The 144,179-nt window shown below is 43.2% G+C and overlaps 1 protein-coding gene across 4 annotated transcripts; it reads left to right on the plus strand.

Annotated features, from left to right (window-relative positions):
* Positions 1-1,253: 1,253 nt before the first annotated feature.
* LOC145344063 (proline-rich protein 5-like) lies at positions 1,254-115,997 on the plus strand. 4 transcript variants are annotated; one of them, XM_080190847.1, is made up of 9 exons: positions 1,254-1,617; positions 46,650-46,763; positions 49,647-49,727; positions 53,365-53,413; positions 58,150-58,207; positions 59,682-59,773; positions 71,106-71,246; positions 111,877-112,015; positions 112,911-115,997. In XM_080190847.1, exons 2-9 carry the CDS (start codon positions 46,660-46,662, stop codon positions 113,501-113,503), a joined length of 1,257 nt encoding a protein of 418 aa, XP_080046973.1. In that variant the 5' UTR covers positions 1,254-1,617; positions 46,650-46,659; the 3' UTR covers positions 113,504-115,997. The 4 variants fall into 4 exon arrangements, with proteins under 4 accessions (XP_080046973.1, XP_080046972.1, XP_080046974.1 ...); XM_080190846.1 differs by having other exon boundaries at positions 1,254-1,613; XM_080190848.1 differs by lacking the exon at positions 1,254-1,617 and adding an exon at positions 46,058-46,290.
* Positions 115,998-144,179: the final 28,182 nt, after the last annotated feature.

A 144,179-nucleotide genomic window follows, 5' to 3' on the forward strand; every position in this document is an offset into this window, starting at 1 on the left:
ACTGTGTGGGCCAGCCCTGGGACACTTCCACACTTAACTATTCAATCATTGCCAAAGAATCCCCTGCAATACTTCTCTTCCCAGCCCTCCACCATTATCTTTAGATTTCCCTGAGGATCCATTCCTGGATGCGTCCTATTTCTCTCCTACATGCTATCGCTCTGTGTTGATGCCAATTCCAAATATACACCAACTCTACTCAGCTCCATCCATCACCAACTCTCCTGACCTTTCCATGACATTGCTGCCTCCAGTCAGCTCATTTGCTGCTGAAACCCACAGCTATGTTTTCATTACCTCAAGACTTGACTATTCCAAGGTTTTCCAGAAATTTGAGTTCATTCAAAACTCTGCTACCATTTCCTAACTTACACTAAGTCCCATTCACTCATTACCCTATTCTCACTGGCCTGCATTGTGTTGAGTAATGGGTTAATGGTTATGTTAATGACAATCAGGGTTGCATGACCAAATGGCTCCAACAGAGGAAGATGCAGACCAGTCTGTGTCTCAGGAACCATGTAAATAAATAATTTTTATACACCAGCAATCTCAAATCACTCATAGACCAAGTTAAAACTCTTCAAAACACAATGGTCCACCAATTCCTCATTTGAAAATTCTTACCTTCCTGTTCAGATCCTTACAAGACTTCATCCCTCCTTATCTCTGCAGCCTCTTCCAGCTGCAAAACCCTTTGCAATCTCTGCCTTACTCTAACTGTGGCCTCTTGTACATCCCCCCATCATTGGCAGCCATGTCTTCAGCAATCTAGGTCCTAAATTCTCTCTCCTTCCTGTTACACACTCCTAAAAACTTGCCACGATTTTGCCTCTTGTCAATGTGTGTGAAGAGTTTTGGGACGTTAGCCTCCTTCTATACTGTAGGGATTCTATGATTCTATGACTGCAGTGCTACATAAATGCAAGTTGTTGTTGTCGCTGAAGTGGTAAATGACACAGGACTAACCTTCCTTTACAAACACAATAAGATTACTCTTTTAAAAAGCTGTGTTTATCAAGCCAGTACATTTACAAATTGCCCTTTATTTATTTACAGGATCCCTAGACAAATACAATGAAGGTGTTGTTGTGGCACAGCCTGCTATCTCATTAAGAGACAAGGGAAAAGAAGCCAGCGGAAAGCTAATCACTTATTCATATCTTGGCCTTTGCTTCTGACGTACCATTTGTGTTTGTGCTGCTGTGGTTTGGGGGCGGATGTTGCCTTGAAGTCCCCTCTCCTGGCTTTACTCCAGCAGTTCAGTTTGCAGTAAGCACGTTGTGCATTTAAACCCCCCTCCCTCCACTTCCAAACATCTCACACATGCCGCACGGACCAGCAAGGAGAAGGGGGAAGTAAAGATTATTATTAAGACACAAGACAACGGGCAAAACTGTTGTGAGGCGAGCGCGTACGTTCAGTGGCAGAGGGGAACCCTGTGTGCAGCCAGAGCTGGATGGGTTTGTTCTCTGGGTACGGTGAAACTGGCGAGTTGGTGAATCGCATCGTTTGATGAATAAAAGATTTGCAGTTGGGAGCTGCAGAAGCTGCCGCTGACCATTGCTGCTGGCATCTCACACTGTCGCTGTCTGCAGCGGCTGCAAGTTACGGTAGGTGAAAAGGAATCTATATCTTTATCAGCGGACAGAGCGGTGCTTTCTTTTTAATTGCTGCCTTTTAACATGATGATGAGAGGACAAATCCCGAGAGGGGGGGACGGATAGCCAGGGTGTCTGACTCCGGGAAGTGCTAAAATGGGCTAGGAATTGTCTTGGGAAATTAGATGCTGCCACAAGAGCTTCTCCTGCTCTTCCCAAGCAAACGAGATCTTCGCTGGATTTAAAGCAGCAATGCTGGGATTCAGTTTTTGAGGCAAACTTGGATGACTTTTGGCACCAGCGTTTTGTAGTTCAGGTGCATTGAAATGCAACTTGTGTGCAGTTCCCAACTCGAATGAGAACTGTGGAATGAGTCGGTTCTCATATCATTTGGGGAAAATTTTATTTGAAAGATCAGTGTTGATTCCATCCTATGACTGCGGCTGAATTGAACGGTAAAGCCCATGTCCATCGGTACACATGGTGATTGTTCAGCATGAATGTTCCCCCCACAGTATCTGATGGGACCAGACTGTGTGTTGCAGCAAGGATAGTGTTTCTGGCAAGCCAGCAGTGTGCCTCCAGGAGATACACAGGGTGGCACAGCAAGTTAGCATACTGTCCTTTCGTTTCCCAGAACTTGTGTTTGACTCTTTACAGGCGGCTGAAGAAAGGTCTTTTTTTTTCTGTCGACTGTAGGTAAACTGGGAATGAGATTTGGCCAATTCAGATGCCAGTTCTGTGTGAATGCATTGCCCATTAAATTGACACTAACTGGGAGTCCACAGAGGAGGGTTTGCTGTGTGACGGTAGTACACTAATGCAGCAGGGGGCAGTGTTCAGAGGTTTTGGGTTATACATTGTTGAGGGAGAGGGTTTTACATCAAACTGTGGTATACCTAGCTTTCGGCACTGCCATTTGATCACCAAAAGTGTTCATTTCCCTGGCACCGACTATTTACTTTCATAAGCACAAACTTCAAGCCAACTGATGCATAATGAAGGCAGAGTGAATTCAAAGAGCAGATTGTATTTTGTTCATTGGGCTCTTTACAACTAACTCCATAACACTGGTCTTTACAACTAACTCCATAACACTGGTCTTTAGTTGGCCGTGCTGGCTGTCAGCTGCAGTACTGTGTGGGTGCTGAACTTCCAGTGGTGTTGTCTTTGGATGAGACGTTAAACTGAGGTCCAGTTTGCCCACGAAGCTGAATGTAAAAGACCCCCAGCACTGATTTGTAGAAGAACAGGGTCTTCTCAGTGAGCTGGCCAATAGTTATCCCTCAGCCACCATCATTTATGGTCAATATCGATCTCATTGTTGTTCGTGGAATCTTGCTGTGTGCAGATTGGCTGGCACATTTTGTACATCACAGTAGTGGCTACATTTCAGAAGCATTTTTGTTGGTATTAAAGCACTTTGAGATGCTGTGACATTGTGATTGGGGTTACATACGTACCACATTAGCTGAACCTAACTCACATCAAAATTTTTAAAGGAAATACTTGGTAAATATTTGGATGTTATCTCCACACTATAAATTCTAAGGTGACCCTTTTTCCCGAATAAAATGTGTTTTATGGTCCAGCAAATGCAGTAAGGACAAGTTCTTTCTTTCTGTTACAGCTTTATAAATCATATCATTAGTTACAGCTAAAACGGATGGTTAATTTGAGACTCAAGGCTGAATAACTGTGCCAGCAAGTTTTCAGAAATTACTTTTCAGCACCACTATACACTCGAGTAAGCTATTTAAGAGGGTCTGAGTGTGTGCAGAGTACAGCTTTCCCCATCACCATTCTAAATTCTGAACCATAGTTTGGACTTTTGAAGACACAAAGTTCATCTCTGTCTTGCCAGACAATCCCCCCTTAATGAATACCATCAATGGTATATTTAAAGGTCTTTTATAGAAACCCTACAGTGCAGAAGGAGGCTGTTTGGCCCATCGAGTCTGTACCAACAACAATTCCACCCAGGCCCAATCCCCATAATCTCACATTTTTAACCCACTAATCCCTCCAACCTACACATCCTGGGACACTAAGGAGCTCCTAACCCACACATCTTTGGGAGGAAACTGGAGCACACTCACGTAGACACGGGGAGAACATGCAAAATCCACATTGACAGTGACCCCAAGCCAGGAATTGAACCCAGGTTTTTGGAGCTATGAGGCAGCAGTGCGAACCACTGTGCAACCATGCCACCCACAGAAGGTTGCTTCTCTTTATTGTATCTCTTGCTGTTAGTGAAGACTCTTACTCTCTGAAATAATAACAGTTGCAGTAACTCATTTTACATTTCAAAGTAGTCTTTTTTTTTACATTAAATCCCACTCAAGCCAATGCTTAACTCTCTTAAACTTACATTCCATTCAAAGCCTCTGTTCGAAGCACCCATATAACCCTCATAATACTGATGCCAAACTAGTACAACATGTTTACAAATTTGTACTGAAGTGCCCTTCTGAAAGTTATACAGAAGACCTTAATATGTTTTATGCATGGCAACAAAACATTGCCATCATGAACTAATCTGTTTAAAACAATTCCCCCACTCCAAATGGAGCAAATTAGTGAAATATCAGAAAGGTAAAAGCATTAATTTTACATATGTGTTTATCATACGTAAATTCAGGTACTCAGACCCAGCAGAATAGCTACCCATAAGCACATGTGAGCAATCCCTGTGTATTGTTCATGGCACAATCTATCAATCTGGGTGCTGGAGATCCAGATTTGAAATCCAATTACATTTCTGATTCCATCATTTTACTGCAAAAGTACTTCTTATGGTAAACTTACTGAAGATAATATATTTGTAAAAGAGAAATGTGAGGATATATTCAAGGCTGTCCTGCCTGAAATGTGAAGTACTGTAGAACAAAGTCTCTGTACTGTAAGCCTAAGGCTGCCACTATCACCCTCTTGCCTACCTGTCTTTATCTTAATCATACTGTCTTGCAGAGGTGCAGCTACTACATTTTCTTGTATCCAGTTAAGGACTGGGGAGAAAATGAATAGCTCCCCAACTGACGAAGATGCATGATCTGGAAAAATAGAGGCAAAAACAATTCAGTAATACTTAAATTATTTCCTAAACCAATAAACACAAATAAGCGCTTGCAAATCTATGGCTGGGGTCTTTTGGGTTTGGAGAAATTGAATGTTCACTTATCTATTCCAGCCGTGTGTTGACACCACACTGCCTTTTAAATGGAAGGGATTGCTGTGAGGGTATTGTCAAAATATAAGTGAGTCACCCTTATATCAGCATTGTATAGTAACAGAGTTCACCAAAAAACAATCTTCAACACCTCATTAAAAAGTAGCTGAAAGGCTGTTTTCATTTGACTCCCACGTATGGTACAATCAATCTTCTTTCTCTATCTGCCTGTCACCATCTGCCTGTCCTGTGCTCTGCCTGTCTCTGACTCTGTCGCTCTTTCTTTCTCTTTCTCCCATCTGCCATTGATGCTTTCCTCAACTGTTTATATATAAAACAGATTTTGTTTCATTTAGCAAATGCAAGCTTCTATAAAGTGCAAAATCTTGGAAATTAGAGAAGTTGTGTACAATCTTTATGTATAAAGCTTATGTGAAAGAGTAGAATAGCATTCAGTATCTAAAAGAAAAGTGGGTTTAATATAGTTTTAAATGCAGAAGGCATAATTAGGCTTATACAACGTCCAGGTATTCCATATTGTTATGATGTGTTGCAGCAATGGTGTTTAATGTGGTTTCTCTGTTAATAAGGGATCTATAAACTATTTGTTTTCGCACATGGTGTGAAGGCCGTGTTACATGGGCTGAAATCATTTTGCATGTGTCCCCCTCCACCCACTCCCCCCCCCACCCCCCTCCACTCTGCACCAAGAATGTTAGGGTAAAGTTCTACAGTACTGTAGTTGATCATTCCTGAAGATGATGCTGTGAAAGGCACCTCAGGGGAGAACTCCTTCCAAAAACTCTACTGATAGTCATCTGTGAATTCATAGAATTTTCTGAAACAATGTTTCTTTTTGTGCCGTTGACCTTCAGGCTTCAAGGCAAATTAATGGTTTACAGCTCCACATAAAGTAATACATTTTTAGAATTTGAAATTGTGATTTATATCACAATACTTTAGCATTTTGACAAAAATTACTCCAGACAAGATTGATCGTTTGTTTGTTTTGTAATTAATTCTTAAACCAGGAACGTCTGGCTCTCTGAGTTGGCCAAGTTTTGGAGATTTCAGCTCATGCACTGTAACTTTGTAACACACTCTAAATATCACAGCGAGGATTCTACTGAGTAGGTTGAAGGGTGGGTCAACATTGATTCCATTGGTCGGGTGATGTACTATTACACTGCTTTGACCAAGATGGTGTTCAGCTTCTTGAATGTTGATGCACTGCGTCCATCCAAGGAAGTGATGAATATTCCATTGCTTTTCATGAATGATCAAGAGCCTTCAAGAGATCGGGAGGTAAACATCCTGCCCCCTGCTCTTGTACTCTTGGTATTAATCAGCTCCTGGCTAATGCTCCAACAATGCTGATGGTGGGGAAACACAACCATGGTCGTATCAATGAAGGTCACAAGGACATGGTTGGCCTTTCTCTTGTTCACGATGGCCATTAACTGGCATGTATTGGCATAAATGTCAGCTATCATTTGTTCATCCAAGCAAGGCTGTTCAGATGATGAGAGGAGTTGTGAATGAGACTGAACATGATTTAACACTGGTCTGATAAAGCAGCACATCTTAAACATCAATGCAGAATTGCTGGTATATACACAGGGCTTTCAGATGCAGATTTTTTCTTTCATGAAAGAAAATCATAACTACCACACAGAGAAATGATCCCTCTTTTTAATTGTTTCAGAAAGTAACTAAGAAATAAATCCTCTAATTGACCTGAAGATGCACCTATTTACACGTTGTTAGATCTTGTGACCTTAAAACAACCACCTTGCATACAATTGCACATTTGATATATATTTTTGCTCTTAAAAAAGTATATTCAAAAACTTCTCATCAGCAACACACACAATTTCCAAATAATTTTACATTGATGCCTTTGTAAATTTGATTTGCTCACAGAAAGATTAAATGATTATATTATAGTTTCAGGTGCTTCTGGGGTCCAAGATTGGTTCTGATATCAAGATTAATTCTCAGAAGATAGCTGACTTGGGTCTTTTGAGCCAGTGGGTAGCGTGCATGCCAGTAAGCCAGAAGCTCCGGGTTCGAGTCCCTCCCCAGGACTTAATGGAAGGTGTGTTCATAATGCAATTAACAGGTTTAATGTCAACCTACAAACCCTTCCAAACATACCAATGACTGATGGTAAGAGCAGGAGAGACTCCTGGTCAGCCAGGCTTGATGTGGAGTGGCACCCCTTCAAGCTATAAGCCCCTGGTGACAGACTAGTGACCTGCTCTGGGAATTACTACCTCTGGAAACAGATGAAAATCTGCCTTAATGCACTACTAGGTGCAGGAAGAGAACTTGAGTTGTTGAATGACTGAGCTGTCTCCAAAACCAGTTTTTTATTCAGTAAGGGCATCAGATCAAGTTGGTCATGTCATTGACGTGAGTAAGATGATCGTTTAAAGTCTCTTTCACTGCACTGCCGACTCACTGGCTGAGTAGAGAACTGCTAAAATGACACATCTGGTTACAGCACTCCAGATGTTAAAAGTTGCAAACAAATGATCAAGTGTTACTTTTATCATTTCCCTCCAACCTTCTGCTCTCCCTGGCCAAGATATATGTTCCTTGTCACAGGTCCCATAGCTGCTGACAGTCATAAGACCATGAGATCACAAGATGTAGGAGCAGAATTAGGCCATTCGGCCCATCAAGTCAGCTCTGCCATTCAATGTGGCTGATATGATTCTCATCCTCATTCTCCTGCCTTCTCCCCTTACCCTTTGATCCCTTAATTGATCAAGAACCTGTCTATTTCTGTCTCAAAGACACTCAATGACCTGGCCTCCACAGCCCTCTGTGGCAAATTCATCACCCTCTGGCTGAAGAAATTCTTCCATATCTCAGTTTTAAAGGAGCTTCCCTTCACTCTGAGGTGACTCTTCTGTATAACCAATCTTGATATGTGAGTGCAAGTTGTGCATTGACAGCATTTTTTTACAATCATGGAGGGACTCTCAATCACACTCAATTTTGCCTTTCATATCCACGTATAGGATCAGGAAGCCAACTACTGCCCCATCCAGCTGCAAAAAAAAAACACACACTGCGAAAACCTTCCTTGTTTGTACAACTAACTCCATATTGGGATTATGCATTGGGAGAACCACAATTATTGTAACCAATTCATACTGGACCATGAAGAAAGTTGTTATGATCCATGTTTTAGAAGCCGATGCTTGCAATAGAGCTGTCAAGTGTAACCCATCTGTGTGCAGCACATGTTGTTCCTGTTATATCTTTGGCATGGCCAGAGCAATTTTTGTGGCTTGGTTTCTTGATTATGCGTTTAACTGATTATTATAACCAATTGCAAGAAATCATTTTCTCTTAGGCTCCCATCCATCATGTTTAGGAAAGGATTGGAGAAAACAGGCATATAAAAATCAAAGTGAGAACTCTATTTGTTCTGCAGTACAACAATATTCTGGTGAAATCTATTTGTTAGTTCTTCAGTGTCAGTGGGATTCTTTGAGAGAGGTGAGAGTGGAAATTGCAGAGGCACTGGCTATAAACTTCTGAATCTTCTTAAATTCAGGGCTAGTGCCAGAGAACTGGAGAATTACACATGTTAAAAGAGGGATGTAAAGATTCCGCAACTAGAAGCTGGTCAGTTTAACCTCACAAGTGGGAAGAGTAATCCAGGACAGGTTGGTATTAAATATTTATCTGCAGGAGAAAAAGTTGCAGGACAATGGGGAAATGACAGGGGAGTGAGACTGGCTCAGTTACTCTTGCAGAAAACAATTATAGACACAAATTTACCGTAGAAGAACAGACCATATGGCCTTTCCAGCCTACTCCTCCACTTGACAAGACTTTTTAAATTTTTGAATTGATTTATTATTGTCGCTTTTATTTACATACAGTGAAAAGTATTGTTTCTTGCGCGCTATACAGACAAAGCATACCGTTCATAGAGAAGAAAAGGAGACAGTGCAGAATGTAGTATTTGTCATAGCTGGGGTGTAGAGAAAGATCAACTTAATGCAAGGAAAGTCCACTCAAAAGTCTGACAGCAGCAGAGAAGAAGCTGTTCTTGAGTCGGTTGGTACATGATCTCAGACTTTTGTATTTTTTTCCCAACGGAAGACAATGGAAAAGAGAATGTCCAGGGTGCATGGAGTCCTTAATTATGCTGGCTGCTTTGCCGAGGCATTGGGAAGTGTAGACAGAGTCAATGGATGGGAGGCTGGTTTGCGTGATGGATTGGGCTACATTCATAACCTTTTGTAATTCCTTGCGGTTTGGGCAGAGCAGGAGCCATACCAAACTGGATACAACCAGAAAGAATGCTTTCTATGGTGCATCTGTAAATGTTGGTGAGAGTTGTAGCTGAAATGCCAAATTTATTTAGCCTTCTGAGAGAGTAGAGGCATTGGTGAGCTTTCTTAACTATATGGGGGGGAGGGGGAGAGAGAGAGAGAGACGAGGACAGGTTGTTGGTAATCTGGACACCTAAAAACTTGAAGCTCTTGACCTTTTTATTTCATCCCCATTGATGTAGACGGGGGCATGTTCTTCACTATGCTTCCTGAAATCGATGACATTCCACTTCATTTTGTTGGCATTGAAGGAGAGATTACTATTGCCGCACTAGTTCACCAGATTCTCGATCCTATTCAGTTCTGCGGCTGCCTCTTATGCCAAATAGCTTCCTCCTGCTCTTCTATGTTTCTAGTAAAATCATAGAATCCCTACAGTGCAAAAGGAGGCCATTTGGCCCATCAGGTCTGTACCAACTCTCCGAAGGAGCATCTTACGCCGCCACTCCCCCGCCCCCAATCCCCAATACATATAACATGGCTAATCCACCTAACCCACACATCTTTGGACTGTGGGAGGAACCCAGAGCACCCAAAGGAGACCCACACAAACATGGGGAGAATGTACAAACTCCACATAGACAGTCATCCAAGGCCAGAATCGAACCCATGTCCTGGTGCTGTGAGGCAGCAGTGCTAGCCACTTTGCTGTCCTCTGGAATTGAATCTGGAATTGAAAAGCTAGTCTCAGAATTGGTGACTATCATCAATTGTCATTAAAAACCCCATCTGGTTCACTAATGTCCTTTAGGGAAAGAAATCTGCCGCCTTTACCTGAGCTGGCCTACATGTGGCTCCAGATCCACAGCAATGTGTCTGACTCTCAGCTGCCCTCAAAGTGGTTTAACAAGCCATTCAGTTCAAGGGCAGCTATGGATGGGCAATCAAATTCTGGCTTTGCCCACTAGGGAAGAAGAAATAAAAGAAAACAATATTTGTTTACTGGTTCTCCCACTGAATCCAGAAGCGTTGTTGTTTCTCTAACACTGTAATGTATCGCTGATATACTATTTAGGCCTCACTGCAGTGCAGGAGTGTGGTGACGATAACTGCTGTGTGCATCAGGACTTTAATTGACTTACAGACGTCTTTGTTCTCAGACACTTGAAATTATATTGCAAGTCCACATTTATGATGTATTAAGTTTCATCTGGAACACTTGCAATCTAAACTAGGTCGAGTGCTTTTTATATAAAAAGGGAAGTGGTTATTTGTATGGTTGTGAGACTGCAGGACTTTCAAACTGCTCAACTATTTCATACTCCGTATTCTCTCTCCAACTGAAACCCGTCCCTCTTCATTGCCGTGTCTTCCATGATATTTAACATCAGCTTATCCAGGCTGTTGCAATAACTTGTGGGATGACCATGGGGAATGGTTGAATTGAGGGCATGCTGTCCATTTTTAAGAAAAATACATGAAGAGCAAACTTCGCAAATAATACTCCTAATCTACTATGTATTTTAATGCAGCAAGTCCACAGAAATTAAACGTCAAGTAATGTTCCTGTTCAAATATTAGAAATAGCCCAGTTTACTCTTTTCACCCACATTAATATAATGTCAAAAGCTCTTGAGGATAGGAACATTCAGTGGGAACAAAATTGGGCTCATTAATGTTCATCATTTAGATGCTATGTGTGCCATTTGGGAACCAAAATGGTGTCCAGTATGTAGCTGCACACTGTCACGCACCCCGCTGGATTCCATCTTGACAAGGGTGTTAGTACCTGTACAGCTCGCATCTGCCAGATGTATGCAGAGCAGGCAGATCATAGTGTCAACAGTGTCAATCAGTATGCAGCACTGCCAATGGTGCATTTCGGAGTTAAGTACTCCCAATAAAGTCTGCATTTAACCCGTGTTCAAATCTCTGAGATTAATAGCAAGACATCTAGTTAAATGAATAACCAACAGTTTATAGGGCAGTTGCTGGGTGATTTCTTCTGATAGTTGCTGTGATTCTATAATGTTTGCTGCTTTCTATAGTTGTATCACGTTGTAACTGTGTAGCATGTGCTGAAGGAGTTTCTGCTGACTTCAAGCATTGTACACATACCAATTACCCCCAGACGTTCTGCATTATTTGACACTCCCCTGGAACACTGCAGGATGGACAGAATAAGTGGAGGGCAAGCTGATAGAAGAGGAAGGAGGAATTAGTGGAGGGCACTCAGCAGGAGGCCGTATTCATCCAGCATCTTCAGGAAGCAATTCTGCTGCCTAAACCTCAACAAGGGACAGTGTGTGAGACATCTTCAGTAAAGAGGTGCTCAGTAAAAACTGCCACCTGCTGCAACCACAGAGCAGGATAAGGACCGCATCGCCAATGGTGTGAAGGTGGATGTGGCCATAAATATTTGTGTGTCTGGCACCTTCTAGGCTGGAGCTGGTGATATTTGCAACATTTGACTGTTTGCCATCCATTGTTGTGTGAAGGGGTCTCTGTTGCAGAGAGCTGACCATTTCATACCTGTTGCCAGAGAGCAGCAGCTGGAGTGAGAATGCATCCTTACTGGAGTGGTAGGTTTTCCCATGGAGCACGGCATCATTGACAACATGCACATGGCTTTGTGGGATGGGAGGGTGAGAGGAGGGAGAGAAGTTCATATTCCACCATCTGCAGGATTAGACATGAGGAGGATGCCCTTATCATCAACACTGACCTTGCTCCAGTAACAGCCAGCTGGTCTCTTCATGGAGGTTGGGATTTGAAGGCACATCAGACCTCCTTTGGTTACTTCTGCTGCTTCTACTTGTACACCATCTTCTCCTGCAAGAAAGAGGGAAGAAAGTGTGTTAATGAGTATCATGCAGGCATTCAGTTCTCTCAGTGCCCAGCTGGTATATCTCCCCAGGCAGCACATTATCCAGGACAATATCCTAGGAGTAGTTATAATACCTCAGTTCTGCGGCTGCCTCTTATGCCAACTTCATTCAAGCCAACACAGCAATCCAAAGGATGGCTACTGGACAACAAGGGCCATCTGCAGACCACATGGGTGATGACTCGGGTCCATTGTATGCAGAATGAATGCATTGAAAGCCATGGTGCCACACTAAACCATTGATATCTTGAAACACTGTTTCTGCTGCCTGGACCATTCTGGAGGGTCCGTGCAAAACTTCACAGACAAGAGTAGATGTGAAGAATCATGACAGTCTGCTGTATGCTGCTCAACCTCCCCACCATGAGTGACTCCCTCTGTCAGTAGTTTCCCAGCAAGTAAGTGAGGACAGGAGGAGGAAGGGAGGGAAAAGAGGGGGACTGGTTCCATTCAGTTGTGACACTTTGCTGAATAGAATAGATTCAGAACTGATTGAGCGGCTCTAAACCGGCCACCCATGAGGCAGTGTGGACCATCAGTGGCAGCAGAATTGTATTCAGACACCATTTCTAACCTTGTAGCCTGGCATTTCCCCCATTTTATCATAAGCACAAATCAGAGGACCATTCCTGGTTCACTGAGGTGTGTGGGACAGTATGCCAGCAGCAGTAGCAAGTGTACATAAAAATATGCTTTTGAATGGTCCGATCATATATTAAGCTGACCTTTCTCTTTGCTCTACCTGTAATTGTAACACTACATTCTGTATCCTATCCTTTCCTTTTTCCTTTATACTCTACGAACGGCATGTTTTGCCTTTACGGCATGCAAGAAACAATACTTTACATTATATTCCAATACATGTGACAGTAATAAATCAAATCAAATAAGACGCCAACTTGGGGAAGCTACAACTCAGGATGACATGCATGCCAAGCAGCAGAAGCAGCACACTATAGACAGAGCTGATCAGGGCCCTACAATTTTGCCACATCCAGCTGTGAATACTGCTGGATAATTAAACAACTAACAGGAAGAGCAGGCTGTACGAATGTTCTCAGCACCAATGATGCACAGTCTAGCATGCAAGTACAAACAACAAATCAAAAGCAATACCCAACTCAGCTTCTTCCAGGCGCCATCACAGAAGCCAGTCTTCAGCCAATTCAATCGATTTCATGTGATAACAAGAAATGGCTAAATGAACTAAATCCAACAAATACTATGGGCTCGGTCAAAATCCAGCTGTGGAACTGGAGACCTGTGCTCTAGCCAGCTGCTCCTGTATAGCTACACCACTGTCTTCTGCACAACATCATAGAAAATTGTTCTGGTATGCTCTCTCCACAAAAGTAGAACAAATCTAGTCTGGCCAATGACTGTCTCATCATTCTTTCAAATAAGGAGCAGTAGTGAAAGATTTCATTGAGAGTGCTATCGAGTGGCACTTACTTAGCAATACCCTGCTCATCAGTCCACAGTTTTACTAGGGACACTCAACACCAGACCACATCACAGGCATTGACAGTCTGACAGCTGGGCTCTTGCTGCCCCTATCTTGGCTGCACTGCACCCTTATCTAATGTCTCAGCATGTGATGATCCCACTGCTATTCTAGCCTAAATGCAATGTCTGAGCTGGTAACTGTGAGTGTGAAGTCAAGTGACAGTGCTATATCTTCATCATCACTGTCTCCTTGCTGTTCCGCCACTGCCTGACCAGGTTATAGCTCCTTGAATATCTGAAAGTAAAAAGGGGAAACGGTAAAGCTATGGTGAGGGGGGAGGGGGGGAAAGAAGTTCATATTCCACCATCTGCAGGATTAAACATTAGGAGGATGCCCTTACCATCAACGCTGACTGTGCTCCAGTAACAGCCAGCTGGTCTCTTCATGGAGATTGGGATTTGGAGGCACATCAGACCTTCTCCAGTTACTTTCTGCTGCTTCTAATTGTACACCACCTTCTCCTGTAAGAAAGAGGAAAGAAAGTGTGTTAGTGAGTATCGTGCAATTTGTTTGAGTGATGCAGATATCATGGTTGAATAGCTAACAGTGGCTGCAAACTGTGGGTTGTGGGTGAGAAGCTTGCAGAGGTGCTGAGTGTGTGAGGGTGCGCTGGAGCATGTGAATGTTCGTAGGTGAGTGGAAAGCGTGTGGTGGATTAGGTTGTATCTGAGGCTAGAGGTTCAGATGGTACAATATCACAGCTCGGGTTATGTTCACTGACCTTAACCACTCATATGAGATCGTTGAACTACTTGCGGTACTGCAATTGACTGCACAGCTATCTGCTCCCATTGCATTTTGACCCTGTGTCTGAAGGGCCTCCTGTTTCCTTGCAGGTACAGGGCATCTCTCCTCCTTTCCACCTCCTCCGCCAAGACCTCCAAGTGTCTGAAAACTTGGAGCCACTTTCTGCTGCACGTAGTGCAAAACCTTGTTGGTTCAGGCAGGGGACAGCTTCACCTCTGGCATGACTCCCAACACTTCATCCAGCTGGAATATATCTCCCTTTTAGGAAGTATAGCACAACTTTCACTAGTATTGGAAATATTGACATGTTGCCACCGCATGCATCCAGTCAGATAAATGCGAGGTGATGCATTTTGGAAGAACTAATGTAGGGGGAAGCTATACAATAAATGGTAGGACCATCAAGAGTATAGACACACAGAGGGACCTAGGTGTGCAAGTCCACAAATCCTTGAAGATGGCAGCACAGGTGGAGAAGGTGGTGAAGAAGGCATATGGTATGCTTGCCTTTGTAGGAAGGGGTATAGAGTATAAAAGCTGGAGTCTGATGTTGCAGCTGTATAGAACGTTGGTTAGGCCACGTTTGGAGTACTGTGTCCAGTTCTGGTCACCGCACTACCAGAAGGACGTGGAGGCTTTAGAGACAGTGCAGAGGAGGTTTACCAGGATGTTGCCTGGTATGGAGGGTCTTAGCTATGAGGAGAGATTGGCCAAACTGGGGTTGTTCTCCGTGGAAAGACGGAGAATGAGGGAAGACCTAATAGAGGTGTATAAAATTATGAAGGGTATAGATAGGGTGAACAGTGGGAAGCTTTTTCCCAGGTCGGAGGTGACGATCACGAGGGATCACAGGCCCAAGGTGAGAGGGGTGAGGTATAACTCAGATATCAGAGGGACATTTTTTACACAGAGGTTGGTGGAGGCCTGGAATGCGCTGCCAAGAAGGATGGTGGAGGCAGACACGCTAGGGTTGTTTAAGACTTGTCTGGATAGTCACATGAGCAGACTGAAAATGGAGGGATACAAACGAATGTTCTAGTTGAAGATCAAGAGCCTCATGACGTTCCTGGGAATTAATAGATTCCTATTAGTCGTCCAACAAATTTCAAGGCTCACCATGTCACTTACGTTGGAGCCATTGGGGATCTTCCATTACTGTGTGTATAGCCTGTTGTATGTCTATTTATGTTTATTGATGTCTCCTTTTACATCCACAGGCGATTCGGTCCGCCTTGTTGGCCAACAAGGTGCATACATGCGGTGGGTTGTGCGAGGGTTGCTCTTGGATGTTGCTTCAAGAGTTGCCTAGTGCTTCACGTCCATTAGTATACGCTTAAACTGGACCAATTGATGGGCAACACATCAGCTCAGTGACTATCACTGTCTGCTGTACAGTTACAGGGACCCGCGTCGGATCTCTGGCTTGGATCAATGTCTGTGGGAGTTTGCACATTCTCCCCATGCTTGCGTGGGTTTTCTCCGGGTACTCCGGTTTCCTCCCACATCCCAAAAACGTGCATTTTAGGCTGATTGGCGTCAATAAATTGTCCCTTAATTGGATCTCCCTTAATCTGGCGTACATACAATTCCCTAAATTTCCACCCCCTTTATTGTGGAGTTCCACTAGAGGTAGACAAAAACGTCGACGAGCGACATAGGACTCGAATAAGGCACTCACTGAGTGTGTTAAAATGGGCAGCGTGGGCTTGTAGGGCCGAAGGGCCTGTTTCCTGTGCTGTGCTGTTCTTTGTTCTTTGTACTAGCTACACGAAGAAATCTGTTATATTTCCATGTTCCAGTCATGAGTTAATCATGTGATGGAACCCCTACACCTATTTTCAGGCTCTAGCTCTCAGTGTGTCATAACCAAAGTAGCTGTGTTTACAAATTATTTCGATTTCTGTTGAATTAACAGATTTTAAAATATTGAACTGATGTGTGGGTCAGGTATTGGGAGAAGTTTGTGGCTGATTGAAGAACAATAGTTACCTGGCGGCACGGTGACACAGTACCAGGGGCTGGGTTCGATTCCCAGTTCGGGTCACTGACTGTGTGGAGCCTGCACCTTCTCCCTGCGTGGGTTTCCTCCCACAGTCTGAAAGATGTGCTGGTCAGATGCATTGGCTGTGCTAAATTCTCCCTCAGAGTACCTGAATTGGTGCCGAAATGTGGTGACTAGGGGATTTTCACAGAAATTTCATTGCAGTGTTAATGTAGGCCTAGTTATGACACTAAAAAATAAACATTAAACTTATATAAAACATCCAGTTACGTTTTTGTCTGATTTTTGAATATATCTTTAACTGCAATTGAACTTAACCTTTCTTATTCAAATATTATTATTCAGAACCATCATAATTCACAGCTTTTCACAGAAGTATAGATTCTTGTGTAATATTCCCTCTCTTTGCAAAAGTGGATTGTTTAAAATCATTCTATTCTACATGGTCATTGGCAGTCTGAAGTGTAATTGCAATGTTTAGCTTCTGTCTTTAACTGTCCCTTGAGGTGACTTTTAAAGTGCTTTTTGCAGGGAAGTGGCTCAAATAGGGATGCCCAGGAGCAATCAGAAACTTTTTGAAAAAAGGGATGTGGATTCACTGGCTGGGCCATCCCGAATTGCCCTTCAAAAGATGCTGGTGAGCTGCCTCCTTGAACCACAGCAGTCCCTGAGGTGCAGGTACACCTACAGTGCTGTGAGGGAGTACCAGGATTTTGACTCAGTGACAGTAAAGGAATAGTGATTTATTTCCAAGTCAGGATGGTGAGGGGCTTGGAAAGGAACTTTCTGGTGGAGTTCCCAGGTTTATGCCTGCCCCTCTCCTGGCTACGTACTGCTGTTGTCCGTCTAGATGGTAGTGGTCATGGGTTTGGAAGATGCTCTGTAAGTGAGTTCTTGCAGTGCATGTGGTAAATGGTACACACTGCTGCTGACCTCCTGAGAAAGTAGAGGCATTGATAGACTTCTTAATTTAAGTGTCGGCATGGCAGGACCAGGGTAGATTGTTGGTGATCTGATCACTTAGAAACTTGAAGCTTTCCATCATTTCCACTTCATCACACTTGATGTAGACAGGGGCATGTCCTCCACTATGTTTACTGAATCTGATGACCATCTCCTTCCTTTAACTGACATTGATGGAGAGATTATAGTCATTGCACCATTTCTCCAGATTCCCTATCTCTTTCCTGTACTCCATCTTGACCAGCCCAGTTCAGTTCCTGGTCAAAGATAACCCCCACAGGATGTTGATACAGTTACTATAGATAGTTTATCTGGATTAGTTGTTTCCTGTCCTTATCCGAAAGCCTCATGATCAGGGGTAAACTACAGGAATTTGCAGAAGTGATAGCGGATGCCTTAGTAATTATTTATCAAAATTCACTGGACTCTGGGGAAGTGCCGGAAGATTGGAAAACAGCTAATGTTACACCACTGTTTAAAAAAGGTAGCAGACAAAAGGCAAGGAATTATAGGCCGGTTAGCTTAACATCCGTAGTTGGAAAAATGCTAGAATCCATCATCAAAGAGGAAATAGCAAGACACCTAGAAAAGAACGGTTTGATCAAGCAGACGCAGCACGGATTCGTGAAGGGGAAGTCGTGTTTAACGAATTTATTGGATTTCTATGAGGATGTGACTACTGCGGTAGACAGAGGGGAACCGGTGGATGTGGTGTTTTTAGATTTCCAGAAGGCGTTCGATAAGGTGCCTCACAAAAGGCTGCTGCAAAAGGTTAGGGTGCATGGAGTTGGGGTAAGGTGTTAGTGTGGATTGAGGATTGGTTATCTAACAGGAAGCAGAGAGTTGGAATCAATGGGTGCTTTTCTGGTTGGCAGTTGGTGACTGGTGGAGTGCCGCAGGGATTGGTGCTGGGGCCTCAACTGTTTACCATTTACATAGACGATCTGGAGGAGGGGGCTGAGTGTAGGGTAACAAAATTTGCTGATGAAACGAAGATGAGTGGAAAAGCAAATTGTGTGGAAGGTGCAGAAAGTCTGCAGAGAGATCTGGATAGGCTCAGTGAGTGGGAGAGGACCTGGCAGATGGAGTATAATGTTAGCAAATGTGAGGTTATCCACTTTGGCAGGAATAATAGTAGGAGGGATTATTGTTTAAAGGGTGAAAAGCTGCAGCATGCTACAGTGCAGAGGGACCTGGGGGTCCTTGTGAATGAGTCGCAAAAACCCAGTCTGCAGGTGCAGCAGGTGATCAAGAAGGCGAATGGGATGCTGGCCTTTATAGCGAGGGGGATAGAATATAAAAGCAGGGAGGTCTTGCTGCAACTGTACAGGGCACTGGTGAGGCCGCAGCTGGAGTACTGTGTGCAGTTTTGGTCCCCGCATTTGAGAAAGGGTATATTGGCCTTAGAGGGAGTGCAGAGAAGGCTGATACTGGAGATGAGGGGGTTAGCTTATGAAGAGAGATTGAATAGACTGGGTCTATACTTGTTAGAGCTTAGAAGGCTGAGGGGGGATCTTATAGAGACTTACAAGATAATGAAAGGACTAGATAGGGTAGAGGTAGAGAGATTCTTTCTGCTTAGAAAGGATAGCAGAACTAGAGGACAAAGCCTCAAAATAAGAGGGGGGGGCAGTTTAGAACAGAGTTGAGGAGGAACTTCTTCACTCAAAGGGTGGTGAATCTCTGGAATTCTCTGCCCGTTGAAGTGGTGGAGGCTACCTCGCTGAATATATTTAAGTCATGGGTAGATAGGTTTTTGACAGACAAGGGAATTAAGGGTTACGGGGAACAGGCGGGAAAGTGGAACTGATCCACTTCAGATCAGCCATGATCTTATTGAATGGCGGGGCAGGCTCGAAGGGCTAGATGGCCTACTCCTGCTCCTATTTCTTATGCTCTTATGTTCCTCTCCTGGCCACATGTTTTCAGTGGAGGGGTGAATGTGGGTGGCAAACCCACCACCTTTCCACCATCCCTGCCCATGATCTGGGTGGGTAGCAAAGTTTGCAGCCCCCCCCCACCATTTTTTAATAAGTGGTTAATGGACAACTGAGCCAAAAACTCACATTTCATGCTATAAATGCCGTAAAGCAATTAGCATGGCAGGCAGGTGGGAGTACGGAGATCAGGATGAGGGATGTCAGAGCCAGCAGGGGGTGTCCTTTGCTCAACATGCACACACCCGTTTATGGGTGGGGGTGGGGGATTGAGTGGGGTATGGGGGACTGTGCATGGGAGGCTATGATGGGGAGTCGTGAAAGGGTGGGGCATGAAGCGGGGCTATGTCAAGAGCCATTCAGGGGGACCCTTGGGAGGGCCCCAATGCTCCAAAGCCATAACCAGGGAGGGGGTGAGGAAACATGCTGCTGATGGGATGGGGAGGTGTTCTGACACCTATGAGGGATGGGAGGGGGGTCTTCCATTGTATTGTGAGATCGGGGTGCCCTTTCAAAACAGTGCACAATCACTTTGCAGTTGGGCTCACTGGTATGTTTAACCCCAAAACTCTCCCAAAAAATGACTAAGGCCCAATCCAATCATTCTGGTTTCCTCACCGTCATGACAAAATGCCGCCACAGTTTCGGAACCACGGTGCTGCTTTTGTAGAGAGAAACACCTGAATCAATGACTTTTTCCACCAGTGTCGCCTGACCTGTTTCTAGTTCAGATTTCCAACGTCTGCAGTATTTTGTTTGTGGTCTAGTCCACATCCTTTGGCAAAGAGTGAAATAAGCAACAAATTTGATCCCAATCAGAATAGCCTCCACTACAGTTGTGAGAAACTGGAAAGGTAGCTGAAGTTGGCCAGAAGAGCTCGTTAGTGTTTTACTAAACCAAGAGACGGGTTGTGTGGGTGAACTGAAAGAGGAACTGTCTGCAAAGATTATGATGTGTCAGCATACAAGTCACAAGTTCAGATTCTTGTGTATATCTCAATGTGAGCTCAATCCGTGACCCAAAATTTTCTCTTACTTTCTTTCCTTAAATGAATTTGAGACGAGTGAGTGTAGTCCAAACTGTAAAAGCACTGAAGCTGTTTTAGGGAATGGATTCCAGCAGAAACCTTTGTAATTTACTGGATTCTTGTGAGCCTTGTGTCTCTCCCAGAATTTCCATGGGGGTTCTTACAAACATCTACCTCCCTAAAAGAAATACCAGTAAATTGGAATACCTTTGTGGAAACTCTGCTCCCTATTTGTCTATAGTGGATTCCATCAAGCGTTATATTGTTTGTTGAGATAGGAAATAGTAGTGTGATTTATCCTGCCCGTCGCAGCGAGGGATGTCAGTGGAAATAGAAGGTATTTCCACAGTCAAATTCTCTCCAAACTATCCTGACAATGCACCAGATCCCCAACTTGACCAGGACTGCCCTGAATGCAGTCCTTGCTGTTTGTATATCCCAGGGGAACCTGAATGATCGAAGGATAAGTGACTTATACTGCAACATTGCACCACTCAGAACTAGACTAGGACTGCCTAAAATCATTTCTTTTGTAATGAATTGAAAGGCAAATGGTTGGTGTTGAATGATCTTTGTTCTTAGCAGCTGGTCTTCTTTGTTATCGCAATTATAGTAAAAACTAAACAAATACTTCACTGCAGAATCTTCTTCCTGCCCACAGATGTAACCATTGACTTGATAAATACTGTATTTTAGTACCTTCAAACTGCTAGAAACACATATTGATAGCTCAGTCACACTACATTTATTACAACCAAATAATCGATTTGAATAAGCATGATTATTGTACTTTACTTCTTTCTGTATCAGCCATGACTAATTGGTAGCATTCTTCGAAGTCAGATGGTTGTGCGTTCAAGTTCTACTCTAGAGGCTTCAGCATAAAATGTTATCTGTAATTTTAGTGCAGCGCTGAGGGAGTGCTGCACTGTCTGAGATCCTGTTACTTTGAGGAGATGTTAACCAAGGCCTCTCTGCTCCCTCAGAAGGATGCAAAAGAACGCATTGCATTATTATGAAAAAGAGTAGGAGGTTCTCCTCGGTGTCTTTGCAAATATTTATCATGCAACTGACATCATTTGATTGCTGTTTTTCACTCGCCAATTGGCTGTTGCATTGTCTCTATGGCAACGGTGACCACACGTCACAAATACTTTATTGGCTTGTGACATCCTGAGATTCTGAAGCATGCTAGATCAATGCAAGTTTATTTTTTTTTGTTCCTTTGTCACAAACCATCTCCATTCAAGAGAAGTTGTGACTTTTCTCCAGATCTGGTACAGTGATTAGCAGTGATGCCTTGCAGCGCCAGGAGCCCGGGTTTGATTCCCGGCTTGGTTGACTTTCAGTGCGGAATCTGCACGCTCTCCTCGTGTCTGCATGGGTTTCCTCTGGGTTCTCTGGTTTCCTCCCACAGTCTGAAAGACTTGCTGGTTAGGTGCATTGACCATGCTAAATTCTCCCTCAGTGAACACAAACAGGTGCCAAAGTGCGGCGACTAGGGGATTTTCACAGTAACCACACTGCAGTGTTAATGTTAGCCTACTGGTGACACTTATAAATAAACTTTAAACTTTATCTTTACCAGTCCCTGTCTGAACCTTAGCCCTATAGAATATGATTAGAGGTGGGTCATTTTTACTTCTCTTATTATTTACATTTTTTTTATTCATTCGTGGGACATGGGTGTTTCTGGCTAGCCAACAATTATTGTCCATTCTTAGTTGCCCTTGAGAAAATGGTGGCGAGCTGCCTTCTTGAATCACTGCAGTCCGCATGCTGTGGGTTGACCCACAATGCCCCTCTTCCTCTCACAAAAGAGCTGAGTCCTCCTAAGGTAGGGTTTTATTTGTGCTAGTTGATTTTCTGTATCTCAAACAAATGAATGTTATCCTTGATGATGAACATCACCAAGCTGTTAGACCCATGGAGGCTCTCTGTTGCAAAACACCCCTGACTTATTAAGCTAAGCTTCTGATAGGCAAGTATGAGTTCACTTAATAAAGCACACCTTCATTTTTTGAAAACATGGAGTCGTATTATACTGCTGTGGTTTACAAGTTCCCTTCCTTAATCCTTTAGCACCTTCCTCACACTGTCAAGAAGGAATTCCAACTGGCCTTCCCTCCCTCCATTGTTACCTTTAGCTTCTAGAGAGAATTGTAATACTATGCAGATAGCACCAAGAGATATGCAGTGATCCTTGAGACACTGGCAGACTGTATTGTCAAACTCCATCAGAGTTACTCATCTATCTGAAAAGAGATTTGAAAATTCCTGTGGTCTGCAGTCTGAAACTAGCAGTGTGGGTCACATTGCACTATTGACCCCACTGTGTCTACAGAAGCCTGATGAAATCATCAGTTAGCTATTCTGGATGATGAGGGTGGTGTTCTGGATTATTGCTTAATATGCGGCATTGATACAATAAACAATGATTGGTGCAGAATACTTGCTGGACGTTAATAGAATGGAAAGGTTTTTTACTCATCATGGGAGGAGTTTGATTAAGGGACGTCCGGTGTCCTATATTTTCTACATCTCTTGGCTTGAAGCTATCTGACAGACGTGGCAATGGTCCCTGGACACTGCCTGGATTAAATGGGCCACAAAGAATTTAAAGCAGTGGTGACTTTGGGAAAAATGATGCCGTGATCCTGGTAGAGACCAGCAACACGTTGTATTTATTTTGATTTTAGAATCGGAACACCCAGGTATTTACTAAAAGAATGAAGCCATGGTTTAAACCAAAAGAATCTTACTACACAAAAATCAAAGAACTTGAATACTAATATCGACTCTCTTTCCCTTAAATAATAAATCATGTTAAAGAAACCAAAAGTTCAATGAACACAGATGCGTATACTTCAAAGCAAATTTCTGAGCTCAAGTTTCCTTCCAAACCCATTTGACTTACACCCCAAAACTCAATTGTGATCCTTAGACAGCACCTTCCAAACCCACGACCACTTCCATCTGAAAGGACAAGAGCAGCAGATACATGGGAACACCACCATCTGCAAGTTCCCACCATCTTGAATTGGAAATATATTGCAGTTCCTTTGCAGACGCTGGGTCAAAATCCTGGAATTCCCTCCCTTACGGCATTGTGGATCAACCCACTTCACATGGACTACACCTTCTCAAGGGCAACTAGGGATGGGCAATAAATGCTGGCCAGCCATCAACACCCATGTCTCACAGATGAACAGAATGAATGAATAACAGAAATTGGAAGATTAGCCACTTAGTCTATGTATTGTTTCGAAGATTCTTATAGGGCTTGAGATTTCTTGGGTCCTCCACTTACCTCCAGCCAGGTTTCTCCCCTCAAATCTCCATGCAACACATGTCATCAGCATCTTAACTGTAGCCCCTCTGGTCAGAACTCTCCTACTTCTAATGTTCTTAACCCTGGAGTCTCATATCTAGAACTCTCGCTATCTCCACACTTGACTATTCACAGAAATGCAACTTAATCTGAGGAATCCTTCAGGTTTAACTCTTTTAGCTAGTACCCAGAATTCCAGCTGAATTCCGCAGCAAGAGATATTCCTTGTGTAGTAGGGAAATTGTTTTGAACGAAACTGAAATTGTTCAAACACTGAATCAAACACAGGGACTCATTCCAACAATCAAGTTTCTGTTGACTTTTTTTCTATTGATTATCTCTCAGGCAGTTTGGCCACATGATTAGTTCCTGGAATCCAGAGACTTTACAAGAAATCTTTCAGAGAAATCTAGTTCTTAAAGGAACTCTTCCTCCAACATAAAAGACAGGTTTTTCTCCAAAAAGTGCACAGGAGATGGGGGGGGAGGGGCGGGGGAGAGATTGGAAGCTGGGGTTGGGCTCTGGTGAAGGTTTACAATGAACAGTTGACATTTCCAAAAACTTGTAAGGAAGCGGTACTTCCTCAGAGGTTTTCCTTATTTTTATTAGATGCAGCTGATTCATTTGCTTGCATTCGTCCTTTAGATGTTTGATTTACACACAGCAGGCAGAGCATTCCCAAAACATTTCATAGGGTGCAATCTTATGACATTGTTCCACCTGACTTTTGGTGAGGTGAGGTGCTGATGTCGGGTGGGAGCTGAAAGATCGGGTTCCCGTTTGGTGCTCCTCCCCACGGATCGACTGGCACTGTTTTGCTGGCCTCGTTTCTCTCCAGTGATAATCACATATGCTTCCCACCAACAGGGACCAGACGTGCTGGCCTCCCCACTGGGGGGGGTGGTCAGAGGCTTCAAAACCGTTGGAAGGTTGGGGGCAGGGCTGGGCAGTGGCCGTGGGGCAATGCCAACCTGGCAGTGCCCAGCTGGAACCCCAGCATTGCCCACTGGGCACCATAACTGTGCCGGGACAGTGCCAAGGTGGTGGAGTCGGAGTGGGGTGGAGCTCTGACAGTGGGGGTGGAGACAAGGGGATTCTCCACAGTGATGAGAAAGAGGGAACTCTGCTGGGGGAGGTGATGCAGGGTGGGGAAGGAGGTGTGGCAGTGTCCTTCAGGAGCATGTTCCCAATGTCCATACGCAGGGTCCTGAGGTCCGTGAGGGATGGGATGACAGGAGATCTTCTAGCACACAGAGAGATCAGGGCACCTGCACAGTGTGTCCCTTGAGCTCAGTAGCCGGCTTCCCTGGTGAGATCAGGCACCACACTCTCTCTCGCCCTTCCTCCTCGCTGGCAGGAATGGCATCCTGGCTCATTTTTTGCATTAGATGCCGTAAATTTGCCCAAAAAATGAGTTTGAAACTCTCCCATTTTCTCGCTCATTTAGCACTTAGAATTGTTTTTGTAAAATTCCACCCTAAGTATCAAATCTGCGAGAATGATGGAATGAATCGCACCGGTCGCTCAGACACCCTCCACATTGTGATCTTTCGACACTTTGTGCATCGAAAAAGCCATCACATGGATCGTGGAGGCTCCAGGCACATGACTCAGCCTGAGTAGCTGTAGCTGTGTGCTGTTAAGCATTTAAACACCAGCGAGGCACTCGCAGCCAGGAAGATGGCAGTACGTAGAACAGCCCCAGGTTTTATAGTGGCAGAGTTAGGATGGCCTGCTGGAGGAGAGGTGGGCCATCTTGCTCTCCCGAGAGGGCAGACGAACCAGGAGTCAGGACGGAAATGCAACTTGGAAAGCAGTGGCACAGAGGACCGGCAACCAGTGTCACAAGAAAATGGGGGAACAATCTCATTCGGGCAACGAGTGTCCATCTCGCCCTGCACCCCAAGACCCTGCAGCCTTCCAGCACCACCCCCAGCCCCAGCATCATTCTCAAAACCCTCTGGCTCCCCATGTCACAACCCCAACCTGCTGAGGCATGGAGCTGAAATATGCCACCTATCACTACCCCCACCCCCCCTTCAATCACCCCCTTTTGTCTACGCAGGCTAAGATGGCGCATAGTTGAAGCGCGTGGGAGAAGACTGGTGGTGGGAGTCCCTGGGCTGCGTCTCCTGAGCCCCTTCAAGAAGTGAGCCACTGAGCTGTCAGAGAGGCAGCTGAGAAAGCCACGATCGATCGGCATGAGCCACAGAAGTGGAGGAGTCGCAAAACCTTAATTCAGGTGATTTTTCTCAAGGAAGTTGTAAGCTGCCCAAATACTTGTCCCTACCTTGCATTGAACCTTGTGACTTCTTTCGCAGGAGCAGAACCTGATGAGGCCGGGCCCTCGGGATTCAGTTCCCCCGCTGCGACCTCTGTCAATACCACTGAGAAAAGCTCTGAGGAGAGCACCAGCGGTCAGCACAGGCATCAGCCACTCCGTCCACCAGCGCAGATACAGTCACCTCAGTGGTGAGCACGTACAGCCGATGATGCATATCAGGTGGAGGCGGGAACGTCTGAGGGATTGGGTAGTCAAAGGTCTGCCAGAGACAAGGAGATAACTGGCCTTAAGCCAGTCGCTGGGAACAGTTCTCTATAGGCTGCTGGAGATACAGAAGCAGAGACAGAATTGCGGGAAGGATATGAGCAACATTCTGGCTGGAGTTCCACAGCCTTCAGTCGCAGGAGGTGGTGCCAGCATTGTATGGTACCCAGACCAACACTGCAAGGATGGCGACTGCAGTAGAAATGGCACCCATGAGCGGTAAGGTCCAGGGCATGGCTGAGTCACTTGAGGACAATGGCTGAGGGCTGTGGGAGTATGCTTGAGATACAGGGGACCAAGGCTGAGGGCTGTGGGAGTATGCTTGAGATACAGAGGGCCATGACTGAGGGGCGTAGGAGCGTGTGGAGATACAGAGGGCCATGGCTGAGGGCCATGGGAGCATTTTGAGATACAGAAGGCCATGGCTGAGGGCCATGGGAGCATTTTGAGATACAGAAGGCCATGGCTGAGGGCCGTGGGAGCATGTCGAGATTCAGAGGGCCATGGCTGAGGGCTGTAGGAACATGCTCGAGATACAGAGGGCCATGGCTGAGGGCCGTGGGAGCATGTTGAGATACAGAGGGCCATGGCTGAGGGCCGTGGGAGCATGTTGAGATACAGAGGGCCATGGCTGAGGGCTGTAGGAACATGCTCGAGATACAGAGGGCCATGGCTGAGGGCTGTAGGAGCATGTTGAGATACAGAGGGCCATGGCTGAGGGCTGTGGGAGCATGTCGAGATACAGAAGGCCATGGCTGAGGGCTGTGGGAGCATGTCGAGATACAGAAGGCCATGGCTGAGGGCTGTAGGAGCATGTCGAGATACAGAGGGCCATGGCTGAGGGCTGTGGGAGCATGTCGAGATACAGAGGGCCATGGCTGAGGGCTGTAGGAGCATGTCGAGATACAGAGGGCCATGGCTGAGGGCCGTGGGAGCATGTCGAGATACAGAGGGCCATGGCTGAGGGCCGTAGGAGCATGTCGAGATACAGAGGGCCATGGCTGAGGGCTGTGGGAGCATGTCGAGATACAGAGGGCCATGGCTGAGGGCTGTAGGAACATGTTGAGATACAGAGGGCCATGGCTGAGGGCTGTGGGAGCATGTCGAGATACAGAGGGCCATGGCTGAGGGCTGTGGGAACATGTCGAGATACAGAGGGCCATGGCTGAGGGCTGTGGGAACATGTCGAGATACAGAGGGCCATGGCTGAGGGCTGTGGGAGCATGTCGAGATACAGAGGGCCATGGCTGAGGGCCGTGGGAGCATGTCGAGATACAGAAGGCCATGGCTGAGGGCTGTGGGAGCGTGTCGAGATACAGAAGGCCATGGCTGAGGGCCGTGGGAGCGTGTCGAGATACAGAAGGCCATGGCTGAGGGCTGTGGGAGCATGTCGAGATACAGAAGGCCATGGCTGAGGGCTGTAGGAACATGTCGAGATACAGAGGGCCATGGCTGAGGGCTGTAGGAGCATGTCGAGATACAGAGGGCCATGGCTGAGGGCTGTAGGAGCATGTCGAGATACAGAGGGCCATGGCTGAGGGCTGTAGGAACATACTCGAGATACAGAAGGCCATGGCTGAGGGCCGTGGGAGCATGTTGAGATACAGAGGGCCATGGCTGAGGGCTGTAGGAACATGCTCGAGATACAGAGGGCCATGGCTGAGGGCCGTGGGAGCATGTCGAGATACAGAGGGCCATGGCTGAGGGCTGTAGGAGCATGTCGAGATACAGAGGGCCATGGCTGAGGGCCGTGGGAGCATGTCGAGATACAGAGGGCCATGGCTGAGGGCTGTAGGAACATGCTCGAGATACAGAGGGCCATGGCTGAGGGCTGTGGGAGCATGTCGAGATACAGAGGGCCATGGCTGAGGGCTGTGGGAGCATGTCGAGATACAGAGGGCCATGGCTGAGAGCTGTGGGAGCATGTCGAGATACAGAGGGCCATGGCTGAGGGCTGTGGGAACATGTTGAGATACAGAGGGCCATGGCTGAGGGCTGTAGGAGCATGTCGAGATACAGAGGGCCATGGCTGAGGGCTGTAGGAACATGCTCGAGATACAGAGGGCCATGGCTGAGGGCTGTAGGAGCATGTCGAGATACAGAGGGCCATGGCTGAGGGCTGTGGGAGCATGTCGAGATACAGAAGGCCATGGCTGAGGGCTGTGGGAGCATGTTGAGATACAGAGGGCCATGGCTGAGGGCTGTGGGAGCATGTCGAGATACAGAGGGCCATGGCTGAGGGCTGTAGGAGCATGTCGAGATACAGAGGGCCGTGGCTGAGGGCCGTGGGAGCATGTCGAGATACAGAGGGCCATGGCTGAGGGCTGTGGGAGCATGTCGAGATACAGAGGGCCATGGCTGAGGGCCGTGGGAGCATGCTCGAGATACAGAGGGCCATGGCTGAGGGCTGTAGGAACATGCTCGAGATACAGAGGGCCATGGCTGAGAGCCGTGGGAGCATGCTCGAGATACAGAGGGCCATGGCTGAGGGCTGTAGGAACATGTTGAGATACAGAGGGCCATGGCTGAGGGCTGTGGGAGCATGTCGAGATACAGAGGGCCATGGCTGAGGGCTGTGGGAACATGTTGAGATACGGAGGGCCATGGCTGAGGGCCGTGGGAGCATGTTGAGATACAGAGGGCCATGGCTGAGGGCTGTAGGAACATGTCGAGATACAGAGGGCCATGGCTGAGGGCCATGGGAACATGTCGAGATACAGAGGGCCATGGCTGAGGGCCGTGGGAGCATGTTGAGATACAGAGGGCCATGGCTGAGGGCTGTAGGAGCGTGTGGAGATACAGAGGGCCGTGACTGAGGGCCATGGGAGCATTTTGAGATACAGAGGGCCATGGCTGAGGGCTGTGGGAACATGCTCGAGATACAGAGGGCCATGGCTGAGGGCTGTGGGAGCATGTCGAGATACAGAGGGCCATGGCTGAGGGCTGTGGGAGCATGTCGAGATACAGAGGGCCATGGCTGAGGGCTGTGGGAGCATGTCGAGATACAGAGGGCCGTGACTGAGGGCTGTAGGAACATACTCGAGATACAGAGGGCCATGGCTGAGGGCTGTAGGAACATACTCGAGATACAGAGGGCCATGGCTGAGGGCTGTAGGAACATACTCGAGATACAGAGGGCCATGGCTGAGGGCTGTAGGAACATACTCGAGATACAGAGGGCCATGCCTGAGGGCTGTAGGAACATACTCGAGATACAGAGGGCCATGGCTGAGGGCTGTGGGAGCATGTCGAGATACAGAGGGCCATGGCTGAGGGCTGTGGGAGCATGTCGAGATACAGAGGGCCATGGCTGAGGGCTGTGGGAGCATGTCGAGATACAGAGGGCCGTGACTGAGGGCTGTAGGAACATACTCGAGATACAGAGGGCCATGGCTGAGGGCTGTAGGAACATACTTGAGATACAGAGGGCCATGGCTGAGGGCTGTAGGAACATACTTGAGATACAGAGGGCCATGGCTGAGGGCTGTAGGAACATACTCGAGATACAGAGGGCCATGGCTGAGGGCTGTAGGAACATACTCGAGATACAGAGGGCCATGCCTGAGGGCTGTAGGAACATACTCGAGATACAGAAGGCCATGGCTGAGGGCTGTAGGAACATACTCGAGATACAGAGGGCCATGGCTGAGGGCTGTAGGAACATACTCGAGATACAGAGGGCCATGGCTGAGGGCTGTAGGAACATACTTGAGATACAGAAGGCCATGGCTGAGGGCCGTGGGAGCATGTTGAGATACAGAAGGCCATGGCTGAGGGCTGTAGGAACATGCTCGAGATACAGAGGGCCATGGCTGCAGGCCTCGCAAGCATGGCCCACTTTCAGCAGGCAATTGCTGAGGGGGCTGCAGAGATTGGTCCAGACCCAGAGGGCTATTGCTGAGAACCTGTACACTATGGTGCAGGCGCAGTTGAGCCTCGAGGACTGGCAGCTACAGGTAATGTAGCAACTTTTGGAGCTCACCCCAGCTGCCCCTCCATCCCATGGAGTATCCCAGGAGCTTATCAGCACCCTGAGAGAGGAGCCCAGGCTGGGGTCTTCCAGCCAGGAAACGCCAGCCTGCCCCAGTCCTTCCGAATCCCCCTTTCCTGACACTAGTGCATCTCAGCAGTCTGAGCTCCTCGACTGCAGTCCCCGCTGGCCCCCGAGCAATCCCAGTAATGAGGGGCCATGCATGCTGACAGTGACAGACAGCCTGGGATGACATCCTCGTTACCTATTGGAGACTGGGCTAGCAATGGCAGCAGAGCCTGCAGCCCAGGCTCACTACTGGGCCTGGCTCATGTCAAGGTGGATGTAGTTGCCTGCCCAGGAAGGTACAGGACATCCGTGACCTCAGGGAGGCACTTGTGGGCCGATGACCAGAAGCCGCCACTCAAGCCCTGGAAGGACCCAGACGCATAAAAGTCAAGGGCAGCCATGACCTTCGTGGCCACCGGGAGCAGGTGCCCTCCTGCCCCATGAGGTGCTAGGTCTGTGAGGACACGGAACAGATGCTGCGCTGTCACCCTGCTGAGACACACTCTGCGGCGGTACATGGCATCCGGTAGCCCATCGAAGGACATGCAGGTACTGTAGTGGCGGGGTCTCCATCTCTGGAGCTGTCCTCTAACCCGGTGGGAAGCCTTTAGGAGGGTCGAGTTTGATAAAGATATTGAAATCCAGTCAATCTCACGCTATTAATGTTTGCGGTTTGCAGCATTCGAAAGGGGTTGGGAAGATCGCAAACCATTTAGCACCGGACGCAAATCAGATTTTTGGTCTTGCACGCAATTTTCCCAGCTCGCAGTTATTTGCGCCGTGTGTGGCAAAGTGGTAAAATTCTGTCCAACGAGTGAGAATTTCTGAAATGCTTGTATGGCCACAGAGCTTAGAGGAAACAAAGCCTCACTCTAGGAGCCTTGAATCTGCTTTTTCTTTCATATCCCCCATTTCCCCCTCTTCTTCCTTCTTCATTGAATGAATAGAGACATTTCCTTGGGTTAATTTGCATCCACCAGTATTTTAGATGAATGAAATTAATGGCAAAAGCCCTGACTGAACTTTCAAAATGCTAAAGAGATCAGTATGCAAGCAAACTAACATCAACTTGCAGTAGCTATACACTAAAAAAACCTCCTCAATATTGTGTCCATCACAGGGATGCCTCCCTGTAGGGCCACACACACAGCGGTGGTAATTATTTGGCACCTTTAATTATCCGGGCTGATCAGACTTCCGGTAGTCTTAAAGGAAACCGGAACTTCTTTTGGACAGTAACTCAGATGTGGTCTTATTGTAGCAGATTTAAGCCTCCAAAAATCCTAAAAAGCCCATTAATTTGGAAAAAAGCAAATTAAGCTATGGCTCCCTTACAAAAATAGGCCAGTTTGAATATGGCATTTTTCAACATGATGTATTTTTGTATTTTAATCTCCTGTCAATAAATGAATGACTGTTATGAAGCTGTATTGCAAATTGTAGAGATGATTTTTGATTTGATTTATTATTGTCACACGTATTAGTATACAGTATTGTATTGTTTCTTGTGCACTATACAGACAAAGCATACCGTTCATAGAGAAGGAAATGAGAGAGTGCAGAATGTAGGGTTACAGTCATAGCTAGGGTATAGAGAAAGATCATCTTACTGTGAGGTAAGTCCATTCAGAAGTCTGACAGCAGCAGTGAAGGAGCTGTTCTTGAGTTGGTTGGTACGCAATCTCAGAGTTTTGTATCATTTTCTCGATGAAAGAAGGGGAAGAGAATATGCCTGGGGTTGGTGGGGCCCTTAATTATACTGGCTGCTTTTCCAAGGCAGCAGGAAGTGTAGACTGAGTCAATGGATGGGTGGCTGGTTTGAGTGATGGACTGGGCTTCGTTCATGGTCCTTTGTAGTTTCTTGCAGTCTTGGTCAGAGCAGGAACCATACCAAGCTGTGACACAACCAGAAAGAATCCTTTCTATGGTGCATCTATAAAAATTAATGAGATGGTTTTGTATTGTCTTATTGGTACTGGGTTTTGAGTTTCATTAATAATAATAGAAGAAAGTTTGTACGTCCTCTTTTTCAGTCTAGATGATGTGGGAGGTTCTGCCGTGTTGCCACTGATATATTTTCATTTCTGAATGTGTTTGTTGTGGGAGGTGAGAGTGTTGGGTTATCCTGTATTTGAAGCAACAGGAATATACGCTATAACACTTGTACAAAGCTGTGGTGAGGATGTGGAACATGATGTGTGCTAATCATGAAGCAGCGAATTGCAAATAATGCATTGAAATTAGATTTTTGAAGTTAATGTGTGCCCCTTTAAGCGGAATTGGAATCTCAATGTGGCTTCATCTTCTGAGCTATCTTGAATGCGCGTGGGAATTCTTTGGGCGGGATTTTCCGACCATGCTTGCTCAAGACCGGAAAATCTTGCACAAGGTCACCGGACCTTTGCAAAGTCCACTCCCTGCCTGCTATGATTTCTGTGGTGGGAAGGATGGGAAAATTCCTCCCCTTGTCTATCAGATGCAAGCTAAAGAGACAATTAAGGAATAAACAAGAGAAATAAGAGGGAGATACTGACCTAGAATAATATCATTTTCCCTCAAAAATGGTTTCATGGTCATCAGTAGATTATTAATTCCAGATTTTGTTTTATTGAATTCAAATTCCACTATCTGCCGTGGTGGGATTCAAACTGGATCCCAAAATATTAGCTGAGTTTCTGGATTAATAGTCTAGCAATAACACATTAGGCCATCGCCTCCCCATAATAGACACAGCTAAGCAATTCCCCACCAACGGATCAGAGCTAACCTCTGTAGTCCTGCCACATCCAGTTGTGAATGGTGGTGGGCAATTAAACAACTCACTGCAGGAGGAAGCTCCACAAATATCCCCATCGTCAATGATCAACGATCTTCAGCCAGAAGTGCAGAGTGGGTGATCCATCTCTGCCTCCACCAGAGTTCTCCAGCCCTAGATGCCAGTCTTCAGTCTTCATTCCATATGACATCAAAAAACAGCCAAACGAACTGGATACTGCAAAGGCCATGGGCCCTGACAATATTCCGGCAATATTGTGCAAGAAGTTTCTGTGTCCCTAGCCAAGCTCTTCCAACACTGGCATCTACCTGGCAACGTGGAAAATTGCCCAGGCATATTCTGTACATTAAGCAGTTATTAGTAGTTGTTACTATCTGTAACCTCCACAACTTGACTGAACTTGCAAAATCTCACTAACTGTCCTGGCTGGAGACACACATCTCTTTAACCTGTGCTTAACCCTCTCTCCACTCACATTGTCTGTACCTTTAAGACTTGATTACCTGTAAAGACTTGCATTCCAATCATTATTTTGTAAATTGAGTTTGTGTCTTTATATGCCCTGTTTGTGAACAGAATTCCCACTCACCTGATAAAGGGGCAGCACTCCAAAAGCTAGTGGCTTGTGCTACCAAATAAACCTGGTGCTGTGAGACTTCTTGCCGCATATTAAAGCAGGACAAATCTAACCCAGCCAATTACCATCCCATCAGTCTACAATTCATCATCAGTAAAATGATGGAAGAAGTCATTGCCAGCAATATCAAGCAGCACTTGTTTAGTTATAACCTACTCACTGACATTTAGTTTGGATTCCACTAGGGCCATTCAGCTCCTGACCTCAATACAGCCTTAGTCCAAACATGGATAAAAAGATGAATTCCAGGACTGAGGTAAAAGTGATTGCCTTTAACATCAAGGCAACATTTGACCCAGTGTGGCATAAAGGAGTTCTAGAATAACTGGAATCAGTGAACATTGGGGAAAACGCCTTGCTGGCTTGAGTCATACCCGGCACAAAGGAAGATGGTTATGGTGGTGGGAAGTTAAATCATCTCACTGCAGGAAATCCTTAGGGTAGTGTCCAAGGGCCAAGCATCTTCAGCTGCTTCATCAATGACTTTCCTTCCAAGGTCAAAGCTGGAGATGTTCAATGATGAATTACCTGAAATGAAAAAGAGTGAGGGCCTTTATGTTAAGAGCCAATGGTCCAGTGAAAGGGTTAATAGCTCAGGCTAAATCTAGGAGCATTTATTACTTTAGTGTGTGTTTAGTTGATGAAGGCACTTCCCTCAGCTACATTCAAATAATTGATGCTTCAGCACCCACCTGAACAATAACTGCAAGTAAGACATTAACCACGATAATGTTCAGAACCCTAACAACAGATGGCAACTAGAACACGCCGTGGAAAACCATGATTGAACCCTTTCTTTTCACCTGACCATCAAAACCACTTGTTAAAATTAAAAGATTAATGACTCGCATTAATCAATTGGTTTGTTTTCTCATTTCTACATTTTAATCTATATATAAGTATTAATGATTTGATTGGTGGGGAACGGAAAATAACTCAACCCAATTTCAAACATTAACATTAGTAAGCAAGCAGTCACAAGCCTAGTGCTGACCAGGTATCAACCTGGCATAGCTGAACTCCCTCGCAATACTATCAGGAACAATTACCATTCGCAATTTGATAATGGATCAAATTAAATTATCAACAAGGTTTTCTTTTTAAATGATACACCCTTTTCAAACTGTTCAGCTGCAGTATTAAAAAGGAAAATTCCTGTTAGTATACTGTCACTTCCATTACATCCTACACAGCAGAAAGGGCTGATCTTTATTTGAATGTCGATATTGTTCAATAGAAATCACTAACCTGGCTGCAGATGGGACTATGACCACACTGTAACAGGTGCATTCATTAATATGTGTTGAAAATGTCTTGCGCACAGTACAGGTAAATGTACTTCATCTGTTAACAAACATCTCCCACTCAGTATAAATTTACTCATGGCCAATACACCTAACCAGTCCAAAGCTACTGGTAAGGTGCATCAGCCATGCTAAATTCTCCCTCAGTGTGCCCAAACAGGTGCCAGAGTGTGGCAACCGGAGGATTTTCACAGCACCTTCATTGCAGTGCTAATATAAGCCTACTTGTGACTAATAATTAAACTTTAAACTTTAAAATTCTGCATTCTTTGCTTCCCCAAAGAGTGGAATTGTGATATGAATTTAGCAGGCACAGCTCACTGCAGCATAGTTTCCAGGTTCTTGTCCAGCTGGTAGTTTGGCTTCATCAGAATGATTGCTGAGGATGTTGTTCTCGTGCAGCCTGGTATGCTGGACCTACCCCTGCTCTCCAAACAGAACATGATTGGCTGTCATGACATGTCCTGGTGGAGATGGCACAGTAAGAAGTCTCACAACACCAGGTTAAAGTCCAATAGGTTTATTTGGAATCACGAGCTTTCGGAGTGCTACTCCTTCATCGGGTATGAGACTTCTTACTATGGTCACACCAGTCCAACGCCAGCATCTCCACATCCTGGTGAGATGGTCATTGATGATTGGGTTCGTTTTATTTTTGCTGCCCTTGAATGGTTATTCCGTTGGTCAAGCTGACCACGATGTCCATTCACAGTCCACATGCGTTTACTCCAGAATTCAATGAAGAGAATGAAATGAAAAAAAATCCCAATGGAAATACCATGTGATTATTTCAAAGGTGGTTTTCAAAGGGGTTTTTCACGGTAACTTCATTGCAGTGTGACTGTAAGCCTACTTGTGACTAATAAGTAAATTTTTACTTTAAAAATGAACACCAAGTAGAGGGACTGCTTCTGTGGATGAAATTCCAAATTTAAGCCATAAATTTCTGACATCAATATCAATTCAGAACATTTGTGAAAATCAATTGTTGAAATAGGAAGAACTTTTGAAATAGCAGGAAAGACCTTTTAACACCTTTCGTGACCCCAGGATGTCCAAACTTACTTTTCAGGTGATAAAGTACTTTTGAAGTTTAGTCTGAGACTCTTAAATCTCCGTCATCTTGTGGAACATCTGCCACTGTGGAAAAAATATTTCTGAAATTTAGTATTTGATATTTACAATCAGAATATTCAGTGATGCTTGCCTGGTTGGGATACCCACCATCAACATGCAGTCTGTTCGTTCAAATATCACTTTTTGCTCAATGAATATTTGGCTTTTCCAACAGTTTGAAGTAAGCAATTGTAATCAAACAACACAGAGAAACATCAAAGCAATTAGGAAGCATGTGACTAAAATTTGAGTGCTACCTACAAGCTGTGCAACACAAGGTTCAGTCACTTCAGAAACTGCTCTAAGATTGTGGTTAGCTTCCTGCTGAAAGCACATTCATCCACAAAGTACTTACTTGCAGAGGAAGTTCAGCAAATACATCCTGTTTAATTATCAGCCACTTATCAGCAAACTAACAAAATTGGAAGTCATGGGCATATTGAAGGCAGCTTCCCCAATCCAGGCTCACCGGATTCTCTCACTGGGGCCTCTTTACTCTCACTTATGGAACTATTCTGCCAGACATCATTCATTTTCATTGTCAATCTGGCCATTGGCGTCTCCTTTTCACCACCAGCCAAACATTCAGATTTCAGCAATGCTGGGAGGCACTACGGTCAGAGCCAGCTGTGAATATCTGTGTGAGATCCTAACCTATGTAGCGTGCATTTGCTTCCATTGCTGGTGGGGTGAATTTACTTTGGATCCTGTTCACCGTTACTTTACATGAGTCCTCAGCTGTCAGCCTTGTGATGTCATGCTTCGGGCAATGTGAGCCACCCATTCTTGTGTAAATGGCACAAGCCATTCCCCGATTTTGTTGTTTTTGCAGATTATGTTCAGAGTAACATCAGGGCATTTGAAATTTCTAGAACACCGGCAAGTTTTAACAATGGGTCCCAATTGTCAATGCTTTTTTTTTGGGTACATGGGAGTGTGGATCTGAACTTGGACTCTGTAATGGTGATTTAAGTGCAGGATCTGATCCGTGATGCAGAAACAGGATCAGCTACAAATTCTTTGACACATTCAGTTGTCTCTTCCAACAAGATGAGATCAAAGAAACAGAGACAGGTTAGCTGCCTTGCCAGCTTGAATTCAGATTGAGCAGCAGATTTCACCGGTCAGAACCTGAGGTAGAAGTGTGAATTCACCAGTATTTCAAATGGAATGGTACATTTTCAATAGAAGGCATTTTTGAATGACCTCAATTCAAATTAACGTAATTTGAATTGAATAACATCAGATTGAGAGTAGACTGTATTGACTTCTGTAATAACTCAGGAAGCCAACTAGAAAGTAACAAAGTTTTATTCTTCAATCAAAAGTTAAACAACAGCCCTCTGGTGCATATACGTGAGTCTCATCCAGGACAATAGATCACTGGACCCGCTCAGGGGTCTGCCTTATCAAGGACTCAGGGGACAAGTTCCAACAAAATAAGCAATCGCCTCTTACCATGGGAACTCTTACTCCACGAGTCACACAAGGAGATCAGTTAAGGGTTCCCCATGTAAGTCCTGAGGATGTGGCTATGTTTTTCTATTCATTTACAACACGATTGCATTCCTTCATTGCCCTGGATAAGGAATGTTTTCATGCCTTAAGGGACATCAGTAAACTAGATATTTTACATGATAACCACATAGTTTCATGGTGACTATTACTGATAATAGCTCTTTATCCCAAATTTATTTAACTAACTGATTGAAATTCCCCAGCTGCCTTGGTGTCTCTAGATTATTAGTTCAGTTATAGGATAGTGTCCTCGGCACAACCATCTTCAGCTGCTTCATCAATGACCTTCTCTCCACCATGAAGTCAGAAGTGGGGATGTTCGCTGGTGATTGCATATTCAGCACCATTCACGACTCCTCAGATACTGAAGCAGTCCGTACCCATATGCAGCAAGACCTGGACGGAATCCGTTCTTGGGCTGCGAAGTGGCAAGTTACATTCACGCCACACAAATGGCTACCTCCACCAAGACAGAATCTAACCATTGCCCCCTTGATATTCAGTGGCACTACCATCACTGAATTCCCATCAATTGACCAGAAATTGAACTGGACTAGCCATATAAACACTGTGGTCACAAAAGTGGGTCAGAGTCTGGGAGAGAGTAACTCGTGTTCTGATTCCCCCAAAGAGAATCCTGTACACCATCTACAAGGCACAAGTCTGGAGTGTACGGAAAGCTGTCCAGCAACATCCAGGACAAAGCAGCTTGCTTGATTGTTATCTCATCCACCACCTTAAACATTCACTCCCTCCACCATTGACGCACAGTGGCAGCAGTGTGTACCATCTACAGGATGCACTAGAACAACTCACCAAGGCCTCTTCGACAGCACCTTTCAAACCCACAACCTCTATTACCTAGAAAAACAAGGGAAGCAGATGTATGGATACACCGCAACCTCAAGTTCCCTTCCAAGCCACACACCATCCTAACTTGGAAATATATCACCATTCCTTTATTCTCGTTGTTAAAATCCTGGAACTGCCTCCCTAACAACACTGGAACTCAGAGCAGGAGGAGACAATTCAGCTCTGCTATTCAGTACGATCATGGCTGATCTTGCCTCAGCCTCAACTTCAGTTTTCTGCCTGTTCTCCACAACCGTTCAACCCATTCCTAATGAAAAATCTGTCGATCTCTTGCGTAAATTTACTCAATGTCCTTGCATCCATCATACTCCGGGGTAGTGAATTCCAAAGTTACCACGCTTTCAGAGAAGTAGTTTCTCCTCATCTCTGTTCTAAATCTGCTACCGCTGTACATGTACCTACACCACATAGACTGCAGAGATTCAAGAGAGCAGCTCACCACCACTTTCTCAAATGAAATTAGGGATGGGCAGTAAATGCTGGCCTAGCCAGTGATACCCACATCCTGTGAATGAACAAAATAAAACATAAGTACTATGATGCTATAGGCTCAACTAAAACTATAGTGTAAACTATCTGGAAACAGAATCCAAAATAATGACCACTTCCTGACCAAGTGTCAAAGGCCATTGATATAATCTGATGACAGCCGCACATTTTAACATGTAGCCTTTCATAAGGGGATAGGTAGTTTCCACAGCAAGTGGCTGTAGCATTTAAAATTGACTATCAATCCTTGTATGGTAGGGGATTAAAGAAATAAGTACTTTCACTTGTACAGCGCTTCCCATAACCTTAGGATGTCCTCAGAATTTTACAGCTAGTTAAGTACTTTTTGAAGTGTATTCATTGTTGTAATGTAGGAAACACTGCAAACATACTACACACAACCAGCTCTCACGAACGGCATTGAGATAATAACTGCATGATTTACTTTAGTGAAGCTAGTGTATCCTATGCTGGGGTCCCTTTAATTAAAATTCCTTTGACAGATCCAGCATGCTATTTACCTTGCCCTTCAAATGGATCAGGGAACCATAGAATCCTTTCAATGCAAAAAGAGGCCATTCAGCCGTCAAGTCTGCACCAACCCTCTGAAAGAACATCCCAGACCCTTCCCTCCACCTATCCCTGTAACCTCATGCATTGTTTCTGTTCAGTTCTCTTTCTGTGCAGCTACATTCTGTTAACTGTAATTTGCATAAGTTTTCTTTATATATACCATGTTATTTTTATCTATGCACCCTGTGACTTTCTCAAAAATCCAATTAAGTCAGTTAAGAATGGCCTACTCTTTTCAAATTCACACCTTTATTTAGCATTTCTGAATTTAGTCTTGTTTTAAGGGCTCTTGTGGTTTCCTCATAACTCAGATAATACTAACTAGTTTGTAAATTCCTGTTTTATCCCTCAGACCAAATGTAATATATATCCTTCAAACATTTAGCAGAATTCCTATGATTGGTGCCTTTATGAACATCTTCCCAACATCCATTTAACATATAATATCCCAGTATCATATAATATATAACATATCAGCATTATATATGAACATATAAGTTATAATAATATATATATATTGATATATAATGGTATTAGTTTATTGTAAGTGAGTTAAAGCCTACCTTTACAATGAAAGTCATATCTGTGCATTGGGATTTAAGAAATCTTTGGACATATCACTAAAAGACACCAAGACTGATTTGATGAGAGCAGTTCAGAAATATGCAAGCTCATCAATACAGCATTTCAAAGCTGGCAGTAGGCTCCAAACTCCGCAGAAAAGAAGCTCACCCACCACACAGCCAAAGCTGAAGTTCAAAGAAGAACCCACAATTTGAGGAACAGATGGTGGACAGAAAAGGCAGAGGAAATTCAACTCCTTGCTGACTTATATAACATGCCTGCCCTTTTCAAGGCAACCAAAGAGACCTGTGGACCCTCAACATACAGGTTTAAACTGATAAGATCCAAAGAAGGTAAGGCTCATCTCAAAGTAACAGAGAGTGCTAATGCCCACTAGTTAGAACGCTTTGTAGAACTACTCAATCAGAGCTCTATGACGGACGTGCACCTACTGGAAAACCTCCTAGAAACACAATCCAAAGTGAGCTCAACAATGATCCAGTGCTTGACCAAGTGATAACTGCTGTCAACCCAATGAGAAACAACAAATCTCTTTTAATCCTGGCAATATCCCTGCAAAAGTGCTGAACTGAGGAGGCGATATGGTAATCTCCCAGATATGTGCCCTATGAGTGAAATTCGGACACAATGAAGAAACTCAAAGTGACCTTAAAGGCATCATGATAATCACAATCTTCAAGTCAAGCAGTAGTAACTGCAAAGGTATAGCACTGCTCTCAACTGCTGAAGTCCCAGCTAGGGTATTTCTTAATTGTCTCTTGCTAATTACTGAGGAGGTCCTACTGGAATTCCAGTTGAATCCTCACCTGCCAGAAGAACTAGTGACACGATTTGCACACCATAGGCAAATGCGGAGAGCAGAACACCCCTGTACAAAGGACAAAGAAAAGTACAGCACAGGAACAGGCCCTTCAGGCCTCCAAACCTGTGCCGATCCATTACACCCTAACTAAATTTTAAAAAAACCTTCTGCCCTTACTCAGTCTATATCCCTCAATTCCCTCCCTTTTCATATACCCAACCAGATGCCTCTTAAATGTTGTTAAAATGCCTGCTTCAACCACCTCCTCTGGCACGCGTTCCAGGCACCCACCACTCTCTGCAAGGAAAACTTCTCCCACAGATCTCCTTTACACTTTCCACTTCTCACTTTGAATCTGTGCCCCCTTGGGAAAAGCCTCTGACCATCCATCTGGTCTATGCCTCTCATAATTTTGTAGACCACTGTCAGGCCTCCACTCAGCCTCTTTTTTTCCAATGAAAACAATGCTAGTTATTCAAACGGTCCTCATAGCCAACACCCTTGAGACCAGGCAACATCCTGATGAACCTTCTTTACACTCTCTCCAAAGCTTCCATGTCCTTCTGATAGTGTAGTGACCAGAACTGCATACAATACTCCAAATGCAGCCTAACCAAGGTTTTATATAGCTGCAACATTATATCCCAATTCTTGTACCCAGTGCCCTGGCTGATGAAGGCAAGCATGCCATGCCTTCTTAATCACCTTGGCCATCTATGTTGCCACTTTTATGAACTGTGGATCCATATGCAGATCCCTCTATATGTCAATGTTACTAATGATTTTGCCATTTACAGTATAATTCACACCTAAATTTGATTGTCCAAAATGTATCACCTAGCATTTGTCTGGATTAAATTCCATCTGCCATTTGGTCAAAGAGGATATGAAGATATCAGTTAAGGCCTCAGCTATTTCTTCCTTTGTCTCCTGCAGAAACCTGGGATAGATCTCATCTGGCCCTAAGGATTTGTCTACCTTAATGTAATTTACAATACTCAACACTGGCTCCTTTAATATATAGACATTCACTAGAGCGTTCACACACCGAACTCTGACCTCAACATCCATCATGCTTTTCTCCTGGATGAATACCAATACAAAGTATTTATTAAGGATTTCACTCACTTCCTGTGGGGATATGCATAACTTCAGTCCATTGTCCTTGAGTGGGCCTACTCTTTCTCTTGCTACCCTCTTGCTCCTAATATATGCATAAAATATCTTGGGATTCTCCTTGACCCTGTTTGCTAAAGACATTTCATGGCCCCTTTTAGCCCTCATAATTCCACATTTAAGTTTCTTCTTATTTTCACTATACTCCTCAAGAGCTTTGTCAGTTTTTAGCTGCCTACACCTATTGTATGCTTCCTTAAACATGGCTCTCTTCAATCTCACAAAAACCTTCCACTCAATCAAACTACCCTTTGAAAGTTGACACAATGATATGTATGCGCAGCTAATTGGACAAACATTATTCATCTCCTGCATGACAGTATGCATGACGGTATTATGTAGTGGCTCCACCCTGTCAAAACACATGTCAAACAGGAGTGTACTATTGCACCAGCACTATTCACAAGCTTATTTACAACAATGCTGCAGCTTACTACTGATGGGCTCCCCAGCATGTGGTAACAACTCATCATACTGATGGGAGTCTACCAGGCTAAGATAGAATCCCTAGAATGCAGAAGGAGGCCATTCAGCCCATCAAGTCTGCGCTGACAACAATCCCACCCGTGCCATATCCTTAGAACCCACTCACCCTGCTAATCTCAGGTGAGCGGAGAGCAGCGCTCTGAAAGTTCGTGATTCCAAATAAACCTGTTGGACTTTAACCTGGTGTTGTGGGACTTCTTACTGTGCCCACCACCCCAGTCTAATGCTGGCACCTCCACATCATGACAAAAAGGGATTGCTGATTGCTGATGACGCTGTAAACAGTAATTTCTAGTTTTTTCTTATTTTTTTTGGTCAGGAACTTGCCATGACTTGAGAATGCAAAGATTTTCATCTTCCTCTTTGAGTAGTGAATTCCCAGCTAAAGTGTTTAACATTTTGATTGACACTTTTGAAATCATAGTTGTGAATATGTGATTGGAAGCAGAATTGAGGGTATAGGATACATTCCAAGATTTAAGGAATGTGGAATTGTTATATTGAAGGATGATGATGATGCGCAGAGATTGAAACATTGAGGATTTGTTTTGCACCATTTATATCTGTAGGCAGTCACAGGCTAGGGCGGAATTCTCTGATTTTCTTTCAAAGTGTCGGTTCAGAAAGGAAACCGCCTCCCCTTTATCTTGAGGGGGCACAGCCTCAAGATAAAGGGGAGGCGGTTTAGAACGGAGTTGAGGAGGAACTTCTTCACTCAAAGGGTGGTGAATCTCTGGAATTCTCTGCCCGTTGAAGTGGTGGAGGCTGCCTCGCTAAATATTTTTAAGAAGCGGGTTGATGGGTTCTTGATAAGAGAGGGGATTAAGGGTTATGGGGAGAGGGCGGGAAAGTGGAACTGAGCCACGACAGATCAGCCATGATCTTATTGAATGGCGGGGCAGGCTCGAAGGGCTAGATGGCCTACTCCTGCTCCTATTTCTTATGTTCTTATGTTCTTATGTTCTTATGAAACCGGAGAGAAGCCCACCAGCACCTTGGCGAGAAAAGTCACCGTGTCTTGAGCTACATTGAAAGAAGAAAAAATTCTGCACGAGTTTCATGTCCCGCTCATGGCTGCCTGCCTCTGATTCAGTCGCCCAGGATTACTTCCTCTCAGCAGTCAGTGGGGCGCTGCTTTTAACTCACTCTAGTACCCACCAGCACTTCTCCCAAATCCAGTCAGGAAGACAACATCACGTTCAACTGAGGGAGCTTGGACAAAGGGAAGAATTTACATGTTTGTCTTCAAAGTAGTGCTGTGGACCTATTACGTCCATGTGAGAAGAAGTAATTTATCTGAAAGAGCCTTGAGCTCATTAACTAGGCAGGCAATGCCAAGCTCCATCAGTACTGCATTGCAGTGCCCGCTTAGTTAATGAACTCCACACTCTTAAGTGATTCTTGTTGGCTCTGGGTAAGAGTGCTGCCACTGGACTAATACCTGACCGTTAGATAGACAGTCTGGAGTTTTGGTTCATTTACTTTGAAGGGATGGAGGAATCCTTATAAAATATTACCTGGGAAAATTGTGAATAGAAAGAATTCCAGTCTCCAAAAAGACCAGGCTAAATGACTGAATGGCCTTTTACTCATTTCATGCTTTAACATATATATCTAGTTTTAAATTTAATACATATATAGTGCTTTTCACAGTGCAGGCCATCCCAAAAAACTTCTTTGAAGTTTGGTTACAAAATTGGAGAGCTTCACCATGCAGAAGGGGACCATTTGGCCCATCATGGCTGTACTGGCCACTCTTTGTAATGTTGGCTCACATGGCAGTCCAGTTGCACAGGTCCCACAAATAGCAATCATGTCGATAACCAGATAAATGGTTGGTTTCGACTGAGAGATAAATTTTAGCCAGGACACTTGGGAGAATCCCTCTGCTCCACTCCAAATGATAGCATGGGATCTTCGTCATTCAGCTGAGCAGGGAGACAGGCTCCTTGATTTAACATCACAGAATCTTTACAATGCAGAAGAAGGCCAATCAGCGCATCGAGTCTGCATTGGCTCTCTGAAAACATTTTACTGAGTCCCACTCCTCTATCTTCATAATCTTGCACATTCATTCTTTTAAGATAGCAATCCAATTCCCTTTTGAGTACCCCAGCTGAACCTGCCTCCACCACCCTCTCAGGAAGTTTGTTTATAAACATTTTCTCATATCACTTTTATTCCCTTTACCCATTCTTTTGAATGTGTCCTCCAGTTTTTGATGCTGTCTTGAGTGGGAACAGTTTCTCATGATTTACCCAGTCCATATCACTCAGAATCTTGAATATCAAATCTCCTCTCAGCCTTTTTTCTCCAAGGAAAACAATCACTCCAATCTATTCTCATAGCTTCCGTTCTTTATCCCTGGAATCATTCTTGTGAATCTCCTCTGTATTCTCTCCAATGCCTACACATCCTTCCTCAAGTCTGATTTCCAGACTGGATGCAATCCTCCAGAGTGGGGTCACGCACCTGATGAAGGAGCAACGCTCCAAAAACTCATGGTAGGACCCAGAGGAGGTTCACAAGAATGATCCCTGGAATGTTCTATGTTCTAATGAAGAGCTTGTCATATGAGGAATGGTTGAGGACCCTGAATCTGTACTCACTGAAGTTTATAAGGATGAGGGGGAATCTTATTGAAACTATCCAGGATACTGTGAAACCTGGATAGAGTGGATGTGAAGTGGATGTTTCCGCTAGTGGAAAATCTAGAACCAGAGGGCACAACCTCAGGCTGAAGGGACGATCTTTTAAGACAGAGATGAGGGGGAATTTCTTCAGCCAAAGAGTAGTGAATCTGTGGAACTCGTTGCTGCAGAAGGCTGTGGAAGCCAGGTCATTGAGTGTCTTTTAGAGATAGATAGGTTCTTGCTTAATAAGGGGATCAGGGGTTATGGGGAAAAGGCAGGAGAATAGGGATGAGAAAAATATCAGCCATGATTGAATGGTGGATCAGACTTGACAGGCTGAGTGGCCTAATTCTGCTCCTATGTCTTATGGACTTTAACCTGGTGTTGTGAGACTTTTTACTGAGTTCAAAGATACGCAGGTTAAATGGATTGGCCATATTAAATTGTCCCTTAGTGTTCAAATGATGTGTAGGTTAGGTGGATTGGCCATGGTAAATGAGGTTGCAGGGATGGAGTGAATCTGGGTGGGATGCTCTGTCAGAGTCTGTGCAGACTCAGTGGGCCGAAGGGCCTCCTTCTGCACTGTACAGATTCAGTGGATATCTGCTAGTGCTTGTCAGCGCACTGCTGCATTGAAATGTCAGCCTAGTTCACGTGGATTGAGGAATCAAGCCATAACCTCCTGGCTCAGAACTAAGTGCTACCAAGTGAGCCAAGGCTGAATGGGAAGTGAGTTTAATTGAATCCTATTCTGTGCCTAAAGTTGAATCATTATTTCCATTAGTACAGGGGACTCTTACTGTAAGGTCCCAGATTGAAATACACTAAATGTGTGTTTTTAATTTTTTAATTACTTAAAAAATGTGACGGGTCAGTGGAAATACTTTATTTTTAATTGCACTTTTAGCAGTTAGCTTAAACCGTGTGTGATCAATCTGTTCCATAGCAGGAAGTGAGTTGATGACCAAAGTGTTCAGTACAAGGTGCAAAGTATCCTCAGAGAGAGGAAAAAAGATTTTCCTTTCGTTTTTTCTTGGGGTGTGGAAATTGCAACAGAAACATTCACACACACACACACACACAGAGTTACATTTCACACTTTCTGTCTGCAGTGGAACTGTTCACAAAGTCCCTTACTCTAGATTGAAAAAGAAAACTTGCTGCCAATTGCAATCTCTCCCCCACCCCCAGTAATCCTTCAGAAAGCAGCACGGGTGGAGTCTCATCGTCAGTTCCGCTGGGCAGTGTGTGGGATGTTCGGTGTATGATTTGTTTCCCTTGTATTCACTGGAGCTTTGCTACTTAGAGTTAGAGCAGTGTCACTATCATTGAACTGCTGCTGAATGTCAGTACCCTGCAGTTTGACCGGCTTTTTGTTTTAAACCCCTCTTTTAGAAAGAGACAACCTAGTGAAAGGTGAACCGTTAGCTATGAGACGGTTCCCTGTGTTAAAGCTGCTACTTCACAAGAAGTTTGCTCTCTAATCAGCGCCCGGCTGATTGCTGAGGTTCACTCTCTTACTGTGGACACTGAATTGTAAACCTCCCCGGCCAGTCTGGGGCTCTCTCTACTATTGCTGAGCTGGGTTTTCTTTTGTACTAACCATGAGGAATTTCCGCAGACCGAAGTTCATGAGTTCACCCAGCCTCAGCGACCTGGGCAAGAGCGAGCAGGCAGCCTTGGAGGAACGGGGAACCCAGCAGAGACGCGCCGGCTCCAACGCCACCTGGAACAGGTAAAGGGCTGGAAGCAGCCGCCCCCCTCCACACACACACACACAGTCCACCTCTGCAATGCATGTTATATATAATAGAAAATATCCAGTTCTGTCTGTTCAAATAAGTTGGCAACCAGCCTGCAACAGGAGCCCATTTTAATCTGAAAATAAAGAAGTATTCAACAGGTCTGGCGGTATCTGTGCAGAGAAAAACAAGAGGTAACCTTTCCACTCCCAACATGACTCTTCACTTTTGCTCCAGCCCTTCACCGTTTTCCTCTCTCCACAGACGCTGCCAGACCTGTTGAGTTTTTCTTTGCTTTTGGTTCACATTTCCAGCATGTGCAGTTTTTTGCTTTGTTTTTTAAACCCTTTTTAAATGCCCCTCGGGTACTGGCCAGATCCAGTGTACCCCTGGATTTATGCTCATTGAAGGCAGAGGGGAGTGAGATTGAGCTGAATGGCAGATTGCCTTGTCATTGGGACCAAGTTGCCCTGCAGCCTCGGGGGTGGAACCAATAACAGAGGGTGCTTGCATGTGGAGGCAGCAAAAGGTAGTGCTTTATTTGGCGTGCTGGACTCAGGAGGACTGGCCCCAGTGATTGGAGGGATGAACCTGCAGCTCCAGCCCCCAGACATGGAGCAGTCATAATGGAAAGCTCCTGCACCTCAGTCCCTGTCCTGTAACCCACTAGAAGGCTGCTGCAGTTTGCCTGATGATATCCCATGGATCTTTCCTGCTGGTGGGGGCAGACAATGACTTTTATTTAGCTAACCAAGTTAGCTAATTGATATTGCTTGCCTGCCTCCAGTTGGTGGGCAGCTGCACTGTTTGCACTCTTTCCATTGGGAATATCCCATGGCAACAAGAAGACTTGGAGCTCCCATCCCTGATACCTTTCGCTGCCTTTATATGAAATCTCCTGCCTCCCATCAGCTCACTGGGCAGTGTGTGAAGCCAGCCTTGCAACAGTTAGGCTGATGGAAGACAATTCTACCAATACACTGTTACTCCACAATATTGACAACACTCCATTATCATCCCAACTGCACCCACTGCCTGTTTGTCCATTCTTGTCCCATGATGTTTGGCCTCATTCCTATATTAGATTAATGCCCCTTCCCCATTTTCTGTGGGGTGTCTGTATCTCCAGTCTCACACCGTAATATGTCCAGAACAGTAGAGATTTCTTATGTTTCTGGGTTTAGTCTGAGCAATAACCACCAAAGAGTGGTCAGGTTTAATGCCTGGTAATATGCTCATACCTCAAAGAAAACGTTCAGGATGAGTTGTCAGCAATTATTTATATACTGGGCAATATCAGCAAAGAAGCTACAGAATTTTATATAATCAATATATCCATATCATAAAACATCTATTTATATAACGTAAGGCTCTTTTTAAATACAGGAAGAGTATCTAACTGGTAAATCTATAAAAATGGTAGTCTGAACAATCTATAAAGCAGTGAACATTGGCTGTGTACAGTAACCTACAGCTGGAGCATTCATGATAGATCTCTTCATACAAATGTTAAATTGTGGGGCTAATAGACCAATTGTTGACAACTATGGGTCCCCTAAATTAGGTGCTTTGAGATTAGTTTCTCTGTAGAATAATACATTAAATGAGGCATCTGCTCCTATAAAGCAGATATTTCTTATTAATCTCTTGTTTGCAATAACATACGAACGTACAAATTAGGAGTAGGCCACTTGGCCCCTCAAGCTTACTCCGCCATTCAATAAGGTCCCATTGTGACATCAACCCCATGTGCCTGCCTCCCCCGATAACCTTTCACCCCCTTGTTAATTAAGTATCTATCTAGATTAGTCTTTGCAATATTCAAGATAAATGCAAATTACTGCGGATGCTGGAATCAAACAAAAACAGAAAAATGCTGGAAAATCTTGGCAGGTCTGACAGCATTTCATCAGAGCTAGCGAAATGTCATCTAAACTCAACGTTGGTTCTATTGTCTCTCCACGGATGCTGTCAGACCTGCAGAGATTTTCCAGTATTTTTCTTGTTAAAAATATTCAAAGTCTCTGCTTCCATTGCCTTTGAGAGACTCACGACCCACTGAGGGAAACACTTCCTCTCATCTCTATCTTAAATGAGTGAACCCTTATTTCTAAACAGTGACCCCCATTTTCCTACAAGAGAAAACATCCTCTCCACATCCACCCTGTCAATACTGCTCAGGTATTAATCAAATCATCTCTTCTAAACTCTACTGGATACAAACCAAACCTGTCCAACCTTATCTCAAAAGGCAACCCACCCCTTCCTGTTAGTCTAGTAAGCCTTTACTGAACTGTTTCTAATGTATTTACATCTTTCCTTAAATAAGGAGACCAATACTGTACAAAGGACCCTAGATGTGGTTTCGCCAATGTTCTGCACAACTGAAGCATAACCTCTCTATTTTTGTAATTAATAAGTTTGCTTTAAATTGGTGAAATAGTTTGCCACTAGACATTTGTAAAACGCATATTTAGAGTCCTCCTTCCAAAGTACAAGGCCTTGTCTTTATTTTGCCCTCGTCTATTTCCACTAATGGTGGCCACCCCTTTTAAATTAATTAGTGGACCCCGCTCCCCAGATCTTTATTAATAAAGGAAATTAACTGCACTTTAACTCACAGCTGGCAGCTGCTTTGCCACCTCCCACACCATCCCAAGATTGATTTAATTTAATTGAAGTCAAGAGGACAAATAATTTATAAGATGAGCCTGGGTGAAATTTAATACTTAAGAATGTATGCTACTAACCTGAAATGCAAACGTCTGAGTGATCACCAGTCACTGCCATGTGCTAACAGGCAGTACCAGTACCAAGTCTTATGATTGTATTAAATTGGTCAAGTTTCAGACAAATGCTGAACTTTTGTTTTCCAGCATACAGAATGCTGTAATCGCTGTGTTCCAGAGGAAGGGTTTACCCGATAATGAACTTTATAATCTCAATGAGGGAGTCAGGTGAGCAGACAAGAATTTCTTGAAGTCTTTTGAGTTGAACCTTTTTTATTGCTGAGATGGGTGGACTGTTTAATTGACCGTGTCTGATTTGAGGAGGAGGACTCAAAATAAGCAACTCCTATAAGTAACTTGATCCATGAATCAGTAAATCATTCGGGGAATTTTGTTTTGATGGAGAAGTTAAATTTTGAAAGAATATGTTGCTTGCTGCTTTTCAGTACTAACTCCAGCTAGGGCATGTACAGTCAATATATCTGATTTATAGAGCTTTAATTGTCCATTCCCCTTCTCCCTATGAGCAAGATTTTCAAATCTGTCTGTGCCTAGTAACTGATTCACTGGTGTCAACCATGACCCATACGTTAAGCAAGCAGTTTCATGGGACAGGAACTGGTCACCATTCTTACTCTGAAATGCTGGCTGGGAAATGTCCCAAGTTTTGGAGCATTTTGAGATATCTATTTCTTCCCCGTATATTCATCTCAACCCTTCTTATTCTGAAATCCTGCTTGGATGTGCTTTGAAAACAGCTATATGCCTTCAGTAACTCATCTAAACTGGTAATTTTTAAACAATCAAGTTTGGGTAACGTGTAGGGCAATTGCCTGATAGTGTGACTATTCATAGATGAACTTGATACTGATCGGGTGGCACAGTGGGTAGCACTACTGCCTCACAGCACCAGGATTCAAGTCACAACTTAGGTCACTGTCTGTGCAGAGTCTGCATGCTCTCCCTGTGTCTGCATGGGTTTCCTCTGGGTGCCCTGGCTGCTTCTCACAGTTCAAAGATGTGCAGGTTAGGTGGATTGGCCAGACTAAATTATCCCTTAATGTCAAGGGGACTGGCTGGGTAAACGCATGGCGTTATGGGAATAGGCCTGGGTGAGAGTGGTTGGTGCAGGCTCGATGGGCCGAATGGCTGCCTTCTGCACGGTAGGCTCTATGATGGCCACATCTGCATTTCCAGCAGTGATTTACAAGATAGCGAACAGGAAAAGAGCAACAAATGTATCCTCGCATCAACTCTGGTGTTCCCATTCCACCCTGGCTGAAGTAGGACAGCTCAGCGCAGACCAGGAGTGGAACTTGCAACCTGTGGTATTCCAAATGGTACACCTCTGATAGCACCCTCTGGCATGCTGCACCAGCAGAGTTTTCAAGCTGCTGTTTAATGGTGTGGTGTGGCAGGTATAGCGAAGGAATGATATAAACTCAGTAAAAGCCACCTCTGCCAGTGAAACCAATTCTTGTTGCACTGTGCTGAGATGTACAAATTCCAGCACTACCTGTGAGTATTGCAAAACTTGTTTATGCTTTCACACTCCACCTTTGTAGCATTATTAGTCATTCCTGGCAGATCAGCTAACTTGGCATTGACCACAGATTGAACCTCGACTTTGCTGTTGTATGATTCACAACCACACCTCATTGTCCTTTTTACCCACAAAAAAGTGAACACTTACAAGTTATCAATAATATATATTGTTTGGCTTTACTGCCTGTCATTCTTGAGTATCCAGTTTAAACAGTGCTACTGACAACACTGGTGAATTCATAGCTGGGGGAGGGGTGCTTAAAGTCAAGTAACTAGATACCTATCTATTAAGCAAACTTCAGTGAGCTTTGTTGAGCTCAACACTCATTGTATCATAAGCAGTTGTTGTTTTCTCCCCCTGGTTTTCTCTCCTGAAGGATCAGATACTTGCTGGAGTTTCCCCAGTGAATGATTTTTGAGCTGAAATTGTTAGAAGGCAGACTGAAATAACAAAGGACTGTGTGGAGGGTACATGCAACGCAAAACACGCAAAGGGGAGTGTTCCACATGATAGTAACATGTCAAGGGGTTAAAATGGTGTTTGACCATAAAAGTGCCACTGGCAGATTTATCCAAAACCATTGGAAACCAACACTGTGTTGTGTTTTTGAAGACACTCTGAACTGTGTTTACTGCATTGCATAGACTCACTCAGTGAATAGCTGGTTTTGAGTGATATATTGTGCTTTTTTTTGTGCGTTTAAGGCAGATTAGCCATTATTTAATTGAATGGCAGAATAGGTTTGAGGGGCCAAATGGCCAACAGCAAGCCCTCACAGTGATCTAGTTATGTTCCTGAAAAGTACAACTTCGAATGAATCAATCTACATTGCATCAGATTTTCCCAATGTAAAAGGCTGTCTTAGGTTCAGTAGGACCTCTCATCAGAATAAAAATACTATATCATGTAGGTTGAAATACCTGTGCATTGCGAAAACCTATATTTGTAAATGAAGTGATCATTTTAAAATAAAATGAATTTTAAAATACGAAAGAAATAAATACGCCAATTTGCTATTTATCTTCTGCTTGCCGACCCACACACCCACTGCTTCCTACCACTAAACCCTAGCTGTGAGCAGGGCAGCAAGGAGGAGGAAGTGAGCCAGAGGAGCTACAAGTGGGAGGGTTGCGAAGGGGAGCAGGGTGGCTGGCGAGTGGGAGGGTTGGGGCGCAGGGTGGACAGTGAGTGGAGGGTCAGGGCAGGATAGTCAGAGAGTGGGAGGGTATGGGAGCGGGGTTGGCGGTGAATGGGAGGGGAACCGGGGAGCGGTTGGTAGGGTGGTGAGTGGGGGGGAACTGGGGTGCTGTGGGTAGGGTACAAGCAACACTGTCAACCCGGCAGAGAACAACACTAAAATAGGAATCCTGGCACTGTATGTGGGGAAGGCGATGGCCTAATGGTATTATTGCCAGACCATCAGTCCAGAAACTCAATGTTCCACGAACCCGGGCTCAAATCCCGTCACGGCAGATTGTGGACTTTAAATTCACTGAAACCTGGAATTTAGAATTTTCTGATGACCATGAATCCATTGTCGATTGTTGGAAAGACCCAGCTGGGTCACTAATGCTTTTGCAGGAAGGAAATACGTTGTCCTTGTCTGGTCTGGCCTACATGTGAATCTAGAGCCACAGCAGTGTGGTTGACTCTCAACAGCCCTTTGAAGTGGCCTAGCAAATCACTCAATTCACCACCACCTTCTCAAGGGAGTTGGGGATGGGAAATAATGCCCATGTCCCACTAGGGAATTTTAAAAAAAAGTCCCGTTATATCAACAATGTTGAAGTATAATGATTTTAAATAGTGTGCTCTTGTGGTTTTTTTTAACCTGTGCAGTTAGTGATTGTTTCCTCATTTAAGCTTTCTGCTTGTTGCAGTGTGTGTACACTTGTCATTTCAGACCCTCGAAGGTGACGGGGAAACGTGATGCAATTTTAACCTACCCTGTCCCATCAAGAACATGCCCAGATCAATTGCAATGCTGCTTTTACATCCTGTCCATTTTAATCACTCTACGGTTTTCTTGGCACGTCGGACTAAAATTACTCTTTTGTTTATTCCACCATCAACAATGGCTAAGAACGGCAATATCATAGTTAGAAGCAGAGTAAAGCTAATCCTACTCTGTCCAGAACCTCACAAAGGCATCACTTGGTGCACCAGTGTAACATTGTTTATTTCTTGCACCATCCTCCCATGGCCTTTGAGTGAACTTACTAGTTAAGGGCAGTTTTGAACAGCCAAGTAGCAACTGGTTTTGACTGCTGCATCTTGCTTCTGATCTTGCTAATGTTTTTTCTTCTTTCCTTGGTGCAGGCAGTTGTTGAAAACTGAGCTTGGATCATTTTTCACTGAGTATCTTCAGGTCAGTACTATGTATTTTTCCTCAGTCACCACTCCAAAATGTTAATGTACAGACTTTGATTTTTCTGTAACATATACTGATTTATGCCCTCATAAGAAAGAAATTGAAATCTTGGCAGAACAATGTATACCTGGCCCATCTGGGAGTGAGGAGGAAGTTGCCTTACTATCTGAAACCCAGAGTTCCTCAAGAACCTCCGTGTGGCTTTAGTGACACTACATGTGCATTGGTTTGTGTTTGGATTATTGTATTTAAAGTAAGGATAAAGGAGAAGTGAAACGCATTGTGAGGGATAGGAGGAACTATAGCTGTTTCTCCAGCAGCGCTCATTGTGCCATAAAAACCCTACAGTGCAGAAGGAATCCATTTAGTCCATCAAGTCTGCACCAACAACAATCCTACCAAGGCCTTATCCCTGAATCCCCCCATATTTACCCTGCTAATCCCTCTAACCTACGCATCCTGGGACGTTAAGGGGCAATTTAGTGTAGCCAATGCACATCTTTGAACTGTGGGAGGAAACCAGAGCACCCAGAGAGAACCCATGTGGACACGAGGAGGACGTGCAAACTCCACACAGACAGTGACGCAAGCCAGGAACCAACCCAAGCCTCTGGAGCTGTGAGACAGCAATGCTAGCCACCGTGCCAACCTAGAATGGGAGGGGAAATTATTTTAGGAACTGCAAATTCCCCAAATTGGTAATATTGTGTGAGAACTGCATTGCAATTTATATGTCTTTTTTTACAGATTTTTAGATGATTAATTTGACAAATGCAGATTTGTGTGGTGAAGAAATCTAAGCTTCTTTAACACTGTCTGTTTCTACCTCTTGAGAGTAACCTTTATTAGCCCTTCCTGGCTCATTTCACTCCAATAGAAATGGCCTGGGATGGTTTGCCATGCCAACATCTGGTCAAAGAGCTTGCATTGTTTTCCATCAGGGCCACTGTCAGGAGTTCCTCAACACAGAGCTGGAACATCTAATTTATTAAACACACAGCCCCTGAGCTGGCTTCAGATATACTGCATGGGCTTACATGAATTATGGTTGCCTTCTGCAGTCACCTACCCACTCAATATCACAGGGTCTCGGCTACTTGCAGCTTCTCTTTGATCTCCTCCCAGTACCTTATAAACTTGCTTGTTCTCTAATATTCATCTCCGATTTCTTCCATCTCCAAACCCAAGAGTTGTAACACTCACTTTATTCTTACACTCTTCTTAGAATCCAGTTAGTCCAAGTCACTCCTGTACTTTTTGGACACTGCTGTGTCGCTGATAAATCATCCCATTTCTACTGCCCTTCGATGACTCCCAATCCCCCACAAGTCACATACAAGGTCCTTGTCCTCATCCAGAAATCCCTCTTTGATCTTATCTCACCCTGTCTACAACACTGTCCCCCCATATGTCTGTTGGTGAGCACTGCTGTGACTCCAGCCTCCAATGAATTTTAGCCCACCTTTAGCGACAAAACATTTAATCATCTCTGACCTGTGTTCAGAAATCCCATCTAAACCTCGCCCTACTTCCCTTGTTCCATCTTAATGTAACCCTCAAAGTCCATCTCTTTAACAAGTTTTCTCCTTTGTTACATGTGCCTTGAGATGTTTCGTGACATTAAAGGTGCTATGTTAATGCAAGTTGTTTGTACTGCTGCTGTTGTATAAACCTTGCTGCTTAATCTCTGAATTTATCAAGATTTTAGCTTCTTCTGTCAACGATGAAGTGAATCTGGAAACAACTGACCTTATTGAATTGCTGGCTAGTTTTGGGGCTTTCCCTAGGACCACAAATATGAATGCAGACTTTCAATGGGCAGTGAACCATATTATTGTATTAAATTCACATTGTTTGATGATCCTGTTTGCGGGAAGATTTCTTTGCTCTTGTACTTTAGATATTTGTGATTTCTGTATTCACTGCTATTCTGTATCCCAGAGAGACCAGTTCTGGTAACTGCCAAGAGAACAGATTGCTCTCATCTATTTGTTCCAGCTCCTGTTTTGATTCTGTGCTTTCCACATGATCATCCTTGTTTTCAAAAGTTGAGTAGAATAACATTCGGGTGCACTTGAGTTTATCGTTAACAGCCAAACAAATTAAATCACTTCTCAAAAGACCAAGTGGACAGTAGCAATAACACAATTGTTGCTAAGTTTAGCTGGCTCCTAAGTTTATGACTGCTGTGCTAATATTTTTGTGCAGTGATTACTTATTTTTCCTACTGTGTATGGAAGTTATCCAGCTGACTCTCTGAAAACATTCGATAAACTCGCTCATCTAAACGAGCAATTGATGACTTTTGAACATAACTGTTATTTAAATAAGCTACCAATCAAAGACATTATTGAAACAAATAACTTGTCATTTATACAGTGCCTTAATGTAATAAATCATGAGGTACTTCCTAGGAGTGTTATAAAGCAAAGTTTGACCATCCCAAAAGACATTGGTTTCTAAGTTGAATGGTGTGCTTTCCACCCTGTTTTGTCCTACAAATTAAGCAGTTGTGACAACAGTGGTTTTGAGCTAAGTTGATACATTAACTGCTTTATCACCTTTTGTACAGTGACTGAATTAAGGAGGTCAGTGCTGTTCTAAATTTTAGATAATGCTTCGATTTTATCTCCATTGAAAAAACAGTGCCTTAGGTCCACATGGGCATCCCAAATGGATCTTTGTAAAGCTCTATGGTTTAACATAGATATTGCTTGTTAAAATAGCAAACAAAAGAAATTTAATAGAAACACATTAAAATCTTGTGTAACACAACATAGTTGGAACCTCGGATTGTTTTAGCACCATTTAGGGAATTCTGGTGTAGCCTTTTGTTTTTGTATTTAAATACTTTGAAACATTCATCTCAATAATCACAGAAGGAGCTAATTCCTGTACATGATATAAACTTGACATTCACAGTGCACTGGATGAAATTACTAAAATTAATACTGTTCCTCACAATATTGAGTTTGTTGTATTTCCAAGGTATACAGTTGCTAAATGACATTAGGTGACAACAGTGAATTGGGAGGGGCGGGTATGCTTGGGAAAATACCTGGTAATGTTTGCATTTAAAATTTTGGAAAGGAGTGTTACTGAATCACGACATTGTGGATTTCTTAAGTTCCTCACAGGCTAGGCTGTTCATAAGTTTAAGCCCAGTGCTTAATTGTGGAAATGGCTGATCAAAGTGAACTAGGACTTGGTTTCACATCAGAAATGCCCTCCTTCCCATAATCCCCAGATAATGAATCTTATTTCTTGGAAGAAGAGAGGCTTGGCCTTTTGAACAAGATCGGTAAACGTAGATATTGTTGAAACGAGGATTTGTTTTACGGCAACCATTGTTTCTGGAGCCAGTAATAATTGGCACTTTCCGTCAAATGTATCCATAGTTACTGATGGGGGCGAATTAAGTCAAGCAACAGCTTATTTCCCTGATAGTTCGTGTTGCATTGGCTCAATATTTGTACCAGAAGTGTAATAATAAATGCACATTTTTGTGAAACATTAAGTACCTTTATTGCATCTTGCTTCATATTTATGACTGCTCGTTTTAGGTTGTTACCTGTGCTGAGCAGCCCAAGCTCAGTTGGGTTCAGCTTAGTAACTATGTGCTCGCTTAGAGTGGGACACACAGCACCTTATTGTTAAATATTTGGTGTCTGAGAGCTACTACAAATCATTGGATATCATGTCGACTCCAAAAAGCTGGCAGATCAAGCATCTGAAACTCCTTAACATATTTATTGTCCTTTTGTACTCTGGCACAGTGTTGTGTATATGACTCCATCTCCAAAAACATGACGGAAGAATTATAGCTTACTTCAACAGCAGCACTTTTTAATATTTTTGTTAATGAGAAGTATAACGTCCCAGACTAATTATGAATTAGGAGTTGGAGTAGGCTGTCGTCTCCTTGAGCTTGCTCTGCCAGTTAGTGCTATGGGATCATTTGTGTCCACCTGGGAAGCAAACAGGACATCAGTTTAACATCTTACCTACAAATCGTGCCTCCAACAGAGGGGTAGTTCCTCAGTACTTCACTATAAAGTCTAGATTTTTGTTTCAGTCCTGGGGTGGCACAACTGTCTGATGGAGAGGCAACAGTACTACCCACTGAGGCATAGCTGACTAGTGTGTATGTATATATATATATATATATATATATATATATATTTATTTCTGTTGCATCACTGTCTCATTAATTAACCCTTCCAAACTAGTTTGTCTGTATCCATAAGCCCATTTAGCAGTACTAAAAAAGAAACATCATCATTCTTCATTTACAAAAGCTGATTTGGAAGATAAAGATTTTCTTCCTCCTGTTTTTCTCCTCTGTATGCACAATGCAACTTCCCAAACCGAAAGCACAGGCTGGGGACCTGATCCTAGGCTTTTGACAAAGTACTGGAGGTTAATAAGTATGCTAAGACTGGGGGGAATGAGGCAATGGAGATCAAGGTCTCTGTTTGAGCACCAGTATTCTGAAGCTCGGGCACCAGTATATAGGTACGTTTGAGTGGTGTGCAGAAGCAATCCTGGATTGTTGCATGTTTGTTTTCCCCTCTAAAGTAATGCTTGGCTGATGTTCAGCACCTTAATATGGCACAGTTGAAACCTGGAATTCATGAAGGAATGTGTGATTGTGATCCCTGAATATAGGAACCAGAGTGTTGGTAAATATTGTGAATTTTGATTTTTGTTTTGTTGTTTATTTTCTTGTGTAGAATCAGCTGCTGACTAAAGGCATGGTGATTTTGAGGGACAAAATTCGATTTTATGAAGGTAAGAAGACATTTTGTTTTAATGCTTTATTGTGCTGCTTTAATTCAGAAAATGTGGTGATGTCCCTGACCAACAGATGCCAGGTGGAAATGTCCACCAACAGCTCTTCTGAAACAAGCCCCTTAATCCAAGCACCAGCTAGCCTCCATGCCTTTGACTAAAATGTCTAATCAGATTGTGCATAGGCAAGTTAACCTTATTGCCCCAGCTACTAACACTAGTCCCACTACCTCATCCTACCTCAATAGATCAGGAGAGTGGCAGAGCCTGGGGTGTGGACTTTGCCGTTGACTATTAATGTTTCTTGATAATTGACTGATGGGAGTGAAGCTGCATGGGTTAGATCTGATTCTACAAGTTTTAATCCCTATTTTGCCTCTCGATTATTCCAATTCCTTGATGAAGAATTCATGATGCTACTACATCATGTATAACCTGAAATAATGTCCCATGTAACCCTATCCGTCAGCTACTGCATTAACTATGGAGAATCAAAATGGGGGGAAAGGTGGAAAGTACAGCAGACTGTAAAGAAATAATTCCTTACAAATTGACTTACATTTTCTGACTATTTAATATTTTGGAGGGTGTTCTTTGACATTTTTTTAGGAAGTCATTCATCAGACAGCATCCAGTATTGAAAAGCCTGTACATTTTCAAGCATTTGGCTGAATGAACCTTCAACTAAATAGAAATGATCAAAAGTCCACGCAGGCACAATATTTATATTGGCAGTAACACGTCATATTTTTGCCTTATTGTAACCAAATATCTCTGAAAATATGCACACATTTGCAGTTTAAATTATAAATATTAATAGGGTTGGCACAGTGGTTATCACTGCTGAATCACTGTGCCAGAGACCCAGGATGTGCAAGTTGGGTGGATTGGTCATGCTAAATTGTGCCTTAGTTTCCTAAGATCTGTAGGTTAGGGGATTAGTGGGTACCTACATGATGTTATGGAGATAGGGTTTGGGAAGATTTAAAAATAATGAGTTGGTGCAGATTCAATGGGCTGAACGGCCCCTGTCTGCATTGTAGGGATTCTATGATAGTTACTGAATGGGAATATATATTGCTGTGTAAACAAATATGGATAATTGTATAGATGTACTACCAGCTCTTGCATCGTGGTAACAAGTTAAAAGCAAAGGATGCAATGAATGTTGAGGAACTTTTTTGTACTGTTAATTCTTTATATTTCTTAGATTGTTGAAAAAAGATATGTTAAAGCTTTCCATCTTGCACTCATCAGGACACATTGCAAGAAGAGGGAAACAATTTACAATGTATAAGAAAATGCTAGTTTATCTCAGGCACTATAAATTGTCTCCCTGTTGTACTAGTATTCTTACAAAGTGTCCTGATGAGTGCAAGATGAAAAGCATTGACATACTCTCTTTTTCAGTAATACTTGCATTCTGTACTACCAATGTCTTACTTATTTGATTATGCATTTTTTATATATATAGGACAAAAATTACTCGACACTGTGGCAGAAATTTGGGACTTTTTCTTTTGTGACATCCTTCCTATGCTCCAGGCAATATTTCACCCTGTCCAGGTAGGCTGTTTAACCAAATGTTCCTTTCTCCTGCCCATTTGCTTCCAAAATATATTGTCAGTCTTGAATATTTAGTTTCTTAAACTCCTCTCTGTTAAATGGGAGATAGAAATGGTGATTCTATTCTGGTGCTGATCAATAACCAGCATTATACTTCTTGACAGAGGCAGATTACCACTCAGCACCTAACAACATAACTCCCTGAGTGGCTCTGAAATGAAAAACTAAAGTAAATTGGTGGCAGATGTGTTTTATCTTCAAAGCACATTGGCTAATACAGCTCCTGAAGTAATTTAGTGGGTTCAAAGAGTGTAAGAAATGGGGAAGTGTTTTATGAAAATAGTTGTGTCATGGGGAGGGGATATAAACCTCTTATCTGGCCTTGCTACATGATGATGTTGGCGTCATGGAATCTCACACTATTTATATGAATGACAACTTTGGCAAGGAACGTGGACCTTGCTTGTAAGAACAGGAAATATGTATTTTATGAGTTGAGTTTTATTTTGCAATGTGGGCAAAAGAGGATTTGTGGTAAAGTTTATTAATGTAGCTTTATAAGCTTTGCTAAATTCAAATATTCCATGGACCTATTTTTACTTGTATTGATTTTGTTAATTTCTCTTGCTTTAATTTATGTGAATAGATTAATTAAGTAAATTACTTGCATGGCTTGAGTATCATCTTGGATAGGTTTCTGGCCACTTGACCTCTGGTCCACTTGTACAATCTACGTCATGAACATGACAGGGCCCAAACCCGCAGGAAGTAGCATCAAAACTCAGAATATTGTTGGAGGACAATAATTTTATTGGCTGCATGGCACCTAACTATCAATTCTGATAGCCCTGGCGTGTCAAGTGTACCCTTTTTTCAGGTATCTTCCCGGAGCAGCAGAGCACCTGCTTTTCTCTAGTCATCAACAGGGTGAGATACTAGAACTCTCCTTGGTCACGTGCTCACAGAATTCACTGCTTGCAGCTACATTTGGTTTCTGCTCCCAATAGTTTTGTTTGCAAAGATTTAAGGTGATGGACAGAAGACCAAAAGGCAATTATTTTTATGCAGCAAGTCAATGGACTTTGGAATGCACAGTAGGGTGGTAGATGTAGATTTGATAGCAGCCTTTAAAATGGAATTGGATACATGGAATTAAAGTGGGGACATGAGGAAAGAGCAGGGAATGGGATTAACCAAATCATTCTTTGAAAGAACCATGATGGACCCATTAGCCGCCTCCTTTGCTGTGCTATGTTATGTTTGTACAGTCCCCCCATTCTGACATTGATTCAAGCAATATTTGCCAGTAAAGGTAGTATTTACTCTGAAATAAATGCGTTCTATTGAATTTGATGTGCTGGCCAGATTTTCTTGTATGTCTGAGGTGGGGAGTATGGAAAAGCAAATTGAAAAGTAAAAGGGATGATTTGCATTTATATAATGCCTTGGTTGTCAAATAGGAGGCAGAGAGTGGGGGTCAATGGGTGCTATTCGGATTGGCGGATGGTGACTAGTGGAGTGCCCCAGGGGTTGGTGCTGGGGCATCAGCTTTTTACCATTTATATAGATGATCTGGAGGAGGGAACCGAGTGTAGGGTGTCGAAATTTGCTGATGACACCAAGATTGGGGGAAAGGCAAATTGTGCGGAGGGTGTGGAGAGTCTGCAGAAGGATCTAGATAGGCTGGGCGAATGGGCCAGGAAATGGCAAATGGAATTTAATGTTGGCAAGTGTGAGGTGGTCCACTTTGGTAGGAAGAATGGTAGGAAGGACTATTACTTACGTGGCGAAAAACTGCAGCAGGCGACGGTGCAGAGGGACCTCGGGGTCCTTGTGCATGAGTCGCAAAAACCCAGCCTGCAGGTGCAGCAGGTGGTCAGGAAGACGAATGGGATGCTGGCCTTCATAGCGAGGGGGATTGAATATAAAAGTAGGGAGGTCTTGCTGCAGCTGGAGTACTGTGTGCAGTTTTGGGCGCCGCACCTGCGCAAAGATATTTTGGCCTTGGAGGGAGTGCAGAGGAGGTTTACTAGGCTGATACCGGAGTTGAGGGGGTTGAGCTATGAGGAGAGGCTGAATAAACTAGGCTTGTACTCATTAGAGTTTAGAAGAATGAGGGGAGATCTCATTGAGACGTATAAGATGATGAATGGGATGGATAGGATAGAGGTGGAGAGACTCTTCCCGCTCAAAAAAGACAGTAGGACTAGGGGGCACAGCCTCAAGATAAAGGGGGGGCGGTTTAGAACGGAGTTGAGGAGGAACTTCTTCACTCAAAGGGTGGTGAATATCTGGAATTCTCTGCCCGTTGAAGTGGTGGAGGCTGCCTCGCTAAATATTTTTAAGACGCGGGTTGATGGGTTTTTGATAAGAGAGGGGATTAAGGGTTATGGGGAGAGGGCGGGAAAGTGGAACTGAGCCACGACAGATCAGCCATGATCTTATTGAATGGCGGGGCAGGCTCGAAGGGCTAGATGGCCTACTCCTGCTCCTATTTCTTATGTTCTTATGTTCTTAACAATTACTCTGAAACATCTCAAGTGGCTCCGATGCAAACAATTTCATTGAAGTGCTGTAAATTTTATGTCGGTAAACACAGCAATAACTGCTTTCGTGATTGTACAAAATGCGACAAGATGAATTAATAATTCATTGGTGAGGTCGGGATGTTGCTGGCAAGGTCAGTATTTGTTGCCCATCCCTAATTGCTCTGGAGAAGATAGTCGGGAGTCACCATCTTGACTTTGGACCCTTTTCTGGTGGTTTGGCACAACTAAGTGGCTTGCTTAGGTCATTTCAGTTGAGAGTTGACCACCTTGGTGTGTGTGTGGAGTCACACACCGGCTAGACTGTGTAAGGGTGGCAGATTACCAGTGAATCATAAGGGTCATATTACTGAGACGGGTTTTCAGTTAATATTTATGAACTGAATTTAAATTTCACCAGTTGCTGTGGTGAGATTTGAACACATGTCCCCAGTGTATTAGCCTTAGACATCTGGATGACTACTCCAGTGGCAAAGTGATGGTGCTGGCTGAGGAAGTAGTGTTGACAAGGATGCAGGGAAATCCCCCATCTCTTCAAATGGTGTCTTAGTATTTCCAGGGTTGCTCTGGACAGACCTTAGTTCACTGTGTCATCCGAAGGATCTCATTTCTGACTTTGCAGCAGTCCTTGAGTATTACACTGGACCGTCAGCCTGAATTCCAGCATTTCCTGGAGTTGCGAATTCTACCATTGGAGCCAAGTTGGCACAGATAGTTGTTGGCAGTTATACACTTCTTGATGTCCTGCTCAAATTGCAAATAGTGGGTTCATGCCAAATCTCTCAGCCTTGAGTGAATTGCAGAAAGCCCTTGTTTCCCAGTCCCCTCAGCCTCCCTGCTTTCTCAAGCAAGACGGAAGGTTCGCCACGTGTGATGTTGTTATTCTGAATCAGATTTGTTTATTGTGTAGGTAAGGGAAATTGGGATCCCTAAGGAGAGAAATGCTATTTTAATTTTACGCCCTGTGTGGGAGCAAGAATATTTCTGCCCTGAGCACTTGGAATGTAGTCAGTCTGGAGAATGTTATAGGCCCTTCCTATGAATAGCTATGATTGTAAGAGAAAATTGTTTAATTTGGAGAAGGATTTGCCGGGCTTAAATTCTGTTGAAATCATTAACGAATTAGACGCAGTCACCATGTGTTTCTCTTTCATATTGTGGAGCTATAGGGGGTGGTTCAGGTGTTCTACCTGGATGGAAAGCTGAAGTCCTTTGTGTTGTTGTGTTTGAAGGAATATGAGGAAAAGTGGAACCAGACTAGCTACCATATGTTGTGAACTTTTTGCTTTCAGTCAGTTAATTAGGTTGTGCTTCTTTTGGGATCCAAATGAAGTAAATCAGTGCGCGTGTGCGCACTCCATGGATAAAGAAGGCAAATTTTTTTTTTCTCTTGTGTTTGATGCCCGTTACTTTAATAATGATCACCTTTGCTCATTGTTGGGTGTGAGTAACAAGTGTCAAAATGAAACTTGTGCACTGAGTTTGGTCTCTCTTGTACGCATAGTATATAAAATAACAGATTATTAATTTTTTTAAAGATCCTACCCTAACCTGCAGTATGGGAAGGAGGAGTGTTATATTAAGATATTTGAACCTGAGGAAGAGATGACAATGAGCAGCATTGCAAGGAGCGAAAGGCATGATAATCATTTGGGGTTCCTTCCTAAGGGCTGTCTCCATATGTCAACTATGGGTTAGACTTACTGGGTGGAATTCTCCTGTTTTAAGACTAAGTGCAGCAGTGGTGGCTCTCTGGCAATGTTTTTCCCACTGGTCAGAATGATAGGATCCTGTGCCAGATTCTCCACTTGGAATCTCATTACTTATGCATAGGCATGTTCCGCTCTGAGTTACCTGGTGGGAAGGCACAGCCCAATTTGGACCTCTACACACCACATGTGCACCCCCTTCCAGTAAATAGTGTATAATCCCTTTGACCTCTTTGCCTGTGAACTTTTCATGCAACCTTGTCAAAGTCCAGTTTCCCTCCCCTCAGTTTTCCCTCTGCCTCCCGTGTTCATTTTCTTCATCCGCCCCCTTGCCTTTCACCACCATTCCCACTCCTCACAGTCCTTCTTGCATAGCCCTTCTCCCACATTGCCCACCCTCACCTCACACTCAACCCCACCCCCTCCCTCCCAGCCAAACTTTGGACCTTTTGTGGTGGTTGCGTGAGTCCCACAGTATGGTGCTGTCCAGATAGAGACCGGTGTGTGGCATCAAAGGGAAGGAGACCCCCCCTGAACTCCCACACAGGTTGTCTATGGAAATTAGCTGAGCATGGAGATGGAGGAAGGAGGCAGTGTGTCCTGGCAGAGTGGCGTGCTGTGATGCAGTCACCACAAAAAGTCTCTTGGGAACTAGGACCACCTTGTGCATGTCACACGTTAGCACTTGGGTTTTAGAAAGTCATAATCTAATACTGGTATGACGCAAGATCAGTAGACCTGAAAGGGTGCTGGCAGACAGCTGTTTTAATGAGCATTCATGAGATGCAGGTGGTGTTCACGCCACCAGCCAGTGGGATGACCTACCCACAATTGAGAGGATTGCTATGTGATTTTACACTGGCGGGTTTCCAACTTTTTGGCTTCTGCTAGAGCCTCCACTTCTACCCACTGCCAAACTCATTGTAGGCATGATGGGAGAATTCTGCCCACTGGGCATGATGGGAGAATTCTGCCCACTGGGCATGATGGGAGAATTCTGCCCACTGGGCATGATGGGAGAATTCTGCCCACTGTAACCAGTAATCTGGAGGAGCAGTTTGCCCACCTTTTATAGAACTCACTTGATTTTCATTCCAGTAGTTTTGTCAGTTACCAGCATTATGAAGCAAAATCCTAACCAAGTACATATTGTAAGCGAGATAGTATGTGGTAATGGTGGGAGTTGACTACTGTGTTCACACAAGATCGTAAATATGACATTCAGATCAATCTGTCTGAGCTAAATCTAAACAATATCTAAGTGCAGTTCATAGCAGATAGTTTAAAGTATAACACTTAAAGCGACAAAAATAGATCAGTTTACAAATTATTAGAATATCTTCTGTGGAATATATTTCCTCTACCATTCTGTAATCAGAATGAAATATTTTTGTAGCTCCCAACAAAATATCAAATAGTTCAAAGGTGGATTAGCCATGTGAAATTGCCCCTTAGTGTCAAGGGCAGTAACAGGATAAATACGTGGAGCTACGGGGATAAGGGCTGGCTGGGAATATGGTCAGTGCAGACTCGATGGGTTGAATGGCCTCCTGCACTATGGGGATCCTATGATTCTGCGAGTTCATAGTTCAATTTTGGGAACCCACAACCTCCAATTGATAGCTTTGGAACAAAACTGAAATAAAGTTGACCAGTTAGATGAGAGATTTGCACCAAATAGTCTTTTACGTCGTAAGTATTAGACTTTACACTTGCCTTCCCCTCAACCATCAACTTGTTGGTGTCGTCATTGGGGAATATAAATTCATCTATTCCTGTAAGCTTTGAGGAATTAATAATTAAAACAGGGAATTGTTCTCACCACCCAGTTATCTTTGATCAGTGTAAATGTGGAAATGACACCAACAATAGGTGCTAGCTGATTCTTGATTAATGTTAATGATTGGGCCAGCTTCCTGCCTGAAGGTTATTCTCTTGGTCTCCAAGTTCTCTATGTCCGTTTTTGACGACTGTGTTTGGTGATAATACAACTGTAGAGGGCGCACTTCACACTCTTGCTCAGTTGCAGTGCTCATGTCGAAACCAGAGTCCTACCAGACTTGCACACAGGAGCTCGGAGGACTGAAGGGAGCTCCCTCCTCACTCATATGACCTCAGCGTCACAGCTGGTGAGTTGGTAGCATACTGGTAATGTCACTGAACCAGAGGTCCAGGCTCTGAGGACACAGGTTCAAATCCCACCATGGCAGCTGGTAGAATTTCAATTCAGTTAATAAATCTGGAATTGAAAGCTAACCTCGATAATGAAGCCATTGTCAATTGTTGTAAAATCCATTTGGCTCACAAACATCCATTAGGGAAAGGAATCTGCCATCCTTGTCGTGACTGGCCTGCAGGTGACTCCACACTCTACAATGTAGTTGATTCACAATTACCCTGAAATGGCACTCAGTTCAAACACAGTTGGGAATGAGCAACACGTGCTGGCTGTATTTAAGAAAGGAGCTGGGTGTGCCACTTTCACAACTGCAGTGGTCAAGCTGTTGGGTTTTTATATAAATATGAAACATATAAATCACTTTGCATCCAGATGGTGCATGTACAATGGGATGTTTTTAATGGTGGTTTTAGGCAGGGATTATTTTCCACTAACTCTAAACACTGGATTTTTCAAGGCTTTCCTAAGGATCTAGGATTCATTGAAGCCTTTTTTTTAAAAAGTTTAAACCCATGTTCTGCTCAGTTGCATTGATCTTTGAGTTGTTGACACCGTCAAGGAGTTCCGATGAATGATTTATCCACCATTGAAGCTGCAATGCTATACAGTGCCCTTTCCACAGCGACAGTGCTTTATCCACAGCCACAGTGCACCCTCTCCATGGCTACAACCTCTGAAAATGCAAACAGGGCCAACCAGCAATAGACAATAAAACGGAGTTCCCTGGGTTTGGAGCATTAGTTTGGACACCCCTGCTCTGCTAACTGTAGGTGCCATCACCATTTCTTTGGATTAGGAATAACTATACTGAGACAAACACTTAGCGAGCAAGATAATGAGATGCAACTCTCATTTAATAGACTCCATTGGTTGACTGCTGTAAACTTTACCAAGGACCTCCAGGCTCACCATCCTTTTTAGTTCCTATATATCTCTATGTTCAATTCAACAGACTCACCCAGGCTGCTGCTTAAACAAAATGGTTGGGATTAGTTCTGGGGGAGGCAGGACCAGTGCAAACTGGATGGGTTACACTGGCACAGGACCGGGACTGATGTCCTAGGCGAGCATTTGCTAATGTGGTTGGGGAGGGTTTAAACTAGAACGGCAGGCAGATGGGAACCTAAGCAGGCTGATGAGGGAAAGAGAACAAGCACGATTTGAAAAAAAAAAGTAAGAACAGTAAAATGTAAAAATGGTAGATAGGGTAATCAAGAATGAGAAGCAAATAGGACTACAATACAAAGAAAAATTTTATCTTGATTAAAAATGATAAAATGACGAGCTTAAAGGCATTGGATCTTAATGCATGAAGCATTCAGAAGAAGGTAGATGAACTGGCAGTGTAAATCAAGGTAAGTGGGTATAATCTTATAGCCCTAATGGAGACATGGTTAAAAGGAGATCAAAATTTGGAACTTAATGTCCGGGGAAATTTGAGCTTTCGGAAAGCTGAGAAGTTAAAGGTGATGGGTTAGCGCTGTTAATAAGAGGTGAAATTAAGATAGTTGTGAGGCACAATCTGGCTGGGATGATGTAGATTGTGTCTGGGTGGAGATTAAAAAAACAGCAAGGGCAAGAAGACATTAGTAGAGTAGTGTATAGACCCCAAACACAGGCCACATTGTAGGAAATGGTATAAATTAGCAAATAACAGGAACACGTAAAAGGAATAGAGCAATAATTATGGGTGACTTTAATCTTCATGTTGATTGGGTTAATCAAGTTGGAAAGGTTAGCTACAACAATGAATTTGTAGAATGCATTAGGGATAGTTTTGTAGAGCAATATGTCATGGAGCCAACCAGGGAACAGGCTGTAAGTTTAAAATTTATTTACTAGTGTCACAAGTAGGCTTACATTAACACTGCAATGAAGTTAGTGTGAAAATCCCTGTGTCACCACACTCCAGCGCTTGTTCAGGTACACTGAGGGAGAATTTAGCACGGCCAATGCACCTCACCAGCACATCTTTCAGACTGTGGGAGAAAACCAGAGCACCCGGAGGAAACCCACACAAACATGGGGAGAACTTGCAGACTCCACACTGACAGTGACCCAAGGCTAGAATCAAACCCAGGTCCCTGGCACAATGACGGAGTAGTGTTATCCACTATGTCACCATGCCACCCTTGAATCTGCCACCGTGCTACCATATTGAATTTGGTAATGGGTAATGAGGCAGGTTTAGTAAATGACCTCAGATAAAAGATCCTCTAGGAAGTAGTGATCATAACGTGGTAGAATTTAATATACTGTTTCAGAGTAAGAAAATTGGATCAGAAACAATGGCCTTAAACTTAAATAAAGGGAATTATAATGAAATAAGGATAGAGTTAGCTAGGCTGGGCTGGTAAGACAATGGGAAGCAGTTTGGGAGTTAATTCCAGACCCTCAGCTGAAATATGTCCTAGTAAGGAGGAAAGATTCTAAGACAAGGATAAACCAACAATGGCTGAATAAGGAAAGAGAATATTAAGTTGAGACAAAAGTCAGTGATAGCCCTGAAGACTGGAATAAATTCAAAATCCAGTAAAGGAGGACTAAAAGATGATAGCAAGGGAGAAAAGGAACAACCAGGGCAAACTAGCAAGGTATATAAAAACTGACAATAAGAGCTTCTTTAAGTTTATAAAAAGGAAGCAAGAAGTCAGTGTCATCTGGCAGAACGCCTCATCACCAGAACTGACAAACAAGCACCAAGATCTGGCTTGGCTGGTGGTGAGAAGGGCACTCGCCATCAGATCCTTTATGCACGCTCGAGGTCTCAACATCACCGCACGCTGCCCTCGAAGCGGCTGCGGGGCTGACGAGACGGTCGCACACCTCCTTCTGGAATGTGCCTTTGCAAAGAAGGTCTGGAGCGAGATGCAGTGGTATTTGTCGAGGTTCGTCCCGAGCAGCTCGGTGACGCAGGACTCTGTGCTCTACGGGCTGTTTCCGGGAACGCACACCGAGACAAATATCAACTGCTGCTGGAAGGTCATCAACTCGGTGAAGGACGCACTTTGGTCCGCCCGAAACTTGCTGATCTTCCAGCTGAAAGAACTGTCCTCGACCGAGTGTTGCAGACTGGCACATTCCAAGGTCCAGGACTACGTGCTGAGGGACGCGCTGAAGCTTGGGGCAGCCGCCGCAAAGGCACAATGGGGAAAGGCCACACTGTAAGGCCTTTTAACGGAGGCAGACCGAGGGCCCAGGAACTGCAGTATACCCTCGACCTGCGTAACTGTGTGCCAATCTGAGCAATAACGGCACACAGTAATCTATTGAGGCATGTATATAGTTTTTAAGTATTGAAATCTAATCATTGTAATTAGTACAAATATGTAAATATTGAGACATGGACATAGTTTTTTAAGTACTGAAATGTAGTCACTGTAGTTTGGACAGATCTGCAAAAATGTTTTGATTCCGCATTGTTTTGCTACTCGAAGCCCTGTACATTGTAATAGATTACTTGAGATTTTTATGAATAAAGTATATTTTTGGAAAAAAAAAGGAAGCAAGAAGTCAAAGTGAACGTAGGCCCCTTATAGGATGATCCCTGGTGTGGAGGGATTGTCTTATGAGGAAAGGTTAAATAGGTTGGAATTCTACTAATTGCAATTTAGAAGACTGAGAGGCGATTTCATTGAAACATATAGGATTCTTAAGGGGCTTGACAGGGTAAATGCTGAGAGGATATTGCCTCCTCATGGGGAGAATTTAGGACCAGAGGACAAAGTCTCAGAATAAAGGGGTGCCAATTTAACACTGAGATGAGGAGGAATTTCTTCTGAGGGTTGAAAGTTTTTGGAACTCCTTGCCATAGAGAGCTGCAGAGTAACTAAGTGCACCAAAACGTTCAGGAATCAACTATTCAATAAGGTGGCTCACCAACACTTCCTCTTGGGATGTAAGTAGTAATGTTACCAGCAATAACACCATCCCATGAATGAATTTTAAACAAAATAACCACGATCGAAATGATTGTTACAGCAATACTCTCTGCTGATTAGCAGTGAGGAAGAACTGTCAGCTTTGATTAAGTTAGGCAGTATTTACTGGGAGAGAATTTCAATGTTCATTGTCATAAATTTGACAGATCAGCTGATCCATTTTCCACCCTGCTTGATCATCCTTCCCAGTGGCTTTATACTTGTCTGATCTGCAGCCCTGAGTTTCGCAATCAATAATAAAAAATTAAATTTGTCCACTATCTTAGAAATGCATATCATTCACCACCACCTTCTCGAGGACAATTGGTCCATATCCCTTAATGAATTTTTAAAAATTGGCTTGGTGAGTTGTGCAGAGTGATGGATGGTTATGTCAGGAAGATTTTATCAGATGGGCAACCTGGAGCTCATTGCATCATTGCCCTTGTCTCAGTTGGAGAAATAAGGTTCCATATAGTGTGGATTTAGCAACATGGTTTCACTATCAGTTGAACAGTCTGGTAAAGTCACATGCTTGCTATCAAGTGGCTTAACCCACAACTTGGTTTGCAAAAATGTGCCGGATAGGTTGATTGGTATGGTAAATTGACCTTAGTGACAGGGGAATTAGCAGGGTCAATGTGTGAGGTTATGGGGATAGGGCTTGGGTGGGATTGTGCCGATTTGATGGGCTGAATGGCTTTCTTCTGTACTTGTAGGGATTCTATGAATGTAAGCATTTGTTTGAGTTTTCAGAAAGTAGCATAGCACAGTCTTATTAGATCCTTGTACAATCAAATGTTGAACATGCATCCTAACCTGGGAGTGGGGTTTGCACAGTGGGTGTTACAATGCTTGATTTTTCTGCACAATGCAATTGAAGGCCTGATATAAATCTGAACTTTGGACCTGTAAACCCTTATTTTAGTTAGAATCACACATTCTTCCTTCTAACTGTTAGACTTCCCATTATTACAGGGAAAGGAACCCACTGTCCGACAGATAGCTCTGCTACATTTCAGGAATGTCATCACGCTAAATGTGAAACTCGAAGACGCTCTGTCACGACCACGTGCAAGGGTCCCACCTTCGCTCATTCAGATGCTGCTTATACTGCAGGTAGGCCTGAACTCTGTATTTTAACTGTCTGAAAAGGAGAGTGTGAAAGAAATTGTGCGACTCTTTATTCTTCTGTCTCTGACCTTTTGCACATTAACATGTGGTTTAAATTGTCTCATGCAGTCTCCTTTTTAACTCCGGATGTGGTAAAACTGAGTGATGTGGAGCCTAACATTTAAACATTCAATACACAATGGTTTGAATTAGAAACAAACCCAAGGCTATTGGTAATTTGAAACAGTGTTAATTTTGTAAAACACAACTTGTTATTGACATGAGCTCCCAAGTAAACGTATTCCAATTTATTTTTAACACTTAGTGCTCAGTTCCAAATCTCTAGCGTACTGCAATGGTCTCAATACATTTAATTAGAACACCATGGTTTCTGAAATATCAGATCAGTACTGTGCCCCGAACCTGTTGCAAAGTAGTTTGATTGGAACGATTAATGCTGTACTAAAACCAAACGGAGCCAAATGTTCCTCTCCTATGTAGAGAATTAACTAATACAGGAGGACAGATAGTCTAGAGCAATAATTCAGCTCAAGATTTAACAAATTTATTAGGGCAGTGGAGTTTTAATGGTTAACCAATCCCTGTGCATCATATATGCTGGAATAGCTTCTAGGAAACCTCCCAAGACTACATATTATAGGGTTAACACAAAGACAAAACTTAAGGCACTGTACGGGAATGTGCATAGCATTCATAGCAAGGTAAGTAAGTTGATAGCACACATTGAAGTAAATAAATGTGACTTGATGACCATTAGAGATGTGGCTGTAGGATGACAGAGATTAGGTCCTGATTGTTGAATGTCACTTAAATCACAACAAAAATAGGAAGCCAGGTAAAGGGGAGGGATCACCCTGTTAATCAAGGATAGGATTGGTGCAAAAGTTAGAGATGACCTTGGTTCAGAAGATCAGGATGTGGAACCAGTTGAGTGGAGATGAGGAATAGTAGGGGAAAGAAAGCATCAGGGTAGTGGTCTATAAGCCCCTAACAGTAACCACAATGGAGGACAAAGTATACAAGAAAAAATGTTGGGCGGTTGTGATAAAGGAATGGCAGTGGGGGATTTTAATCTACATATAAACTGATTATAACCTAGATGAGGAGCTCATAGAATGCTTTCAAGATAGTTTCTTAGAACAGCATGTTCTGGAACCAACCAGAGAGCAGGTAATATTAGACTTAGTTTTGTGTAATGTGACAAGATTAATTAATTTCCTCAGAATGAAGCAGCCATAATATGATTGCATTTTACAGTCAATTTGAAAGGGAGAAAAGTGGGTATAATTCTAGTATTTTAAACCAAAAAAGGGCAAATATGCAGGCATGAAAGTTGAACTAGCTGAAGTGAATTGGGATACTAAGCTAGGGGATAGATCAATAGCGAAACAATGGCAGGTATCTAAGCGGATATTTCAGAATAATTAATATTCGAATTGGCGAACCCACCATGGTTAACTAATGGAATTAATCAAGAAAAGAGCATATAACTGTGCAAGACAAGTGACAGGTCAGATGATAAGTTAGAATATAAAGAAATGCAGAGCGTGACTATTAGGTTAATCAGAAGAAAGATATTAGGTTGAGAGGAAGCTAGCTAGAAATGTAAAAACGGACAGTAAGAGTTCCTACGGCTTTTCATAAGAAAGATAAGTGAAGTAAGTATCAGAACTCTAAAGAGTGAGAATGGGGAGTTAACAGTAGAGTTTAAGGAAGTGACAGATGAAATGAGCAAATGTTTTGCTTCTGTCTTCACCATAGTCGATGTAAAAACATTCCAGTAATAGCTGTAAATTGGGAGGTGTAAGAGAGAGAGAGGAACCTGGTGAAATTAAAATCACTGGGGAAGCAGTATTGAGCAAAGTGCTGGAGCTGTGGGCAAATAAGTCTCTGGGTCCTTCATCCCAGGGTCTCAAAAGAGGTGGCTAATAAGATAGATGTGTTGGTGCTAGTTTTTAAAAATTCACTAGATTCTGGAATAGTTACATCAGACTGGAAAATGGCAAATGTGGCCCCTCTGTTCAAGAAGGGAGGGAGACAGAAAACACGCTAGTTAGCTTGATGTCTGTCATGAGAAATGTGTTAAAATCAATCATTTAAGTAGATTATAGCTGGATACTCAGTGTAATTAGAAAGAGTCAGCATGGTTTTGTGAAAGGGAAATTATGTTTAACAAATTTATTGGAGTTCTTTGATATAGGAACATGTGCTGTGGATAAAGGGGAGCCTGTAGATGTGCTGTACTTGGATTTCCAGAAGGCATTCAAGTTGTCAAATCACAGGTTATGGTGGAAAATAAAAGCCAATGGTGTGAGAGTAATGTATGAGCAAAGTTGGCTGCATAAATGTGCCTCTTTTCTGATTGGCAGGAGTGAATAGTAGAATCCTGCTGGGGTCTGCTGTGGGACCTTAACCATTTATATCAATAACTTAAATAAGCAGAGGCATGGTAGCTAAAGTTGCACAGGGCATTAAAGTAAGTTGGAAGGCATGTTGTGAAGAGGACATAAGGCGGTTGCAGATGGACATAAATAGGTTGAAGGAATGGGCAAAATTCTGGCACTTGGAATAAAATAAGGGAAAATGTTGTTCACTTTGGCAGGAAGAATAAAAAGGCAGAGTATTAGTTAAATGGAGAATGGCTACAGAGGTTGAGGTGGAGAGTGATCTGTGTGTTCCACTGCATAAGTCACAAAAAGGTAGCATCCAGGTACAGCAGGTAATTAAGAAAAGTAATGGAGTATTATCCTTTATTACAAGAGGAACTGTACATAAAAGAAAGGATGTTATGATTCAGTTGTACAGGGCATTCATTGGTGAGACCACATCCTGAATACTGTGTGCAGTTTTGGTCTCCTCTAATGAAGGATGTTAATTCATTGGAGGTGTTTCAGAGGAGGTTTACTAGATTGATACCTGGAATGAGTGGGTTGTCCTATTAAGATAGGTTGGGCAGGCTGGAGTTTGGAAGAGTGAGGCATGACTTGATTGGAGTATGTAAGATCCCGAAAGGTCTCGACAAGGTAGATGTGGAAAGGATGTTTCCTTTTGTGGGTGAGTCCAAAACAAGGGGGTACGTTTTTCAAATTAGGGGGCTGCCCTTTTTTAGGAACAGAATCAGGAAACTTATTTTCTGAGGATTGGGCAACTTTGGAACCTGCTGCTTTAGGTGCTGGAGACAGGTCACTGAATGTTTTTCAAGGCAGAATTAGATTCTTATTAGGCATGAGAATCAAAGATTATCGGGGTTGGAAGGAATGTGGAATTCAAAACGCGTATCAACCATGTTCTTATTGAATGGCAGAGCAGCTTTGAGGGGCCGAATGGCCTACTTTTATTTAATGTGTTTGCATGTCTGCATCGTTGTTCATGTAGTTAAAAAGTAAAAATATAACAGATGCTGCAAATCTGAAATAGTAAGTTCTGGAAACATTCAGCAGTACATTAGGCATCTGTGGGCTCTCCAAACGTGGCCCCGTTATCAGACTGGAAGGTACTGCACTTATTTAAAAATGAACAGTACAAAGGGAAGTTGGAGAGCGTGGGTGGTGGACTGTACACACATACAGAAGATAATTTAATTCATCTGCAGTTGAGGTTTTGGTTGTTCTGGTGACTCTTCTTTGAAAGAAGAAATACGTCTATCAGTACTAAATTTCTTTGGAAATGTCTTGTACAAAGAATGATGAACAAAAACTGACTTTTTTCAATATTGACTGTGGGCTGATGTTCTGGGAAGTTGTTCAGAGTGTGGGAGCAGAGTGAACAGGTATCCTGGGTTAGTCATTGCGTCTACTGACGCAAGTTAACCACTTGCTCAGTACACCAGGATCGTGGTTTAAGCACAATCGTGACTTGCAGCTATATAAGCTGGAAGTGTGTAACCTTGTATGTAATCTAAAGGTGACAAAAGGTATGGGGAGAGTGCTGGAGTATGGTGGTAAGTTAGAGGCTCAGCCAATGGCAGAGCAGGCTCAAAGGGCTGAATGGTCTATACTTATTTTCTGTGTTTAATTTACTCAAGTGTACAGACTTATAAATTACTGTTTTTCTTTTGCTCTCATCTAAGGAAAAGTGTATATTTCCCTGTATCGAGGCAGGTGGAGGTATATTCTGGTGTATGCAGGGTGGGAAAATCATGGAAAAGGACAGCGGTTTGGGGTACCCACATCATCTGGTCCACTTCTGGCTTTCTCCTGCAGAGTGAGGGTTTCTGAATTGAAGAACTCTTGTACATCTGCAGGAAAGCAATTGAGACCAATGAAAAGGTCATTAAGGATCCTGATAATCATGAATTCCTTCTTTCCCTATAGCCCATGGCTACATGTGCACCTGGTCAGGGTCAGTGAGAGGAATGCAAGGTAGCAAGAGTTTCTTCACCGTAACTGACAAGGTGTGAAGGTTTTGGTCAGTTACAAGGAAGAGTTCTAGCCATTGCCAGGTGAGCAAAAGCATTTATCTGAGAGTGCTTTCATTGCTTGCCAGGTGATTGTCAATTCCTTGGAAAACACTTCACCAGTCTAGCACTTCCCACTTCCCAACATGACATGGAAGCAGCTTATGCAGTTCCCCCTCCACCTCTGCAGCAGCAAGATACCCCCACATAAGGCAGATGAGATTGGCAACCCAGTCCATCTGGAAGGAGGTATGGCCCTCACAACAAGACTACAGGCAAAGGTTCGGCCTTCTCTTCATGTCTGAGCACCAGTGCATCAGGATGCTTGGGCTGTCATGGCAAATTGCTGTGACAGTCCCTTGGAAACAAGACCTCCTTCCTAGTGGACCAGATGAGCTCACATCGCCATGACCAAAATGAGTGTCACTAAAGTGCCACTGCTCGTCCCAAGTAACTACGACCTCCCCACCAGGTCTCTGCGACTCCCCAAGTTGGGTGCTTTCTTATCCTGCAAGAGAAAAACCACAGAGGTGCATGCATTTGTAACAGTATACATGGAGAGGAGATAAGGACATCATTAATGGGATGTGACACAGAGACATGGGTATGAGGTGGCAATAAATGAGGGCAGATGTCAGTGTTGGGGGAGGGAGGGGTGTCATGCAGGGGGTGTTGGACCTTTTGTGCTCCTGAGTTCCTGGAACCTCTGGTCCATTGTTCCAGATTGGAGAGACCATAGTTCTTTTGCTAATTTCCTCGTCCACTTCCATTCACCCCTGGTTTGTTGGAGAGGATGTCCTTGTCCTCCTGTTCTTGGGAGTGGTCACCTCATAGTAGTTTCTCAGATTCTTCCGGCTCAGACTGGAAGACCCTGGAGCACACCCCACCCCCATATTCCATTAATGATGTACTAGCATGAATCTCATTGAAAGTCAGGGGGTGGGGCCTCTCCCCACTGGAGAGGCCGGCAGCATAGCACTGAATGGGCCACTGTACGTGCGCTGATCAGTCATTGCAATCCTGACAACCACGCCCTCCACACCAGCACCCATCCTCAGAGGCTTCCCCCCCCCTTTGCTCCAACAGATCAAGCTGCCAACTCTTCGCTGGTGGGGAGCTATTGTAAACCCTGCTGGAGTGAAGCACTTCTGGTGATGTGGGGACTCCAGTGGGCCTGCTGATTATATTGAAATCAGTATTTCAATAATTGCAGCTCCGCCCCAATTTCTGGCACGGAGCTGACGATGCTGAAAATGTGGCAGTCAGCGGTGCACGGAGGCCGGCTACATGGACTCCACTAGAGGTTCCTGGCCCCATAGCACAGCGGGCTGGGGGAATCCACCTCACCCCCTCCCCAGTTTCCTGACCTGTAAGTTCTCCTGCAGGAAGTAAGTGGAGAGGATTCTGCCTCAGTGTCACTTCAGGCGTTTCTGAATCAAATATTGCAGAGTGACAATTCTTCCAGCTCTGTGTTTTTGGCCTTGTGCTCAGAGGAACACTTTATTGCATTACTGCTGCAATTCTGTGTTAATTTTACATTTTTGAGTGAGATTGACAATTTGGGAGCAGATTTCAGTTGCAGACTCGCCTACTCTGAACTGCTCTGAGATTGCCCAAATTCAGTACACACCGGATTCTTGCACAAATCAGATGAATGTTGGTTGGATGTGAACGCAGTCTCAGAGATGAAGAGGCCGAGTGATTAAACCAGTTGCCAATCAGTTTCCTGCTGAGGTTTTTGTAAAATTCCTTGCATGTAGTTCACACTTGAATGTGGATGCAATAAGCATTTGTCCCAAGTTGGAATATTCTCAGCAATCCTTCCATTCTGCATGTAAGACTGTTGCGGCACACCAGACGCTCTATTCTAGTTTCAGTAACTGTTATGGGTATTTCAATAGCCATTATGCAGTGTAAATAGTTCTTGCATATTCATTGATCACATTGCCAGCGCTTGAGTGCATGTAAAGGTAAAATTACTACAGTTCCAGAGGACCAGAGGCTGCTCTCCCTTTTGAGGGGGAGAGCTGACTGGTGGTAATTTAACCTGAGGATCACTACTCCTCAGGTGAGGGGAAAGGCTGAGAAGGTGGGGCCTTCATGAATAACTCTGACTGTATGCAAACCCGGAATGCAGTGCATTTAATGTTTGAAGTGTTCAATAGGTGGCTTTTGAAATGGAACGAAGAAGTCTCTAAAACTTGGAACAAACTGTTTGAAATGATAAATGTCATTTATGACTATGTTACACTGTAGCATGAGTCTCTAAACTCCAAACTGAATATAGGACATCAGTGCACATAGATGTCACCACACAGGTGTATCTTGGCTTCTAAGGTACAAAGCAAAAGTGAGGTGGCAATGAAAACATTATTCACGTTGGAACAATATTGTGAGGCGCACACAAAATAATTGTTGTCTTCACCACCCCAGAAATGCCATTTAAACTTTTAATGAGTACACTCATTACTGTGTTTCTCATTTAATATTCAGGATGTTGTGTCTGATTTAGAAGTAGAATGAGTCAGACTGTAAATGTGTGATGTACAAATTTCTCCTTTGAGCTTCTTGGAAGAATGTGAATTTCAGAGTGGTTCAAAGTATAGAAGAAATGGTTGTGTGGTTTGAGTAACTGTCAGAAACCTTGTGCAGAAACTTTCATCAAGATCATGTAGATGAGAAAGCAGCAGCTTTATGAGAGTGTTTAATACTTCCCTATTACCCACAATAATGTGAATGCATTGGTATTTGAGCTCACGCTGCCTATTGCTAATTGTTGCACAATACTCTACTCTATTTAATATGCCAAATGTGTTTGGGCCCTATATCCACCAATAGATTAAAATCCTATCTTTAACTTTGGAGCCACTTTGCTTGATTGATAATTGATTTTAACTAAATTTGGGCTGCTGTTGAGTTCAAGCCCAAGCAGGAATGAACGCAGAGGCAGCTAAAGTGAACTGGCAGACGAGGTTAAGGAGTAGATTAATAGAGGTTCGGTGACAGGCTTTTAAAGGGATATTTCAGAATACACAGAATAGAGGACCTGCTAACCATGGTTAACTAATGAAGATAAAGACCATAGCAATCTTAAAGAAAAAACACAGTTGCACCAAGACAGATTGCAGATTGGAAATATAAAGAATGACTAATAGATTTAATAGTAGGAGGAAAATGAAAGTGAGTGAAAGCTACCTAGAAAAATGAAAATGGATAGTATGAGTCTCTATAAATACGTTTTTTCTTTAGGGCAGCATGGTGGCACAATGGTTAGTACTGCTGCCTCACAGCACCAAGGACCTAGGTTCAATTCCAGCCTTGGGTCACTATCTGTGCAGAGTCTGGACCTTTTCTCCATGTCTGTGTGGGTTTCCTCCGGGTGCTTCAGTATTGTCCCACGGTCCAAAAGACATGCTGGTTAGGTGCATTGGCCATGCTAAATTCTCTGTGTACCCAAATAGGCACCAGAGTGTGGCAACTACAGGGTTTACACAGTAACTTCATTGCAGTGTTAATGTAAGCCTACTTGTGACACTAATAAATAAACCTAAATTTCTTACTCCTCTTATTTAAGTGAGGATTGGTCCTATAGAAAGTGAGTCAAATAATGGAAATAAGGACATGGCAGATGAATTGAATAGGTAATTTGCATCAGTCTTCACAGAAAACGTAAGTAGCATCCCAGAAAAAGCTATAAATAAGAAGCCGAAAGGAGGGACGTACGATCACTAGAGAAGCAGTACTTCAGAAATTATTGGAGCTGCAGGTTGACAAGTCTCTGGTCCCGATGGGTTTCTTCCTAGGTTCTTAACTGAAGTGTCTAGTGAGATATTTGATGCATTTGATTTCATTTTTCCAAAATTCCCTAGATTTGGGGAAGGTGTCAAAAGGGAACGAGAACAGAAAACTACAGGTCAGTTAACTTAACATCTGTCGCAGGGAAATTGTTAGAAGCTATTCTTAAAGATGCTATGGCAGGACATTTAGAAAAGATCACAGCAGTCAGGCCAAGTCAGCGTGGTTTTTTTAAAGGGGAAATCCTGTTTAACCAAATTATTGGATTCTTTGAACTTGTCACATGCTGTGCACAGAGAAGAATGGCTGAATGTACTGTACTTAGCTTTTCACTCAGCTTTTGAAAAGCTGCCACATCAAAGGTTATTATGGAAAATAAAAACTCATGGTATCAAAATAACATTGGCACAGATAGAAGATTGGCTAGCTAATAGGAAACACAGTAGCCATAAATGGGTCATTTTCTGATTGGCAAAATATAAAGAGTGCCACAAGGATCAGTGTTTGGACACCAACTGTTTACAATTTATATAAATGATTTGGATGCAGGGATTGAAGGTATGGTTGCTAAGTTTGCTGAGGATATAATGGTAGGTTATAAAGTAAGTTGTGAAGAGCACATAAGGCTACAAAGGGCCATAGATAGACTTAAGCAAATGGGCAAAGACCCAACAACCACACTTATCTTCCTTTGCACCAGGTATTATTCCAATCAGTGGGGAGTTTTGCCATTGACTTCGGTTTTGCTAGGGATCCTTGATGCTATACTTATTCAAATGGTACCTTTGAAAGGCAGCTACTGTCACCTCACCTCGAGTTCAGCTGTTTTATCCATGTTTGGATCAAGCCTATAATGAAGTCAGGAGCTATGGCAGAACCCAAACTGAGTGTTCGTGTGCAGCTTATTGCTGAGTGGCTGCTGTTGTTGACCCCTTCCGTCACTTTACTGGTGATTGAGAGTTGACTGATGGGGCAGTAATTGGCCAGGTTGGGTCTGTCATGCTTGTGTACAGGACATACCTAGGCAATTTTCCACAGTACTGGGTCAGTACTATTGCCGGAATGTTATCAGGGCCCAAGTACAGTTACTGGAAAATGGCCAAGGCCCATAACCTTTGCAGTATCCAATGCCTCCAGTATTTCTTGATATCATGTGGAGTGAATCAAATCGGCTAAAGACTGGCATCTGTGGTGCTGCTGGCTGCAGGAGGAGGCCGACATGGGTCATTCACTTGGCACTTTTGACTGAAGATGACTGTAAGTTCTTGAGGAATTACAGAAATGTCCTGCCCTATTTAAGTGGATATTACACAAACTGGATCTGCGTCACACTTCACATTCATCAAAAGTGCAAAGCTGCATTCAGTTCTTTGATTTCTGCATTTTTTTTTAAGTTAACTCTGTGCAACCTGTAGAGACAATTCTGCACAAAAACTATTATTGAATTATTCAGACTTTCTGCTTTCTGGAACGATGGTGAAAAACTCAGTTTATTGCTGTGTTGGGTGCTTTATTTTCGCAGGGAAGAGTCCTTGACTTGGAAGCCAACAATCTGTAAGATCACCGTCCCTGCACGAAGCACCCAAACTAAGATTATTTTTGTTTTGGGTGGAGTTGTGGTTCCTTTTGAGCATGAGAAAAATTGTCTAGTTCTGTGGTGTTGAGTATTGAGGTTGAACGTCCTTGATCTCTGCTGGAGTTTTTAGTTAAAGGAACCCAATGGATTTATGTGAAGTTTAGAGTCAGTAAAGACATTACACAAAGCGCCTCGGTTGAATCAAGTGAAAGCACTGGTTCTTTAGAAGAACTTGAGATATTCTAAACCACAGAGCTTGCTTTTCTGAGTTTCTCTAACATTAGCTAGTTATTTTTATGTCTCAGGAGCAGTTCTTGGCTTGTTGCTGTCCTTAATGCAATAGGGAATTTATAGTAAGTTAAAGCACAAAACTTTAAAAAGCATTTTGTTACTTGCGGTTTATTTCCCCACCTCAGTTCCCTTGATGCGCAGTTATTTGCCTTTTTCTCCCTCAACCACAGAACAAAGACATGTTCACAAGTCAATCACCTCATTGCTGTGGGATCACTGTGTCTATGTGACAATGGTTACTGCATTTCAAAGTAATGTTTATTTCAATCATTCCTTCTCCATAGAATCCCTACAATGCAGAAGGAGGCCATTCGGCCCATTTAGTCTGCACTGACTCTTTGAAAGAGGATCTTACCCAAGCCACCCTCCTGCCCAGTCATTGTAACGCCATACCATTTACCATGGCTAATCACCCTAACCTATACACCTTTTGGACACTATGGGCAATTTAACATGGCCAATCCAGCTAACGTGCACATCTTTGGATTGTGGGAGGAAACTGGACGACCTGAAGGAAACAAACAGACACGGGAATAACATGCAAACTGCACACAGTCACCCAAGACTGGAATTGAACCAAGGTCCCTGGCACTGAGACAGCAGTGTTAACCAATATTCCACCATGTTGCACAGTTTATAACATTCAATAAGTATTAAAGTATGTTTCAATATAAAGATAAAAACAGGAACTGTTGGTAATCCAGAGAGTGTCAGTCCGAATTTGTGCCTTTTCTCCAAAGATGTTGACCAGACTACTGAACGTTTCCAGATTTCCAGGTTTAGACTTGTTTTCACTGCACAGTGTCCAATGTGCATATTTTTATTTTCTTCTCAGTGTCTTCTGCCTTGTTTTCTACAATTCTGACTGGGTTAAAACCATCGATGTAGTTGAATTGAAACAGCTTGGCAAACATTTACCCTGATGAGGGGAGAAGCCCAGCAGGATCGTACTGTGGACAAATGAACGTCCAAGAGGCAGGCAGGCCACTGATGTCTAGTTAGAGGAAGCCAAGTATCATTCCCTGGACATGAAAGATAGAACAGCACCATTTGGAAGAATAGAAATTGGTCCCTGGTGGCTTGGCCAATATTTACCCTTCTCCAACATCACCAGAACACATGACTTGGCTATTATCACATGACTGCCTGGTGAACCTTGTGTAGGCAAATCAAATGTTGCATTTCCTACACGATAGCCATGACTACAATTCAAACTCATATCATTGGCTATCAAATGGATTTCAAGTCCCCCTTAGTAAAAGCCACTGGATTTTTTTTTCTCTATTGGGGGAAGAAATAAAATGTTGCTAGTTTAGTCCAAGAAAATGAGTCCCTTCCAAATTAAAGCAATAAGAAAGTGAGGAAGGGTCAGTCAGACTCAAAATGTTGGCTCTATTTTCTCCCCACAGATGAGGGCGATTTGGGGGTGCCATGGACTCTCCTGCCAACAGACAAAACTGGCCTACTGATCAAACTACTGTGGGCAAAAAGAAACTGACAGAAATTAAAGTTTATTTATTAATGCCAAAGTAGGCTTACATTAACACTACAGTGAAGTTACTGTGAAATTCCCCTAGTCGTCATACTCCGGTGCCTGTTCAGGTACATGGAAGGAGAATTTAGCATCTCCTTTGGACTGTGGGTGGAAACCAGAACACTCAGAGGAAACCCTTGCAGACACAAGGAGAATGTGCAAATTCCACGCAGTGAGTGACCCAAGCCAGGAATCGAACCTGGGTCCCTGGTGCTGTGAGGCAGCAGTGCTAACCACTGTGCCATGTCTGTAAATAAAGAAGGTAACTGCAGAACATTTGGGAAATACATAATTCCAGGTTTCCCTTCCCTAACTCCACTCCCTTTCTCGGAACGTGCCCCAAGATGGGATTGGGATCCATGCTTTTTTCAAATTACTTTTGGTAGCAACATGGCTTGTGTGGTCCACATGTTCCAAATTGAATGCCAGTGTGGATTTGTGCCTGCCAGACTTCTATGTAATTCAAATCTTATGTAACACTACTTTCAGTCAAAAATCCACGTTCTGTTTTGAGAACTGTTACTCAAGTGGAACGCAGAGTCCATTGGCCTGCTCTGTGACTTGTCCAAACCTACAAAAGAACGTGCAGTAATTCTTAAGCCTATCTCATGTACCACCCACACTCGTGGCCAATTCTTCGTGTGTGACCCCTAATTGCTGATCAGCATCATTGGGAGTTGGGTGCGGAGGAAGTTGGTGGTTGTTGGACAGATGGGTGTGGCTGAAACTCTACGCCTCCAGTTTAAGATGCTCATCCAAGTCTCGGGTATCTGAATACTTCAGAAAGAAAGCGTTCTTTCTGGTTGTATCACTGCTTGCTATGGCTCCTGCTGTGCCCAAGCTTGCAAGGAACTACAAAAGGTTGTGAATGTAGCCCAATCTATCGCGCAAATCAGCCTCCCATCCATTGACTCTGTCTATACTTCCTGCTGCCTTGGCAAAGCGTCAGCATGATTAAGGACCACATGCACCCCGGACATTCTCATTTCCACCTCCTTCTGTCAGGAAAAGATACAGAAGTCTGGAGTCACGTACCAACCACCTTAAGAAGTTTCTTCCCTGCTGCTGTCCAACTTTTGAATTGACCTTCCTCATATTAAGTTGACCTTTCTCTACACCCTAGCTAAGACTGTAACATTCTGCATTCCCTCATTGCCTTCTGTATGAACGGTATACTTTGTCTGTATAACGTGCAAGAAACAATACTTTGCACTGTACAAAGAACAAAGAAAATTACAGCACAGGAACAGGCCCTCCAAGCCTGCACCAACCATGCTGCTTGACTTAACTAAAACTCCCTACCCTTCCAGAGACCATATCCCTCTATTCCCATCTCATTCATGTACTTGGCAAGAAGCCCCTTAAAAATCACTACCGTATCCGCTTCCACTACTTCCCCCTGCAATGAGTTCCAGGCACCTATCAATCCCTGCGTATTTAAAAAAAAAATCTGCCTAGTACATCTCTTAAACCTTGTCCCTTGCACCTTAAACCTATGCCCCCTACCCCCTAATAATTGACTCTTCCACGCTGGGAAAAAGCTTCTGACTATCCACTCTGTCCATACCTCTCACAATCTTGTAGATTTCTATCAGGTCTCCCCTCAACCTCTGTCACTGCAGTGAGAATAAACCAAGTTTCTCCAACCTCTCATAGCTAATGCCCTCCATACCAGGCAACATCCTGGTAAATCTTTTCTGTAGTCTCTCCAAAGCCTGCACATCCGTCTGGTTGTGTGGCGACCAGAATTGAACACTATGTTTCAAGTGCGGCCTAACTAAGGTTTTATAAAGCTGCAATATGACTTGCCAATTTTTAAACTCAGTACCCCAACTGATAAAGGCAAGCATGCCATATGCCTTCTTGACTACCTTCTCCACCTGAATTGCAGAGGTGACCTGTGTGTCTGTACGCCCAGATCCCTTTGCCTAGCAATACTCTTAAGGGTTCTGCCATTTACTGTACATTTCCTATCTGTGTTAGACCTTCCAAAATGCATTACGTCATATTTGTCTGGATTATATTCCATCTGCCATCTTTCCACCCAAGTCTCCAGCTGATCTATATCCTGATGTGTCCTCTGATTGTCCTCATTGCTATCTGCAAAGCCACCAATCTTTGTGTCATCCACAAACTTATTAATCCATCCAGTTACATTTTTCCTCCAAATCTTTTATATATATATTACAAACAGCAAAGGTCCCAGCACTGATCCCTGAGGAATACCACTAGTCACAGCCCTCCATTCAGAAATGCACCCTTCTACTGCTACCTGTTGTCTTCTTTGACTGAGCCAGTTTTGTATCTACATTGCCAGCTCACCTCTGATCCCATGCTACTTCACCTTCTGCACCAGTCTGCCATGAGGAACCTTGTCAAAGGCCTTACTGAAATCCATGTAGGCAATAGCCACTGCCCTACCCTTGTCAATCATCTTTGTCACTTCCTCAAAAAACTCAATCAAGTTCGTGAGACACGACGTTCCCTTCACAAAACCATGTTGCCTCTCACTAATACGTCCACTTACTTCCAAGTGGGAATAAATCCTGTCACGAAGAATCCTCTCCAATAATTTCCCTACCATTTATGTAAGCCTCACTGGCCTGTAATTACCTGGATTATTCTTGCTGCTCTTTTTAAACAAAGGAACAACATTGACTATTCTCCAATCTTCTGGGACCTCCCCTGTAGCCAGTGAGGATACAAAGATTTATCTCAAGGCCTCAGCAATTTCCTCCCTTTCCTCTCTCAGTATTCTGGGGTATATCCCAGGAGACTTGTCTGCCTTTATTTCTCAAGAACCCCAATACCACCAATGACTCAAACTATCTACACATCCTTTCCCAGACTCATCATCCACCAAGTCCTTCTCTTTGGTGAATACTGGCACAAAGTACTCATTTAATACCTCACCCATTTCCTCTGGCTCTACACGTAGGTTCCCTCCCTTGTCCTTGAGTGGGCCAACCCTCTCCCTGGCTACCCTTTTACTCTTTATATATGTATGAAAAGCCTTGAGATTTTCCTTAATCCTGCTGTCCAATGCTTTGTCATGCCCCCTTTTAACCCTTCTTACTCCTTGCTTAAGTCTCTTTCTACTTTCCTTGTATTCCACACTTGCTTTGTGTTTTCCCAGCCTCCTACCTTTGATAAATGCTTCCTTTTTTCTTTGATTAGGCTCACAATATCTCTCGTTGTCCAAGGTTCCCAAAACTTGCCATACTTATCCTTCATCCTTACAGGAATGTGCCAGTTCTGAATCCCCCTCAAATTGCACATGAACACCTCCCACATGCCAAATGTTGATTTGCCCTCAAACATCTGCCCCCAGTCTACATTCTTCAGTACCTGCCTAATATTATTGTAATCAGCCTTCCCCCAATTTAGTACCTTAACTTTAGGGCTATACTTATCTTTATCCATCAGTACCTTAAAGCTTACTGAATTGTGGTCAATGTTTTCGAACTGCTCCCCTACTGAAACATCGATCACCTGGCCAGGCTTGTTCCCCAGGTCCAGTATGGCCCCTTCCCTTGTTGGCCTATTGTTTCAGGAAGCCCTCCTGGATGGTCCATACAAATTCTGCCCCATCCATGCCCCTAAGTAAGTCTCAGTCAATATAGGGGAAATTAAAATCTCCCACCACAACAACCCTGTTACTTTTACACCTTGCCAAAATCTGCCTACGTATCTGTTCCTCAATCTCCTGCTGGCAGTTGGGTGGCCCGTAGTAAACCCCCAACATTGTGACTACACCTTTCCTATTCCTGAGCTCTACCCATATTGCCTCACTGTATGAGCCCTCTGAGGTGTCCTGAATATTACAGCTGTGATATTCTCCTTAACCAGTAGTGCAACTCCCCCACCCCTTTCACATGTCCGTCTATCCCACCTGAAACATCTGTATCCTGGAATGTTAAGCTGCCAATCCTGTCCTTTCCTTAGCCAAGGCTCTGTATTGGCAACAACATCATTGTTCCTAGTACTTATCCAAACTCTTAAGCTCATCTGCCTTACCTGTTACACTTCTCACGTTGAAACAAATGCACTTCAGTTCACTAGACCCTTTCTGATTAGCAATCCCATGCTGCCTGCTGTTTCTGAGCCTTACTGGCCTCATCTCTGGTTCCCCTTCAGCTAATTCACCTATAGCACCTGTAGTAATACATGTGACGATAATAAATGAAATCAGATATTATTACAATTTGGTTGCATGCTAAAAAGGAAAATCTGAGGATACTATTCAAACATAATTTAAGTGCTTTCCTGTGCTTTTTCAAAATTCTTTACTCTTATCTCTGTCTAAAACAATGGATAAGAGTGGGGGGAGGAGGGGGTGGGATGAGGAGAAGGGGGAGACATCTTCAGACAGAAGGTAATCTAACATGCCATTTTTTTTAATCATTGTATATCCTGAGCAGAAAAGTTTTCATGCAAAAGCAAATCTTCACTCGTGCTGCAGATATATTTGTTCTTTGTTGAAAGCGGAATAGAAATCTCAAGTAATGGAGAAGGAAGCTGCGTTAAGGTCACCTTTAAAATGCTGGCAGACCCTTATTATTTATTAATAGCTTTCATCAATGTGAGGCCTGTTCTTGCTTGCCGGAGCTTGTCTTCCTTCATCTCAGCAGGAAATTCCCATTGACATTTTTAAGCTGAGTTTGAGCAAGTCTGTAAATTGGGTCAGAGCCCAGTGGAGCTGTCAGCTGCTCGGTGCAGACGGGAAAGAGGCCAGAACTCAGCAGTTACAGCCAGCTTCATCAGCCTTCTGTAGCTAAAGCCTCTTCTCTCCTCCTTGCTACCCCCAACCTACTTGTTACATTACTGTAAACGCACACTGAACCGGAAATCCAATACTGGCACTGGCTCCTGAGATACGTTCCCAGAGGAGGAGATTTTTAATCTGTCACGATTGCTTTATTTCATTGAATCATCCAAAGACATTCCAAGTGAAATTTGCATTTGGAAGAAAGCACCACACAGGAGGGCCAATACTGATTTGTCATTGGGATGTGAAACCAGCTCAAAGTCTGGCAGAGAACTGCAGTGTTTGGAGGGGGGGAGGGGGGCAGTGTGGGTGTGGGAGAGGGGTGAAAACTGTGGTGGCCTCCTGATGCTTCCTGGCTACCAGAGACACCAACAGCACCCTGGGACCAGATCCTCCCCCAGCCAAGCTAAGGGTTTATTCCTTCAATTGCAAAGAAATATGGAAAATTGCCCTAAAACCGAGGAGAGCAACAAAATTGATGCCAAAGACGATAGGAATGAAGTATTAAAAGGGATAATGGAATGTGAAACTTCAGAGGGATTTAGATATGGCATGAAGTGATTGATTTATTAATATGGCATGGATAATGTGAACAGAACATCACTTCAAAATAAATCAAGCCAGGAAGATCAAATGTGAAACATATAGATGATTTTGGCAGCTAATTGTGTCTTTGAATGCAACAAATAATAATACTGGGCAGCATTATCTACAGTCATGGAGTCAGCTTTCATGGATACCTTGTTGGATGGATCAAGCAAAATAGTTTGTTTTTATTCCTTTTGTAGGACATAGGTATGGCTGGCTGGCCAGCAGTTGTCCAAGGGCACTTTGCAGTGGCTCTGGAGTCACATGTAGGCCATTCCTGGTAAGGATGGTAGATGTCCTTCCCTAAAGGACATTAGTGAACTAGATGGATTTTTCCAACTTTCAGCAATGGTTTCCTGGTCATCGGTAGATTCCTAATTCTAGATATTTTTAATTGAGTTCTAAGTACACCATCAGCCATGCTGGGATTTGAACCCAGAACAGTAGCTGAGTTTCTGAATAAATAGTCTAGCAATAATACTGCCAGGCCATTGCTGAGACCGTGTAGAGTCTCAACAAAAACGGTTTACTCAAGCTTGTCGAACATGCATGAGGGAGACCTCTGAGCTAGAATTCAAGATAGCTACTGAGCTACTCTGCAACACCATCCCTCCCCCATGGATTCTTACAGCATCCTTCTACCTTTTCACATGAGAATGTTTACATGCAAGAATTCAATTAAGTTATCATCTTGTTACTCTAAGTTCTGCTTCTGTCACATTGTGCTGTCTCAATTGTCCTGTGTGCTTTTATCTTTAACTCTTCTCTTCATATTCTGTGTTGAAAACGTCTATCGTGTAGTATCAGATCACTACAAATATCTTCTAATGTGAATTTCTACTGTGGATATCATTATCCATCGTTACCCTGATGTTTCATTAGTTTACATTGCAAGAAGTCTCACAATACCAGGTTAAAGCCCAACAGGTTTATTTGGTAGCAAACGCCACTAGCTTTCAGAGCGCTGCTCCTGATGTGCTGCAGGAAAGGATGTCCCGAGGTATGGTACACTGGGGAGACCATGCAGACGCTACAACAATGGATAAATGGACACCGTTTGACAATCACCAGGCAAGACTGTTCTCTCCCTGTTGGGGGACACTTCAGTGCTCACGGGCATTCGGCCTCTGATCTTCGGGTAAGCATTCTCCAAGGCAGCCTTCACAACACACGACAATGCAGAGTCGCTGAGCAGAGACTGATAGAAGGCAGCGCTCTGAAAGCTAGTGGCATTTGCTACTAAATAAACCTGTTTGACTTTAACCTGGTGTTGTGAGACTTCTTACTGTGTTTACCCCAGTCCAACACTGGCATCTCCATGTCATTTTATTAGTTTTCCATAGGTGCAATGGATCCTTTGCATTATCTCCAGACATTGTGGGGTCGTGGTAAATGGTATTGATTCTTTATTGTTGCTACAGTCTCTGAAGAGCAGCAGCTGGGGTGTGACTGTCTTGTAGTGTCGGGCAGATAGTTATTTGAAGATTGTCTCCATGAAGCTTCCTACAGCAAGTTTTTGATATTCTAGCCAGGCTGCCTTTTTAACCCTTAATGTCCCTTCCAATCTTGTTGCCTAAGCTCCGTTTTGACCCAACTAAAGTACCCATTTCAATCTCTCCACTGCTTATCTAACCCTATCGAAACCCTACCCCCCGCCCCACTGCAACCACTTCCTTTGTGCTGAGAGACTGCTTTTCCAACATTGTTTTCATGAACTACAATCTTCCAGTTTAAATATTAAGGCTGAAACCGTGGCCTTTGACTTCTGCCACAAAATACATCTGCTCCGCACTGATTCCATACCCCACTTAGCCATCATCTCTAGTTGAACAAGATTGTTTTTAACCTCAGCACCCTATTCCACTGGTTTTCCGTTTGAAGTTCCTAGTTTCAAACAGATTAGTAATCAATACTCATAATACTGATGTTTTAATAATGCTTTTAAGGAAACAGGCAATTATTTGCAGCAGCCTTAACTCTAACACTAATATAGATAGTGGTCTAGACAGACCATAGATCAAGAATAAATGTGGCTCCATTGACATTCTGGTCCATGTGTCAGCCTCGGCCCAGTTGGTCACACACTGTCCCCTCTAGAGTCACAAGAATACTGGATAAATGGCCATTTCGGGGGCATGAATGCTGCCAATCCAGTGCATTGATGAGGGTGCCATGAATTATAGGATCCCTACAATGCAGAAGGAGGCCATTTGGCCCATCAAGCCTGCATCAACAACAATCCCACCCAGGCCCTAACCCTGTAACATCTATGTATTTACTTTGCAAATCTCCTGACCCTAAGGGGCAATTTCTCATGGCCAGTCAGCCCAACCTGCGCATCTTTGATCTGTGAGAAGAAACCAGAGAATCCAGGGGGATTGTGCAAACGCCACAAACAGTCACCTGAGACTGGAATTGAACCTGGGTCCCTGGCACTGTGAGGCAGCAGTGCTAACCACTGTGCCACCGTGCCATGTGTTGAACTGTTGGAGATACCTTTTTGTTTTGGATGAGACATTAAGCTATTACTTCACCTGCCTTCTCAAGTAGATGTTACTGGACTAGTAATCTAAAGGTCCAGGATAATGCATTGAGAAGCAGGTTCAATTCCCACTGAAGCAGACTCATTATGTGTTTTTGGCTGACAGCCCAGGCATTCATTAGTCTCTTGAAATAGCTGCATACAAGGGGAAACCTTGCTTGATTGACTGCTGTTTTTCATGAAGCTATTTTCTTCTTTGCACAACGTTTACTTATACAAGAGAAATGTGGTGATAATTGGCAGAGGTATGGCTCTGTAATATCACTGCCCTCCAAAACACCTCCAACATTGCGGGCTGGATTTTCATTGTTCTGGGAGTTGTGTGACCTGCTAATTGGAGTCAAGCCTTCTTGCACTCACTCTTTCCCACATCTCTCTGCAACGTAGAAACTAGAAGCAGGAGTAGACCGTACGGCCTTTCGAGCCTTCGTTTTGATCATGGTTGATAATCAAATTCAATATCCTGATTTCCCACCCTCCCATGTCCCTTTAGCCACAAGGGCTATATCTAATTTCTTCTTGAAATCAAACAAGGATTTGGCCTCAACTACATTTGATGGTCGTGAATTCCACACATTCAGCACCCTGCAGGTGAAGAAATTTCTCCTCACCTCAGTTCTCTGCAAACTATGACCCCTAGTTCCGGACTCGCCCATCATCGGGAACGCACTGTTATTTTTTCAGTGCGTGGATAGAAATTCTAGTTAGCAAGTTTCCTGATGATTCTTTAAAGAATTATTAGCCGAATACATCAAAAATTGGACTTCAACAGTGTACGTTTTTACTGGAAATAGTGAGTTAGCCGCTTGATAGCTTTCAAATGTAAGAGTCTTCTACATTTATTAAAAGGTGTACGATATTAGTTTTATGCAAGTGATTAATTTTAGAAGCAGATATTGAGGTTTCTTGTTTTATTGGAATAATGTTGTTGAAATATGAGCAGTTGGGGAAAGAAGTAATTAATTCACCTCAATTCCACTAGAAATTGTGACATTTACCCAAATTCTGATTTAGGAAAAAGTCAGTAAGATTTTCCTGATGTTTGGGTGCACTTATTGTAATATGGACTAGATTAAACTTATTTTGACTCCATTCCTTGTTCGCTTGTTCATTAGTGCCATAAAATGTTATCGACAGTATTTCTAAACGGCTGAATCTTGATGAAACATATTCCTACTTGCTTTCCAAATTCATTTTATTAGCAAGCATTAGTGACAGCACAGAGTGTTACCGTGTGCAGTGAATAATTGTTGGCAGTGCACTCCTAATTCATTTATATGGTAACTTCATAGTTAATTTATGATTTGTTTATGAATCTGGCACAAGCTTTCTGTAAACATTTTTAGGATGCCTGCCCAAGGCAGCATTCATATAAATGTCACGTGGCTTCTGTGCAAACAGTATTCACGTACCAATCCAGACTTTGCACTATGCATTTGTCCATAAGTTCAAAGGGTCAATATTGTGTTAATAAGTTGTCCTTCATTGGTAAGTTAATCAGTGATGTTTTACTGCTTTGTAGAGCTCTTTCCCTAATGATCAAGCCTCTTTGCCTGCACTTTGATCGAATGGGTGTCATGTGGACCCTCTGCTCTTCAATTGGCTCCCCATCCAATTGGAAGCCAAACCTGACCATGTATGGGATCAGTGACTCATCTGACCCCCCTCAACCAGCCCCCTAAGGAAGACAACCCCCAGCTCAATGATATGTGCATTCCAGCCACAGCTTCCTTTGGGATATTCCTTTGGGCAGCACAGTACATAACAGTTAGTACTGCTGTATCACAGTTCCAGGAACCCATGTTCAGTTCTGGCCTCTGTGTGGAGCCTGTACACATTCTCCCTGTGTCTGTGTGAGATTTCAACAAGTGCTCCTCCTGCACTCCAAAGATGTGCAGGTTTAGGTTGATTAGCCATGCTAAATTGCCCCTTAATTCCCCTGACATTAACAGGATAAATTTATGGAGGATAGGCCCTGAGTGGGATTGTTGCCGGTGCAGACTCAATGGGCTGAATGGCCTCTTTCTGCACTGTAGGGATTCTGTGATTCTTTTTTTCCCCCACTCGATGGAGATGGAGCTGAAGCTTCCAGCCAGGCTGAAAACCCTGCTGACAAAAGTACACACCGCAAATACAATTCTACAGCACTGGGGGAAATCTGATTTTTCCAACCACATCTTCACCCCTAACCTCCACTTAGTTAATGTACCCCTGCCAATGTCAAAGCCCTTCTTCAGAATGTTCATCTCTTCCCGTTTTATTTCTGAGAGTGCACCTCAATTCTGACAGAACTTATATTCACATCTGAAAGATAATTTATTCCTGGGCACATTGAAAAACAGCTTTCATGTTGTGAAGCATTCATCACCCTCGAGCGCACTGATGAGAGGAATACAGCTTTCCTTCTCCAGACAGCGAGTGAGGAAGCTTGTCACCATGGTGTACAGTACTTAGAAAATTACCTTTTATGTTTTAGCACAAGTGCAATAAATTTATGAATCAACAGAAAAGATGAAAAGCAGACGATAGGCATCAAGCCTGCTGAAGTAAAGCAGTGAGGAAAGTATCTGCAGAGCATCTTGCTAAGATGTAGCCATGAAATTCAGATGGCCAGAATATCGATAGCAATGAAAGTGTGGCTGAGTGGGGCCCAAAGTGTCGACTGCCCAAAGTAATCCAAAAATAGGATTAGAAATATTAATTCTTAAGTTAGTTATTTCTTCTGTAGGTAGGAGGTGGGGGGATAATCTGTAATTATAACACACAGTTGTTACTGTTACTGGGTGGCACCGTGGTTAGCACTGCTGCCCCTCAGCACCAGGGACCCGGGTTTGATTCCCAACTGGGTCACTGTCTGTGTGGAGTTTGCACGCTCTCCCCGTGTCTGCATGGTTTTTTTCCCACACTCTGAGAAACAGGTTGGTTAGGTGGATTGGCCATGCTAAATTCTCCCTCAATGTAGCCGAACAGGCACCAGAATGTAACAATGGGGGGATTTTCACAGTACCTTCATTGCAGTGTTAATGTAAGCCTACTTGTGACTAATAAATAAGCTTTACTTTTCTGATTGGTCAGTGGATTGATTTGGAGTAGGGAGCCTGGGGTGCACGGACACACACATGGTGCATAAAGGACTGGAGCCGCTGAGGCACGTGTGGCTGGAATGGGGTGGCCGTGTGCTGGCGAGGAAAGAGAACAGTAGAAGATAAGGGGAGCCCAACAGTAAAGTTAGCCAGGCTGGAGGGATTAAGGAATGGGAGGAGTGATAGCACGGATGAGGGTGAAGTGAGAAAGAGCATGGGGGCTCCAACATGGAGTGGGGGGAGGGAATGATACAAGAGGAAAGGGATGGATATAGAATGAGAGTTATGGCATGTGGATAACGGAATGATACAGGATGGGGATCAGTGAAATACAGACACTTTTTTCACCGCAAATGTTTTGTGGCTCTGTGTTCTAGTCGGACCCTGAGCGCTCGATGGTTGTGGCTTTATACTTGAATTAACATCCTTTCTTTGTTACTGAATGTGCTTTTGGAAATTGCTTTCAGAGCATTTCATTGTCAGTTTGAATGTTACCTTTCCTTTATTACAGTGGGTGCTATTTATTGGCTACTTGAAATAATTCAGTGGACGTCAATTTTATTAAAGGGAGGTGATAAAAGGATCTTTATTTTCTTTGCCTTGATGTTGTTTCTTTTCATATTGGACCATGTTTTGTTGCTTCACCTTACTGCCAGAGTCCAGAGGAAAGCTGGCTGAGGAAGTGTTAGGTTTCTGACCTTGCTCACAGTGAGAGGTGTTAGAATGCTCACATTGTGGGCAGCAGGTTCCAGGTCATTACTACTCGATGTGAAAGGAAAGTTCGTCCTCACAACCCCCTGATTCTCTTGCCCAAATGTTAAATCTACGCAGGGGGTATCGGACAAGCTGGACTGCTCTGTGGAGAGCTGGTATGGACTTAATGAGCCGAATGGTCTGCTGTTCCGTAATGATTACCTTGTGGTCTTATGGACAATGTATAAACATAACAGTTTATTGCATGGGGGGAGGAGTATAAAAGCAGGAAAATTTTGCCAGAACTGTACCAGACTTTGTTGAGCTCCTGGTTGCAGTTTATCCGTCCCGCTGTGCTGCTCGAGGTTCCCCCCTCCCCCCCGCCACTTTGGTCTCTTTTTGGGAAAAATCACACACACACACACACACACACCCCGCCAACCCCATATCTCAAGTACTGTGTTGTCTGCTTCAGGAGGGATAAAGTTGCATGGAAGGCAATTCAAAGAATCAGAGAAGCTTCTCTATGTTGATTCCTGGGATGAAGGGATTGTCTTGTGAGGAAATCTTTATCAGGTTTTACCTATACTCAGAAGAATGAGGGATGATCTTAATGAAACATAGAAGGTTCAGAGTGGACTTTACCAGGTACATGCTGAGAGTATGTTTTCCCCTCATAGAGGAATCTAGGACCAGGGATCACAGTTTTGCAATAATGGGCCATCCATTTAAAAATGTACCAAATTTAAATAGCGCAAAAAATGTTCTGTGCCCATCTTTTTGTTGAATTGATTAAAATATTCCGTTCTTTATCTATAGTCCTCTACTATTTCTGCAGTTCTTGTTTAATCATTGTGCATTTCAGGTTAAATCTGTAATGATGATGACCTAAGACTGACCTGGTACTCTGGGGCAGCATAGTGGCACAGTGGTTAGCAGGCCCAGAGACCCAGGTTTGATTCCCGGCTTGGGTCACTGTCTGTGTGGAATCTGCATGTTGTCCCTGTGACTGAATGCATTTCCTTCAGGTGCTCTGGTTTCCTCCCACAGTCCAAAGACGTGCTGGTTAGGTGTATTGGCCATGCTAAATCCTCCCTCAGTGTACCCGAACAAGTACCGAAGTGTGGCGACTAGAGGATTTTCACAGTAACTTTGTTGCAATGTTAATGTAAGCCTACTTTTGACTAATAAATAAAATTTGCTATATCTGCTATAGATTTCACTGAGAAAGTAGTGTTCCGGAAAGAAACTTAGGAGCTTGCAAATCAGCAAAAACAGTGTAGCTAGATATTGATCTGCACTGAGGACTTGGCTTGCCTACAAGATACCAAATCTTTACTCAGATAAGTCTGCATAACTCACTTGTGTTCCCAAGTTTGCAAATGATGGTCCCACAAACCAAGCATCAGACAAAGTCACATTTGGAATTCTTTTAAATTATTACCAGATGAGCAGGTTCCTTCTTCTTAACTTACTTTTCATGAATACGAACCCACTATTTCTGAATCCTAACCAAAGAAAATTCACCCTGAAAAGGCTTGACTGAATGCTTTGGGATGGCATTGAGGGGAAAAGGAAGAAGAAACCATTGGACATGGGCAGCAAAGTGAGAAATTGAACAAAGCAAACAGAAAGGTGTTTGAGGTGGTTGGGAGTTATTTTTAAAAAGAAGTTACTTTCTTTCATTGTTACCAAATTCAGAAAGCTCTTCATGTAGTTATTTGATAATTAGAATCAACAGATCTGGCGCAGTGCATATAGAATTCAACTTGCTGTCTACACCTCCTGAGTATGACTTATTGATTGGGTTATTTAGAGCGTGTGGGCCATGTTGCTTGTGCGTATTCCCCTTCCTGAGGAACTCACCATCTTCATTTTGTCCCACACAGATGATGGGCTGGCTGATCTTTGCTTTTACCTTGCCATATAATTCCACTGAGAGTTCTTCTTCAGCAGTTGCAATCCTGCTTTCTACATCATTAATCAGAAGGTTGCAAAACTGAACAAGCTACAACTTTGCACACCCTCTTACGTTCATTAAAAGATTAAACTCATTTTCAGTCTGCACAATGGCATTGACCATTAGAATCGCTCCACTTAGTCCCTGATCTAAGCCATGCCATGGAGACTGCAGACTGAAGAAATTCAACATCATGGAACGTAGACTTTTATGTATCAGTGAAGGAATAGGGTCCAGAACAGTAAATGTACAAAACAGATTTGGTCACATCAATCTTGCATTTCCATCACAAGATAACTTGGACTTCCTTGCTCATTGCCAGCCATCTTATTTCCCCAACGCAGCCACTAGCTGCTGAACTTGTCCAGTGATCTATGTTCAACTACCTTTTTATGTTGCACTAGTTGATCACTTCATTCCTAAGGAAATACTTATGATGTTAGTCCTGAACTTTGCTTTTCACTCACATGTACCTGGTACTCTGGTATATCGCTTTCAAACGTACTTTCTGTATCCCATTAAGCATCTTGTAAATGTGTGTAAGATGTCTTTTGCTGCCCCTTATTTTGAGACTGAGTCCTTATAGCTAATGAGTTATTCCACCGAGTTGATTCCTTCAACATGGTGGAATTTGTTTTATTGTTTGTATCTGCACTGCCTCAAGGATTTGTGTGCCGGTGAGTAAAGCTTGACTCAGTATTCAAGGAACAATCTAAACATAGCATTGGAAAGTTCAAGAATCATTACTAGGGATCTGAACTTTACTATTTGAGATTATGACACAATGTCAAGCTTGTTTTGCTTACTAATGCATTGCACTTTTGGGGCAGATTGAGTTAATTCAACAGAGTCTGGTACTAATTTGCCGTTATTTTGATAGGTTAAGGTTTACCTCTAAATCTTCTCATGGCTCTGGAGCTAATTAGTGTTTTAATGTAAGCCATAAGAGAAAAATCATGGATTAGATTTTCCTGTTTGTGTTAATGGGCTCATAGTAATGAGTAGCGTTGTAATATTTGAATTGGCCTCAGTGCCCCAGAATGGGATAGGACGCAGCACGGTGGCACAGTGGTTAGCACTGTTGACTCAGTGTCAGGGGCCCAGGTTCAATTCTGGTCTTGGTTAACTATCTGCATGAAGTTTCCAGATTCTCCCTTTGTCTGTGTGGATTTCCTCCAGGTGCTCTGGTTTCCTCCTACAGTTCAAAGATGTGCGGGTTAGGTTGATTGGCCATGCTAAAATTGCAAGGTAAATGTCTGGGGTTGCGGAGATGGGTCCTGGGTTGGGATAGTTGCCAGTACAGGCATGATGGGCCAAAAGGCCTCCTTTTAGTCTGTAGAGATTGTATGATTCTATAACAAGCGGTTGGGTCCTGCTCTTGTATGTGGACTTTGACAAGCTCACCTAAAATGCTTCCACAACCAACCCCCACCCCCATCTAGTAGCATTTTCCCTGAAGCAGGAAAACCACCTGTGATTAAGTCAGGAGCAGGAAGGAGGGGCATGTGGGAAACTCACCCACTCAAGTGAGAATATTTGTTTGTTTATTTATCCCAGAGTCCTTCAGAATTTAGTGGTGATGCGGGAATTAATAGGAGCTGCATGTTTCTCAAAGCCACCTACCAAACCTCTTTTCTCCATGCTCCCCGCTCGCCCCCACCAAGCACTCCTCATCCCATCCTGTGTACATTATTATGTACAGTTCTGGTCCCCACATTATAGGAAGGATGTGGAGGCAATGGAGAGGGTGCAGAGGAGGTTTACCAGGATGTTGCCTGGTATGGAGGGAAGGTCCTATGAGGAGAGACTGAGGGATTTGGGGTTGTTTTCGTTGGAAAGAAGGCGGCTAAGAGGAGACCTTATTGAAACGTACAAGATGATTAGAGGTTTAGATAGGGTGGACAGTGATAGCTTTTTTCCTCGGATGGAGAAAGCTAGCACGAGGGGACATAGCTTTAAATTGAGGGGTGGTAGTTATAGGATGGATGTCAGGGGTAGGTTCTTTACCCAGAGGGTGGTGGGGGAATGGAATGCCCTGCCTGCTGTGGTTGTAAATGCGCCTAGTTTGGGGGCGTTTAAGAGGTCCGTGGATAGGTTTATGGAGGAAAGGGATTGGCTTAGGTTAGAGGGTCATTGTTTTTTTCTTAATTGGTCGGCGCAACATTGTGGGCCGAAGGGCCTGTTATGTAATATGTTCTACCCTAGTCTGAGTCCAGGGATCCAATCATTATTTTTGGTGGTGTCCCTGGAGAACATCAGGCAGCAGCCACCACTTGCAGTGACACAGCCTGCAGCGCAGCGCTGCAAACCTCACATTAGCCAGCAGCTCTCAGCACCTGAGATTTCCACCCCAACAACCCAAATCACAAGAAGACCCGACACTGGTTGATGTAAATTTCCCAACCATTGGGTGGCACCCAAACTGGAAGCACAAATTTCTGGGCAAGATATATATCACTGAATTTTACAGGGAGTGAGGCTGGAATGGAGGAGTTGTGTTGTGCCCCACCCGCACCGCAAAAGTTACTTTCAAACCAGGCAACCTTTTAAAAAGGCCATCCCATAGCAAAAACATGCTGGGGGTGGCAAACACAAGCAGGTGCCCATCAGTGGGTGGATGGCCCGCCCTCAGGAGCCATCAGAGAGTGGCTGGCATCTCTAGCTGTTTCAATAGTGCCAGAATGTAGTAGTGGACAATGCTGGGATTGCAAGTAGGTACATAAGAAGTCTCTCAACACCAGGTTAAAGTCCAACAGGTTTATTTGGTAGCAAAAGCCACTAGCTTTTGGAGTGCTGCTTCTTTGTCAGGTGGGTGGGACACCTGACAAAGGGGCAGCACTCCAAAAGCTAGTGGCTTGTGCTGCCAAATAAACCCGTTGGACTTTAACCTGGTGTTGTGAGACTTCTTACTGTGTTCATCCCAGTCCAACACTGGCATCTCCACGTCATTGCACGTAGGTCCCAGGAAGAAGAGTATTGGATCTCAAAGTAAGGTAAGTCTCAGACTTTTGGACTGGGAAGGAATTGGGCACCCAAGGCTGTAGGGTGAGGGTTTGAAATGCGATTTGGAGGCCAAAAAGGGAGGCAGAAAAGGAGAAGGTTATCATCTTGTGTCGGTTGCCCTCAATGTTCACAGCGCATGCCATGAAGAACATACAACACCCCCGTCCTTCCTGCCTTTTGGCCAGTTGGGTTTTAAACAAAAACAGCCCGCCCACTCCTGCTCATCTGACCACATCAACCTCATTATCCATTGTCCATTTTGGCAAGAAGAATAAGAAGTAATTTTGTTATCCAAATACTGAGAGATGGCTGAGCTGTGAGATGCAGAGGGATCTGGTCTCCTCATGCATGAATCACAAAAGGCTGGTGTACAGTTCCACCAAGTAATTATGAAAGTTAATAGAACGTTATTTGTGAGAGGAATTGATTACAGAATCAAGGAGGTTATGTTCAGTTTTGCTGCATCAGAGGTATTGAGAATAGTATTGGTCTCCTAATCCAAGCAAAGATGTAAGTTCATTAGAAGCAGCACAGTGAAGGTTTACTGAACTAATATCAAGAATGGGTCGTTTATCTTATGAGGAAAGGTTGGAGAGGTTAGGTTTGTCTTTTACAGATTAGAAGAATAAGAGGTTTAAAGTTTATTTATTAGCTTTCAAAGTAGGCTTACATTAACACTGCAATGAAATTACTGTGAAAATCCCACACTCCGGTGCCTCTTCGGGTACACTGAGGCAGAATTTAGCGTGGCCAGTGCACCTAACCAGCGTGTCTTTCAGACGGTCGGAGGAAACCTGCGCAGACACAGGGAGAATGTGTAACCTCCACAGAGACAATGACCAAAGCCTGGAATCAAATTCAGGTCCCTGGCAGCAGTGCTAACCATTGTGCCACTGTGCGATTGAAGCATATAAAAACCTGAGGGGTATTGAGAATGTGGACATGGTGAGGACGTTTCCTCGTGTCGGAGAATCTAGAACTAGTGTTCTCTGTTTAACAGTAAAGAGTCACTCATTTAAGACAGATGAGAAATAATTCCTCTCAGTGGAAGCAGAAAGTCTTTGAATGTTTTTAAGACCGAGCTAGATCAATCCTTGATTAACAAGGGGGTAAAAGGTTATCGGATAGGCTGGACTGTGGGGTTGAGGTTATTGTCAGATCGGCTATGATCTTATTGAATAGCAGAGCAGACTCAAGGGGCCGAGTGGCCTTTTCCTGCTCCTAATCTGTATGTTCATATGTTGTGGGCAGCATAATATTTAAGAACATAAGAAATAGGAGCAGGAGTAGGCCATCTAGCCCTTCGAGCCTGCCCCGCTATTCAGTAAGATCATGGCTGATCTGAAGTGGATCAGTTCCACTTTCCCGCTTTCTCCCCATAACCCTTAATTCCCTTGCCTACCAAAAACCTATCTACCTGTGACTTAAATATATTTAGCGAGGTAGCCTTCACCACTTCAACAGGCAGAGAATTCCAGAGATTCACCACCCTTTGAGTGAAGAAGTTCCTCCTCAACTCTGTTCTAAACTGCACCCCCCCCCCCCTTATCTTGAGGCTGTGCCCCCTAGTCCTACTGTCCTTTCTGAGCAGGAAGAATCTCTCTACCTCTACCCTATCCATTCCCTTCGTTATCTTATACGTCTCTATTTGAATCAGTTGGCTTGTTAACCAGCTCAGTTGGCTTTTTTTAAAATGGCAGATGGCTGCCCACCTGCAGTGTTATGGGAACTGAGTTAAGGCAGTAGTCTAGCCACCATCATATCTTACATGCCCCTTCAACACCCCCTCCACCAAAAACACACATGATGGAGGTGGGAAGGCAGATGGTGCAAAATCCAGCCCGCAATCTCTTACAGAAAACATAACTGCCTTCAGCTACTTTCGAGCCCAAATGATTGACATGTGCTGCTATGGTGATACTGTCTGAGCTGAATTCAGCCTTCACTTCGTGTTGCAGTTTAATTTGCACCTTTCAGTCAACATTGTTTGTAAAGAATTCTCTTTCTGCTTTGAAGCGCATATTGAAATAACTGCAGGGTCCCACAGAATCAACTCCAGTGGTCCCTGCTACAAACAGCTTCTGTTGGCAGAAACATTGGAATTCCACTGATATTTGCTTCTTGCACAATATTCAAAACCACGTACGTGGCTCTGCAGTTGGCAGAGGCAGCCTGCAGGTTTGAGTCAAAATGGATTGAGAAATGAGCCTTTTCGTGTCTTGGTGTGGGCTGAATCTTGCATCTCTCTCACCCTCTTCGTACACTTATTTACAATCTTCATTATTCATTGCCTTCTTCATCACAAGCATTCACCTAAATAACCATGGTTAGCAAGTTTCCCTGAATGGAAGAACTGTGGTAATTATTTCGGCTTCTGTTTTCTTTTCATTGATTTCTAGACTCCTGACAGAGGAGAATGATTTACAATGCCAGGCAGTAGAAGAATGTAATTTGGGGGAGAAAACAGGTTCTGCACATTCAGCAAAGGTTTTCTGTTCATTTGAAAACAGGACAATAATTTAATCAGTTATTTCCTGTGTCTGTTTTCATGTCTTGCCAGTCCTACCTTGAGGCTGGCAACTCCCAGTGTAAAACGAGTCATTGACATCACTGACAACCTACGCTGCTAAATTGCCATTCCACACGTAGACACGAACAGTGCGTTTCAGGAGGTTGTCGGAGTTGGGTGGCTAAGAAACGTTGAATGTTACAGGAGGATGAATTATAATTAGATATACTAAATCCTGTGACAAACTGTCTTTAAACTCATCCCAAACCCCACAGTAACTATTTTTCTGACTTAACACACAGTTCTCTAGGTTCGTATGTCAGAAAATAGAAATTCTGGTCGTGGATCCAGCAGAATTTTTAAGGGAGGCAGATTGGCTTATTCCTGCCTTTGTTTCTACATACAGCCATTGGCTGTGCTTCCCAGCTCACGATGCTTAAAGATCATGTTCCTGTAGCCTGCCTCCAGACCCCATTGGCCAGCGGGGTCTGGAGTTGGAGGTAGGGGCTGATGACCATAAGATATGGGAGCAGAATTAGGCCTTTCAGCCCATCGAGTCTGCCCTGCCATTCAATCATGGCTAATAAGTTTCTCAACACCATTCTCCCACCTTTTCCCACTGAGTTATTTTAACAGTTTATGACAGGAAATCTTATCCCTGCAAGTCTTGCACAGGAAACCAGATCAGCCACAAGGAAACCAGTGCTGCAACTGTGGGAAATGTATTCTAATAGGGTGCAGGAACATGTGGGAAATTTCAGAAACCCACCCAGCCCCAGGATCCCATGGATCAGTAGCTATTGTCACACTAGTCAGTTTGAAAACCCACAGTCCACCTGAGAATGCATTCAAGTGACTCCTTGCCAGGGGGAACATAGCAGCATTCAGTGCATGAGGGTTAAACAAAAGAAAAAGCTGAACCTACCATGGCAAGCAAGCCCTCTATCCTGTGCAAATCCCAGAAAGCTGCTAATGTTGATCGTGGAGGAGCATGTAAATGAGCTGGTATGATTACGTTGTGGGGAACAGCTCATTTGACATTACATAAAGAGAAATAAAAGCAGTTTGAGTGAATTTTAACGTCATACTGTATGATGTCCAGATACACTCTTCTACAGGGGCTAACGTCTTTATGTGAATGGCCAGAACAGAGCAGGGTGGAGACTAGGGAGGGTGGATAGAAAGCTGCCTGGGCCTCTGTCGTGTATTGGCCACCTCAAGCGGTGGAGGATTGGGAGCAAATTGCCTGCCCACGCTTTGAACTTTCTGCTGGTCTGTGCACTTAAACTTCACTAGGTGATGGGAAAATTGTTCTCGTGGTGCCATATCCCAGTGGAGGATTTAGTCACTCCACTACTGCATGTGCACTTTATTGTTTCATTACACCTTGTAGTGTTCTCAGGAGACCCCTTACCTCGCTGCTCTCACACACGTGTATCCTGTTAGTTCAAGCTGGGCAGCAAGATTACAAAAGTACAATAACACAGCTGTATTTGGTGTGACATTTCTTTACTGCAGATTCCAGAAATCCCAAGTGAACGTGACATTTTTACCATTCATGCACAGATTGTGGACCAGATTTTGCGATAATCGTGGTGGCAAAACTGTCAGCGTTCACCACCATTCCTTGTGTGAAGCTGACTGCAAGTTCTGGAGTCTGACATGGGAGTTAAATGCAGAAATCTGGCAATTTCCATCAGTGATCCTAAACTTCTCCATGAGGTTCACTGTTGAAGTTCCCACAAACTGCAAACAGAAATCAGTGAACCGATGGGACCACCCCTTTTTATGATGTAACATCACTGTTTTAAAAGTCCGTGGCACCTTGTTAATGAGGTGTAACTGGTTTTTAATAATGTACAAGATCCTAATTACTGCTAAAGGTCTCTAGGAAAGTTAATTGCATATACTGATGCAATGTCAGTTTTTTTCAGCCTGATGACTCCGAGTTTTTAGAAGTTTGTGTACAATAAAGCTTCTAATCTATATGTCCCAATCTTGGTAAATGTTATAAAAAGGTGAAGGATAATCAGTGTCTTTTACTTTCTGGTTTGCTGTTTTTGAGAATACTTGAATGTGATTGACTGCTTACCTTGCATGATGTCATTACTGTTGCTGGATGCCTGGATATCTCCTTATTTTCATAGAATCCCTACAGTACAGAAAGAGGCCTGAATGAGTCTGCACTGACAACAATCCCACCCAGGCCCTATCCTCGCAACTCAATGTATTTACACTGCTAACTCTGTGATGCTGAGAGGCCATTTAGTCTGACCAATAAACCTAACCCGCACACTTTTGGAGTGTGGGAGGAAACCCACGCAGTAAAGGGGAGAACGTGCAAACTCCACACAGGCAGTCACCCGAGGCCAGAATTCAACCTGGGTCCCTGGCGCTGTGAGACAGCAGTGCTAATCACTGTGACACCCTATATTTTGATCCCCTTAGATTCAAAGTAACTGTGGGCAAAGGGAAATCCACCCTATATAGAGATCCATAGGTTTGTGGGTGATTTTCCTTTTGATCAGCAGGTCCCAGGCACAAAATATGAGCTTTATGTGAAAATTTCAGTGATCTGGAGGCACGACATGTTACCCTCTTACACCATGGATCACTGGGCGTGGTTTTAAGTGGTACTTGCACTTGGGTTTCTCCTTGCCCCTGGTCAGTGTGGTGTTAAGCACAGCTACAACCCACAATAAGCATGAAACAGGCAAAAGTCATCAATGTCTTTGAGCTGCAGTTCATGTTGTTCCTAACAATTAGTCTCAGAGGGAGCTTGGCTTGGATTGAGAGAATATTTGCAGGCCCCTTATCGTTTTCTCACACAGGAGCCATTGTGTGCAGCCAGGGAAATCAGGCTTTTTAACACTTCCGTCTCTCTTCAGTTCAGCCTCCTTTTCTTTATGTACAAAGCCTTCTTGCATGAGAATGGGCTTTGCTACAGTTTCTATGGTGAAGTGATTGTTTCTCCACCGAAAAGACTGAGAGCTGGTGAAGGGCAAACACATTAAATATCTATTTGGCTTCAGTACAGAAGAAATGTCCAGCCCTCAACGTAAGCATCATCTGAAAACCGGTGCCATGATGATTAATAGTAAGATTGAGCAATCACAAATCCGTGGTGATGCTTTGGTTTGGCAGGATGAAGCAAAATATGTTTTGCTAACGAATTCCCTTCCTCCTGTAAATTTCTGTTGGGATGTTGAGAGGGTTACTTGGCTTGGCTGAAAGCAGGCATTAATTAGTGCTGTGCTAATGAGATACACCTGTTTGAAAGGCTGTTTTTGGCCCTGGTTCCCAGAACGTGCATTTACCTGGCTGGGCGAGACGAGAAACCTGCAGGTTCACCACCCAAGTGCTGATTGTTCACAGGTTTTGTGAGGCAGTGTATTCAGGCTCCATACCCTCACACACACACAAACATACAGACACGTGTTACACTAATTGCAGCAAAGAGTAAGTCTGAGAATTTGAAGAACTAAATACATTTCAGCCAGGCAAATTTTTTCAGTTCTTATGTGAGCCCCCTGCTGAAGCCAAAACACAGCTGATGAATGAAGGCAGTCTCCTGGCAGATGGCCAGAGGTGGGGAGGAGACCAGCACTCCATCATTAATGTTAAGCCCCCAGGTATCCCAGCAATCGGCAGTCACAATAACTATAAGGTACAATTGTAGCCACAGGTCACCCTGTGAAAGGGACGCCCTCCCCATTGAGGCTGTGGCCCCACTGTCCGACAGACGTGCTGATTAGGTGCATTAGCCATGCTAAACTCTCCCTGTGTACCTGAATAGGTGCCGGAGTGTGGCGACTAGGGGATTTTCACAATAACTTCACTGCCGTGTTGATGTAAACCTACTTGTGACACTAATAAGTAAACTTTAAACTGGTACCCGGGGCCATGTATTATTGAACACTCTGAAGATTCTTCAGATTGCAGCTTCATCTTGTAATAGGTAGGCATCTCTTTCACCTACCATACATTAGCATCACCTACTTCAGCCAGTGGCCCTCCTATTGGCCCTCCACTCTTAGAAGCGTGCCCGCCATCCTCAGTTGGGTGGTGAATATGCCATTTGGATAGTAACTAGCCGCTATCTTGTAAATTGTGTCAGGCATCAACCCGATACAGGATCGGAATCCAGAAATGATCCTGTCCCCAGAATGAAAACTCAGTCCAATGGCTGTCTTTATTTTAAAGTAGAGACTGATTTATTATTCACACAATTAATGGCCATTTAAATACAAGCCAGCTTGGCAGTAAAGCCTAATTCAATAATACCAACCACATTTTAATGTTTCAGGTGAGTCATCTGACTTTGGTTTCGTTACACAGGGCGATGTGCAACAAAAACAGGAACAAAGATACCTCGACACTTCCTATTCATTGGGATGTTGGCTCTGTCGTATTGTGCAGCTACTGTTTCTCTTGAAGTGCTCTGCAGTCTTGGCTGTTCGCTTCAGGTCGCTTTGCGGTTGTGTTGGGGATTTGTCACAATTCGTTCCTCCCATTGAGCCGATTTACATTCCTTTCTCCAACATTGGGCAAGACGGTGAATCCTGTTTGCTTTATCTGCCTCCCTCATTGGCTATAATCTGTAACAAAAGACAGAAAATGAACTAAACTGGAAAAGCGCTGCATTGTCCAAGGTGTGAGGAAAAGGGCCAGCAGGAAGAATGGGGAGAGTTACCCAAGCAGTAATTCTGTATACTGACACAGCTTCAAGTGTACAATGTAATAGCCACAACAGAGAGTGAAATATTTCAGTCTGAATGATTCTTAGAAAGGACAGAGAAATGGGAAAAGATGGGGAGTTGCAGTGATATTATGGAGCTATATTTTGTCCACGCTTGACACATTTATAACTGACATTCTTGATGGTTGATTGAGAGCAGGACTCTTAATGCATTCTCCTTTCCTGAGGCTAACTGCTGTGGCTCTCTCCCTGCGACAGGAAGCTAACTATTTGGGCACAGAGCAGGGATTAAAGCTGACACTCCCCTGCTTTGTGCGACTGAGCAAGTTACTGGATTCATTTACTAAACTGCACCACAAGTGATGCACCGAAAAAACTAATGTGATGCGCACAGCCAGAAATATAGAAAGCTTCATGGATATAAAGTGATCAGACTTCTTCATCTTATCTCTATCCAGGGATGTGATATTGCCTTGCATCGCACAAAACTGTTAATCAGTGTGCTTTGTTGTTGAAGCATTAGAAGGGTTGTCGGGTATATTGTAAAAGAAGCACAATTCAGTACAAAATAGGGCATACTCTTGGTGGATTAAACAGCAGTCCTTAAGGAACGATCCTCTATGAGCTTCAAGTTTAAGACATCTTCATAGTTTCCATACCATACAGTCACATAACTTCCTACTGCTCACTTAAGACGTGAGCACAGTCTCTGGTTTCCACATTAGTAGCTAAATTTCAGTAAAGATTTTTGTCATGCACTGCTCAGAAGCAACTATGCTCTCAGTCCATCCAATAAAGCAGGTGGTTAATCCATTTTCATTGTTTTCTTGACTAATGTCCCATATTCATTATAAATTGGGATCCCTGAGATCGCACTTTTTATGGTGTAAAACACATCCACTGTAGAATGATTTTACTCTGGCCCAATAAGGAGGCAGTTCCTATTTTAATTACTGTTTTGTCACTGGACAATTATATCTTTTCTCAATATAATGCTTTACAGCAATAAGCTAGAGTAACGCTTTCCTAAGGGGGATTTGCTAAATTGTATTATTCCAGTAGAGCAGCACCATCTTTTTAAAACACCTCTGAGATTGTGATTAAAGTAATTGTAAAAATGGTGCTGCCCTACCTTTCATTCATAGTCAATTTGACTGAGTACAGAGTGACTGATAATATTCATGTTTCCAAATCTAGCAACGCAGCCACTTTCAGGCAGAAATGGCCCCCAAACAAGGTGTAGTTAAAGAGTAACTGTTGTAAGGGCCTGGAACCATGTAGCAGGTGGTTAGCTGTCAGTTAAAACTTCTGTTTTATGAGATCGTCACCAATTTCACCCATTACAGAGATCGGATGTGACTGTATGTGTTTGGTGTCTATTGGCACTTACAGGAGGTATAAGCAAAAGTATAATTTGTGTAATGCTCAATTATAAATATATTTGGACGCTAGTTTTCTTGAGCCTTGGCTGATGTTTGCTCCTCAAGTCCCTCAACATTTGGGGAATCAAGGGGCTGTAACTTCCTCGGATTGCCACTCCGTGCGCACTTACCGCCACTAACTTGAAGCGCGTCTCTTAGCTGGGTGAGATTCAGGCAGTGCAGCAGGCCCCCAGGTCTAGCATCAGAGGCCAAAAGGATGGGAATGGAGGAGGACGTGACCCCTTTTTTTTTTACAGCATTAGCTGCTGTAAGGCTGATGAATCTAAAGGTCCCATTGAAAATAACAGGCCAGAGAATAGGTAATGGATGGGATTGGGGTGTGAGGGAGGAGGTTAGACGCCTTGGAAGGGAGAGGGGAGTCAGACATCAGGGGAGGGTGGATCTGGGGCAGAACCGTATGGGGATTAGTCTGAGCATTTAAAATAGTTACTCTGAAGTTATTTATTTAAATCGTTCTGACAAATGTCCTGGGGAAGCACTTGTCTGGGAACTTCCGAGAGGGATTCCCCATCGTATCTTTGGGATATCCTCCCCCACCAAATTCCGATGCTGGGAAGCCAGGAAGTTGTGGGCAAAACAATCTTCAAATTTCTGATACTGTTGTCCACGTTTCTAATCCCTGAAATCTGGATGCAGGAAGTTGAGAAACAATCATGGGGTGGTGAAAAGCTACCTCACCTAAATGTTTTTAAGGAGTTTCATCACGTGGTTAGTCTTCGAAAAGTGTAAATGTATTGTAAGGAATTAGGTTTTCGGCTGTTTGCCTGAGATCAAAATCAGTCTCCTTGATACCTTGGTGAGACGAAGGGGGCAGGCGTCCACAGTGTAAATTGTGCATGGTTACTTGTAATTTTCCTTAAACTATAGAGTCTTTACTCGGGCACCAAGAATAGCTAACATCAGAAAAGATACGCTAGTTCAGCACACCTTGCATCTGAACGTGGAGTAGCAACATGTTGGAGGTGGCACATCTTGCATCTGAACATAAGTTAGTGACATGTTGGAGACTATCTCTGTAGCTTATTTGACATGCGTATGATTTATGTTAAATTTGACCCCAGGAGTGCCATTTATAAAAACTGAGTACAAAGGATAGAAATTCCCTCACTGCCCAGCACTCATCTTAAACAGCATAAAATCTCTAGAAAAAAGTTGCTAAACCATTAGCAGAGAAGTACTCAGTCTGATTATAGGTCTAGAAATACAAGTTTATGACAGCTTGTTTTTCAGTTGTTTACAAGTTCAGTCTTCACAATTGCCAACTATCTGCTAATTTAAGTAAGCAATCTGCAGTTCTGGCCTCCACTAAAGCCCCAAATGTAAACATATTTCTGCATATTAAAAATCAATCCAATATATACTCTCTCACTCCGCAAAATGCCAGGAATGCTTGCAGGGGTGAAAACTGAAGCATGTTAGCTTAAAGTTTGAAAGATACACCTTCATATTGTGAGTTGCAGTTACATTGCTGGATTAGAGGACTGTTACATATTGATTGATGTATGTAGAGAGTAAAGGGAAATTCTTCCAAATCCACAGGGAACATGTTAAATACTGGAAAGGTGGTTGTTAAATCTAAAGTAATCATATTCTGGCAGTTTGTACTGTAATGAAATCTTATTGCAAAATTAAAAGATATTGCTTAAGGGTGGTGCCACACTACCTTCTGTGTGTGCTGCAAATGTCTTTCCTGCATTATAAATGCTGATTCTGAAAAGAAGGCGGTGTGACAACAGTAGATCCTTTCAAGCAGAATTTGACTTTCCACAATTTTTATAGCAATTTTGTCGTTTGACCTCTCGTGCAAAGATATTCACGTGTGGGTGTAACAGTATTTTCTGTTGCAGATTTGGCCACGTTTTGCCTGATGGTTCAGATTTTTCAGCCACTGTAGTTTAAGTTTATTTATTAGTGTCACACATAGGCTTGTATTAACATTGCAATGAAGTTGCTGTGAAAATCCCCTAGTCACCATACTCTGGCACCTGTTCGGGTAGATTGAGGGAGAATTTAGCATTACCAAAGCACCTAACCAGCACGTCTTTTGGAAACTGGAACACCCAGAGGAAACCCACGAAGACACGGGGAGAAGATACAGACTCCGCACAAACAATGACCCAAGTCGGGAATTGGACCCGGGTCCCTGGCGTGAGAGGCAGCAGTGTATAAGTATCCATCCCTGAGCTGTTCATGACCATTGCAGATAAACTGCCTTTCTCGTGCAGTCTTTAGCTTAACATAGAGTTACGCTCATCCATTCCAGTCGCTTTATCCCGCCCTGAGTGAGAATAAGGTAACAATTACCTCATACATCACAAAAGCATACTAGATGACTGTAGCCTCCAGGCTTCTCCTTCTATTCCTGTGCTACTGACAGACAAACTCAGCTGCACCTGAGATCTCCCTCAGTGAAAAATGGTGTTACAACCACGTAAGGAGGGCTAGAAATTGATTCCGCTGGTTTACCACTCCAGATCTGGTGAATTTATCGAGGATGTGCATTTGCTAGTACTGTAGGAGTCCCACTATTTACATTTTCAGATTATAAAGAGTTAATCAGCTGGTTTTCTGAGCTTAAATCAAAGAACAAAGTTTATTGACCCTAATTCCCAAATATTTTTAAAAACTAGGTAAATAGTAACCCTCATTCAAATGTCATGCACATTCTATAGACTCCACACACACACTAGTACTGATGTTAGAATACAAGGATAGACTTCAAGTTTGAGTTTGTTCTTTTTTCATCCCGCTCCTGGAGTATTGTGTTCAGTTTTGGTTCCCCGTGCTATAGGAAAGATATAGTTAAACCGAAGAGAGTACAGAAAAGATTTACAAGGATGTTGCCAGGACTCAAGGGCCTGAGTTATAGGGAGAGATTGGACAGGCCAGGACATTTTCCTTTGGAGCATAAGAGACTGAGGGGTGATCTTATAGAGATGTATAAGATCATGAGAGGCGTGGATAGGGTGAATGCACTCAGTCTTTTTCCCAGGGTTGAGAACTAGAGGGCATAGGTTTAAATTAAATGGAGAAAGAATTAATAGGAACCTGAGGGAACAACTTTTTTTACTCAGAGGGTGGTACATATGTTGAACAAGCCGCCAGGGGAAATGGTTGAGGAAGGGCATTTAGATAGATGTATGAGTAGGAAGGGTTAGAGGGATATAGGCCAAATGCAGGCAAATGGGTTAGTGTAAATGGGTTTGTGTAGATGGGTTTTTGGTCAGCATGGACCAATTTGGGCCAAAGGGTCTATCTCTGTACCGTAGATTCTGTGATTTTATGATCCCGCTTAATATTGAGCTCAAGGAGAAGACCTTTGGACAGCTGGGCCAAAGAGGTTAAGTTATAGTAAGAAATCTCACAATGCCAGGTTAAAGTCCAACCGGTTTATTTGGAATCAGGAGGAATCAGATCATATAGCTATAATCTGCTAGCTGATAGTCTTTCCATTGTCTTAATGAGACTACAGTTTATTAAAATCCAGAAAAGGCATTAGAAATTACATATCCTAGTAACAATGGTAATAAATTTATACACAACTGTGACGCAGATCATTGTATGCAAAAACAGCTTAAATACAATGATTTTCTCCTATGGTTCTCAGTAACAACAACTAACTTCAGAATGTACACTGAAAAGCCTCATTCAAGTATCAGTCCTTTTTCTCTTCAGAAGTGTGAATGGTGACTCTTCCAGCATAACCAGACGAGTGAACTGACTTCTTTTATTCCAGGGAGTTCATGAATCTAAAGGTGCGTCAGGGGATTACCTGCGGTTGGAGTTGCTGATACAGAAGGTGGTGTCTCCATACCTGGGAACATACGGTCTGCACACAGGGGATGACCATTTTACACACTCTGCATGTTTTCTGGGTAAGAACATTCATAACTAGTATTCCACCACAAATTACAAATAATAAATCAATTGGAAAGGGAGCAAAGTAAATTGTAGAAAGGTACCAATGAATGCTGTTGGAACAGAGGAAGTTTGGAAAAGCAATCCCAAATATATAGTATATATATTCACTAGATAAAAGGTATAAATTGGATGAGATTTTACAACCCTGCTTGAGCAAGATTGGAAATTCTTTCCCGAGGCCAACAGACATTCCCATTGTCCACCCCTCGCCCTCTCCGATTCAGTTGTGGTGGGGCAGTAGAATTCTGGCAATTATGATTTTTAAAAAAATAGTTTGGACATAGTAATGTTATTCACCTTTGGCTCTTGGAAGCTGTTCTATTATATGTTATAGTAATCTGTTAGCAGGCTAATGGTGTTGTATTCATTGCGTGAGACAGATTACAATAGACAACCACTATCTGGCCCTCTAACTTCTGCCAATACTCTGCAAGCATAGAGGAGACCTAAAGAAAAGCAAACTGAAGATTGTACTTTTGATAATAAAGCTTGTTATTTTATGGTAATAAAATTGAGTTGTTGAGTGAAAATAACACAACAAATTATGATTTCAGTAGATGATGCTACATCGTGGCCTACTTTACAGGCATCATTTCTATTCTGCTGCCTCACTGAAATCTGAAGTACTGCTGAGACCTGTCAGGTCTCGCTCATTGAACTGGCATTCATTCATTTTGGCTGTCAGAATTGATCCATTTCAGTGGACACAATTGTGTATGTTTAAGTGAGGTTGCAGTCAGTTTTGCTGTTTATTTCCCCACCTTAATGTCAGTCTTGGCAGCAGCCTTGTTTAACATTACTGACTTTGTTGTTGTTAAAAGGATCAATTGTTGTTTTTCTTTTTAACAGAGAAACGATTCTTTCCACGCTGTTCCAAATCGAGTGAAATTCTGACCAAGAATCCAGTGGTGCGCTCAAAGAGCTACAACAATCCAATGTTAACCCCAGTCGCTGAATACGAAAGTGAAGGGAGCCTGGTTAATGGCACAAGTATCAGAAGGCATTCTGTGTCAGAAATGACAACTTGCATTGAGTCTGAAGGCTATTTAAATCTCAGTCCCTGCGTCACTACCCCAACTATCGACCCCGTGTCTGTAGTGACTGCCACAACAGCACGCAACCATTTACCTGGAGAGCAAGAGCGAGCAAGCATACGAACCATAAATGAACTTCTCCAGTGCAAGACTATGAGCGAACCCATCATCAGTCAACAACAGAATCTTTTCGAACTTCAGGATCCCAGAGATGAGCAAGACAATGCCTTTAAGTTATCAAGTAGCCCCTCCTTGGTACCCGCAGCCTCGTCCAGTCCTGAAAGCACGGGGGACAACATATTGGAATCAATGGGTACAGACTCGGAGGGGATTTTTCTTGACTTTGGCCATAGATGTTCAGAGACTCCAACATACAGCAGAGAGATGAGCAGACAAAGTGTGGTGTGACATTAGAAACAGCGAAACTAATGTTGTAGCGCTGCAATGAAAGAAAGTCTCAACAGTCACAGCCGAGCTGTCATTGTTACACTGCCAGTTTTTAAACACTGGCGTGTTTTAAATTCACACTGAAGGGGAAGAACATGTCTGAGACATGAGCTGGATAGGAAGTATGAACCTAGAATGCATTGTTAAGACCAGCAACATCTCATATCTGAGTCAAATTTACTTGAGTCTGAGACACTCTTGTTATAATTTATAAATTAAATGGCAGCACCACATCCACACAACAGAGACCAGCTGTTTAGTTTTCCTATTCCTTTACCCTTGCTGCTCCATTAGTGTGTGGCTTTGCAGGGCTGATGACTGCAGGAGTATTTCTGCAGTAAACACACTCCTGACTAATATTGTTTTTAGGTTACTGTAAGTTATTGCTTTCTCTGGGTCCATGCATTTCCAGGTTGTGACAGATTTGCAGAGCAGTAAGTGACAAAGAGGGGAAATGTTTTAATGAAGTGATCAGTTTTTTTAAGCAGAATTCAAAGAGTTCAGTTCTCTCCTCCACAATTGTTTAGCACCATTGAGTACTCTGAACCAATAGTGTTGATTTTAAAAATAATACTCAGAAGATGTTTCCCAATTTAGACACTTTGTGAATAAAACGCATTCACGTGTCACGTTCCTTTATCCGTTGCACATCACAAAAGATGACCTCATTTACCATGCGTGTCACGCAGTTTGCAATGACTCGTGCTTTTAAGTCTGTGATTTATGGAGTTTTTTTAATGCTCATGATTTATGTGACAAATCTAAGTAGCTTTCTAGCTCGATAAATCTATTACATGAATCATGACTATTAAGAAAAAGCTGGAGTATTGAGTCTAATCTACTGAATTGCTTAGGACGTTTTACACCAGGAGATATCTGAGCTGTTAGTGTTTGAAACTTTTAAATTGCTGGTCAGAAGCTGCCTGAGAACAACATCATGATGTGCAGCAAACTTACTTAGTCAGACTGAGGAATTGGCGTAACAGTGAGTCCTGTATATAATTCCGGGCTTAGCCAGCCATTCAACAACAAGGGTGATTGAAAGATGTTCTAATGCTCTGATATTTCCCTTTACAGAAGGAATCAATGGAATTGGTTTCTCCTGTTTGAAGTGCTAATCTCATTCTGTGGTTGTAGTTTCCGTTTTAATGCCAAGGGATCCTGCATGGAAAAGCTCTTCATAATTTGAATGTAGCATAAAGATGAGGGACGAGAACAAGTGGGTTAAAAAAAATCCCCACACACACACATAGCTAGAAATCAGAAATGGGTCAGTCTTTACTCACTCTGCTCAGCCGTCCCCAAAGCAAAGACCAATAAATCAAAGTAACCTGGATAATTTATGAACCCATGATACAGAAAACCTGAATACAGCCCAAGCATAGATTCAGGTGCACCAACTGATAAGAGTAGTTACTAAAGCAATAGCAAAGTTTGTGAATTCAGCAGTGGGGGAACAGTTGAGAAGGGGTACGGTTAATTACCATGCAGATGGTACCACTTTAGCATCTCTTCCTCTTGGAGCTTCTACATTCAGAAGTTGTTCTTGATTTGTATTTGTTTGTAAAGGAATCTCTACAACAGCATATTCTTTTTACCCTGCCTGCCTCTCTCTTCCCTTAGTACCAGGCAGCCTCCAACACGTAATCCACTTCAGCCTACTTGACAGTGGAGGCATTACCCATTAACCCCACCTCTGTCTCACTAGGTATAGATGGCACTCCGAAACAGAACCCAGAGGAGGAAAACCTATTACACCAGTCAAGATCTTTCCGCTCCACTGAGATTGATCTCCACTGAGATCAAACCTGGGGCTCTCCTGATTTGCATGGCTGAACTTATTCACTGGGTAAACTTGCTAAGCCATCAGCAAAGATGGATGCTGCTTATTACCTGTGTAGCTGTGCACTTAGATTTTGGCAACTCTTGTTTCTATTGCCTGTCACCAGTTTATTTTGCTACACTGAAGGTGCATGTCCTGCTACTCATCCGATTCTGTAGCAATAAATAAATAGAGCGAAGTTAGCAGACACTTAGTTAATGAAAATGATAGCTTCAAGCAAACCTTTGCCTATTTCCATTGCATTCTACATTTGCTCAGCAGAAACATTGGATGTAGGATATGTGTGTGTTCCTTCATGTGGATGCGCTCCATTATGAGGCTTACATACTTGTATTTACAGTTGTAAACTATTCTGTAGATATAATATTACAGAAGATCCATAAATTTTAATGAACAGTAAATCTTAATTTTCTTTTAAAACTTGCCTGGTTGATCAGTACATTTTCAGACAACTGATTTCATATGAGTTTGCTGTAGAAATGTCCCACCTGTATTATATATATGCTGATTTATCATACAAAAATGCAAGTTTATTGTTTAGGTTATAACGGTCGAAAGATTTATTTTATTTAACAGAGCTTACCCTGATGAAAGTAAAAATATCCCCCTTTATTTGCTTGTTTCATGTTAATTTTTTCCCCTTTCGTGGTTCGTGTTGAAGTGGGCACCTTCTGCTCGAGCAAGTGGTCTTCTGTCAGGAAATGTTCATTGGCTACTTGGTCACAGGGGATATTGTTAACACACATGCACAAAAATCACAATTTCTAATACTGATTCAAAGTAATGAGGAACAGGGACACTGGCTGATCTTTCCCTTCTTTATCTTAGAAACACTGATCAATTAATTGCATCGCCACTACACAGAGGGTGTTAATTAAACATGCACAAAAAATCTCTAACTTTTTCCTATTAATGGTTGTTTTGTTGACTTCAATCTGAACTTTTCTTTGAACAGTGAATGCTGATGGCTCTGAAAGGGAAATGTGATTGGAGGAGAGTTATCTCTGAATGAACAGCCCTTGCAGGCGCTACAACTCATATCCTCCTATTTAGTCCTGTTGCACTTCTGCTCCTTATGTCCTTCATGTCTCTGAAACCGTCAAAACAAAAGCAATTTGCTTAAACCTAGATGAGAAATAAATGGATATCAACATTCATATGTAACATAGAAATAATCTTTGAAGTGAAGACTCCCCAAGTGCCTTTATTTTGATCACATTTTTATTTAATTGTCACTCACATTTGTCTTTTCTTTGAGGGGAGTGACTCATCCAGAGGTACCGTTTTACACATATCAGCAGCTGTTTGCTATCTTGCTGGGTGGCTGCTGTTCATTTGCCAGCTTATGCAAATCTGGATTGCTAACATAAGAAGAAACTAGAAATAGAAATAGGCCATTTGGCCCTTTGAATCTGCTCTGCCATTTATCTTGATCATGGCTGATCATCAAATTCAATATCCTGATCCCCCTTCCTCCCATATCCCTTGATTCCTTTAGCCCCAAAAATTACATCTAATTTCTTCTTGAAATCAGACAATGTTTTGTCCTCAACTACATTTGGTGTTGTGAATTCCGCACATTCACCACCCTCTGGGTGAGGAAATTTCTCCTCACCTCAGTTCTAAAAGATTTACCCTTATCCTCAAATTATGACCTCTAGTTTTGGACTTCCCCACCATTGGGAACATTCTTCCTGAATCTACCCTGTCTAACCCTGTTTGAATTTTAAATGTTTCTATGAGATCCCCCTCTTCAAATTCCAGTGAATGTAATCCTAACCAACTTGATCTCTCCCCATATGACAGACCTGCCAACCCAGGAATCACAAAAGCAAGGACATCCTTCCTCAGAGAAGGACACCAAAGCTGCACACAATATTCCAAGCGTAGCCTCACCAACACCCTATACTCAAATCACCTTGCTTTGAAGACCAACATACCATTTGGCTTCTCTACTGCTTGCTGCATTCCGCACTTTCAGCAACTGATGCACAAGGACTTAAAGGTTCTGTTGAGTATCCACCTCTCTCAATTTACATCCATTCAAGTAATAATGTCTTCCTATTATTGCTACCAAAGTGGATAAGCTCAGATTTCTCCACATTATACTGCATCAGATGCCCACACACTCAGCCTGTCCAAGTCATGCTGAAGCATCTCTGTGTCTTCCTCACAGCTCACTCTCCCACCCAACTTTGTGTCATCTGCAAATTTGGAGATAATACATTTAGTTCCCTCTGCCAAATCATTAATATATAATGTGAACAGTTGGAGTCCTAGCACAGGTCCCTGCAGAATCCCACTAATCACTGACTGCTAATCAGAAAAAGATGCATTTATGCCAGCTCTCTGCTAACCAGCTTTCTATCCTTCTCAAGGCATTACCACATGCTTTAACTTCACATTGTAGTCTGTTATGTGAGACCTTGTCGAAAGCCTCCTGGGAGCAGGCGGTGGGGGCTGATGTTTGGGGTTGGAATGACCAATTGGGATGTAACTGGTGGTGCTGGAATTTAGCCATCTTGAGTCTTTGCTATATTTGCCCTGTTTCTTTCCTAGTCTGTAATTCTGCGAAGTTCACTTGCATCTCCCCTGGGCCTATCTGTTTTTCTGCCATTAACTCTTGTTTTTGCCAGTGAAATTTTAGTCATTTATTGAAACGACTTCTCCCCTACCCACATTTTTTCTACTAGTTTTTAAAAACTTGCTAATTTATTCATTCATAGAATATGAGTGGCACTGACTGAGCCACAAACTGTGATGGCTCTGAAATGTCTCTCAATGCGAACGAATCATCTTGAAACAATGAGGGAGTGTCCCCGGTCAAGGGGAGGTTGGTTAGATTGTGTATGCAGAGCTGAATTCCCTAAACATGATGTCAGGTTGGGATCTTGACATCATCCTATCCACTCTCAGCTTTCACTGGATGGAACTGAAGATGAGATTAAAGCTCCTCTGGCTGTCGGTAAGATGTGCATAACAAGCAACTAACTGCTGATTGAACCAAAGATCGTGCACTAAACAGTCAACAGATATATTTCCCAACATCAGCACTGTTACCTTTGTCTCAGCCACACACAACTTCACAGGGCAGAGGGTATGGACACAAAGATCAAGCTCCAAGATGGTAAGCCCCCGCCTCTTACAAAATAAAGCGTTGATAAATAATTAGCTCTCTGAACCTATGGGATCACCATTGCCTCCCTGTGGACAGCTAGGTACAGTAAGAAAGTTCACGACAGTGGGTTAAAGTTGAACAGGTTTATTTGGAATCACGAGCTTTTGGAGCACTGCTCCTTCATCAGATGAGTCTGAGGAAAGAGGAACACTTCGAAAGTTCTTGATTCCAAATAAACCTATTGGACTTTAACCCGGTGTTGTGAGCCTTCTTACTGTGCACACCTCAGTCCAACGCTGGCATCGCCACATCATGTAGACAGGTGGGCATGCATTGCCACTGGCTTTCAAGTTGCCTCTCACTGGAAGGCATTACAGCTTTCCTTCCCCTCTGTATCTGCTGCTCCTGGAGGTTGAGTGCTTGCTTGTCTCTAAGGAGAAAATTAGGAGCGTTAAAGATGGTTTGTGCAGGGAGCAGGGAAGGATAACGTGGAGGGTGACTGTGACATGGACATGAGCGCGAGGGTGTGTGAGTATTGACTGTTCAGATGAGGATTTTGAGGTACCTGGAGCTGCAGGAGGTGCGGTTCAGAAGAGTGTTGTGCAGGAGAATTCTGGAAAAGGCAGAGAATGAGTTTCGACACCTCAAAGTGTTACGCCACTCATCCTCCCCACCATCCTGAAATCTTCTTGTCTCTAGCTTGGAGGGAACTGACTTCCTCGAACTCTTCCATCCATGCCTGCTTGGTCAGAGAGGTTGTCCTTTTCCTCCCCTCCTTGGGGGAAAGATCACTTGACACCATTCCCTCAGATCCTTCACCAAGACCTCTGGGTAAAGAAACAGACCCAGGCAGCAGCTTCCAAAAGAACTTTCTACATCCCCGTCGTTGCTGCAAACTCAAAAATCCATATGCAATTACAAACTATGTCCGTTCCATTTGATTGCTCCAGTGTGCCACATGTCCGCCTCAATTGGCTTGGAACCTGGGCCAGGATTCTCCCAGAAAGGTTCTCACACCAGAATCTCCCACACTCTGTGCAATGCATGATTATCATTAGATTTCAAGGGGCAGGACCTATTCTTACCCAGAGTCTGAACTGTCAGCCTCCCTCTTTGCTGGCCAGCTCTATCACTGGCCAGACCGAGACCCCTGCAGTGCTGCCCCCCCCCCAATACCCCCATGGCAGGATCATGGCCCACCTCCATTCGTGGGCCAGCCCTGAACCCACCCAACCCCCGTCCCAGACTGCCCAATCTCCAGCCTCACCCAGGAATGATGATCCTCTGGCACACCCCTCCCCTGTGGCAGACACCCCCCCCAGACCATCTCGATGGACTCCCTCCTTCCCATCTGGATCCCAGTGCAGAATGGCAGCAGGACCCCCACCAATCGCCCCCTCCGTCCTGCCCTAGCAGGTCCTGCCCCCTAGCTGCTGCCCACCAAAATAGATCCCACACCCTCTTGAACCATGCCTGCCCCATGCCTGGGCAGTGCCAGGGACACAGGCTGGCTCTGCCAAGGTGTCCAGGCCCAGGAAGCACCAACCCCCTGCTGCCTGACCCGCTGGGAGCCCCTGATTTCCCCTCTTCACTCTAGCAAGGTTGTCCTGATAGTTCCCCAAAAGTGGGGAGCTTGTCTGAACGCCGATGGAGTGAAATACTCCTGGTGAGGCGGGAGATGCTAGCGGACCTGGAGAATTCAGTCCCGGGTCCAATAACATTGAAATAATATGTTAAATACTATTTAAATAGTATGTTAAATGCTATTTAAATGCTAACTCCGCCTCCCAACTAACTTCTGGTACCACACAGAAGCCACCGGAAACCCGGGCCTGGGAGATACAAGCATGGTGTGAACATTCACAGGAATACCCCAGATCGGCTGACATGTGATCCTCCTGGCCTGCTAAAAGCTTAGTGCAGTGGGATGGGAGAATTGACCCCTGGAGTGGAATGCAATTTCCGTGAATTAGTTATGCAATTGGTTTTGTTGAAGTTTAAGATTTTTCTTTGTGATTGAAATACATTGCTTTCAAACGTAAATAAAATGCAATTATATCATGATCAGTAGTTCCAATGAATCTTCCAGTACAAGATTCACTACTTGAACCTGTCACTTTGCACAATACTAGATCTTAAATAGTTTTATCCCCAATTGGTTCTGCAACACATTGCTCCAAGAAACTCTTATGAAAACATTCTACAAGCTCATCGTTTAGACTAGCCTTATCAATTCGGTTAGCCCACTCTTAGTCCAGGCTACGTGAAGGTTAAAATCTCCCATGGTTATAATATTGCCATTGTAACAAGCTCCAATAATTTCTTGTTGAATGTTCTTTCCACAAAATCGCTCCTCCCGTCAGCATTTTCTGACTCTTGCTATTTCTAATTTCCACTCATTTCTGAGTTGATGGCCCTTAGCCCATTTGTGAGTTTGAGTGATACAAAGCAAACAATGATCTAATCAGGATAGCTCTGGTGCACATTTATCTTTCTCCATTAGGTTTGCAAGGTGAACTAATGTCTAAGGCCCTATTTACAAGTTTGCTGATCAGGCCAATCTTGTAGCAGATGCAGATATAAGAATCTCAAAGCGTATATTGACCGGTAAGCGTTGGCTTGTGATAGAGAGTAGTGGAGAACCCATTAGTGATTTCTGAAGGAGCATGTTGAGGAAAGAGAATATGTTAGACTGGACTGCTCCACGTGTGGTCTGTAAGGTGCTGGATTTACCTCAAATTAGCCTGGATAGTAAAGCATCAGAAACATTTGAGCAACAGGTTGAACAAGGCATTTCATGCTGCATCTCCAATGGTTGAGTAATCAATTCAAACAGCATGTTCTTTCAATTGTTCATCACCAGATTATAGACAGTACTCAACCTACCCATGCTTGCAACACACAAAACAAAATTTCTACTGCTTGATGTGATTCTGCGATTGGGCAGCACTTGCTGACAATCCTGAGTGCAATAATAGTTTCAATAATTTAAGAGAATCAGTTGTGTTTGAATATGGCTCATGGTGACACAGTGGTTAGCACTGCTGCATCACAGCACCAGGGTCCTGGATTCGATTCTGGCCTTGGGTGACTGTGTTGAGTTTGTATGTTGTCCCTTTGTCTGCATAGGTTTCCTCCGGGTGCTCTGATTTCCTCCCACACTCCAAAGATGTGCAGGTTAGATGGATTGGCCATGCTAAATTGCTTCTTGGCATCCAATGATGTGTAGGTTAGATGGATTAGCCATGGTGAATGTGTGGAGTTACAGTGTGATGTTATTGGTTAGCTGAAAACAAGGTCTTGCCCTTCTGAAGGAGAGAATCTGCTGTTGGTGGTTTGACCAGAGTCTAACTTCAAACTGTTCTGAGTGTCAGGAGACCTACAGCATTCATCCAAATAACTCAAGTCCTGTATCACATGAGCATTAGTCTTTGCTGTATTAAACTTGTGAAAACAGTTTTTTGTCTTTTGATTGGAACACATTAGATATATTTGTTAAGGGTTATACATTAAAAGGGTTGTTTTGTTTCTTGTTTGTAATTGATAAAGGTTCTTGCTAATTTTCTTACAATCCATGTAAATTATATTTTTAAATAAACTTTGTTTGATAAAAGCTGCCTAGTCGGTCATTTGAATCATACCTGAAATGAAACACATCATGTTTATCTTTAAATTCAAGATGTAAAACTTATGATCCAGGCAGTCTCCATAAAACACTTTGGAGTTTCTGACTTGAACCATAACAACTTGGGGCTCTCCTGCAGGATTAAAATCTACATTTCTTGAATGATTTGGCATTATTGAACTCAAAGATATGAGTGATGAGCATATTTGTGGTTTCTTTTCAGGTGTTGTATTCAGGTTTAAATAGGGAGTGCCTTGTGGAAAAATGGCTCTTTCAGAGGCTAAGAGGTTCCTGGAGATGGAAGAGGTCACGCAAGGTGGTTTACAAAAGGTGACTGAAACAAAGCTTTTGGAATTGGCAACAACATTGCTGTTGACATTGCCTGACAGTGTAAAAAAAGGAAAGGTAATTGTGGCAATAAGCTCAACATTTAAAATTGTCAGAAACACAGCCAGAATCATTGGAAATGGCTAGAGTTCCATTACAAATGAGACAGCTTGAACATGAAAAGGAAATAAAGCAGTTTGAATTGCAACAAGAAAAAGAAATCAGACTACTTGAATTACAGATCAGAAAAAAGAAAAAAGGATAGCTCTAGCAGAAGAAAAAGAGAATTTGAACTTAGGAAACTGGCAATCAAAAGTGAACATCAGTTTAAATTGGTGGGGGTAAGGGGAAAAGTACAGGTTGAGTATAGTGATAAGGACAATGAAAAGGAACAAGAGCTTCATAGTCAAAGACTTGGTGGGAATATATTTAAATACGTCCCAGTATTGCCAAGGTTTGATGAAAAGGATGTAGAAGCTTTTTTCATTTCATTTGAGAAAGTGGCTAAACAAATGAAATGGCCACAGACCATATGGTTATTACTGGTTCAGACAAAGAGCTAGTGAAGTGCTTGCATCACTATCAAAGGAGATGTCTGGGAAGTAAGTGAAAAAATCTATCTTAAGTGCATACATATTGTCAGAAGCCTACAGACAATGGTTTAGAAATCTAAGGAAAGAACCTGGTCAAACATACATGGAATTTGAAAGGATCAAACAAAGTAATTTTGTTAGGTGGATAAGGGCTTTGAAAATAGACCAGGCGTATGGAGCTCTTAGAGAAACGATTATTTTGGAGGAGTTTAAAAATTCACTTCCTGATGTAATGAGAACTCATGTGGAAGAAGAGTGGGTTAAAACTGCATGGTTAGCAGCAGAAATGGCAGATGATTATGAATTAATTCATAAATCCAAGTTTGGTTTCTGATGTTAGTTTCAGCCTGCGAAGGACAGAAATTGGGCAAAAGAAAAATACTCAGGTGGTAAAGGTAGGAGATTATACAGTGGAGCTTAGGTTAATGAGGAAGTACAGGAGCGTGGAAGAGAAATGAAAAGCCTCAGATATTTTCACTGTAATAAATTAGACCATGCAAAGTCGCAGTGTTGGTGATTTAAGAAAAGCACTGGGAAGACTGACATGGTAAAACAGAATAAATCAATGGGATTTGTTGAAGTGGTAAAGGAAAGCCCAGTTGAAGCAAAAGAGATGCAAAGAATGTACAGCCTGGTCAGGAGTTGATAAGAAGGTGTCAGGTCTCTTTAAAGAATTTACTTGTGTAGGCAACGTTTACTCGTATACCAGGAGAATTAGGTAAAGAAGTTAAAATTTTAAGGGATGCAGGAGGAAGTCAATCTTTGATGGTAAGAGATGAGGAGTTACATAGTTTGGAAGCAGTATTGCAAAATAAGGTGTAATATATGGAATTCAGGGTGAGGTTGGAGAGTCCAGTGAAGTAGCAGTGGGAGTAATAGCAAAATTACCTTGTCCAGGGATACAGTTTATCTTGGGTAACGATGTAATTGGATCACAGGTCGAAGTGATGCCTACTGTGGTTGAAAAGCCAGTGGAAAATCAAACAACTGAGTTGTTGAGGGATATGTATCCTGGGTTTTTTCTGATTGTGTAGTAACAAAGTCATAGGTTAAGACAAGAGGAGAAATCAGAGTGAAGATAAGAAAGTTGAAGTTCAATTATCAGAAACAATTTTTGATCAGATAATTGGAAAAGAACAAGAACAGATGGAGGATGAGGTGGATATTTTTAGTTCAGGAAAGTTGGCAGTTACAACAGAAAGATATAGAGATAAAACAGTTGTATCAGAAAGCATACACGGAAAAGAAATCTTCATATATACCAGAATGTTATTACCTTAAAAAATGATGTCTTAATGAGAATTGAAAACCTTTGCATATTCAGGGGATGAAATGTGGGCAGTGGTCCATCAAGTGGTATTGCCGGTAGGGTATAGAAAGGAGGTGTGGCGATTAGCACATGAGGTACTAGTAGGAGGTCATTTGGGAGTAAGGAAAACTCAAGCTAAAATACAAAAACATTTTTATTGGCCTGGACTGCATAAAGATGTAGTTAAATTTTGTCAGTCATGTCACACATGTCAAGTAATAGGGAAACTTCAAATGGTGATAAAAACAGCACCCTTAATACCCATTCCAGTGTTTGAGGAAATATTTACAAGGGTCTTAATTGATTGCGTAGGATCCCTCCCTAAAAAACAAGCAATCAGTATCTTCTGACTATAATGGATGTGTCTACTAGGTTTCCAGAGGCCACTCCATTACACAATATTACAGCTAAAAGAATTGTAGAGGAGTTACTTAAATTTTTTAATAGATATGAACTGCCACAAAAATATAATCAGATCAAGGATCAAATTTTATCTCAAAGTTATTCAAGTAGGTTATGGATAACTTAGGAATAAAACCATTTAAATCAACTGCATACCATCCACAATCACAGGGAATGTTAGAGCAGTGGCAGCAAACTTTAAAGACTATGTGAGGGCTTATTGTCAAGATTACCCAGAGTGTTGGGATAAAGAAATTCCATTTGTACTCTTTGCAATTAGGGGTGCACCTAATGAGTCATCCAAATTCAATCCATTTGAATTGCTTTATGGTCATGAAGGGGACCACATAAATTGATTTCAGAGAAATTGCTGATTGAGCGTTCTGAGGCGATCTTATTGGACCATGTGTCAAATTTTAGGAAAAGGTTGAATAGAGCAAGTGAGTTGGCTAGACAACCTTTAAAAGTAGCACAGCATGTGATGAAACAGGAAGCAGATAGGAAATCAAAAATGTGTAGTTGTGTTAGTGGAGATGAAGTCTTAGTATTGCTACCAGTAGTAGGTGAACCTTTAAAAGCAGGAGTTAGTGGGCCTTATCAAACTGAAAGGAAATTGAGCGAGGTGAATTATTTGATAAGAACACCAGATAGAAGAAAAACTCACAAAATGTGTCATGTGAAAACGCTTAAACGTATTTTGATAGGGAAGGAAAGAAACAAAGAGAAGGGTTTCGTGGTTAGAGTGAAGAACCGAATCCAGATGACTCTGAATTTGACATTCCCTACATTAAATTGGATAACGAGGACATTATTAAAAGTTCGGATAAATTATTGAGTTACCTTCCAGAGGAAAATCAAACTGACCTGAAAGAGGTATTAATGTCACATGGATAAGTATATGGGAATATATTGGGAAGTATGAAAATTATAGAGGGTGAGATGGTTGTAGAAGTTGCTGTTCCAGTTAAACAACTTCCTTGCAAACATGATCTTTTCAAGTTGACACAGGTTCAGATGGAAAAGCTGATGTTCACTCAGTCTGAGATATAGTAAACAAAAGTTTTGATTGATCATACAAAACTGGTAGAAGTGGAGAAGGAGAACAAGTTAATGGACAATAATATGTGCAAAGAAAGTGAACAGGTGTGAAGACAGCTACAAGTCAAGTTGACTTGTAGCTGTCTTTTGGAACATGTCCTTGAATTGTTCAAATTGCCTGAACATAAATTGCAGGACTGTCAAAAACAGCTCATGGTCTATGCAAAAAAAAGTGTGGATAAAGTAATAGTCATGTGTGACCTCAAAAAGAAGATTCAGAAGTGGAAATATCATACTAATGTGGATCAAAGGAAAGGATGTAAATTTGAGATCAGACTGTTTGCCACAATTGTACCATCATCTAAAATAAACTGCTGGCATAATGATTTTTTATGGTGTGCAGAGATGTGGGTGCCTAGAGAAATCATACTGTACACAGCCGGTGTTTGAATAAATGACAGTGGTTTTCACAGCAGCGTAACTGCCAAAGTGTTACTTGGAATCATGATCAAAATGGGTTCTGACACTAGGGGATACAGTCTGCTGTGTCTTTACAAAAGAGTATGCAAAACACGATGGTGTAGATCCAGAGCAAACAAAGGAGTCGAATTACTTGGCAGAGGAGGAGTTAAGGCCAATGAACAAGGAATGAGACAGAGATAAAATTACCTTTCTGACTGGCCCTGACTACACACACGTAATGCGTTATCCTACTGTTCCTGCCAGTTCTGTGAGGACATTATCAGAGCTATGTTATCATGGGAACAATAAACTGAGTTTGAACTTGGAATCAACACAGGATTAAAAACTGAAGGAAAATTTCAGAGAGGAAACAGTTTGGCTTGAATGTAATAAAAGAAGGAGGACTGCTCGATAGTGGAAGACAAGGACTGAAATTGACAATATTACTATTATGTTTGCATGTTTTAATTTTGTAAAATGTATATATATTTATTGTAGAGTACTAGTAATGTGAAACTGAAAGGGTTTGAAAAATGAAACTATCTTTGAACGTTGATAGTTCACTTTGTTCACCAAAACAGGAGTGTCAAAGGCTTCCTGTTTTCGTAAGCCATTAAGGTGAATGCATAGAATCTTGGGAGACCTTGCACCAACATGTGCCTATTCATTCATATCTCAAATGTTATTTTTAATGGATCTTGGTGCTTCAATTTCAGATTTATCCAACCAACAGGCAATTGTGCCACCACAATTGTCTTTGCAAATCTCCGAGGAACAAAAAACTCAATGAAAACTAGTCAACAAGAAATAAAAGCCCAAATCGAACCATGTTGCCTTGGTTTTCTGGACCAGTTCATGTCAGGGTTGCATACAGTTGGTTTGCAACCCATTGGTTTGTCCATGGCATTCCAGAAATAGATTGATCTACCAGGTACTCCAGATGGAAACACAGACAAGCTTGCCTGGTGATGGGATGCCATTGCACTGTTTGAAACACTGCACTCTCTGCACAGCTTCACAGCTCTGTGCAGCTATTAGCGAAGTGAACCCAGTGCGAGTCTGTGCGCATGTGGCCTCTCCACTGGTGTAATAGAAAGGGCACAGTAGCACCAGGAATGATTGGCATCCTGTATCCTGCTGCTTTTGGTATCAGATATTACATGGACAAATTTCCAGCAAGGCTAATGAGAGTTGGAACCCTGAAACACAGCCGTCCACCAGCTGAATGTGCAGCCCCTGGAAGTTGCTCAAACTCGCTGTGAGGAAGGTGGGGTTAGCAGAGTGGTAACACTATGCTGGTCACATACTTTGTAAAAACAGTCCCAGTGCTATTGAATGTCACAGTACTGAAGGCAGGTTCTGTCTCTGAACCTCAAGTGTTGATGTCACTATGACTGCTCAGTTCCTAGCTTATTGCAGAACCCTAGATCCACAGCTGTTTGTATGGGACCAATCTTGAGTGAACACACTTGCCAAAGTGGCTAAATCATTGAATCCCTACAGTGCAGAGAAGGCCATTTGGCCCATTGAGTCTGCACCAACGCTCTGACAGAGCACCTTATCCAAGCTCTATCCCCATAACCCCACATATTTACCTTACTAATCCCTTAACTGACACCATATCTTCTAGGTGTTCTTCAAGTTCATCCCCCCCCCCCCTCCACCTTTCACAGCACTTGCTAAGATTTGGGGTGACATTTTATAACCCTGTAAGAAGTCTCACAACACCAGGTTGAAGTCCAACAGGTTTAATTGGTAGTAAAAGCCACTAATTTTCAGAGCGCTGCTCCTTTGTAGGGCAAGTGGGGGTTCTTTTCACAAACAGGGCATGTAAAGACACAGACTCAATTTACAAAATAATGGTTGGAATACGAGTCTTTACAGGTAATCAAGGCCTTCACGACACACGACAGTGCAGAGTCGCTGAGCAGAAACTGATAGCCAAGTTCCACACACATGAAGACGGCCTCGACCGGGATCTTGGATTCATGTCACACTATCTGTAACTCCCACTACTTGCCTGGACTTGCAAAATCTCACTAACTGTCCTGTCTGGAGACAATACACATCTCCTTGACCTGTGCTTAATGTTCTCTCCGCTCACATTGTCTGCACCTTTAAGACTGGATTAGCTGTAAAGACTCACATTCCAACCATTATTTTGTAAATTGAGCCTTTGTATGCCCTTGTTTGTGAACAGAACTCCCATTTACCTGACAAAGAAGCAGCACTCCAAAAGCTAGTGGCTTTTGCTACTAAATAAACCTGTTGGACTTTAACCTGGTGTTGTGAGACTTCTTACTGTGCTTACCCCAGTCCAACGCCAGCATCTCCACATCATTTTATAACCCCACTAGGAGTTGTGAGTTTAATGTGGTAAGCTGTTCAAACATCCATTGGCTTCAGCCAACGGAAGGGGCCATAACTTTCCACCTATAGTTCCACTCACAACCACAACCCTCTGCAATGTCTGTCCAATGCTTCTTATTTATCTGCATTCTGATCAGCAGCAGTTCATCAAACTGAGGAGGAGCATCAGGTGCTAAGCCCCACAACCGAGGCTAGTCCCACCCTCATTAATACACAATTAGAAACAGCAGGTTTCACCAAAACCAGAAATGCATCATTGTGTCCTAATTCTGTTTGTCTGTCCAAAAATAAAGGTGCTGATGTGCTCAGGTGCACGACTTCAGTAACTGCCTCCTTCAGTCACATTTCTTGATAAATCCTGCAAAGTTTAGTCTGTGAAGGCCACCTAGTGCTGGTTAAAAACATTTCCACTCTAAAACAACAAATAAATGGATGAAAAGGTCTGCCATCTAGTGTTCAACATCAGTATTATCATCACCTCAGTTTCATGCCAAAGATTTTTAAAAATCTTTTCTCCATTCTGACATCTCCCCTCACTCCTTGCCTATCGTCACTGAACAGTTCACCTGTGAGAGCATCACTGTTTTATCCAGTCCTATCCATATATACCTACATCAACATTCACAAGCGTGCACTTCCCAGCAGGGCTCACTGAATCATGATTCATCGTAAGAAATCTGGATGCTTTTGATTTGTTTTTCTCTCCATTCTAATCCAACCGCAGCATACTTATTCACATCCTTGTTGAGGTAAGAGCAGTACTTCATGGCTCTGCTATTCACTGAAATAAAACCATTTAAACTGGAGGCAACTCATTGACATGGATAAGGAATTGGTTAGGAAATGAGAATCAGAATAGGGATATGGTGACACAGTGGTTAGCACTGCCGCCTCCCAGCACCAGGGAGCCGGGTTCAATTCCAGCCTCAGGTCACTGTCTGTGTGGAGTTTGCACATTCACACGGCATCTGTGTGGGTTTCCTTTGGGTGCTGCCACATTCTAAAGATGAGCAAGTTAGGTTGGTTGGCAATGCTAAGTTGTCCTTTCGTGTTAGGGGGCTAGCAGGGTAAATAAATGGAATTAAGGGAATAGGGCCTGGGTGGGATTGTGGTTGGTGAAGACTTGATGGGCCAAATGGCCTCCTTCTGCACTGTAAGGATTCAATGATTCTGTGAATAGCTGTTTACATCAAGTGGCAGGATATAACAAGTGGGACCTCCTACGGTCCCATCTTGCTGTTCAGAAAAGGTATAAACTCAGCAACTACAGGCCAGTCAAAATAACCTCAGTAGTCAGAAAGAAATTATGACAAAATTTACAGGCATGTTCACAAATGTGGTTTAATTAAGGAAAACCAGCAGTGATTGTTAAGGGCAAATTACATTTAACTAAAGACAATGATACTGAAAATGTGAAGTGCCGGTGGTGTGTACAGGAGACAGGGCATGAAGATTCTCAGTGGTGAAACCCTCTGTCAGCTGACAATGCAGCAGGTTGGGGAGTGAGCTATAATACAGCCTCCTGGACAAACGGGGAGGCTCTGCTCCTACAGCATTCCAGTGCCATGAACATCAGGCTTATTGAGAGCACAAAAGCTCTTTTAAATTTAAATTTCACTTGCAAATATTTCATTTTAATTGCAGCACACATGAATAAAGTGAAACCATTGTTATCCGTTGAGAACTAAATGTACTGGCACACCTCATGTTTGGTAGGCGTCGATGTTTACAGAGGAGTTAGTGATATTTCTTTATTGTGAAAGAAACGATGATGTGTCTTTTTGTTCATTCTTTATTAAATGTTCGTGTTCAGCGTTGTACTCGCCACCTTGTGGGACATGGCTGAACTTACAGGCTCAGCTGGCCCTCCTTTCTATGCATTGTAAAGAACATTGTCTGAGATCACTCTCAGCAATGCTGAGGGTGAACTCAAAACCCTGTAAGGACTCTGCCAGCCAACACCCTGAGATGGACATACATGTGGACAACACTGACACTGACTGCCCTTTAGGCCCCTCATTTTCTTACTGACTGGTTCCACCACCATTACCTTCTTAAGAGCAACTAGGGGCGGGCAATAAATGCAGACCAGCCAGCGACACCTTTGTCCCATGAATGAATAAAAAAAAGTATTCCAGCCGCAGACAAAATTGGAGAATTCAGGCCACCGTTACTTCAAGTGGTGAATAAACTGGAAGATCCAATATTGGATTTTAACTCTCAAAAACTGGTGGCGCGCTATCATAGTGGTTAGCACATCTGCCTCACAGCGCCAGGGCCAGGGTTCAATTCACAGCTTGGGTCACTGTCTGTGTGGAATTTGTATGTTCTCTCTGTGTGCGCGTGGGTTTCCTCTGGGTGCTCCGGTTTTCTCCCACACTCCAAAGATGTGCGGGTTAACTGTCCATGTCAAATTGTCTCTTGATGTCAGGAGGATTAAGGGGATAAATGGGGATAGGGCCTGGGTGGGATTGTGGTCAGTGCAGACTCAATGGACCGAATGGTCTCCTTCTGAACTGTAGGATTCTATGATTCTATGGAAGCAATATATCAACTGGAAAAATTGAGAGGTTTAGTTACAGGAAGACTGTACTGCTGGGATTTTGGAGGTTGCAGTTCAGTTTGTTTGAAGATAAGGATTACTTGAGGGAGGTTCTGGGTGTTATAGAAGATGACCCACAAAGAAGGCCCTCAGCTGGGAATCTGCTGTGCTTGCTGTTTAATGCACTTACTGGAGAAAACCATGAAAGCAAAGCCTGCAATTAAATGATCTCAGTCAGTTTGGAATTAGATGTTTAAACCACTGTTAGTCGTTGTATTTAATATCCAGTTGTATCCTTTCCTGCTCATGGCTTTCGTACTATGTAACTCACAATGTGGGGAAGAATAATGACAATCCTGGTGGAGCGGTCAACCTTGTGTATGATTCAGATACAGGACAAGACAGCCCATGAAGCACCAATTACTGAAAGTTTGCAATCATTTGGATGGGTGAACAATCAACAGCTTTCATGAACTTTCTGGATCCCAAATTCCAGTGCCTCCCACAACCACAACATTTCTTTATTTTATTAGGCGAGCAAGATTCCTGCTGGAGAGTGAAAATGGTTTCAGGTATAGAAGCAGATTAAAGGTACGCTGGTCTGCCCTTGCAATGGGTTTTAACCCTAACTGAATATCATTTTTCTTTTGTATCCTGCAGCGGCTTTCATGTTGGTCTTTTTGAATGAGGTAACTAATTTAGGACCAGTGAATGGTAAAGGAAGGGCACTCTTATGGGCAGACAACCAGAAAAATGCTGTGTTGAGAGGCAAGGTGGCACGGTGGTTAGCAATACTGCCTCACAGCGCCAGGGACCTGGGTTTGGTTCCCAGCTTAGGTAACTGTCTGTGCAGAGTCTCCACCTTCTCCCCGTGTCTGCATGGGTTTCCTCTGGGTGCTCCTCAGTTTCCTCCCACAGTCCAAAGATGTGCTGGTTAGGTGAATTGGCCATACTAAATTGCCCCTTAGTGTCAAGTGGACTAGCTATGGTAAATGCATAGGGTTATGGGGATAAGACCCAGGTGGGTCAAATGGCCTCCTTCTGCGCTGTAGGATTCTATGATTATATGAGCCTATTCAAATCTTTATCAAGAAAATAGCTGGAAATGCTTAACTTGGACCTGAATTTTAAGAGTAGACGCTCGTCATCTAAAGAGTCTGTAGGACCAAGAGCCCTGCTGTTATTTTATTCTCTAATGATCGCTGATTGGCGTAAGGCAGAACCTCTGCCCCTCAGTCATCCCATCCAGCAGAGCTGCTGGCCAGCCAGTTGGCAGTTCTCCAGGCTCCCAGCATTGCAGTGGCTGGAAGAGACATTGCTCGGAGATGTCAGAGCCAAGATAAGTGTCAGGAGTCCCAGGGCAGGGAAGACCTGTGGGAGTTGGAAGGAGGATGACTGGAATCTCAAGGGATAGGCTGGGGATCGGAGTGAGGTCCCGAGTCACTGGGGTAGGCCTTAAAAGGAAGGCACCCCCAATCTGAGGCCATGATGGGTGAGAACCCAGAGGAAATCCTGTCCGTGTGATTTCACACTTCCCACTGACTCAGAATCTTCTGGCAAGGGATCCTGTCCCTGTGATTTCACCACCACCACCACCACCCACCATCAACCCCCCCACTGTCTCAGAACCTGCTGACAGGGTTAGGGAAGCATAAAATTCTGGGCCATGATGTTGGACAAAAATATTGCTGAACTTGTGGTGGAGAGGGAAGAGATAATGTGGGGTGAATTTTATTGGTGTTGCATTGCTCACCACTGCTTTTTCACTCGAATGGCCTGCCTACTCTTGACCACCCTGAACCACCAACTGTATCGTGGTGGCAGAGGTAGAAGTAAGCTTTAAGTTGGCCCAGTGGGCAGTTAAGCACCTCAATAGATCTAAGGATGGATGGGCTAGTGGACACCTTACCCGCCCACCCCATTATATAGAGAACAGGTTGGGAGTAGCCGGGAAGGCAAACCAACCTGCCATAAACACGACCAGAAAAGGGACTGTAAAGTTTACCCGTGAACGTTCCAAAACACCATTTCCGGACCCACTGAATCTTTCACAGTTAGGAATTGCATTTTTTTTAGCTGGAGTTAAGCACAACCAATCTTATCAAGGCTAAATGGAGATTTCTGTTTAGTTAACTGAAATAAGAAGAATCTAGAGTGGTCTAACTTCAGACACAACAACCACCTTACTCATAAATCAAGAGTCAAACCCTTGAAAAAAAACAACAGATATGGTATAAAAATCATGAGTCATTATTTCTTCAAGCATAAGCCAATAGAGATTGACAGTTTGTTTATAAATCTTCATTTCATACAATTTGATGCGATTTCACTTTATTGTCTATATGGAAATTCATTTTAAGTACATTGCTCATTCATTGAAAAAAAGATAAATGAATAATAACAATAAAAAGAAAGAAAATTACTCTATTGCAGAGGCCTAACTTATACTAAGATATGTATTAAAGTATCTATTCCAATGCATTAAAATAATCAGTCAGTGAGTCTCATCATGAATGCATTGTCCTCATCTATTCCATCAAACTGCTGTTAAAGATTCTTACAGAGAGGGGCACAAATGAGTTCAAGAACCATTTTGTCCTCATCTGAGGGATTGTGCACATTGTGCAGTAGTAATGAGACAAAGAGTGATTCTCACTGTTCATAACACATTTCATTTTCATCAGTATTCTTTGAAAGCAGGCTATTCCCTTCATATCTGGTTTAAAAATCTCTGCACTCTTAAAGAGTATGCTTTCCTAAGACCACAGTACCAGGAGAGACATCCAGAGAAGTATAGCACTCTCAAATGCAGCTAGCTTGAAGAGTTTCATGATGGGGATCTATTTGAAAGGATTTTCTGAGACAATATAACTGTGTGTGTGCCTTGACCATCACATCTACAAACTGTTCCTCCTAATTCAGTTGATCATCTATTTTGATACCCAGATACCTGTGGTCAGCAACATTTCAATGTTCATATCACAAAACTTCACAGGACCAATATTTTTAATTGGCTTTTTCCTAAAATCCATAACTAGTTCTTTCATCTCGCTTTCATATAGTTCAAGAGAATTGTTATCTCACCATTTTCTGAACTTTTCCAAGTTCCTATAATTTACTTTGTAGTTCCTTACGAGAGCCACAAGTACCGTGTCATCAGTATACTTCAGTATTGTTACATCAGTGTATCCTGATCGAGACAGTCATTCATGTACAAGATGAAATATAAAGGTGACAGTAACAGCCCTGAGGAGATCCGGGGGGTGATTCTCCCATCCCGCTGTGTTGCTTTTGTAGCACAATGAGCCAGGAGACATTAGCAGCATAGCAGGATTCACGCTGGGTGTCCGGATCTCCGTACATCTTCCAGCCTGTTTTTCTCGCGTTGATGGATCCACGTTGAAAATCAGCGTAACGGCCATTTACGTCCTTTAACATACCTTAACATCTTGTTAGCGAGTCCATGACCAGAATCTCCACCCCCGCTGGTGTCTCCCCCCATCTCTGGCATGACATTACACTGGCAGGCTTAACAACTGCTTTATAAAAGTCGGGATCTGGCATGGCAGCATTGAACAGGAGTTAGTGCTATGGAGCTGCAGCCCCGAAATACCGGGGAAGTTGGAGGCAGGGGAATTTTGCTTGCTATGGGGGACTTGTTGAGGAGCAGGAAGTGCTATCCCCAGGCCCAGAGATATTCCATGTAGTCTCTGTGGGGTAGGGTAGGACCGTTTACTGAGTGCTGGTCAGACTGCTGTTTGCAGCCATTGTTCTGGCTGTGGGGTGTGATGAAGGACTGGACAGAGTGCTGGGGTTTTGGGAGTGGGGGAAGGAGGGGTGGCGGGAAGGGAGGGCACCAATTCAGGCAGCTGGTGCTCGAAGCAGGGTTGCTCTTGTTAACACAGGCACTCATGCTGCATGTACTCTGCAGTAAATGGGAACCCATCTTGTGATAATTAGGAGTCTGTCCCTGCCCCATGTTCCTGATCTGCAATGTATGCCTGGAAGGGAATGCTGTAGTTACACTCATGGCAATGGCTCAAGGGAACACAATGGCCATGGCTGCATACCACCCTGTGTTTTCTCTCTCCCTGCCTGCCATGTTAACGATGCCAATGGCAGGCAATCAAATCGGGTGACACATGGCACCACAGACTGTGTAGTGTTGCCAGCATCCACAAGTGGGAGTACTGGTCCCAGTGAGGAATGGCGTGGGGTTGGTGCTGGGGTTGTTGTAAGCAATGACATGTATCTATCAATCACTCTCTCTCTAACCCCCACTGTGCAAAATGGATCTCAGTCTGATTGGTCTACAGCTGGCCATCATGGCGGCGGCTGAGGAGGAGGAGGTGGCTCAGGAGGCGGAGGGGTAGGAAGGCCACTCCAGGAGCAGCCAGTGGCAGACCCTCAGGGGCTGCCACTGATGGCCATGAGGTGGGAGAGCAGGATCCTGAAAGGGTGATCAGGAGAAGGAGGGTGTAAAAGCCTAGGCAGTACCAGACCAGGATATCATTCAAGGGGCTGTCGCTGGCTCCACCTAGTTAAAGACACAGTCTGGCACCTTTTGTGGGGCACTCACACACCTGGCATTTTAGGGAAGGGGAGGCCACCCGCTCCCAGTAGAAGATAAGGTCACATGGACTGAATTTCCACAGAACAGAGTCATTCCAGGCACCCAGCGGTGACTTCTGTGGACAGATGTGTTCACCAGATGACAGATGCCTTGTACAAACTGGGAGGCCATTACATCCATTTTGGTGTTGGACAGAGTCAGCAGGGGACCCCGGGCTCCCATGTGCAGGGGGCAGTGGATGGGATACAAATTGCCCTGGGGTCCCCGTGAGGCAAGGGACAACCATTTATTAATAAGAAGGGCTTCCACTCCCCATGTTCACATCGTACGTGATCATCGGATGAACATTATGCAGGTCTGTGCACACCAGCCAGGGAGTGTCCACAACAGCCACATGCTGAGGCAGTCGGACATCCCTGGGCTCTTTGAAAACCAGCCCAAGCTGCCAGGATGGCTTGTGGGGAACAAGGGCTACCACTGAGGTCAGGACTAATGGCGCCAGTGTAGAGGCCCGAGACCAAGGCAGAGTCCTGCTACAGTGAGGCCCACGCTGCCACCAGTCCGTAGTGGACTGATGCATAGGCCTGCTGAAGATGTGCTCCGCTGCTAGGACCACTCTGGGGTGCCCTCCAGTATGACCCTGTGCAGGCCTCACTCACTATCATTGTGTGCTGAACAACACAGCGCAGCAGGAGGGAGACCAGCTGGAGAGGAGGAGGATCGGCAACAGGCAAAACTCAACGATTTGCTAATGAGGAGCCGGAGGATGGAGGACAGGAGACGGTGGCAGGTATCCAGCAGGGCAGGGCTGCAAGGGAGGCCCAGATAGCAGCCCGCTTCACCTAGCTGGTGCCGTGCGGTGAGGGGGCTGCTCCCAACACCCTTCCACACCTGCAGCCGCCACCTCTCCACAATCCAAAGCTGGCCACTCAACCCATCTGACCGTTTCCTGTCCCCACCCTCTCTCAGCACCAACTCCCGCCCTCCCCAACATTCCTCAAACCATATCCCCACCCTCTCGCAGCCCAACCCTCACTCTCCCCCACCCACTCTCACCCCCCACCCCATCTTTCCCCCCACCCTCTTTCAGCCCACCCCCCCTCCCAACTACAAGACACATCACAACAGGTTAATGGGCCTGGGCTGGCACTGCTAGCGACTCTGGTGAAGGCTAGAGGATGATGGTGACTCACTGTAAGGCACAATGGAACCCTGCCCTTGGTGCCACTCAAGTCTGAGTCCTACCTGTTCTCTGAATAGGCATTGCCACCTGGGCTCATTGGGAACACAAGTGTGTGGGACAATGGGTCGGGGGAATTGACCAGGGCGGGGGAGTGGAGGCAGATGCCAGGGAGTGGCGTTTGACAAAGGGCGTGGTAGATATTGGGGAAAGCAGGGCAGGCGGTCTATAACTTTCAGCCGAGTCGCTGGTATCGCGCAGCACAGCAACCTGCACCTCGATACATGGGATTGGGGAATACCCAGCTCTGTGGGGGGAGAATCAGAGACAGATTAGTCACAGCTGCGAGGTGCAATAAACATTGAATAGTGCTGTTAACATTAACTAAAACTTAACCCTGACGACTTCAACCATGCCCTCTTAGTGATTGTACATCTTTCTCATTTTGTGCGGTTTACTGTTTCGTCTAGGTGCTTCCCCAGGATGCACGTTGGAGGTGGAGGTTTCCAGCAGGGATCCATGCCCCATTGCCTGTGATGCCCTTAGCGAACGTCCCCTAGGTGACTGAGACCTGGAGGACCCTGGCTGATTTGCGGTTGACACTGATGTTTCTGTGCCACCTTGTTCATCCCACTGGCCACGAGATGCCCCAGTGTGAGGAATGGGGGATTTGGAAGGAATCGGGACATCTGGCATCTCCTGTGTGGAAGGCCCCGGGATGGGCTCTAGCCCTTCCTCCTTCCTCAGGGTGCTCGTAAGCCCTTGGGACACTCCATGGGATGCCAGGGCATCTGGACTGATTTCCAGAAGCTCCAGTGTCACCTGGCTCTGCCAGTCCTGGAGGCCCAGATGCTTCTGCCCCTGGATTTTCACATGATTTACGCTAGTGCTAGATTAAAAATCCTGCTGAAAAAACAGTGTGATTTACTCCAAATTTCATGCAAACTCAACACTTCGAATTTTTGGGGGGAGAATCACCAACCCCTCTCCCCCCCTCCGAGTATTTGTTAAAATGGGCTCCAGGTAAATCCCCAAGAATAACACTGGATCCTGTTGTGAAGGAAATCACGGATCCAAAATAGGGAAGTTGGATTTTCGAGGTTTTCAATTTCTCCGTAAACTTGAATAGTTGCATGATATTGGAGAGAAAACAGCAAAGGTAGCATAAGGACTTAATCAATTTGTGGTAGACCAAGGTCAGAACAGCATCATCCACTGAATTATGAGGTTGACAGGCAAACTGTAACTGATCAATATGAGGAATAAGAGAATTGAAAAGACACTTTGACACAATGTGCTGGAAACATTTCTTAACTATCAATATCAGAGTAACTGCAGTGTAATTATTCAGCTCAGAAGGCCGTGACCTCTTAGCAGTTGGAATGTTAGTGGAACGAACCCGGCCATATTCCCCTGGGCTGAAGTCAATGTGGGGCTTTGGCGTGTGGTGCTATGCTGTGACCACAAAATTGCTCTTCATTTCAGCATTTAGGTTTCAAAGTTTTTAAATTGTTTTTCTTTCTGTCCTGTTGAGCTGAGATTAAGGGGATTATTGCAGGCTAGTGGAGCTGCTGTCACAGGGCCTCTATAAATCCAGGGAAGAGACCTCAAGCAATTGCCCGGGGACAGCACCAGGGTTGGGGAAGAGCGAGCCACCTGTGGCCAGGGGAGATATGTTGGGTGTGAAAGAGGAGTGGACCAAGTGTCATAGAGGGAATGGTCACTTTGGAATGCTGATTGGATTTGGATTTTGTCAATAGTGTAAAATTGCTACAATGGGTTGGCCAACAGTTTTATATTTCTCCTAATTTTTATTTCCGTCACCCTCAATCAAAGGCTGTCTCTACATTTATCACCTGTTTTACATTTTTGTAAAAAGTTGAGATTTCCTCCATTGTCTCCTTTTAGAAGCCATTGAACATTAAATTACAAAAACTGCACAAAAAGTCAATTTGTGGTAATGACCCAGGACCCATCTGTGCCACCTATTTCTCATAGACAGCAATTGACCAATCACTGATTAACCTGCTTTCACTCCATGAGGATTGTCTGTCCTGACTTGTAATGGGGGTAACTTATATCAATTTGATGAGGATTTCAGTTAAAACACAACCCAAAAGCTGTCACATCAACCAGACAGTCTCCCACTCCAATGGCACAATGCTACCAGTACCAGTTACTGGTGATTGCCACTCAACAGGCTGGTACCCAAACACATTCTGAGTCACACAGGTGCCATCAGCTTCAACTCCAACACCTCCCTGTTTGGCTGCATTAACTGCAGAGTCCTATCACAGGTAAGAGGCCTTCACTCGCTCAACAAAGTTATTTCACACCAGGGCTATTGTTCACCTTTCTGATTCTCGCTCAGTTCACATCACTGCCTCTTCGCCCCTCACCCACCCCCATTTACTTTACCTGGACTCATGTTGAACTCATCTTTATTTGATGTTATTCATGTGATTTCCTCATTTATGGGTGAATGTAATTATACCCATTGAACATTGTATTTGCACAAATGCTTTCTCTTGGTTAAAGTCAAATATAAAATGACTTTTATTATAAAACTCCTTAATAATGATTCATGTTTGTAACTGCGGGGCCACTGGTATCCAGGTGTGTAAATGCTGATTACAAGGATATCTCACAGCTCTTTCTGGCACGCTGGTTCCAAGTGAACGAGAGAAAGAAAAAAAAAGCATGATGTTCAGGATTGGAGACACTTTCATTTATTTTTAGATTTAAACAAGCCACTGTTTGTAACTGATAAGTGAAATTGCAATCTTGTAAGGTTTCAGCTGAAAGGCGGAGTGTTCCTCCAAATTCCACTGACAGGTTTGCTGACAATTACTTGCTGTTTGCTCCCCCACTAAGACCAGCGTGGATTTCAGCAGTTTGTTTTTAATTAACAAATTTAAATGAACAGTTCAAGTTAATTTCTGGATCTATCATCAGTGTCTTTTTCTCCCTCTTACTTCTGAATGCAACACACTTTGTCGATTTAATTTGTGAGTCACTGTTTGTAATATTTCCTTTTTCTCCTCAACCATAGTCTTATTTAATTCAATTATTCTTAATTAAAAACAAAATGTATATAAACAGATATAATTCTGGATTTGTTGCTGGTTGCGATACCGCCTTTCCAAATCTTTCTTTTTGAATGGCCTGAAACAGCAAGTATCCACATGGAGGGAACACATCAGAAATGTAACAGGTGCTAATGTTCCATCTCCATGGCGATGAAACACAATGTGGGCCCACCCCTTGTATGTGATTGGCCACTGTTGATTGTGGGGATTATGAGCAATCGATTCAGCTGAGAAAAAGTGGATGAGCATTTGGAAGTATTTGTCCCATCGAAGCGTGCTGAACTACTGAAAAGGTTAGAAACCACTGCTCTACATCAACCGTGCCTCTCTCCCAGGTTTTTATCCCATACATCCTTCTGCAGGTTAATTTGGCATTTTTGCTTAAGACCGTCATCCAGACCACCTCAAAGCTTCTCTACTGCATAAAGTTTCTGAGGAGCTTCACCCTGTACTATTGGTTTAATCTTCATCTGCATTGAATTACTAATAGTATTGGGAATTATGAAGTTTATTTATTAGCGTCACAAGTAGGCTTACACTAACACTGCAATATCCAAAAGACGTGCTGGTTAGGTGCATTGGCCCTCAGGTAAATTCTCCCTCAGTATACCCGAACAGGCACCAGAGTGTGGCAACTAAGGGGTTTTCACAGTAACTTAATTACAATGTTAATGTGACTTGTGACACTAATAAATAAACTTTAGAGGTTACTGTGAAAATCCACTAGTCGCCACACTCCAGCACCCGTTAGGTTATACTGAGGGAGAATTTAACATGGCCAATGCATCCAACCAGCATGTCTTTCTAACTATGGGAGGAAACCAGCACACCCAACGGAAACCCATGTAGAGCATGAATGTGCAGACCCCACACAGACAGTGAGCCAAACCTGGATTTGAACCTAGGTCCCTAGCACTGTGAGGTAGCAGTGCTAACCACTGTGCCACCCTGAAAGCCAGCAAATGTGAAAAAATTTTGCGAGCAGATCTAGCTTTTCTCAAGTAAGCAAAGATATGTTTATTCTAAGTATCTGTTGGTGGGGTACTCAAAGTGACCATTACTACCTCAAGTTTAAAGAATACAAGACTCACAAAGTCTCTGTGTTAAAGATGTAATTTTATTAAACTAGCAGCTGCCAGAAGACCATCAAAGGGTCAGGACAGCTCTGAGATAGAGCTGTCAGACCTCACTGATGAAATCTGATGTTTACAATTCAAAACAGATCAATTATAGGCTTTATTTTCATAACTCCCCTTTCATTAGCTTAAAATCAATCATCTTCAATATACACAAATCAATAATAATACTGGTCCTAAATTTTAGTCAATAGCATCTCACCCTCTGAAATAATGGCATTTTATTAGTCAGTAGAATCCAGAAGCTAACTCCTGTCTTGGCTGACTCCACTTTCCATGTTGCCTAGTAATCTCTGACGCCAGTCCAAAATTCAAATGAATGTTCTCATGGATTCCCTTAAAGGTCACTGCTAAACCAGATTAACACATGACTCCACATCTGGGCATGCATTCATCTTGTCTGGGGAGTGAATAGACCCTATTCTTGAAATGTGACTAAGTGGCCTAGATTTTCTTCCTGTCTGAAATTTTACTGATATAAATCTTACATATCCCGAAGGTCTAAACATTCTCTTGGAGTATGACTTGTTCTAATGCCTTTTTACCATGATGCTTTGTCGCAAATTGCTGTTAGTTAAAATGAACGGCATATCTTAAACAATGCATTAATACATTCAAAATATCAGCATATGTGTTTTAAAATCATAATCACTTACTTAAATCTCATACTACATTTATATCTGTAAACCACCTTCTTGTCAGCTCATAATCTTGTTTTAAAAGTCATTTAACTTGGTGCTGGTAGTTCTGTCAGTGCCTTAATGTCTAATGGTTTAAAAATCTTACTAACTTATTAGGGTTCCCACTTACTGTATCTATCTAAGATAGTGTTACTAAATAAGGGAATCTTGCTGTAAACTGCATAACTTTGATTTTCTTCTCATAAAATTCCACCCTTAGTTTTAGATAAACATGCATTCAAAGCATTTGAACAATCGATTTCTACACCAGTTGAGGGAGATGGAAATCAGATGAAATTCATGTGAATGCAACTACTCTATTACTTGCTGTTCTGTTCAACAAAGCTGCTGGCAAAGTAGACTGTTATTCATGTTTTTATTTTTTGTTGAAAGTATTTACAGTGGTTCTGTCAGAAAGCCATCAGTCATTGAATTTCTAAACTATCTGTTTTGTTTGGGATATATATTTATTACACATTATATATTATGCCATAGAATTAAGACCAAGACAGAGAAACCATCTGGGAATTATTCAAACATTGGCAGCAACATGTTCGCATCTGTAAGAAGATTTTTCAAGTATGTATATATGTCAACTGATAACTCACAATATCAGAATTCAAACCTCTTCAGACTTCATTGCACTAGTTAGAGAAATACCTGAGTTGAAAATTTTAAGAAGTACTCAAGTTGGACATCAAGGCATAGAAATAACCTGAACTTCAGATCAGAGATAAATTCTGTTGATGATAGGTACATTTTAAAGTTAATCAACATTGCAGTAAATTCATATTAGCCCTGCGACAAAATATTTTCATTCCTTTGAGGAATCTATTCGTAATAAACCTGGAAAATTATTGCTATTGATTCAATAATGACAGTAAGGTTAATGAGTGAAAAGAATTCATAGAATCCCTACAGTGCAGAAGGAGGCAGTCATTTGGCCCATTGAGTCTGTACTGACTCTCTGACAGAGCATCTTAGCTAGGCCCTATCTCCATAACCACACATATTTACCTCACTATTCCCCCGTGCCCCCCCCCCCACTGAACATTGGAATACAAATTGGAATTTGTGTACTTTCGCTTCAAAAGACAACGGTTTTCATAGTTCTATCAGACCTGTTCCGTGAAAGGAAAGAGCTCTCAGAAAGTTCACATCATCAAAAATCCTACACCATCAAAATGGAAACAGGCAACGTGAGAGTTCAGTAGCTGATCTTGCACAATGCAAAAAAAAATGCAGGCCTCATTGAGGTTATCTACACCTGTAATGAGTGCAAGCACTGATCCAGGTAACGGTGCCCTATCATCATGTGTTCGATGAGCAGGTTTATTGATCCGTATAACTAACAGTGGAATCAACAGCGAAAATGAGAAACACAAAATTAATTTATCAGCATTTGGAGTGCTCACGTGGCAATTAAAAACAAGGCAAAGAAATAACCTCAGAACTTATTAGGTAAAATATATTTAAGATCGTAGGAAATAATAGAACCTCAATCCTGCAATTAATCAGATTTTTGTAAGCTACTGCAGCTGTTGCCATAATGTTCAGTAGGAGTTATTAGGTAATCAAAAGATGTAAAACATTGGTATTAAAAAAGCATTATGAGCTAAAATATTCAAAATGATTCCCTACATTTCCCATCCCTTCCCAGTAACTCACATAATGCTCATGTTATTGAAAGTACTGGTTTTATGGAATTATTAATCAGTAATGCATGACCTATCAATGACCTAGTAATACTTTCACTTGATTCCAACTACTCTGACTGCTTGCAGCTGATGTCTGCCAATTCTTCATTACGGATGTGGCACAGGCCAATAAATGGCAGCAGGAAAGAGATAATAAAATTGTATTTGTGCCAGCACCATTTCCTGTGATCCTTTGTCACAGCAACTGCTTTCTGATATTTAACTGGCATTATAGCAATTATTTAAAAATACCCTTTTTTTGCTGTTTTATGTATGAAGATTAAAAAAAGGTATTGCCATGTTTGTGCATCAATAGTAATGGGAGGCATACTTGTTCATCAGTGGAGTGTAAACTTGAGAAGTTTATATTAACAGAGGAATGGGGAGGGAGTGGGGGATTATTGCTTTCAGTGGTCGGTAATGCCGAGAGCCTTGGAAACTTACGGGACATAGCCACAAGTTTGTCACTTCATTATCCTTCCAGCAGCTGGCCAAATCGAAGGTTGCCCAGCTGATAGGCAGGGATTCCAGCCAATATATTCTTATCAATTACACTAGTATCATCACACTGGTTTTACTGAAGCAAAATTTGACTCACAACCAGTTGTAAGAATTGCCATTAGATCTCCCAGTTTCATGTAGATGTCTGCCTC

This window comes from Carcharhinus amblyrhynchos, chromosome 6 (genome assembly GCF_965287045.1).
Source record: "Carcharhinus amblyrhynchos chromosome 6, sCarAmb.v2.hapA, whole genome shotgun sequence".
Classification (NCBI taxonomy): domain Eukaryota; kingdom Metazoa; phylum Chordata; class Chondrichthyes; order Carcharhiniformes; family Carcharhinidae; genus Carcharhinus; species Carcharhinus amblyrhynchos.

Bases quoted from the DNA above. Each gene is read 5' to 3' on its own strand.
- LOC145344063 (XM_080190845.1), top strand. From the start codon at position 46,633: ATGAGGAATTTCCGCAGACCGAAGTTCATGAGTTCACCCAGCCTCAGC. The intron at 53,414-58,149 runs GTCAGTACTATG...TTTCTTGTGTAG, and splicing joins TTTTCACTGAGTATCTTCAG to AATCAGCTGCTGACTAAAGG. The intron at 112,016-112,910 runs GTAAGAACATTC...TCTTTTTAACAG, and splicing joins ACACTCTGCATGTTTTCTGG to AGAAACGATTCTTTCCACGC.